At 42.6% G+C, this 144179-nt stretch overlaps 5 protein-coding genes and 2 long non-coding RNA genes across 12 annotated transcripts; 2 read left to right on the forward strand and 5 right to left on the reverse strand.

Moving 5' to 3' along the window:
• The first annotated feature begins 642 nt into the window (after positions 1–642).
• Positions 643–47395, forward strand: LOC109897798 (non-muscle caldesmon-like). 3 transcript variants are annotated; one of them, XM_020492372.2, is made up of 14 exons: positions 710–1113; positions 10067–10219; positions 27695–28127; positions 28272–28417; positions 29895–30147; positions 31317–31454; positions 32345–32380; positions 34821–34864; positions 36650–36731; positions 38273–38410; positions 39894–39992; positions 40737–40826; positions 40971–41097; positions 46000–47395. In XM_020492372.2, exons 1-14 carry the CDS (start codon positions 1055–1057, stop codon positions 46020–46022), a joined length of 1821 nt encoding a protein of 606 aa, XP_020347961.1. In that variant the 5' UTR covers positions 710–1054; the 3' UTR covers positions 46023–47395. The 3 variants fall into 3 exon arrangements, with proteins under 3 accessions (XP_031689035.1, XP_020347961.1, XP_031689034.1); XM_031833174.1 differs by having other exon boundaries at positions 32348–32380; XM_031833175.1 differs by lacking the exon at positions 32345–32380 and having other exon boundaries at positions 643–1113.
• On the reverse strand, positions 42388–49343 carry prr33 (proline rich 33). Of its 2 annotated transcripts, none has more exons than XM_020492369.1 (3): positions 49118–49343; positions 48548–48597; positions 42388–45785 (listed from the first exon to the last, which is right to left on the reverse strand). In XM_020492369.1, exon 3 carries the CDS (start codon positions 45768–45770, stop codon positions 42702–42704), a length of 3069 nt encoding a protein of 1022 aa, XP_020347958.1. In that variant the 5' UTR covers positions 45771–45785; positions 48548–48597; positions 49118–49343; the 3' UTR covers positions 42388–42701. The 2 variants fall into 2 exon arrangements, with proteins under 2 accessions (XP_020347958.1, XP_031689033.1); XM_031833173.1 differs by lacking the exon at positions 49118–49343 and adding an exon at positions 48874–48931.
• An 869-nt stretch (positions 49344–50212) lies between these two features.
• Positions 50213–61082, forward strand: tnnt3a (troponin T type 3a (skeletal, fast)). 2 transcript variants are annotated; one of them, XM_020492370.2, is made up of 13 exons: positions 50213–50294; positions 52510–52549; positions 52667–52671; positions 53499–53510; positions 56680–56698; positions 57266–57305; positions 57948–58064; positions 58270–58347; positions 58457–58570; positions 58718–58830; positions 59120–59210; positions 59753–59793; positions 60793–61082. In XM_020492370.2, the coding sequence occupies exons 2-13, from the start codon at positions 52530–52532 to the stop codon at positions 60824–60826; spliced, it is 684 nt and encodes a 227-aa protein (XP_020347959.1). In that variant the 5' UTR covers positions 50213–50294; positions 52510–52529; the 3' UTR covers positions 60827–61082. The 2 variants fall into 2 exon arrangements, with proteins under 2 accessions (XP_020347959.1, XP_020347960.1); XM_020492371.2 differs by lacking the exon at positions 53499–53510.
• LOC109897799 (uncharacterized) lies at positions 53564–53824 on the reverse strand. The gene is made up of 2 exons (XR_004211162.1): positions 53739–53824; positions 53564–53666 (listed from the first exon to the last, which is right to left on the reverse strand). It is a non-coding gene; the product is annotated as an uncharacterized LOC109897799 (long non-coding RNA).
• On the reverse strand, positions 53879–54395 carry LOC116375797 (uncharacterized). Its single transcript, XR_004211161.1, has 3 exons — positions 54139–54395; positions 54003–54098; positions 53879–53962 (listed from the first exon to the last, which is right to left on the reverse strand). It is a non-coding gene; the product is annotated as an uncharacterized LOC116375797 (long non-coding RNA).
• Positions 61083–67905: 6823 nt separating the features above from the next.
• Positions 67906–70030, reverse strand: LOC109897800 (myoblast determination protein 1 homolog 2). Its single transcript, XM_020492374.1, has 3 exons — positions 69316–70030; positions 68881–68959; positions 67906–68683 (listed from the first exon to the last, which is right to left on the reverse strand). Exons 1-3 carry the CDS (start codon positions 69826–69828, stop codon positions 68445–68447), a joined length of 831 nt encoding a protein of 276 aa, XP_020347963.1. The 5' UTR covers positions 69829–70030; the 3' UTR covers positions 67906–68444.
• A 1101-nt stretch (positions 70031–71131) lies between these two features.
• LOC109897801 (ferritin, heavy subunit) lies at positions 71132–82507 on the reverse strand. 2 transcript variants are annotated; one of them, XM_031833177.1, is made up of 4 exons: positions 82394–82507; positions 82054–82162; positions 81094–81240; positions 71132–72272 (listed from the first exon to the last, which is right to left on the reverse strand). In XM_031833177.1, the coding sequence occupies exons 2-4, from the start codon at positions 82087–82089 to the stop codon at positions 71970–71972; spliced, it is 486 nt and encodes a 161-aa protein (XP_031689037.1). In that variant the 5' UTR covers positions 82090–82162; positions 82394–82507; the 3' UTR covers positions 71132–71969. The 2 variants fall into 2 exon arrangements, with proteins under 2 accessions (XP_031689037.1, XP_020347964.1); XM_020492375.2 differs by having other exon boundaries at positions 82054–82500.
• Between the last annotated feature and the right edge of the window lie 61672 nt (positions 82508–144179).

A 144179-nucleotide genomic window follows, 5' to 3' on the forward strand; every position in this document is an offset into this window, starting at 1 on the left:
CGCTATGCTTGTCATTTGTCAAACACACTGAATACACAGGAGACTCCCCAATGACCTGTTGTTGCATGCTCAGAATATTCCCTGATAGTTTTCCAAGAAAACTGAACTTTGTCATGTATCTTCTACCTGGCCATACTGACACCAAGTCCCACTGAGAGTGTCACTTTCCAGACAGGTTGGAAAGGAACATAAACAGTAGGACCACCAAAGTGACAAACAGTACTTCTCCAAATGCCACATGCCTCTAAATAAATCATATTTGATAAACGAAATGTGTTCATTCAAAATGTTTTTACTACTTTATGATTGGTAAATAAAACTGAACCTACTCAATATTTTTGTTTTACTGATTATTAGTAATATGAGGTAGTGTGAACAGGACAAGCATTCAATATATGTGTAGGACCATTAAGTGTTGTTTGTTCCCAAATGCAAATATCTCAATTGTTTTCTTAATCTTTTCTAATCTGAGTGAAGATTGAGATGTAGGGAGTGGATGGGCCCGGGGGACAGACAGAGGGACAGGGGGGTATTAGGGGTCTGGATTGGAGGACGTTGGGTGGGGGTATCATCTTACATCTCCCCCAGGGAAAGCCACATGACCCTGCAGAACGGGTAAGGGAGGAAAAAAGATATTGGGCTACGGTCTGAGCACTCAATAAGAACCACATGTAGCAGAGAGGAAGAGGAGGAGGAGAGAGGGAGAGAGGAGGAGGGTGAGGGGGGCAGTAACTAAAGTCTGTCTCTGTGAGAGGAAAGAGAGTGCTGCTCTGAGCTTTCCTCACATTTTCAACAGGCTACGTGGGGGCCAGCATCTAAGAGACGAGGGAGCCCTGGGGGTGTGTGTCTGTGTGGCTAGGTCAGAAAGTGTATGTGCCTTCTCATCTGAGGGACAAAAGAGGAGTACAGAGATCTGTCCTATAGAAACCTCATCACTAGCCGTTGGGCTCAGGACTGGAAAAGACAGAGGTTCTGTCATTCTGTCGGAGGAAGAGGAGCTACACTTGTGATATTTTGATTCCGATAAAGAGGGTCAGAAGAGGAGAAAGGAGACATGTCACATGCTATCCTGAGAAGAAACTCCAGCAAGCAAGGTTTGCAGAACCTCTTGAAGTGAGTAAAAACATGAAACCTGTTTTTGGAGTAGAGATAGTTTGAATAGAGAAAGATAGTTAAGTATGCTGTTTTTCAGGTATGCTCGAGAAAAAAGGTGCTCAACTCTAGTAAATTGAGTCACAGCACTATGTTTGTAGCCTGCTAGAGTTCATTGCGTACCATAGCACGGCATATCGTACACTATACCGTGGTATGGCAACTTTTAATTGAGGAACCACTGTATGTTAAACCATGCTAAACCATGTAGCCATATATCCCCAGTTCTGGCTAGCCAGCCTCTCTTTAGTGAACATGTTTGTCAGATCGAGCACCAGAGAGATGGATCAGTGTACTGTAGATGTTGGTCAGAGGTAGATCCCACAGCAGCTTCCACAAATGTTCTCAGAGTAGGAGTGCTGATCTGGGATCAGCACACTTTTGCCTTCTATATCATAATGACTAAGAGGGGGGACCTGATCCTAAATCTGCACTCCTACTCTGAGTCGCTTCATGTATACAGACCCTGGGCTTTCTCCTGTTGCTATGATTACAGGATGGGTAATTCAATGTCCACTGCCCTGGGTCTTATCACTGTTGACAACACAACCTGGACAGGGACTGGGACTGAAGTTAATCAAATACCACTACTGACTGTTTCCTTGTTGAGATTCAATGGCCACATGGGCAGTCTGTGGTTGTATTTGATTAACGTTTATTGAAAAAATATGGATTTCAGCAAACAAAAGAAAGGCAAGCAACTTCAGAGGACAAACATAGGACAAACATTTTCCTAATAAAACATTTGTGAAGTATTGACCTTGGGCGAATCGATGTAGTCAGAGCTAGATTTCACAAAGACTAGTCTCGTCTCCAGTGAAGTTGGTGAAGTTCATCAGAAACTTCCTTCACCACGGAGTGGAGTTTTGTCAGCTAGGACTGAAGCAGTGCTTCTGACACCACAGACAGACCTTTACATCAGATCTCCTTGGTTGTTTTTCCTCTCGAAGACTCTGGGTGACAGGGAGGGAGAAAGAGAGAGAGGGACAGAGATAGGGAATAAGAAAGAGAGAGAGAGAGAGAGAGAGAGAGAGAGAGAGAGGGAATAAGAGACAGAGATAGGGAATAAGAGAGAGAGACAGAGATAGGGAATAAGAGAGAGAGACAGAGATAGGGAATAAGAGAGAGAGACAGAGATAGGGAATAAGAGAGAGAGACAGAGATAGGAAATAAGAGAGAGAGACAGAGATAGGGAATAAGAGAGAGACAGAGATAGGGATTAAGAGAGAAAGAAAGAAAGAAAGAAAGAAAGAAAGAAAGAAAGATTATGAGATTGGTGCCCCAGGCTTTCGCTTCTGACTGAAACTGAGGCAAATTGGGGCTGTGAACTGTGTCAAAGGTGACAGGGGTGACATGGGCCACTCCCTTGTGAAAAGGGGCTGCTTACGGGTGGCGGCATGTTAGGTATTTCTCTTTATTTGGCATTTCCTTTCCCCCAGTGTCACTCTGAGGGAGAGAGCCAGTAGTGAAAGTAAAGTGTAGGTGGTCTGTAAATCGATAGCCTCCATTTAGTGCAGGTCCAGAAATCACTCAACATTCAGATTCAGAGTGTTTAATAGTCACATGGTCAGGGTTGCAGGTGTGATTGCAGGGCACAGTGAAAATCTTAGGCTTCCAGCTTCAACTCGCAGGACTAGTGAAATAAAATAATGAAAATGGTAATAAACAATAGAAATAGAAATATCACTATAACATGAAGGGGGGGGGGGGGGCAATTACACAATTAAAATACGAGAGACATGAAATAACATAGATTCCATCTATCGAGACCCATTTCAGTCTAATTTCCAAACAGTGGATCAGTCGATCCAGAGCCTTCCCTGATTGATCAAACACAGAACACTGTTTGGGAAAGGGACCTTAAGACACTTCAACTGTCATGATAAACAAAAGAATAAGTGAAAGAGAGTAAATGAATGCAGAATTCAGTCTTCACTGAGAATTGTCTATTCAGAGTGTTCCAGTTTTGTCAATGGGAGAAGAAAGACAGGCTTGAGGATTTCCGGTGGAGCAGAGCAGGTGTGGTTTATGAAACAGCTGAGAGTTGAGGCTTAGGCACTTAGGCTGCTCAGAGGGTGTGGAAAGTTAGGAGGTGGGTAGAAGGCACTTCATCCAATGTCTTTAGGGAACATAAATACTATACAGCCAGGCCTGGGGGGGGGGGGCATCAAAACGGTGTTCCCACGAGACACTTGGGCTAATCCTCAGTGCAGATGTTCCCACTGGGAAAGTGGAGAGAGATGGATGACATCAGCTTCAGACAGACACTTCTCCATCCCAACCTTAGTGTCAGATAATTCCAAACCTCTCACACGCTTATTATTTATCATTTGTTTACTGTAACAAAAATATGGTTTACAGTTAGTTCATGATCCTTCATCCTCTTGATTAAATGTTATGTTGCCTCAGATTTACTATTAAGTGAGTCAGAAATACTGATGTTAGAAGCCAAACAGACTCAAATTTGAGTCTTATTGTTGGTGAAAAGCACCCTTACACTAAGCAGTGAAACTGTCCCAAACTTCAGCTTCTACCAAGAGGAGGTATTCACAGTAAAACCACATTAAAACCTCCAAGAGCGCTGTGTCGTTACCAATAAAAGCAAACAGAACACAAATGGAAACAATCTCAGAAAAGCAGTGGCCTCTAAACACGTTTTATCTGATGTTGTGACATTCATCAGAATAGGTCAAGGAAAGAATGTGAGGTGGATCTGTTTTGAATGAAGTCAGAGAGAGACATATATAGAGACAGAGAGAGACAGAGAGAAACATGGAGAGAGAGAAAGAGAGTGAGAGAGATGGAGTGAGAAAGAGAGGGTGAGAGAGAGAGCGAGAGAGAAAGAGACAGAGCTTTTCTCTTTTCCGTCTTCCTCATCTCTGATCCTCCATCACTCAGAGGTTTGTGATGAGATCATTCACAAGGCATCCAGGGAAGCGTCAAGCAGAGGAAGCCTGTCTGTTTTGTGCACCCTTCTGCTAGCCTGCATTAAAGCAGACACACTCATACTACAGACCCACCCCACCTTGGCCTGCTCACCCCTATGCTAGCCTGCGTCTATATTGTCTATATGTAGACTATGTGTAAATTTATATTTTGTCTATTGCAGGCAGCACCATTTCGCAAAGATAAATTCTGGGTATATTAAAATGTCCTTGACGGATAAAGGCAATTCTGATTCTGATCAATACAGGCACATTAATAATACAGATCCACCCACCTCAGCCTGTGACCTCGGTGGACTAGGTGTTCTCTCTGTTTTACGATAGGGGGGGAGAGAGAAGAGACAGAGGAATGTGGTGGGCTTTGCCAGTTGAGTGAAAAGGCAATGAACTCTGACTATGTCCCAAATGGCACCCTGTTCCCTATATAGTAAACTATGCTTGACCAAGGTTCTCCGTTGCCCTTGCCCTGGTGTGCCTTACCAAAGGTTGTCGGCTTTTGGAGGGCAACAGGGGAAAGCAAACACCCAGGTGTTTCCCTCTCCAGAGATCACTCTCTTTAGAGCAGGAAGGGAAAGAGGTGATAGACAGACTGGCTTTCTGACGGTTACCTCTCCTGCCTTGGTCAGTTAAGATCCTATAGGATAAGATAGACTCAGTGGTGGATGGATTTTATCTCTATCGGTCTCACCATGGATTTAAAACCATCAAATCCCACACAGTGAGATAAGATGAAATGCAAATGGATTCACCAGACCTGCTCATTGAACAGCTGTATTAGGGTATTCCATGCAGTTGAGACCAACGCCGCATTAAGACGCTTTATGTTGGTGGTTTGCTTTATTTTGTCAGTTACCTGTGTGTAATGAGCTTTGACTAAAGCCCGTAGGTAAACAAACCAAAAGGACCCTGGTGTTCCCAGACTGTAGTAAATGAGCTGTGCTCCATTTGGGCTCTGCACGGGGGGCCAGTCGAGAGCCATAACATGGCGATTAGTGATTACTGTCTACTCTACTGGCTTACAGGGGGAGCCCAGGCAGGCCTGTGTCCATGGCAGCCAGAGGAGGCTAGTGGGATGAGCTATAGGAGGACAGGGTCATTGTAATGGCTGGAATGGAATAAATGGAACAGTCAAACTTGGTTTCCCTGTTTTATGTGTTTCATACCGTTCCATTTATTCAATTCCAGCCAATACAATGAGTCCGTCCTCCTATATCGCCTCTCACCAGCTTCCTCTGATGGCAATGCAGTCAGATTGCCTGGCAGTCACCTCCATGGTCATCGTTCATCCTCCCCAGGTGGCCGTGTGTAAACGTCTGCCATAAACATGTTGCGTTTCACTGAAAATGACCAGCCATTTTGGAATTACTGGAAAGTGTCATGATGATGTGGCATTCATAGTAGGCTTTCATTCGTTTGAGTAGAGACACATAAGGCTACAGCTGACTTGGTTTTAATCTGTAGTTCAAGTTAGTTCATGGCAGTGTGAATTGGCAAAAGCTCCTCTCAGTTAGTGACTTGTTCACTCGATTCTTGGAAAAGTAATCTCCTCAGTATCGTCAACAACATAGTATTGTGTATGGCTGATGTAATGGCGTCCACATAGCAACTGTTCTAACTTGTTTCATGACAACCATGACATCATCCTGGACATTTTTCACAGCCCCCTCTCTTCAGTGTCTGTCTGTTTGGCTTTTAATAGAGGAAGGAAAGCATGTTATTATATAATCGTTCAGCGAGTAGCGAAGAGCTAAACAAGTGTTCTGAACCTTTCTAACTTTAAGATAATAATGACTGTGGTTTCCTGTGAAATACTTACTTTCTTACCTAATGCATCTCTAGTCAAGTATTACGTACAATGGTCAAGCAAAGGGTGTGTGTGTGTGTGTGTGTGTGTGTGTGTGTGTGTGTGTATACATGTAAATGCTACACAACAGAAGGAATATATGGCTCTGTCATAATTTTGGCTCAAATTTTCACAGTGTGGCAGGAAACCCGGTGTGTCACAGTGAGATGTTAGGGGTCACCTCTCTTCCTGTACTCCATTGATCTTTGTGATCTCTGGGTGGCCAGTCAATCATCTTTAACAGCCAGGTGTCAAACCTAACAAGGGAGTCAGAGATGGAGAATGAACTACCAGAGGGGTTCACATTTTGTTCCATAATCATTCCAACCCTCAGTGCATTTGAAGGCTTTATTGCTGGGGTAGATCATGTCATTAACTTCCAGAGCAAAATTCACTCGGGCTGCCTGCAACCCGCACTTTGCTAACCAAATACAGTACATTATCATGAAACATGGTTATTGCTTGTGATCCCCTGACTGCTGTTTAGACCGTCAAACTTCTCCCAATATCTGAACCTCCAGTCTGAAACCCAAGAGTGGCCTTTTTCTGTTAAGTTTGTTGGTGGCCTATGCTCTAGGAGGAATAAAATCCCTCCAAGATTTGGTATGGTCCCTCAGATCCTCAAGAAGTTCTACAGCTGCACCATCGAGAGCATCTTGACTGGCTGCATCACCGCCTGGTATGGCAACTGCACCGCCCTTGACTACAGAGGGTGGTGGGGATGGCCCAGTACAGAGCCTTCAGAAAGTATTCACACCCTTTGACTTTGTCCACATTTTGTTGTGTTACAGCCTGACTTTCAAATGGATTCAATTGAGACTTTGTGTCACTGACCTACACACAAAACAGATATTGAATATCCCTTTGAGCATGGCAAAGTGATTAATTACACTTTGGATGGTGTATCAATACACCAAGTCACTACAAAGATACAGGCGCCCTTCCACCTAATTTCATCATGGTGACTTTACAACAGTTACAGAGTTTAATGGCTGTGATAGGAGAAAACTGAGGATGGATCAACAATATTGTAGTTACTCCACAATACTAACCTAATTGAAAAGAAGGAAGCTTGTACAGGATATATATTCCAAAACTGTAAAGCCCTAAAGTAAACCTGAAAAAAATGTGGCAAAGAAATTAACTTTATGTCCTGATACAAAGCATTGTTTATGGCAAATCCAAAACAACACACAACTGAGTACCCCTCTTCATATTTTCAAACACTGCATCAGGCTATGGTTCTGCTTGTCATAAGTTTATTTGGGCGGATAAAAATAAAGCACAGGTCAAATCCTAGAGGAAAACCTGGTTCAGTCTGCTTTCCACCAGACACCGGGAGACAAATGAATCTTCCAGCAGGACAACAACCTAAAACACAAGGCCAAATATACCCTGGAGTGGAGTTGCTTACCAAGTTTTGACTTAAATCAGCTTGAAAATATATGGCAAGACTTGAAAATGGCTGTCTAGCAATGATCAACAACCAATTTGACAGAGCTTGAAGAATTTTTGCAAATATGGTACAATTCAGGTGTGCAAAGCTCTCAGAAACTTTCCCAGAAAAGCTCACAGCAAGTAATCACTGCCAAATGTGACTGTAATCTATTGCGTACTTATCTAATGAATATATATGAATGTTTATTTTCCATGAATTTTATACAAATGTTAGAATTTTTCTTCCACTTTGACATTACATAGTATTTTGTGTAGATCGTTCACAAAGAATTGCAATACATTTTAATCCCACTTTGTAAAAAACATTTTTTGGGGGGGGGGGTATGAATACTTCTTGAAGGCACTGTACATATCTACCTCAAATACCTCGTACCCCTGAACATTGATATGGTATTGGTACTCCTTGTATATAGCTTCATTCTTGTGTGGTATATTTCCTCATGTGTTTTTCACTTTCTTACTTTTCTCTGCATTGTTGGAAAAGAGCTTGTAAGTAAGCATTTCACTGTATTCGGTGCATGTGATAAATAAAATGTGATTTGATAAGTAAATATGTCTGTCAGAAAGGTGAAGCATCTGGCAGTTCCCACTCCAAGAACTCTGCTAATCACACTCCCCTGTGACACACAACACCGACCCATCTGGTCTGGAGAGGCAGTTGTCTGTTTGTTTTCAGTTTTGTGTGGAGACAACAGTGGCATGCTCAGGCTTGCTCTAGTGTGAATTTACAAAGGGGAAAAACTGCCCCAAATAAATCCACTTAACAGTCTAACTGTCGGGATCTGTCTCTTTGGCCCTGCGGCTTTTGAACATTATTTAGAGGAAGTCGAGATTAGATGTCGTTACAATTGTCAGGAAAGGCAACATAAGCCCCAATGTAAACCAGATTCTTTGGCGTGTCTTTCCTCACTGCTATTCCCCCCCCACCTCCCACGGTTGCAGATCCAGAAGACAAACGGGGTGGGAAAATGGGTCTCTTAGATTAGGTTTAAACAAGGACAGATTTAGACAGTGAATGAAAGAGGATGACAAAGAAAGAAAGGCCATCGATAATCCAGTCACCAACAGATTAATGACATCATCATCTGAGTCAAGACGTTTGACTAGTGCCAAGAATGAGATAACCCCATAATGCAAATGAAAGGAAAAAGAATGATATGTATAAGAAGTTAAGTCCGACTGCCACATCCTCTAAAACCATACCAAATGGGATGGTGTGCCTGCGTTCTTGTCTCCACAATGGTTGTGTTGTGTCAACATTTTTGAGGAGACAAAGTCAAAAATGATCCTTTGTTTCTCAATTGACATATCAAATGAGTTATACATCAGTTTTTCAACCCGTCCGTGAAGTCGCCTTTGTGAAACCATGACAATACTTCCTGGTTCATCCATCAGTCAGTGGTGTTGGGCACTTGGTTATCAGCTCATTTTCCCCTGGCCACCAGTTCTGATTGTGAAGGAAACCAACATTGAAAATAGTGGAACGTATCTGGGTAACCTAGATCCAGCTGTGCTCTGACCCTTTCACCCCCCCCCCCCTTTCCCTTTCACAAAAAACCCTGTGATTAGAGGTGGGGTGTGGTTTTACGGACCATCCCACCTACATGGACCTTTATATGGGGTGTTGTGAAAGGGAGAGTCACTGAAGCAGATGGCCTCAGGTGGTGGTAACACAAACGCCCCGGGGCCTGGGACACATTAGGGCCCTATTAGTGACCTGAGACTGCCTTAATTGACCCAGAAGCCGAATGCATGTGAGTGTTGTCATTTGACACCCTGACACACAGATGGAATCTATTGACCAGGCAGTTCTCCTGCATTCACCCGTATAGGCTCATACCATGGCCCTCGCTAGCTACACAGCAGAGACGTACCACAGACAAGTTTGTAAGTGCTGTAAACTATCTGGTCATTACATTGAAAAATAGATGTCTTGAACTTCCTACATTTACCCTGAGGCTAGTACCATGACCCCTTCGTTACAAAACAGATAAACAGTACAGCCGACAAGTCCATAAGTGCTGTGGAATCTGCTCTTCATAAATACAGAAAACTAGATGTCATGCACTTCCAGGAAACATTTAAATGTCTACATTAGTGAGGATGCACTTTGAACCCTTTTTGAATCCCAAGGGGAGTTTGGTTTGGTCTGACGTGGATAAAGTGGTTTACACTGTTGTGATAAATGTGTTGTTGCAGTAAAATGCAAACATGAGTAGAACCACATGTGTGTGTATGTTTACTAGTGAGATAAACACAGGGGGATGCAGTAGAATTTCCGATGTTCTGTTGGGATGTCATCGCTCATCCGTGACGAGCTGAATGCTAGGAGGTCTGAGGCAGATGTTCTCCTGGCATCCTCCCTTCTCCAGGAATGAACAGGCCATTGTTTAGAAACATCTTCTTGGGAGAGCCCAGGACAATGACTCATGGGATCCAACCATGTTGGGCACAAATAACTCAAAGACACATGGGGGTGAAAAGCATTTCTCAGTAAGGTTCTAAAGCTATAGTCTGGGATTTTGAAAGCTGTTCAATGGTCATTACAATTCTTACTATATTTCTTCCTTAGCCTCATCTCTCAAGTGGAGGTGACCCATTTTGTTATTTTATAAATCATAGACTGTAGCTTTAAACAAATATCTTCACCCCGTCTCTCGCCCCACAGAATAACCACCCAGAGGAGCGTGGAGGATGCAGAGGAGGTGGAGCGAGAGCGTCGGCGGAGGGCCCGGGAATCCTTCCGCAGTATGGGCAGCAGCAGTACCTTGGGCCCTGGAGGCCCCTCACTGGACAATGGGGCCTTGGCGGAGGATGGCTTGTAAGTACCCAAGTACTATACTATGACTCATCAAGCATGATAATGGTGTTATTGAACCTTGTAGATCAGGCATGACTCATCTCCTATCATCCCTGTCCCACAACCAAACATTACTCACTGACCCACCAGGGTTGGGCTGAATTCGAAGTGAAGACAGTGAATTCAGGAAACAAACTAAAATTACAATTCAATTATCAAAAAAATTGCATTTATATTCAATGTCTTCTCAATAAACTGAAAAGTAGAAACGATTTATGTCAAAATTATTTACATTTCTGAATGTTAAATTCAAATCACTTCTTAATAAATTGTCTGCCTTCAATTTGAACGGAGCCCAACCTTGTGACCCACTCATTCATGTCACATCTCCCACATCCAAACTACAGTTTCTCTATTATGTTGTGTCTTGTGCTGAAGCAGCTGATATAATGATTTCTATGAAGGGCTGTTTGTCAGATTTCCTGGCTGTGGAGCCAGGTAGTGTAGTGGTTAAGAGTGTTGGGCCAGTAATTGAATGGTCAGTGGTTCAATTCCTGAGCTGACTAGGTGAAGAATCTGTCAATGTACCCCTTGAGCAAGGCTCTTAACCCTAAATGCTTATGTAATTTGCTCTGGATAAGAGTATCTACTAAATGACTCAAATGCAATAATACCATGGGAGTTCTACTGGGATAGTTACTTCCCCTTGTTTGCTATACATTCAGTTGTTTATGGGTTTGCTCCACTATCCTGAGGATGTGTGGTTACAAAAAAAAACAAGTATTTCCACTAATCTCCACATGCCTCATTTTCTCTATCTCTCTCTCCTGCTCTCTCGTTTGGCCATCTCTCTCGCTCTCTCCCTCTCTCTTTCTCTCCCTCACACGCTCATTCTCTCACTCTATTCTCTCTCTCTCTACCTTACTGGTTGATTCACCCTCTCCATGCAAAGAAGAACACACAGCTGCATTTCTCATTACAGCAGCTCGGAAGAATGTTTACGACAGAGCGTCTTGGGAAACTACTACTACCATGGCCTTTAACTGCCACACTTTCTCCAACGGGGAGAAGAAAGAACAAAAACAGCCTAGATCATGACAATGCCTCCACGTTTTTAAACCGTAATGAGTGACTTGACATGAGGTAAAGTCACTACACTCAGTGTAGTCTGTCATTTTGGATTGATCATAAAACAGGCATAGTAACATTTTCAAACTGTTTCAAGGACTCCCTGTTTCCTCTTTATCCCTAAGGGGGATCAATTATAAATGATACAGTCGAATAATAGTTCAGAAGACCAAACACCAAACAACCGTGAACACTGGTTTGGGGTTTGCTGTTATTTGATCTCTGTGTCGTTGACTGTGTACTGCTCTCTCAACAATGTAATTGCCAGCCGAGATTCAGACCAGGTTCCTTCCTCTTTGTTTTCAAAGTCATTACAGTAACATGACATTTCAGAGCCATTACACAAATATTCCTTTCCAACAGGTGCCTGTGGTTTGTTACCAGAGAGCTTTTGGTGTCAGAACTAACCACTTCATAACAACATCTGCATGACTAAACACCTGAAGAATCCAACCACCACAATTACTGCTCATTATTCCTAATTGTCCATTAAATATATGTTAATATATATATATAAACTACCATCTGGAAACATCAATTTACTTTAGTAGCTAACCTACTTAATTATAATTGGAATGCCTGGAGGGAGCATTACGTTCAGCCAGCTCCTGCAAAGATGAAACAGACTTTCATTTCAGGACTGTTTTAATGAACGGAGGGTTAAGAAAATAGAGAGAGAGAGAGAGAGAGAGAGAGAGAGAGAGAGAGAGAGAGAGAGAGAGAGAGAGAGAGAGAGAGAGAGAGAGAGAGAGAGAGAGAAAGAGAGAAAGAAAGAGAGAAAGAGAGAGAGGGAGAGAGAGAGAGAGAGAGAGAGAGAGAGAGAGAGAGAGAGAGAGAGAGAAAGAGAGAAAGAAAGAGAGAAAGAGAGAGAGGGAGAGAGAGAGAGAGAGAGAAAAGAGAGAAAGAAAGAGAGAAAGAGAGAGAGGGAGAGAGAGAGAGAGAGAGAGAGAGAGAGAGAGAGAGAGAGAGAGAGAGAGAGAGAGAGAGAGAGAGAGAGAGAGAGAGAGAGAGAGAAAGAAAGAAGAGAGAGAGAAAGAGAGAGAGAGAGAGAGAAAGAGAGAAGAGAGAGAGCGAGAGAGAGAGAGAGAGAAAGAGAGACAAAGAGAGAGAGAGAGAGAGAGAGAGAGAGAGAGAGAGGGAGAGGTGCGCTGCTAATCTGTTCTTCGTTAAAGATAGAATTCTTTACTCTACCTGGTAATTGATAGAAGGTTCATGGTTTTGTTCAGCCAGGTGCAGATGTTCGGACTAACCTGTGAAGTTTAAACCTCTTATGGCTGCGATCCCCGTACAGGGATCAACATCAGGGGAAATTTCAGAGTGACAACTAAAAATACAACGTCATAACATTAAACATTCTTGAAAATGCAAGTGTCTTACACCCTTCAAAAGATTAGGATCTTGGTAATCAAACTACGTTTTCCGATTTAAAATAGCTATTACAGAGAACAAATACCATGCTTTTGTTTGAGAAGAGCGATCAACAAGGTGAAGGTAAAATTGTGACTTACATTCTGATATCTTTCTCTTATTTCTCTTCCTGATGGTCCCAGTGATCAAATGAAGTGCCGTTTTCTTTGATCAAATCAATTTTTATAGCCTAAAACAAAACATTTTGTAAACCGTTTGTGTCGTGAATTCCATCTCTATCAATGGAATTTGACGTAATTACACACACATTACACACACTAAACAATCGTTTATCTAGTCATAGTTGGTTTCAGTGCAATCATCTGGATGTTTGCAACACAGCCAAACTTGCGGGGAGTATTGACCGAAGTGAACTGATTTGAAGACAACGAGCAATGACTTCATTGCGCACCAATAATGTCAGCGAAGCTTCGTTGATTGACTGTATTTCTGCACAATGACCCCTGATCTTCTTGAAATTTAGCTGGGTAGATAGCCAATGAGCTAAGGTAAAACGCCAGTATGTGATGGTTATGGGTTGGACCACCATCCCTTGTTTGTAAACGCACGTGTAACAAACTTCATTCTCGCCATTGACCACAGGTCACGCTTATTACGCACAGCAGCGTTTTGGAAAGTAGTATTTTGGAAAGTGTTTTTTCAACGATTTCATTGAAGACATCATGGCGAATAAATCAGGAAAAGCGAAGTCCAAGTCTAAGTATACAGATTTGCACCAGATTATAGAAGAGATTGATCGGGAAACAGGAGACAGATTTTTTGTTTGAGGAATCTTTGAGTGTTATGATTCAAACATTGAGGAGCTGTTTCTGCAAGGACAGGACGTGCTTCTGGACGGGTAAGTGCTAATGCCGTTTTATGAAATATATATTTATTTTTTTGGCAAAAAAAATACATATATTTTTTGCAATTTGCAATGCCCCCTCTACTCCTGCCTCCAGTGGTGTTCATATGCCACAGTTCATTACTGCAGGCATGACTGTGCCTCAGGGCCAAAAGGGCACAGCATGGAGGCGTTGTTGTGGTCTGTGTCGCATGAAGTCCCCCATCACCTGCACCACTTGTTCAGTTTGCCTCTGCTTTACATCAGAAAGAGACTGCTATGGGACATGGCACAGGCAACAAAATATTGTGTAGAGGATTTCCAAACGGTCTACCCCTGTTTTTTAAAAATAAAATAATATATTTAAAAAAATGTTTATATATTTTTTGGTGTGTTAGAATTGCTTTTTGATATGTTGTATATAGTTATTTGCACTGTTGTACATAGTTATAGGTCATTTCACCAATTCGGCCACTTGGGTACATTTGGGCAACTTGTGTGGGACACCTGGGTGACTTCATGCTAAATGTCATGTAGCACACCCATTCCTGAAGTTATCAGTCTGAAACTTTGCACACCTACATTTGCCCTCTTGTGTTATCCATCAAAATTATCTCCAGCATCCTATCTGACTGTGTGGCTATTCTAGTACATGTGAAAGATGATGCTACAACAATACAAAACAGAAAACGTATGCTCTTTCTTTCTCTTTTCTTCCACCAGATCTACTGTGTTATATTCTCCTACATTCAATTAACTTTTCCACAAACTTCAGAATGTTTCCATTCAAATGATACCAAGAATATGCATATCCTTGCCTCTGGGGCTGAGCTACAGGCAGTTAGATTAGGGTATGTCTTCAGGTGGAAATTGAGAACAAGGGATGCAGCCATAAACAGTGAAATAGTCTGTGGTAAACAAGTAAATGTCCTGTGATCGTGTTGTATGAAAGCATGTTGTATGAAAGCATGTTGTATGAAAGCATGTTGTATGAAAGCACGACACTGTGTTAGTCTAGAGGCAGGTGTTGTGGTGAGGACAGAAAGGATGTGTGGTGATGAATGGGCACTCGACATGTCTTCTGTTCTGTATGGACCACAGCCACGTCAATATTGACCAACTTCTGGGAACGGGAGGACAGTGGTCACTGCTGCACTTTCAATAATGTGGTCATCAAAAAATGTGGGTAGGACAAGAGGATTTTTCAGCTTTTTCCACCAGCAAATGACTTCAAAACGTGGTAATGGCCCTGTAAGGGTAGAACACCAAAGTGTCCTATGGTAGGGTAAGAAAATTATTTCTGTGAATGTTAACTTGATGCCAGGTGATAAAATGTGTGTTACTCACTGCACACATGAACTAGACTGGTTTGAAATGCCCCAAAAATCTCCAAGTCCTTTGTAAAAAAAATGAAAAAATGAAGACAGTAAATACTGAACACAATCCCAGAATTAGGTTGTTTGAAATGGCTTGTTTTCCCAGTGGAGTAGACATAGATTTGGAGGGAGTGTTTGCATTGTTACTTGTCACATACATACTGTATACTTACATATATGTCACCCTTTTGTCAACTTGTCCGCTAATAACATTCCAGTTAGAAACTATAAACACAGGAGAGGAGAGCTGTTAGTGGCCTGTGTTTACTCAGCATAGGGCTTTACCGCTCAGTAATGTGACTGAGTCTGTAATACAGTACCTACATGTTTCAAGCAGACCACCATAGTCCCTGTGCCCAAGAACGCCAAAGTAACCTGTCTAAATAACTACCGCCCCGTAGCACTCATGTCTGTAGACACGAATTGCTTTGAAAGGCTGGTCATGGCTCACATCAACACCATCATCCCAGAAACCCTAGACCCACTAGACTTTGCAGGATCAACAGATTTCCCACCTGGACAAAAGGAACACCTACATGAGAATGCTGTTAGTTGACGACAGCTCAGCGTTCAACACCATCGTGCCCTCAAAGCTCATCACTAAGCGAAGGACTATACACCTCCCTCTGCAAATGGATCCTGGACTTCCTGACGGGCTGCCCCCAGGTGATAAGGGTTGGCAACCCCACATCTGCCACGCTGATCCTCAACACGAGGGCCCCTCATGGGTGCCTGCTTAATCCCCTCCTGTACTCCCTGTTCACCCATGACTGCGTGGCTACACATAACTCCAACACCATCATTAAGTTTCCTGACGACACAAACTGTGATGGTCCAAACACCCCCAAAATGTTGTGAAAAGGGCATGACAACACCTATTCCCCCTCAGGAGACTGAAAATATCTGGCTCCTCAAATCCTCCAAATGTTCAACAGCTGCACCATCAAGAGCATCCTAACCTGTTGCATCACTGCTTGGTATGGCAACTGCTCGGCATCCGACCACAAGGCGTTACAGAGGGTAGTGCGTACGGCCCAGTACATCACTGGCGCCAAGCTTCCTGCCATCCAGGACCTCTATACCAGGCGGTGTCAGAGGTAGGCCCTAAAAAGACTCCATCCAAGTCATAGACTTTTCTCTTTGCTACTGCATGGCAAGCGGTACTGGAGTACCAAATCTGGGACCAAAAGGCTCCTTATGTCACGAATCCCGTTTCCTGAGTCTGATATTTGCCAGTGTTCTGTCCTGGAGTGTTTTTTTCCGGCGTCCTGGAAGGCACCCTGTCTGGTTGCCGGGCAATGTAGCCAGTTGGGAGTTCTGATTACCCGCACCTGTATCCCATCAGCTATCTGCACACCTGGTCCTGATCATCATCTCTCCTCTTCATAAGCCCGGACCTGACAACCATTCCCTGCCGGATCGTTAGCCATGAACAGTATGTTGTGCCATAGTATCAGCCTCAAGTTGGATAGGATTTGTTTTGTTGTTTTGTACGTCTTGCTTGCCTTAAACTTACCTCCGTTTGTTCTGTCTTCAGTTACTCACCCGGATCATTTACCCCATTCCCGCCTGGTCGTCGGAGGATTCCGCTTCCCCATTGGATCCACCTATTTACTCCCATCAACTCACCACCGCTGCCCGCTATGCCACCTGGATATATCTACCCATTCACATTCACTTGTAAATAAATACTCACCTTCTTCCTACTCTCCTTGTCCTGGTCTGCTTCTGGGTTCAATTTTGAAGAAACGTGACAGAACGATCCGGCCAAGGATGAACCCAGCGGACCTGGACTCCGTTTGCCATGCCATTACCCAGCAGGAGAAGATGTTGGGACAACACAACATGGCGCTACACGAGATAGCAGGTTCAATCCGGAACTTATCGGATCGATTAACGAGTATCCAGGATCAGCTCAGGTTGCCGGCGGATCATCCACCACCTGTTTCACCCATATCACCTGCCGATTCGGGAGCAGGTTCCTTCCGTGAGCCCAAGGTTCCGACACCGGAGAAGTACGAGGGAGATCTGGGAGGATGCCGTTAATTTCTTTTACAGTGTGGGTTAGTTTTTGATCTGCAGCCCTACTCTTACGCCACAGATAAGGCTAGGATAGCTTTTGTTATTGAGCTGCTGCGTGGTAGAGCTCTGGAATGGGCTTCAGCTGTTTGGGAACGACGAGACACATGCATGACGTCATACCAGGGTTTCACGGCAGAGATGAGAAAGCTTTTTGACCATCCAGTCCGAGGTAAGGACGCAGCTAAACGTTTGTTCTCTCTTTGCCAAGGAGCTCGCAGTGTGGCAGACTTTGTGATAGAATTCAGGACATTGGCTGTGGAGAGTGGTTGGAATGAGGAATCACTACAAGCGGTTTTTTACCAGGGGTTGTCGGAGCAACTCAAGGACGAGCTGATCTCTTATCCAGAGCCTAGTGACCTAGACAGCTTGGTCACTTTATCTATTCGGGTAGATAATAGAGTCCGAGAGAGAAGGAGGCAGAAGCAGTGGGGCCCATCCAATCAATCAGCAACTCGGTTACCATTCGGTTCAGGAAGTGAACCAGAACGTATTGATCGTTATTCCCCACACGGGATTAGTAGAGGGGTCTTGCCACCAGATCCTGAACCAATGCAAGTGGGGAGACACGGGTTAACTAAGGAGGAGCGCCAACGTAGATGTGAGACCAACAGCTGTCTCTACTGTGGTAGCTCAGGACATTACATCTCCGCTTGTCCACAGCGCTCGTTAAACTGCCCGGCTCGCTAGTTTTGGGAGGAATTTTAGCGAGCCAGTTTCAACCTCTCAAGAATCCTGTCAGACCCCGTTTTCCTGCGACCCTTATGAATAAGGATCAGAGCTTAGAGATGAACGCTTTTATCGATTCAGGTGCCGATGGCAGCTTTATTGATGCCGACTTGGTGGAACAGCTGGGGCTTTCCAAGGAGCAATTGCCGGAAGCCATTGAAGCAACCACTCTGAACGGCAGTAGTCTGGCACGGATCACTATGAGGACTGAACCGGTTAAGATGTTGTTGTCGGGGAATCATTCAGAATTTATCTCCTTCTTCATTCTGTCCTCGCCCCATGTTCCTCTGGTTCTTGGTTACCCCTGGCTGAAGGAACACAATCCCTCGTTTGATTGGGTGACGGGGAAGATAACTAGTTGGAGCATTGATTGTCATGCTAACTGTCTTAGGACTGCCTGTTCTCCTGCCGTTTCCAGTCAGGTCAGTGCCTCTGCTCCTCCTGATTTGTCCCTGGTTCCAGAAACATATCACGAGTTGGGTGAAGTATTCAGTAAACAGAAGGCTCAGTCCCTTCCTCCCCACCGACCTTATGACTGTGCGATTAATCTGTTTCCTGAAGCCGCCTTTCCCAAGGGACGGTTATACAGTATCTCTCAACCTGAACGTGAGGCCTTGGAGACCTACATCAAGGAGTCTCTAGCTGCAAGTCTCATTCGGCCTTCGTCATCACCTCTGGGAGCAGGATTTTTTTGGGTGAGCAAGAAGGACGGCTCTCTTCGACCGTGTATTGATTATCGGGGTTTGAATGATATTACGGTCAAGAACAAGTATCCCCTGCCCTTGATGACCTCGGCTTTCGATTCTTTACAGGGTGCTACGGTTTTTACGAAGCTTGATTTACGTAATGCTTATCATTTGGTTCGGATCAAGGAGGGGGACGAGTGGTTGACTGGGTTCAATACTCCGATGGAACATTTCGAGTACCAGGTGATGCCGTTTGGACTGACCAACGCTCCTGCTGTGTTCCAAAGTATGGTGAATGACGTTCTGAGAGATATGATTGGTATTTTTGTGTTCATTTACCTGGATGATATCCTCATCTTCTCGAAGGAGCTTTCTAGCCACGTTCAGCATGTCAAGCAGGTCCTGCAGTTATTGGAGAACCGTCTGTTCGTGAAGGCTGAGAAGTGCGATTTTCACGCCCACACGATGTCCTTCCTCGGGTACATCATCTCCAGGGGAGAGATCAAGATGGACCAAGAGAAGGTTCGGGCGGTTCGGGATTGGGTCCAGCCCGGTACCAGATTGCAGCTCCAGAGATTCCTGGGGTTTGCACATTTTTATCGGAGGTTTATCCGTGATTACAGCCGGGTGGCCGCCCCTTTAACTGTACTGACGTCTTGCACCAGAAAGTTCTGTTGGTCTCCTGAGGCAGACCGAGCATTTCGAGATTTGAAGAGCCGATTCACCAACGCCCCGATTCTCTCTCAACCTGACACTTCCCGTCAGTTCGTTGTGGAGGTGGATGCGGGGGTGGGCGCCATCCTGTCCCAGCGTAGCTCCACTGACGGTAAACTCCATCCCTGCGCCTTCTACTCTTGTCGTCTTTCTCCAGCTGAAAGAAACTACGATGTGGGTAACCGGGAGCTTCTCGCTGTGAAGCTCGCCTTGGAGGAGTGGCGTCACTGGTTGGAGGGAGCGGAGCAACCGTTTGTGGTCTGGACTGACCACAAGAATCTGGCTTACGTGTAATCGGCTAAATGTCTCAACTCCCGTCAGGCCCGGTGGGCTTTTTTTTTTGGACGCTTCAATTTTTCCCTGACGTTCCGACCTGGGTCGAAGAACGGGAAGGCGGACGCCCTGTCCCGGATGTTCTCCAAGACGGAGGAGAGTGGGGCCAAGACTGAGACGATTCTTCCCCAGAACGTTGTCGTGGGAGCCGTTACATGGAGGATTGAGGAGGAGGTGATGGCGGCTCTTCGGACACAGCCCGGGCCCGATAACGGTCCACCCGGCCGGTTGTTCGTGCCTGAGTCGGTTCGTTCTGCTGTCCTTCAGTGGTCCCACGCCAGCAAGATAGCTTGTCACCCTGGCGTTGCTCGGACTATGGCGTTACTGCGCAGACGATTTTGGTGGCCTGCCATGGGAGAAGATACCCGGAGGTTTGTTGCCGCTTGTCCTGTTTGTGCGCAGAATAAGAGTACCAATCGGGCCAGCTCTGGGCTTCTTCACCCCTTACCTATTCCCCGGCGACCTTGGTCGCATCTGGCCCTGGATTTTGTCACGGGGTTGCCCTCTTCTGTTGGTAACACGGTTATTCTGACCATTGTGGATAGATTCAGCAAGTTTGCCCACTTTGTTCCCCTCTCCAAGCTGCCTTCTGCCACTGAGACGTCCGAGATCCTGGTTAGGGAGGTGTTCAGGGTCCACGGGTTGCCCTGTGACATTGTTTCTGACCGTGGTCCTCAGTTTACCTCTGCTGTCTGGAAGTCCTTCTGTTTGGCCATTGGAGCTACAGTCAGTCTCACATCTGGATTTCACCCCCAATCTAATGGTCAGGCGGAGAGAGCCAACCAGAAGATGGAGTCCACGCTGCGCTGTCTTGTTTCCTCTGATCCCACCTCTTGGTCCTCTCAATTACCCTGGGTCGAGTATGCTCATAATACTCTCCCTTCATCTGCCACTGGGATGTCTCCCTTCCAGTGCCTGTACGGTTACCAACCTCCCTTGTTTCCTTCTCAGGAGCGGGATCTCTCGGTTCCTTCTGTCCAGACCCACATTCGTCGTTGCCACCGCACCTGGCATCGGGCCAGGAAGGCCCTCCTTAAGGTTTCTGACCGGTATCAGATCCAGGCGAATCGTCGCCGTATTCCTGCCCCCGCTTATACCATTGGAGATAAGGTTTGGTTGGCTACACGGGATCTTCCTCTACGGACTGAGTCGAGGAAACTGTCACCGAAGTTCATTGGTCCGTTTGTAGTGGAGAAGATCATTAATCCTGTTGTGGTCCGACTCAAGTTGCCTGCTACACTAAGAGTACATCCCACCTTTCATGTCTCCTGCCTCAAGCCGGTTCTCCTCAGTCCTCTGTTGCCCCCTCCTCCTCGTCCTCCTCCTCCTCGGATGATCGGAGGTGGTCCTGTCTACACGGTGCGCCGCATCATGGACTCCAGACGGCGGGGTCGAGGGTTCCAGTATTTAGTGGATTGGGAAGGATATGGTCCTGAGGAGAGGAGTTGGATTCCTCGGCATCAGATCCTTGACGATGACCTGCTTCGTGACTTTTACCGCCTCCACCCTGGCGCTCCGGGTAGTCCGCCCGGTGGCGTTCGTCGGAGGGGGGGTACTGTCACGAATCCCGTTTCCTGAGTCTGATATTTGCCAGTGTTCTGTCCTGGAGTGTTTTTTCCGGCGACCTGGAACGCACCCTGTCTGGTTGCCGGGCAATGTAGCCAGTTGGGAGTTCTGATTACCCGCACCTGTATCCCATCAGCTATCTGCACACCTGGTCCTGATCATCATCTCTCCTCTTCATAAGCCCGGACCTGACAACCATTCCCTGCCGGATCGTTAGCCATGAACAGTATGTTGTGCCATAGTATCAGCCTCAAGTTGGATAGGATTTGTTTTGTTGTTTTGTACGTCTTGCTTGCCTTAAACTTACCTCCGTTTGTTCTGTCTTCAGTTACTCACCCGGATCATTTACCCCATTCCCGCCTGGTCGTCGGAGGATTCCGCTTCCCCATTGGATCCACCTATTTACTCCCATCAACTCACCACCGCTGCCCGCTACGCCACCTGGATATATCTACCCATTCACATTCACTTGTAAATAAATACTCACCTTCTTCCTACTCTCCTTGTCCTGGTCTGCTTCTGGGTTCCATTTTGAAGAAACGTGACACCTTAACAGGTTTTACCTCCAAGCCATAAGACTGCTGAACAGTTTATCAAATGGCTACTATTTGCATTGATCTCCTTTTTACACTGCTGCTACTCGCTGTTTATTATCTATGCATAGTCACCTTACCCTTACCTACATGTACATGTATTACCCTTGTTAGAAACAAGTATTGAGTTTATTTGTTATAATTCATTGGTATTCGATTTAAAAGGTGATTGAATTGCTCCCATACTATAATGTTGTTAATGCATTTCTTCTGAAGAAATATTTATTTAATGTATAAGTGAATAGGTTGGTTTACTTTTAAGTTTAAGTTTTGACCAATAAGGTCGCTTGTTAAGCTGTGGCCAATGGGGGAGTTGACCTGGTTAACGGGAGGCCTGGGGGAAAAGAGGGGGAGAGAGACGTTGAGAAAAGGATGAACGTTACATTATGACCGTTGGTGAAGAAGAATTATACAAAAATACGATAAAAATAGAACCAAACCCATACCTACTGAGTTTTGAAGGGATTTTATAGGAGAGTTGTTATAATTTTGTTACGTGTTAAGCAAGCTTGAAATAATTTGGACATGGGTTGTGCACGACTCATTGGGGTTTATTATTTTTTATTTCTTTTGATGTGGTGCTTTGAAAATGTAATAATACACATCTTGAACCTTGTGTATTTTGCCTTGGTGGAGTCATTTACTGTTTCAATTTAATTTAATGCATGGGAAAGCATATCCTTATACAATAACAACAATCTATAATCATTCCATCCGAAGTTAACACCCTATTTGTCATCACCTGAGAGTTTACAATAGGGTTCTTATTAGAGATGTCCTTCTCACCTAACATCCCGTGTTGTTGAGATACTCTACGTAAATTAATATCGTAAGAGTCAAATTCGAGCCTGGTGAGAGGGTTACATAAATATTACCTCAATTACCTCGATTCACATGTACCCCCACACGTTGACTCGGTACCGGTACCCCCTGTATATTGCCTCGTTATTGTTATTTTATTGTGTTACTTTGTATTTGATATATTATAGTGTATTTGTTTTATTTAAATTGGTTTTGTATATATTATCTTGCTTACAAAAAAACCTGCATTGTTGTTTAAGGGATTGTCAGTAAACCTTTCACACTAAGGTCTTCACCTTCACAATAACATTTGATTTGAGTTTGGTGCTCTGTCCGAAAATGGCACCCTATCCCCTATAAAGTGCACTACTTTGACCACAGTGCTATGAGTGCACATTGTAGGGAAAAGGTTCAATATCAGGCGCAGCCTTGGTCTCACAGCATTTCTCAACATGCCTCAGATGTTGAGTTATAGAATAGGAGAGAGGAGATGACTGTAAAACTCACAGTTATCCACCTATTTTACCAAATAGGATTCCTACCATGGTCCTCACATTACTGTCTACCATGGTCCCCAGATTACTGTCTACCATGTTCCTCAATACTGTCTACCATGGTCCCCAGATGACTGTCTACCATATTCCTCACAATGCTATCTACCATGGTCCCCATATTACTGTCTACCATATTCCTCGCAATACTGTCTACTATGGTCCCCAGATTACTGTTTATCATGGTCCCTACATTACTGCCTAGCATGGTCCCCAGATTACTGTCTACCATGGTCCTCACAATACTGTCTACAATGGTCCCCACATTACTGTTTACCATGGTCCCCACATTACTGTCTACCATGTTCCTCACAATACTGTCTACCATGGTCCCCACATTAGGCTCCACCTCATTCCCTGCAGTTAATCACCGGCTCTTAAGCACTCGTTACAGAAATCACTTAATGTCGGTTGACGGAAGCTAGCTACTCTCGACTCCCAGGTGCCAGTTAATTTGTCCAGCTGTGTTGTCTCTGGTTATCTGGGTCTCTATAAGACCTGTTGTCCTCGTAAGCCCCTTGTCTGTCTGTCTCTCTCTTCCCTGGTATCACTGTGTATCTTTTATGCTAAAAGAACCCAGGGCTGATTCAGTGTTCCTGCCAGCTCTAATCTCAGTTAATGTTGTTCTTACTTCAGCCCACAGTTCCTCACCACTCCTCTCTCAACCCAAGTGTTTATTTGGTGAAATCAGGTGTCAACGGCCTACCATCTCACCACACACACGCGCACACACACATACACACGTTAGCTTGCGACAGTGGCTGTAGAGGAGAAACAACAACACCAGAGCCAGTCTACAAGCTGTTCCAGCTGTTTCCCTGTGTTGTGTGTGTTTCGATCTGTGCCTGATGATGTTCATAGACAGGCTCAGCAGCAGCTCCACTCGCTGGGCTGCTGGGAGATGGCTTTGTTAGCTGTGTGTGAGCCACGTCCGCTCTCACCGACACTGTAGTTGACATATACTGTAGACTTTACTATAGAACTCATGTTTTACACATGTAATAAAACCCATGTTAGCATTTAGTTGGACAGTGTATACCATGTACATAATAATACAACTAATAAAACTAATTTTTGACACATACTATAGAGCCAACATTGACCCATACTATAGAACCCATGTTGACCTGTACTATAGAACCCATGTTTACCCATATTATAGAACCTATGTTGAACCATACTATAGAACCAACATTGACCCATACTATAGAACCCATGTTGACCATATTATAGAACCCATGTTGACCCATACTATAGAACCCATAATGACCCATACTGTAGAACCCATGTTAACCCATACTACAGAATGGTGTTTGGCACTTTGGGATGTTTCACACCAACCAAAACACCTCTTTGGTGGTCATATTAGGAAGCTGTAGTCCTCTCTCTACTAGAGGTCGACCGATTAATTAGGGCCGATTTCTAGTTTTCATAACAATCGGAAATCGGTATATATTTATTTTTTACACATTTATTTAATCTTTATTTAACTAGGCAAGTCAATTAAGAACACATTCTTATTTTCAATGACGGCCTAGGAACAGTGGGTTAACTGCCTTGTTCAGGGGCAGAACGACAGATTTTCACTTTGTCACCTCGGGGGATCCAATCTTGCAACCTTAACTAGTCCAACGCAATAATGACCTGCCTCTTTCTCATTGCACTCCACAAGGAGGCTGCCTGTTATGCGAATGCAGTAAGCCAAGGTAAGTTGCTAGCTAGCATTAAACGTATCTTATAAAAAACAATCATAATCACTAATTAATTACACATGGTTGATGATATTACTAGATATTATCTAGCGTGTCCTGCGTTGCATATAATCTGACTGAGCATACAAGTATCTGAATGAGCGGTGGTAGGCAGAAGCAGGCACGTAAACATTAATTCAAACAGCACATTCGTGCGTTTTGCCAGAAGCTTTTCGTTGTGCGTCAAGCATTGCGCTGTTCATGACTCCCGAGATGAGGCTTGTGTAACCGAAGTGAAATGGCTAGGTAGTTAGCGCGCGCTAATTGTCGTTGTGTTGCTGGTTCGAGCCCAGGGAGGAGTGAGGAGAGGGATGGAAGCTATATTGTTACACTGGCAATACTAAAATGCCTATAAGAACATTCAATAGTTAAAGGTTAATGAAATACAAATGGTATAGAGGGAAATAGTCCTATAATTCCTACAATAACTACAACCTAAAACTTCTTACCTAGGAATATTGAAGACTCATGTTAAAAGGAACCACCAGCTTTCATATGTTCTCATGTTCTGAGCAAGGAACTGAAACGTTTGCTTTCTTACATGGCACATATTTTACATGGAACATATTGCACTTTTACTTTCTTCTCCAACACTTTCTTTTTGCATTATTTAAACCAAATTGAACATGTTTCATTATTTACTTGAGGCTAAATTGATTTTATTGATGTATTATATCAAGTTAAAATAAGTGTTCATTCAGTATTGTTGTAATTGTCATTATTACAAATAAAAAAATTGGCCGATTAATCGGCATCCGGCTTTTATGGTCCTCCAATAATCGGTATCGGTGTTGAAAAATCATAATCGGTCGACCTCTACTCTCTACCATCTGACTCAGTTTAGCTTTAAAAGATTGTAGACCTCCACAAGTCTGGTTCATCCTGGGGAGCAATTTCCAAATGCCTGAAGGTACAACGTTGATCTGTACAAACAATAGTACGCAAGTATAAACACCATGGGACCAGGCAGCCGTCATACCGCTCAGGAAGAAGACGCGTTCCGTCTCCTAGAGATGAATGTACTTTGGTGCGAAAAGTGCAAATCAATCCCAGAACAACAGCAAAGGACCTTGTGAAGATGCTGGAGGAAACAGGTAGAAAAGTATCTACAGTGCCTTGCGAAAGTATTTGGCCCCCTTGAACTTTTCGAACTTTTGCCACATTTCAGGCTTCAAACATAAAGATATAATATATATATATATATATATATATACATTTATTGGATATTTCAAACTTTTTTAACAAATCAAAAACTGAAAAATTGCGCGTGCAAAATTATTCAGCCCCCTTAAGTTAATACTTTGTAGCGCCACCTTTTGCTGCGATTACAGCTGTAAGTCGCTTGGCGTATGTCTCTATCAGTTTGAAATATCCAATAAATGTCGTTCCACTTCATGATTGTGTCCCACTTGTTGTTGATTCTTCACAAAAAAATACAGTTTTATATCTTTATGTTTGAAGCCTGAAATGTGGCAAAAGGTCGCAAAGTTCAAGGGGGCCGAATACTTTCGCAAGGCACTGTATAACCACAGTTAAACAAGTCCTATATTGACATAACCTGAAAGGACGCTCAGCAAGGAAGAAGCCACTGCTCCAAAAACGCCATAAACAAATATTGTACTTTTTGGAGAAATGTCCTCTGGTCTGATGAAACAAAAATATAACTGTTTGGCCATAATGACCATCGTTATGTTTTGAGGAAAAATGGGGAGGCTTGCAAGCTGAAGAACACCATCCCAACCGTGATTTGCTTTGCTGCAGGAGGGACTGGTGCACTTCACAAAATAGATGGCATCATGAGGCAGGAACAGTCAAAGTATTGGAGAGGCCATCACAAAGCCCTGACCTCAATCCCATAGAACATTTGTGGGCAGAACTGAAAAAGCATGTGCGAGCAAGGAGGGCTACAAACCTGACTCAGTAACACCAGCTCTGTCAGGAGGAATGGGCCAAAATTCACCCAACTTATTGTGGGAAGCTTGTGGAAGGCTACCCGAAACGTTTGACCCAAGTTAAACAATTTCAAGACAATTCTACCAAATACTAATTGAGTGTATGTAAACTTCTGACCCACTGGGAATGTGATGAAAGAAATAAAAGCTGAAATAAATCATTCTCTCTACTATTATTCTGATATTTCATATTCTTAAAATCAAGTGGTGATCCTAACTGAGCTAAGACAGGGCATTTTTACTAGGATTAAATGTCAAGAATTGTGAAAAACTGAGTTTAATAAACGGTTGACTTCAACAGTACCGTAGAGAGCTATTTATAACCTGTCAGAAATGTCCAGATCTACTAGCCTATGTCAGCTAACTTTTTTTTAATTAAGGTTTTTAGCCCATATTGTTGTAATTTTTTTCTCACTCAAATATCACATGAATACACATTAGAAATGGCAAAATGTATAGAATTGCAAGAAAATGTGCTTAAAATTGCTAAATGTTCTTTGCTAACCATGACAGAATGTGTAGAATTGCAGGAAATACACTTTAAACCTGCAACATATTCTCTCCACCAACAAGAGGGGTGTGAACAGTTTGTGTCATGAACAGTGCCTGTGCCCATAGACATAGATGTGGTGTGTGCGCATGCGCAGAGGGGTGGCGCGGGATGTTTCCCAATGCTGGAAGGTGGTCCCCGAGTGAAAAACTTTGGGAACACCTTGGTTAAGCAATCCTTGCATTCACATACCCCTATAGTTCTTTCATGTTATAAACTGAAGCTAGCAAAGTCTCCTTCCCTCTCAGACTAGCGGTGAGTTTCCAAGACATTGGTAGTACTAAGATCCCATTTCGTCCATTGCCTAACAAAGGACTTAAGACAACCTTAGTGCTACAAAGGTTTTGGAAACTCAACCAAGATTAGCTCATGATGATGCTCATCTGAATGGTGACCTAACATGTTCTATCTCTCCATGCTCCTCTTTGTGTCCCAGGTATGAGAGGGATCTGAAGCCCAGCAGCAGCTCTCCCTCTATGGAGGAGGACGAGGGCTTCAGTGACTGGACCCAGCGGCTGGAGAGACGCAGGCAGCAGGCCCAGCGCATGGAGGAGCTCAGTCAGGCCACAGAGGAGCAGGACCAGAGGCCCCTGAATGGTGCCGCAAAGCCCCCCACACCACATACCCTCTCTGGCTCAGCCACCCCCACCACATCCACCTCTCGCCAGCAGAGACACAGGGCAGAAGTGGAGGATGAAGAGGAGAAGAAGTGGGGAAGAAAGGAAAGTGAGAGGAAAGGGAGGGAGCGAGAGGAGGAGGTGGTTAGAGAAGAGAGGGAAAGAGAAGAGGAGGCAGAGAAACAGAGGCAGGAGCAGATGAGAGTGCTGAAGAAGAGAGAGGAGGACCAAAGATCTGATGCTGGGGAGAAGGTACTCTTTAGCTTTACTGATTTAAAAAATATATTTATATTATAGGCAAATATTAAGAAAGTTTCAATTATGAATATGATTATTAAAAAATGTATGTCGTTGAAGTAGTCAACTGGAGATGTTAAATGTTCTTTGCAACTCCAGGTGAAAGAGAAGCGCAAAGAGGTGAAGGTCTCGTACACATCCAAAGTCGTCCTCCATACAGAGGCAAAGCATGGCAACGTCAACGGAGACACAGCTGGGGAGAAAGTGACATCATACATGGTCAAAACCAAATTAAGGGCTCCCAGGTAAATAATGACGTATTATGGTATATGGATATGTCTCACCAGACCTGCTTCCAAATTCGGTTACATGGCAAGCAAATCACATCGCAATTCACATTGTAACTCCTAGATGTTTCACATTCTAAACCATCAGGATGGTGAAAACTATTAGGAGACGGAGACATCTCTTCAAATACTCCTCCTCTATACAGTGGGACAAAAAAGTATTTCGTCAGCCACCAATTGTGCAAGTTTTCCCACTTAAAAAGATAAGAGAGGCCTGTAATTTTCATCATAGGTACACTTCAACTATGACAGACAAAATGAGCGGGAAAAATCCAGAAAATCACATTGTAGGATTTTTAATTTATTTATTTGCAAATTATGGTGGAAAATAAGTATTTGGTCAATAACAAAAGTTTACCTCAATACTTTGTTATATACCCTTTGTTGGCAATGACAGAGGTCAAATGTTTTCTGTAAGTCTTCACAAGGTTTTCACACACTGTTGCTGGTATTTTGGCCCATTCCTCCATGCAGATCTCCTCTAGAGCAGTGATGTTTTGGGGCTGTTGCTGGGCAACATGGACTTTCAACTCCCTCCAAAGATTTTCTATGGGGTCGAGATCTGGAGACTGCCTAGGCCACTCCAGGACCTTGAAATGCTTCTTACGAAGCCACTCCTTCATTGCCCGGGCGGTGTGTTTGTGATCATTGTCATGCTGAAAGACCCAGCCACATTTCATCTTTAATACCCTTGCTGATGGTAGGCTTTGTTACTTTTGTCCCAGCTCTCTGCAGGTCATTCACTAGGTCCCCTCGTGTGGTTCTGGGATTTTTGCTCGCCGTTCTTGTGATCATTTTGTCCCCACGGTGTGAGATCTTGCGTGGAGCCCCAGATCGAGGGAGATTATCAGTGGTCTTGTATGTCTTCCATTTCCTAATAATTGCTCCCACAGTTGATTTCTTCAAACCAAGCTGCTTACCTATTGCAGATTCAGTCTTCCCAGCCTGGTGCAGGTCTACAATTTTGTTTCTGGTGTCTTTTGACAGCTATTTGGTCTTGGCCATAGTGGAGTTTGCAGTGTGACTGTTTGAGGTTGTGGACAGGTGTCTTTTATACTGATAACAAGTTCAAACAGGTGCCATTAATACAGGTAACGAGTGGAGGACAGAGGAGCCTCTTAAAAAGAAGAAGTTACATGTCTGTGAGAGCCAGAAATCTTGCTTGTTTGTAGGTGACCAAATACTTATTTTCCACCATCATTTGCAAATTAATAAAAAATCCTACAATGTGATTTTCTGGATTTTTATTCTCATTTTGTCTGTCATAGTTGAAGTGTACCTATGATGAAAATTACAGGCCTCTCTCATCTTTTTAAGTGGGAGAACTTGCACAATTGGTGGCTGACTAAATACTTTTTTGCCCCACTGTATATCCACCTTTGTTCCTCCATGCAGTCATCCTCCATCTCCCTCCATCTCCCTCCATCTCTCCCAGGGCTGTGGTACAAATGGCAGCTGCAGAGGCTGAGGAGGAGGCCATCTTGGAGACAGAGGCCAAGCTGGAGAAGATCCGACGGAGCCATGCGGAGAAGGAAAACCAGGAGCTTGAGCAGCTCAAACACAAGCAGGCTGAAGCCGAGCAGGAGCTAGAGGAGCTGAAGAGGAGGAGGGAGGAGAGACGCCAGGTCAGGAAGGAGGAGGAGCGCAGGAGCAGAGAGGAGGAGCAACAGCGTCTAGCCAAGGAGGAGGTGATGGTCAAATACTTTGTAGACATATTATGATGCCCACGGCCTTAAGATACACACACAGAAATAGATTAAATTGTGATGGGAATTCCGAGTCTTTTCATTGAGCCGGATCATTTGGCTCAGTTCACCTAAAAGAGCCCTTCATTTAGCTTCCAAATGGCTCTTTGTTCAGTAGTGCCTAAAAATGTACTTAGAAGCATGAAAAAGTAGGAAATTGTGAATGTAAACCGTAAAATCTGCCTATCATTATGTCCGATCGTGAAATGTGAGTTATTAGATCGCCTGCCAATAAAATGACAATCATTTTTTAAAGCACTGCAAAAATGTGCATGGACCTGAATGAGGTGCTCTCCCACTATCTATTGTTCCTGTAGTGAGAATGTCCTTCAGGGAATATGTTTTACAAGTTATCTACAGTTAATCATTGTCTGGCTCTTTCACTGATTTAATTTCTGAAGTCCACCAAAAGATCTGTTTAAAAAGAGTTGTTCATTCACAAATGACCCATCACTATGTTAAACACATACATCGCACATGCAAAAGGAGCTTTAAATCAGCTAAGCAGCTATTATTATTTGATGTGTTATTTTTTATTGAACCTTTATTTAAACTAGGCAAGTAGGTTAAGAACAAATTCTTATTTGCAATGGCCTACCAAAGGCAAAAGGCCTCCTGCAGGGATGGGGGCTGGGATTAAAAATACAAATAAATTGTAAAGCCTACGGCCATAAGATATACAGCAGCTGAATGTAGCACTCACTAAATGAGCCACGCCGTTGCCTTATAAGCTCTCCAACAGGAGTCTATTATACATTATAATGTAGCTATTTTCACATGTGGTACACTCTTAGAAAAAAAGTGCTATCTAGAACCTAAAAGGGTTTTCAGGCTGTCCCTGTAGGACAACCTTTTGAATAACCCTGATTGGTTCCTTGTAGAACCCTTTTAGTTCCAGGTAAAACCCTTTCAGGTTATATTGGGAAACCTTTCCACAGAAGGTTCTACACTGAACACAAAAGGGGTACCTGAAACGATAAAGGGTTCTACCTGGAACCAAACAATTTTCTCCTATGTGGACAGCCGAAGAATCCCTTTTGGAACCCTTTTAACTAAGTGTAGACAATTGTCTTCTCTTCTTGGGCAATACCGGACCATTGTGTCTTGTACAGGAGGAGAAGAGGAGGATGAAGGAGGACATAGAGAGGAGGAGGATGGAGGCAGCAGAGCGGATGAAGAGCCTCAGTACCTCCAGCGTAGACGGAGATGAGATGTTTAGCTCGCTCAGTCCCAAAGGCTCCATCTACAAGGTAGCTAACTTGTCTGTCTCCTCTGTCTATGTAGCCACGGTTTGTCGTCATTGCCCATGGTCATATATGCCAAGTACGGTTCTAATGATATGATAATGATACCTTTGTTTTCAGCATTTTTCCCCAAAAATAAATTGCTCAAAAATACTAAAATGTGACTTTATACCATCTTTACAGCCATTGTGTTCAGTTTAAGCCTGTAAGTTGCATGTGTGTGTTTTAAATGTCAGAATTTGCCACAGTCTCCACCACAATGCTTGTAGTGTGATCAGGTCACACACATTTACATATGGGTTTGCGATCACTGGGTGTGTTTGTGTGTGTGTGTGAGACATGTGCAGCTTTGAAGTCGATCAGTATTCACTGTTTTGTGTCAATACCACCAGGTCCCTGTCTGTGTGATGTTAATTTGCTCTGACAGCATGTCTCTACATACTATGTCACAGTTTTTCAGCCCAAGGCCAAACGGTCACTGTGACAGCCTGTGTTTACACTGTTCTGTGTTAATGTCCTTAACTCCTTCCACCTCGCTCTGTAAAAAGTAGGGTAGTAAGTCATTCACTTAGTTAATATACAGATATTCTGTATACAGATTAGAGGTCGACCGATTAATCGGAATGGCCGATTAATTAGGGCCGATTTCAAGTTTTCATAACAATCGGAAATCGGTATTTTTGGACGCCGATTTTGCCAAATTAAAAAATATATTTTTTTTACACCTTTATTTAAGAACACATTCTTATTTTCAATGACGGCCTAGGAACGGTGGGTTAACTGCCTTGTTCAGGGGCAGAACAACAGATTTTTACCTTGTCAACGATTCAATCTTGCAACCTTACGGTTAACTAGTCCAATGCTCTAACCACCTGCCTCTCATTGCACTCTACGAGGAGCCTGCCTGTTACGCGAATGCAGTTGAAGCCAAGGTAAGTTGCTAGCTAGCATTAAACGTATCTTATAAAAAACAATTAATCAATCATAATCACTAGTTATAACTACACATGGTTGATATTACTAGTTTATCTAGCGTGTCCTGCGTTGCATATAATCGATGCAACGCTGGGGGATGATTTAACAAAAGTGCATTTGCGAAAAAAGCACAATCGTTGCACGACTGTATATATTGTATATATTGTTAAACCTGCATATTTAGCTAAAATAAATCCAGGTTAGCAGGCAATATTAACCAGGTTAAATTGTGTCACTTCTCTTGCGTTCATTGCACGCAGAGTCAGGGTATATGCAACAGTTTGGGCCGCTTGGCTCATTAATTATTATTATGTTTGTAATTCAGTCTATGATTTGATATTTGATAGAGCAGTTTGACTGAGCGATGGTAGGCAGCAGCAGGCTCGCAAGCATTCATTCAAACAGCACTTTCGTGCGTTTGGTATAGAGAGAAATAGTACAATAAATACTATATTAACTACAACCTAAAACCTCTTACCTGGGAATATTGAAGTCTCATGTTAAAAGGAACCACCAGCTTTCATATGTTCTCATGTTCTGAGCAAGGAACTCAAACGTTAGCTTTTTTACATGGCACATATTGCACTTCTACTTCTCCAACACTTTGTTTTTGCATTATTTAAACCAAATTGAACATGTTTCATTATTTGAGGCTAAATGGATTTTTATTGATGTATTATATTAAGTTAAAATAAGTGTTCATTCAGTATTGTTGTAATTGTCATTATTACAAATACATGTTAAATTTTTTAAATCGGCCGATTAATCAGTATCGGCTTTTCTGGTCCTCCAATAATCGGTCATCCTCTAATACAGATACAGATAGACTGGCGGCAGGGAGCCTAGTGGTTAGATTGAATCCCCGAGCCGACAAGGTAAAAATCTGTCCTTCTGCCCCTGAGCAAGGCAGTTAACCCAGTGTTCCCTGGTAGGCTGTCATTGTAAATAAGAATTTGTTCTTTAACTGACTTGCCTAGTTAAATAAAGGCTAAATTAATTTTAAAACTAATAATAATTCAAAATGTGTTTCCATGGGTTCATTTGTTTGGATTTTAGCATTTACACTGCATGGCATGTTGTGAAGGGTTGAGTATAGTACTGTACTCCTGCTTCTTGTATCATTTCATTAGACTTGTTGCCTGTCAGATACATTCCACAGGATTTACAATCCACTCTGATCCCATTAGGATATGTAGCCTAATCACAGTTACTGGCTTTGTGTTCTGCCAGGAGATTCCAGTAAGGACCCTAGATAACCTTTTAGAGCTGGATGTCATTTCTAACACCCCAACCCTATGAGCTTGCTTTATGAGCCTGGCTCAACTCTGACTTTAATGTATCAGTCAGATCATTGAGATAGCTAATTACATTTTTACAACCAGATGCATATATCATGTAGCTCTCATCTGTCGTAAATGCACTCGCTGCATGTAGCATTCAGTCTCCTTATTGTCTCCTTGACAGGCAGCAAGTTCAGCTACTGATAATATTATGTTTCCATCCACTATCTCTTTAATATTACATTTCCATCCACTATCTCTTTAATATTATGTTTCCACCCACTATCTCTTTTATATTACGTTTCCATCCACTATCTCTTATTTTCACTTTCTAACCCGACTGTACAGGGATATGTGGTGACGGGGTTGCTGTGGTGGTGTCCTTGGGCCTTGGTCCTTAGTGCTGTCATGAGATTCCCTCTGATTGTGTGTGTAATTTTAGAGAGAGAATGAATAGAGTTTGACAGGAGAAAATGCATGCTCTGTGAGTTGGGGTCGACATGTTGTGCAATTTGATTCAGGTTCGGGGCTGAACAGTGAACAGTAACATAAGGGATCCTTCTGTGTGGGAGGAACCAGAGCTTGGTGCTGGATCCTTTGAAGTATGACCTCTTTGGCAGGCAAGGGTAGAGGACAGGACATTATGACCCTGCCTCAAACTAGAACCCCTCTCATACAAATATTAGTGTTTTGATTAATGATTAACCTAAGACTTGCAATCCCAAACACATTTTCTTTACTATGATTCAGTCTGTAATGCAGTAAATACACAGATTCAAGGTAAGGAATGGGTTTTGGAAGCCTTCCCACACCCTGATTTCATTATAACTATGCCTGCAGTAAAACTTGGATTAAGGCAGAGTTAGCTTGAATCTCTCTCTGGTAATATAAATGGACAGATACAGGCAGATGGAGACAGTTGATAAAGACCAGTAGAACATTGCTCTGTTTGACTTGGAAGAGATCTTTACTGTGTCAGGCTAAATCCAGGGCTGTGATTAACATCACATTGATCATGAGAATCCCCAGTCTGACAATTCTAGAAGTCATGGAACACTTCACTGTTCTATTCTAATTCCAAAACAATCCCCTTCAACATCCTCTTCATATTTTTCAGATCACAGAGCGAACGGAATCCTTGAACCGATCCCTAAAGAAAAGGTGAGACATTTTCACAATGAATCTCTCAAAGCAAACAAACAAATTCCACACCCTATGTTGTTTAAATTGTACTCTCACAGTTTCTTTCTAAATCTTGGTTGCAACTTGAAGTTTACCAAAGTCCCACTGGGCCCCCCTGAGGAAGCCTGGATGGAGAGGTGCTATCTATGGCAGAACAGCAGTTATGCCGGCTAAATGGCTGGTGTGTAAAAGTAAACATAGAAAAAGAGGGCCAGTGGTGACCTCTAAACCTCTCTCAGTGCATCACCTTTGTCAACCTGGGTGATTTATGGCTTGGTTAACTCTGACCAGATGTGGGGGCTGGAGCCTGGGCTGGCTGGGTTCTCTCTGATGGCTGGTGAGCTATAGCTCTGGTCTGTGGGACTGCTGTGTGGCTCCATGCAGTCTGACCACATTAGTCAGTTATCAGTGGTAAAAATCTCTGAGCAGTTGGAGTAGTAGAGGCCAGGTCCGGGTTAAATGAATATGGAGAGTGTGAATGAAAACAGGGCGTAATAACGACTTTATCATCCAGGTGCAGGTTTGAGATCTGAAGAATTGAGTGTGACATCATGTTTTAGTCTAGGACGGAGGGAGACTTTAGTGACATCACTAGTGACAGTCCTTTGATGTGGGTGTTACGCACCCGTGTTGATGTGTGTAAAAACACTATTAGACCAAATCAAAGCATTCTGGAGAAGAAGTTATGGGTGACAGACAGACGGCTTCCTTCGCCCCTTTACTTATAACAGCCTTCTCTCATGCAGTTAGAAAGCATGACATCATTTAGCCAAGCCAATTTGAACGTCTTTGCAGAGCAAAAGATTTGTGGGCCGTTTATCATGTTAAAGCAATCGTGCCATGCCTAAAGAAGCTATTTAATTTTCAAACTAGCCAGCCCTATCAGGCTAATGGCGCATGCCTTTCATGGGAGTTCTCTTACTAATATAAATAGATTTGGGGGCCATTTTGAAATGCAGGGAATAAGCTCATCATTTGGACCCACCTATTTGTTTTTGTTATTAGCGTATATGTCTGACTTTAGCTCTGTGTAGTGGATTTTAGGCAGCTGGCTGGCTGGCTGGCTGGCTGGCTGTGTGTGTGTGTGTGTGTGTGTGTGTGTGTGTGTGTGTGTGTGTGTGTGTGTGTGTGTGTGTGTGTGTGTGTGTGTGTGTGTGTGTGTGTGTGTGTGTGTGTGTGTAGGGGTCCTTCACACAGGGTCCCACTGTGGTCAGCGAACAAGCCTAATATTAGGCCTGATAGACAGTGTTGACAGAAGTCCCTGCAAGAGGCCATGCAATCCCATCCCCTGTCTAATTGCAGTGCAGATTCAAATGGCTCATTTTACCAAGGGGGTGTATCCCCACACTGGGCAAAAACGAATTGAATCAACTTTGTTTCCACATCATTTCAGCCCATGACTTTGAATCAACGTGGAAAACTGACTGAATTTGAAAAAGTCATCGACGTGAGAGAATTTTGTCTGTTTTTCACCCAACTTTTAACCTAAATTCAAAAACATGGTGGACATTTTTGTTGATTTCACATTGAATTCATAGAAGTTGACAACTTAAACAGATGTAAATTAAAACTAGACATTGAACTGACATCTGTCCCCAGTAGAATATTTGAATAGGGGAGTGAAAGGATGATCCGTGCTCACTTGCAGGCCTGTTGCCAGTCAGATGAGATAGTAAAACGTTATTGTTTTTCTTCCCCCAACCATTTGTCCTCCTGTGTTGTATTTCACTCTCCTCTGACTGAGCGTCTCTATTTTGGATACAGCAACAGCTTCAAGAAGACACAGCCCCCTGTTCTCCTCGCCAAGATCGATGACAGGCTGGAGCAATACACCACCGCCATCGAGGTTAGCTCCCACCTTGTTTCTGCCCCTCCCTCTGTCCCGACAGAGTGGTGGGGGCTTTCATCTGGTGACTATTCAGCCAGACTTCTCTGCCACCTTCTCTGCCTCTCTATTGGTGACACACTGTGTCAGTCTCACACATACATAATTATATTATACCTCAGCCTCAGACTCATATCAACCTTATCAGACTCATATCAATAAAGTAACCAGGTTTCCATCCAACCTTTTTATGCGAGTAAAGTATGTTGGATAAAACATATCACGACAGGCCTGACGGACACAGCAAATTTGTCTGCAAACTTTCCAAATGTCAACTAAATGAAATATGCTAGATAAGGTGGGATCTTTTTGTGTCTGTAAAATTAATTATACGAGAAATGGCTGTGGAAATGCCTTTATGCGCAAATATTGATATAATAACCATCATATCGAAGTAAACTTGGAGTCACGCGATGATATGTTTTGTGGTCGTCCCACTCTGACTCATTGGGAAAGCATGCAGTTTTTTGGGGCTACTGTAGAGTCAGATGAGCTTCACAGTCATGAAAGTGCACAGTGATGAGCTTGATGCTCCTCTACAATAAATATTGAGGGTCTTATTCTGGGGACATGATGATCAATGATTGACTGTAGACTATACCCGCACTGTAGACCAGAGTGGGCTACATAATTCAATATTTTCTACAGACAAAACCATCAGTAGAGTTGAAAATGCGATGGAAACCCATTTACCTTATATGTTTTATTCGGTACACGGGAATTAAACTGCAAAAAAATATTTTTATGTGCACTATATCATCACACACAGCCTTTCATCTGTAGTGTCAGTTTGATAGATGCACCCCTCTGGTGGGATTTTAGAATATTTGCGTGAAAATCGGTCAACAATTGTATGGAAACCTGTCGGTATCAGTGTTCACACATCAAAGTCAGTCACGTGGCCTTAGTCAGGCCCAGTCCGTCAAACCACCTGTCTACTCTATAATTTGGGAGAGGATTGATGGGCACTTGAGGCTAGACTGAGCTTGCTTTCTCATCTCCTGAGTGGTGCCTGAGTCATACTATAAGTACATGGGAGTAGTTGTGTGAGGCCCTCCTACTGCTCTCCCATGAAGTCCCTATTGCATCATCAGATCACTAGCATGTCATGTTTACTTTGTTTCTAGACTTTGTTACTCATTGTGTCTAACTGTGTTATGCTGTTCTTTATGCAATAGGGTGGGTCTAATCCTGAATACTGATTGGTTAAAACCGCGTTCCAGCCGGTGTCTATTCCACAAGTTACCACCGGCTAACTCCATGACGTTAAAATGCCTATTTACTCTGTTTCATCTGACTGTGCACTCCACTGTCTCATCAGCCCAGCCAAGCAATTTATAAACTTGATCTCCGCTATAAATATATCTAGACATTATCTGACATTTCTTTTAGACTTTTTAAGTGAACAAGCTTAATAAATACGCTTTTTGATCTGGAATTCTATTATATGCAAATTCCATGCAAATGGTCAATAAAGCATATTGTATCGTTCTGTTGTGTAGTATTCCCAGGAGGTCAAGGCAACCAAACAGGGCCTGACGGACATCCCCATGTCACCTGAGCCAGTGTCCTCCAAGAAGAACTTGTTTGAGGCTGGAGAGGCCTGGAACCAGAGCTTGGCCAAAGGCACACCACCCAAGGCAAGGAAACAACCCCATAACGTTACATACACATTAATGAATAAAGTCAAAGAAGTCTAAGTCATTTGCACCATCACCAACGACTGGACATTAATCACCCAACAACATAAATAGAACCTTACGGATACAAAACATGAATGCTCTTTACATTCAGTAGCTGCCTGGAGTTATACTGTAGACTAGAGACACAGAAATCTACCTAGCTCTCTTTCAAAAGACGTTTACACATTGTGCAGATGTATAATTATATCTGTCCCAATGCTCCTCTCCATGCTATTGTATGGTTGTGATCTCACACCTTTGTCACAGCCCCCTCTCTCCCCGATGTTTTTAATTACTCTATCCCATTCCTCGTGTGCAGGCCAGGGTTCTTTGAAATAAACAGAAAGGCATGGCAGCTTGACCCCGGGGCGAGAGGAATAACAAACAGCATGTGAGCCACGGCGGTATAGATCTGAGGCCCTTATGGCTGTTGTTTATTTTAACTCTACCACAAATGTGTGGTTTCCCCCCATCCCGGGTATTCCATAGCATGTACAGATGTTGGATCCTAATTTGAGCCAGGTTGCTACAGCAGGATTATTTTTTGCAGCAACAGGAAATGTGAGTTATTATGTGGATTCAAATTAATGGACATTATTGTAGGGGATGATACATTTTTTCATAAGGGAAAATCAAGTCTGAAATTTCAAAGTAGAAATTACAAACTTCAGAAGCATTTTTAAACCTCAAATGTACTACAAGTTTGACATTTCCTGCATTGCTGGAAAGTTATCCTGCAACTGATCAAATTAAGATCCTACATCTGTAGCAGTAGCTGCTAACCTGCCCCCAGAGATACAGTATGTCTTCCCCTTTCTAGCACCATGCTTTCACCGCAGGAGTAGCCCTAAAGAAAACAAACCTAAAGGCTGATGGACCAGACAGGCTAGTTTGAAAGAAGTTGAGTGAGAGGAAAATGGAGAGTAAATTACAGAGGAGAAGTTTCATGGCAGTCTGGAGGATGCAGCCACAGAGTAGCAGTCTTGCACTACAGATGTAGGTTCTTAATTTGAGCCAGTTTGTTACAGCAGGAAAATAATCCTGCAGCGACAGGAAATGTGAATTATTATGTGGATTATAATTAATGGGCATTATTGTAGGGGCTGATACGTTTTTCGAAATTACAAACTTCAAAAGCCTTTTTTAACCTCAAATACACTGCAAGTTAAACATTTCCTGCATTGCAGGAAAGTTCCCCTGCAACAGGATGATCAAATTAAGATCCTACATCTGTAGCCTAATGTTGTATAACCTGGGAGTCACGCTTATGGATGAAAATAGAGCTGCCTAATCTCTGTACCCAAATCTTGTGTGTGTGCTGGACAGCTACATTTATCTGTAACAGTCTGTCACAAGAAAATAAGGAATGCCTAAGGAATGGAACTGTCTTGTTGAGCGCCTGAGTGGAAATATGTGTGTGTGTGTGTGTGTGTGCCAGCAGGATGCTGAGAGTCTGAAGGTGGGCGTGGCGGACATGATCACCCAGTGGGTGAAGGGGAACCCAGATGGCACCAGCAGGAGCTCCCCCTCAAGACCAGCTGTAAGTCTCGCTCAGAACAGTTGTGTACAGTATATAGTGTATATGGGTATACATTTACTGTATGTGGCTCTGCATTTCACCAGTTTCCTACATTACCGCCAACCTCTTCTCCGTCACTATTCTCTAGCACTGGCATCGCCTTCACAGAAGTGGCTTCTGGTTCAACAATGTAGTAAGAAGTCACACGGGGTGTCTCATCCCCTTTAGAGAGACTGAATCATCTTCATCAAAATACAGCATCTGTGTATCTACTTCCTTTACTTTCATTCCTCATTCGTGTTATTTCAACTGTCTTCACGTCTTCCCTTAAAGTAACTGCTCTTTTCGCTCTATTTCCCTTTCTTCCCATTTTCCTTCTGAACTGTTCTACATGTAAGTGTTTGTAGTACAGCTGTGCACCAGGCATGCAGAGAATCAGTGACATGTGCGTGCAGTCGGCCTTATCCAAGGCTGCCATCTAGTGGGGCGTAGAGTTCTATTGTGGAGGTTCAGAACAGTGGGGGCTGCTGACGGCTCATAACAATGGCTGGAACGGAGCGAATGGAGATGCAATTAACCATGTGTTTGACGTATACTCCAGCCATTACCATGAGCCCGTTCTCCCCAATTAAGGTACCACCAACCTCCTGTGGTTCAGAACCAAAGCCACGAAGGTTGCTTATCTTGCATGGCTCCAAAAACCATTTTATATAAAACTCCAGAAAGCATTTGAAGAGTTGCTGTTTGGTGCTGTTCATTCCCCAGGATGTAAAAGCTGGTGACGTGATGCAGAAAAAGAACATGTGGGAGATCATTGGAGAAACATCCCCTGGGATTTCAGGAGCAGTGGCAAAGGTGAGCGTGCTCACACACACACACACACGCTCACACACACACACCAATACAAACGTACAGTATTTGAATATTCTGTTTCAAACTTAGTGTATAATATATACTGTTGCAAATTCTCACTGTTCTAAATCAGTCTATGCTTTTCAGGGCAATGCATCTGGTAAAAAGTACAAATTTGTGATGACTGCTCATGGCAAATATGAGAAGATTCCTGTTGATGATGATGATGATGATGATGATGAAAATATGGATGAATACACAAATGGAAAAGCAGGTGAGATGACTGGGTTTAGACAACAATTATACATTTTAAAACAGTGTAAATACCATAATAGTCCAATAATAACTCGTATTTTCTGAGGCAAAAAAACACCTTTTTATTCTGCTGGTACTGCGGATAAAAATAAAACATTTAAATCTACAAAATAGCAGCTACAATTAAATAGCATGACTTCTATCAAACACCAAAGGGCAATAGCCCTTGATCTGCCCATTATCTTCACTACAGAATTCATTCTCTCTATTTAATTGTATAGCTCAAGATTAACTTTCGATGTCAAACATTAACCAACATAAAAAATGTTCTATTCAAACTTTTTTTGTTTTTGTTTTATCAAAAATATATAGAAAATAACATTTACTGTAAACTTATGCAGCAAAATCTCAGATTCCAAAGCAGTTGAACATCACTCTGTCAATAACAGACAATGTTCTTAATCTTTTTAATATAGACATGCATGAAAGAAAAACGTAAAGCACCAACAACAAGCTGAGGAACCTATAGAAACTCAAGGTCAAATGTCACTCTCAGTTCTTGACCCTTCCGGAGCCCTCGTTTGAAAGTTGTGTATTTGAAAACTGTGTGTGAAACATGATATTTCAGTCTATTTTACTTTCACGTTAATCCTGCATTGATGTCGATGGGAGATTTGTGGATCTCCAGTTAGGATTTGGCCTTAGGGACTTCCTGTAAACATTTGTCTTAGCGTCTGTCGTCACTGCCTTCCATATCCCACAACCCCTTCCCCTGACCTCTTATCCACCCACACCAACAGTCAAACACATCCTTCATAGAGCTGACTTGTCCCCCACAGGAGTTAGCAACCCTATTTCTCAAATAACACTCTCACTGACCTGTAGTCCAAAAAAGGGAAGGATACCAAGCTGGTATAAGCATCTGCAGGCTACTCAAACATTCTAAAAAAAAGCATCACCTGAATATCTAGTCTATTTGAAAGCACCATTACATAGCACCATTTTGGGAAATATACAGTCCTACTTCACTACTACTTTCATCCTCTCCTCTCTTTTTCATCCATCTTTGGAAACATTTCTCTAAATGACCTGGAGTCAAGTTTCTTCAGATACCCAAAACCTGCATCAATACAGTCTATAGGCTCTACACTCATCTGCGATTTCAAGACACGTACTATAACTGAGAGTTTATCGTTTTTAGTAAATGGTGTACCTAAGTACATTACACTACAGTCTCAGGACCCCTTCTGAAAAAGAATCTCATTGTCCTATCAGGGTTCAACAGTGGACAAAAAAAAGAACTCAGAGATTAACTTAATCTTTGTACATTTTAATTTCACGAGATGTCTAAATTCTTTTAAAACAACAATACATTTTCCCTTCTCCTCTGATTGTCAAGGTAATATTTTCATATTATCAGAGAAAGAGACATTCACACAAATGTGTAACATAGTCAGACGACAAAACAATCAGTGCTCAAAATGCAACATGGTGCATTTATCAAGTATAAAGTTAAGACCACATTCTCTATGAGACTGTCTTAAATATTGTATCCTGTGTCAAGCCGAGAGATGGGAACTGTACATTATGACTACCATTTCTACACCAGTGCACATAAAACATTTAACAAGTGAACCCTCTAGCTGTTCTGTTAAAGTCTTTTGGTTCCTCGTCTTTATTTTTACGCCCTATGAGACCCATCTCAAACACTGTCGAAATTTTAGTTAGTGGCCTTGACGCAGCCTCTCTTAGCCTTTTGGCATCAAACTTTGGGCTGAAAAGGAGAACAGGTAGACGATGGGCGAAGGATGGGATTTCTTTCCCTGTATCCTTTGGCTGCTCTTTCCTCTCCTCCTCACTTTTGCTGGCTTCAATCACCTGCATAATCTTCTCTTTAGTGGAGAACATATCGAAGAGAAGAGAATCCCACTTCTTCGCTGCCTTGGGAGGATCATCAGCTGTTACGGCTGCCACCATGTCTTTAAATAACACCTTTTCATCCTTTTTCGCTTCACCTCCTTCCTGCTCAGTCACCTTGGCGGTTTCTTTCTTAGGATCTGATTCTTTGAACATAGGTGGTTCTTCTTCCACTACCATGTGCTTCTTGAGCCGTGACCAACCACTGAGTTTAGACTTCATCATGCCCTTTGGCTTTTGGATCACTTTAAGAAGAGGTTCAGCTGCTGGGAAAGAGTCTTTCCTCTCTTCCTTCTTCTCTGTCAATGGTGTGGTTGGTGCTGATACCACCTTTTCAGGTTTGGCTTCCTGGTTATTCTTTGGTTTAGCCGGCAACAAAAGATTCTCAGGAGATGCAGTCTTTGCAAGTGGAGAAGAATTGGTTGGCTTTGTCCCTACTGGTTTAGCCTCAGAGGTTGCTTTGGTTGGCATTTTAGGCTCTGTTGATTCATTCAACTCTTTCTGTTGAACCACACTGGCTTTAGCCACAGGAAATTCTGTTTTTGAGAAAGGAGGTATTGTCTTGCGTTGGGTTTCTGGGGTGGGTGTCTTGGGTTTTGGGTAAACTCCATAAGTTGGTGTCTTCACTGGGGTTTTAACCTCTGGTGTTGGAGATTTAGCCCATGGTCTTGTGTTTGCCACAGTTTTAACCTTTGGCATTTCAGCAATGGGAGTTGATATTTTGCTGGTCACAGCTGTGGATACTCTTGTTTCTGACACCTCTTCAGCTTGTGTAACAACAATGGTTGGAAGCGGAAGCTTAACTACTGTCGTGGATACTATGGCCTCACTTGAAATAGTTTTTTCCAGTTCTTTGAAGGGTGCCTCCTGGTTTGACACCTCGGGCAAAGGATGTGATTTTACAGGTAACTCTTGGGTAGGTGTTTTAGATGCTTCTAGCTCTTGGGTTTTAGATTCCTCTTGAGTCGGCGTCTTAGACCTGGATATTCCAAATAAAGGTGAAAAACTTTGGATTCCACCATGGGCAACATATGCAGCAGGAGTCAACCCATAATAGGTATGGGTTGGTTTAGGATCCACATATGTTGGTGTCTTGGGCCTTTGAAAACCTATAGATGATACCCCAGCTGTGGGAGTCTTTGGTCTTTGATACCCTGCTGGTGGTTGTGGTTTTTGATACTCAATTGTTGGAGTCATAGGTTTATGCCCTTCATTGGTGGGAGTCTTGGGCCTTGGATACCCATCTGAGGGTGCTGTAGGTTTTGATGTTTCTTTTGTTGGTGTCTTGGGTCTTTGGTACCCATCTGTGGGTGCTGTAGGCTTTGGTGTGACCATTGTTGGAGTCTTGGGTCTTTGGTACCCATAGGAGGGTGCAGCAGATTTCGGTGTGATATCTGTTGGAGTCTTGGGCCTTTGATAGCCTAATAGATCTGTCGGGGTCTTTGGTCTGGCAGACTCAACTACAGGATTTTCGTGTCGAGGAGCCTCTGGTTTTGAAGTGTTCTGAGGAGGTGATTTAGCTGTGGGAGTCTCTTTTGACGTTACTTCACCATTCAGAGTTCTTGCACCTAGAATAGTTGAAGGTGATTTTGAAGGGTCAGACAAAGACTGACTGGCAGCATTAGTACCAGGTGTTGGTGTGTTAGATATCTGTTCCTCTGTAGTAATGGGTGATACAGCGAATAAAAGTGGGTTGGTTCTTGATATTTCAAAAACAGGTGTTTTGGCACGGGACACATGAAATGAGGGTGTCTTAGGGCGACCTAAAGGAGTTCTTGGTGTTAAAAAATCATGAGTTGGTGTTTTAGCTCTTTTCACTTCAGATGTAGGCGTTGCACTCCTTTGGAGTCCAGGTGTAGGTGTTAAACCTCTTTTTACCCCGGATGTAGGTGTTGCACTCCTTTTGATTTCAGCAGTAAAAGCTCTTGTGATTTCTGATGTGGGTGTTATACTCAGAGATAATGCGTCTGCAGTAGATGTCTTTGAGCCAGTATAATCATGGAGGGGGGACATAGATGCAGTATAGAACCTTATTTGAGGGACATCAAACATCGATTTGGGTGCTTTTAGTGCAGCTTCGGTAGCTTTAAAACGTGGACTTGGACTTTTGCGGTGTATTACTACTGGGGCTATTCGCAGAGTAGGTTGTGTGGCAGCAGGAGTGACTGTGACAAGAGCAACTGGAGCACTGAGTGGATGAGGTACTGAAGCAGTGACTGGAGGAGCAATTTGAGCAGCAGCTGTCGTTGTCACGTCAGGCACAGAGGACGTTTGCTCAGGCGTTTTGGGTGCCAATTCATGCAAGGCTGGCCCTGGAACGGCTGACGGGGGTGTTGGAGTAAATGTGTAGAGTGGGGCCACATATTGGGGGAAGGTGGGGGCTGGAGCAGCATACAGCTGTGGGGCGAACCTTGCTGTTCCACCAAAAGTGGCTCCTCGTTGCTGCGGGTAAGGGGATGCCACATGACGATAGACAGGCCTGACAGAAAATCTGGGGTGCTGTGTGTAGAAGGATGCCTCTGGAGTTTTGGGAGGGGTTGAGTGGTCACTGTGCTCCAAGTCAGGACTTGCTTCATTCACAGGAGAGAGGCTTGAGCGGAAAGGGACAGGTGTCTTTGCGATCTCAGGAGCGGCTTTTTTCTTGATTTTTTTCTCCGTTTTCTTGAGTAGTTTCTGGAGTCTAGCATTTTCCTTGCCAGGCTTGGGCAGTAGAGCTGGAGGGTACTGCTGGAAAAGCAGGCCTGGTTCATTGACATTGCTATAACTGGCAGCCATGAGCAGTTTAACACCCTGAAAAAAATACAGGACAGTGTGAGGCATATTTATTTGGTTATCAATGATACAGTAGCCTATTGTTTTAAAGGAAGAGGGGCAGTGTTCAATCAATTCAACTTGGTAATGATCAGTGGCTGGACTATTCAATGACCATCAAGAAAATCATCAACACTAATCAACAATAATTGGTAAACAAACACATCTGACTACTTTTTTCTTTCTTTTTCAGACCTATACCATGGTGAATATTGAAATACAAATGTTGGTGGCAAAGACTTTCTATTCAAGATGGTATGGACTTCAACAACTTTGGCCACCTTGTCAGCAAACCCTGTGAGGATTTCCTCCAGTAGCACTTGTTATGAAAGCAATATAATTCACAGTTTATACCTTTCCTACCACATTCAGTAGGTCACTTTTGAGAACTTCTTAAATGGTTAGTTGTTGCTTTGTTTTGTTCTGTGTACTCACTTTGAACTCCCCAGTTCAATTTAATCTTCAGACTTGTATTGACTTACTTGTCAAAAGTATCTTTCACATATGTTTATGTATATATGAATGTTTTTTTTACTTACTTTTACTTGCTTTTTTCTCTTCATTTTATGCCATTGACAAACATTAGGTGAATGCATTTACATGTACCGCACATGTATGTTGGAAATTATGCAGAAAGTGACCTGAAACCAAAACCTAAGCTTTGAATTTGAAAAGGTAACTCTTGTAAAATGTTCTGATTTGGGAAGTTTGATCACTGAGCCTGTTAATTGTAATATCATGTTTATATTTTATTTTTCTTGTGGCTGTTGTCTGAGCCCTGAGATTATCCAAACATCTCCTGAATATAGTGTTAAAGGCACAATGCGGCTGTTTTTATATCAATATCAAATCATTTCTGGGTAACAATTAAGTACCTTACTGTGATTGTTGTCAATTAAAATGGTCAAAAATAAATAAATAGCTTCTTAGCAAAGAGCAATATCTCAAGCAAGAATTTAGCTAGGATTGTCTGGGAGGGGTCCGAGTGGGAGGGGAAAACTGAAAAGGAGCTCTTAATGGCAGACAGGTTTGGAACGCTTTCTTATTGGTCTATTAACTAATTTACCACCTAGGCAGACCAAAACTCCATCCCACCAAAACAGGCTGAAATTTCAGACTGCCTTTTCAAACCGCTCTTACACTAAAAGGGCATTATCATAATTTTCACAGTATTACTCCAACCTCATAGTGTGGAAATATATACAGTATAAAACACAGGAAAATGTCAAATGTCTTTTAAACGCTAGGCTACACTGGGTGCTGCATATTCTCTAAGCTTTTAAGCGAGTCATCTTTTTTTGTGCATTCATAAAATACTGCATTGAAATGCCAAATGATTTTGCGGTAACTGAATCACCTGGTTACAGAACATTGATTGTGTCTGTTGTATTAATAACCCTTTATCTCACACACAGTAACATTTAATCCTGCTATTTAACCATGATTCTGTTTTCAGTGCTGCACACTGGAGTTTTCCAACACCCTATTTATGTTACCAATGTAACATTTTAATCTTAAAATTTCTGCTTTTCTTGTTATTAAACCTTCATTTTTTTCTCTTACATGAAATAAAGTATTGTATACAATGACGTTTGTTTTTTATTAGCAATTTTATCTGTCAATTTTAAGCAGCTCGACAAACGCTATCTGCAGTGGACAAAGGGGACAACTTGGAGACGAAGTGAAATGGAAAGCGAAGGAGGGCAGTCAAATGTAACTCCCTGCAATTAAGGCCTCACAGCTGATACTGGAAGGTTCCTTGGCCTAATTTTAGGTTGAGAGCAGAGAGGAAGGGCAGCCAATCACCTGCTCCGTTCTATAAGGCTTGGTTCTGTCCTGTACAGGCAGGGTGCATCACGGTGACAGTAAATCACTGATGAGAAGGTACCTACTAAGGTGCAGCTTACGCATATCATCTAGAACCTGAGAGCATATATGGGTCCAATCACTACTGCACATAACAATCTGACACTTGTGCCTGTGGGTATACTGAACATGAGCAGTAATTAAGTGACCTATACAAATCCACCTTTTCAAACTTTTAAACTACAGTGCAGTTAGATACTTTTGCTTTGACACTGTGAGGTCTGACTGGCAGACACACTTGGCCTGCAACCTACAGGTTCAAGCATTAACTACGAGTGAAAGTGAACATTGAGCATTTGACCCCAGTGATGTCACTAGTGGGCATTGTGATGTGAGTTTTTTTCATGCACAGTAAACACATTCTATAATTGGAAGATTTTGACTCATATCTATTTAAACCTTGATGGCTGTAAACCTTAAAAGTTTAAACCTTGATAGTTGTATTTAGATTTTAAAGGAATGTGATAGGCCTACAAATCAGAATATTATAGTTCTCTCACAGCATTCTTTATTTCACTTAAATGGTTTTTCCATGTAGGTTTGTATGTTTTTGGCCTCTACTAGTCAAACTCAAATGCAGTCCACCACTGATCATGTTTTAAAGGGCCCACTCTGCAACAGTAAGACAAACTGGACCTGCAACATGAGAGGAGGTCATCCTTTTAAGGCTCTTGTAGGTTAGGCATTTGGAGCACCTCCAAGATGCAAGTTCAAAAGAGGAAAGGGTAATAATAGCCTAGCAAGAAAACCATGCATCACAATGGCTTTTTGGTGTCCACCATCTCCCAACCCCTAAAAAACATGCACATGCAGTTAGTTTATGAGTTAATCACATAATCAGTAAAGATCTAAAAATATAACATAATTGAGCTTACCAGGTTATTCTTCTTACCGTTGACCAACACACTCCCGACAGGGGAGTCCCCTTACCATGAGAAAAACAAAAAAACATTCAACTTAAAACACTTTGTACAAGCTTGTATTTCAACAGTTAACATGCTAACACCCTGTGTTTTCATAAGTTCATAGGTTAACATATACTTGCAGGAGTATCAGAACTTAAACCATTATCGTTTTAAGCATTATGATATCTCGATCTTAAACCATTATCGTTTTAAGCATTATGATATCTCGATCCAGTTTTGATACCTGGAACGCAACACCCTAAATATATTAAAAACACATGCAACAGTGTGCATACCCGTCTCTAAGCCCCACTTCCCAATTTGATGACGCTTTGACATTACATTGAAAATCCCTTTGGTCAGATAGCTTTAGCTACAATGGCTACATTATAGAGTACAACCTTCTGGGGGCTGACTGTAAAAGCTCTAACGCCCGTATCAAGAGACCCCCCCCCCCCCCCCCCCCCCCTTCTCAATACGACAAACACTTTACTACAAGCTGTCTCGAAAAGTATCAAATCGTAATTGCAGTGTGTTTACCTGTGTGTCTGCTACTTGGGATCGGCCGGCTGCTGCCTGCTTGTCCCGGCCCGGATTATCAGAGCGGGAGGCTCATGTTGAGCACAACTATACACTCTTCCTACATATGGAAGGGCCAGTCTCCATGGCAGTCCAAAAATATAACCTGAGCCTTTTGCTCAGAATGTGCTCCGTCGTGACAGTGCGCTAGCTGCGACCGTCAGCCAGGCAGGGGGTGGCCACAGCACTTTAGATATCACCACCCCTCACTACCGCGACCAGATGCTCCTCTGAAAAATACTATTTCAGAGTGGCGCCCCCTTCAGGAGAGTCCGAGCCATCTCAACAAGCACAGGAAGTTTAGCTTTACCAATTCTGATCAAATTGTTTGCCAATGAAAGTTGCTGGGTAGAGTAGAAAAAAGGTCCACCTACTTTTTAATTTGATGTATTTATTTATTTAACGAGGCAAGTACTAAACCAGTCCAATCAAGCACCCAATTTTGCAATTCTATAAGGTGCTGGTGAAGCTAGCAAATTAGACACATTCTCAGCATGACAGGTAGTTCTTGCCCTGGTGTGAATCTAATTCACACTAATACAAGAAATGGACACCGCCACACATATCTTACCATCATAGCCTGTTTATGAAGTGCAATTAGACCGACAGGTCAGTCTATTTTAAAACTGCTGAAGACATTGATTGTTGATTCAGCAAATAATGTCAAGGGTTGAGTACAGTAACAGTTACACAGACTGTCCACAGATCCTGTCGTCCTTTGATCGGGCCATTGACATACATTATGTTTATGTATCTATCTAAGCTCCCTGTCCTGTGGAAAAGGAACAAGTCCACCATCTGATTGCCTCACTGACGTTCCTGTCTTGTTTAACTTTTAAGTTATTTTTGCTTGCCTAACATGACAGCAAATATAGCAACAGGGGTATTTTAGCTGTCCCTCTCCCAACTTAAGGCCTCCCTCCCTACCCCACAATCCATCCATCTCCTTATTGAGTGCCGGGTCTAAGACGCCGAGACATCCCGCGGCCTCGCCTCTTACGGCTCCTTGGCCAATAGGGACCCCCCGTGGATCAAGTGTCACTATAACAGAAGGACATAATCAGGGTGGTAATTCTGCAGAACCTTACAGCCAGTCTCGGCCACCAGGGAGCTCATTTCTTCTGTACGCTTTTCTGAGGTAAGAGAGAGAGAGAGACAGAGAGAGAGAGAGGGGTTGGAAGGAAGAGAGAGAGAGTGAGTGAGTGAGTAGAACAAGAGGAGAGAGTGAGAGAGAGATAAAAAGATTAAGATCAAGTGCAATTTTAAGATCTCAGGGCCCCCCTAGCTGTCTCCTTTCAAGAACAGCTAAATCGACACGTGCAAAACCACTGCCACTGTGTTAAAACACTCAGGCTTTAAAACAGTCAGCTGCTCCGTGTTGAGGTCAAGGGTGAGGAGGACCCACCCAGGGGGATAAGGAGAGGTGAAGGGAACATACAGGTTTCTATAAAAGCTTCTATCTTGACTTGATCAGTAGAGGGTGGGTGTCTCTTTTTGCTTTGACATTTGGAGTTACGGTCGGCTACATTGAATAGGTGGGATTTTCTTAGAACATCATTCTTGAAAGCCACTGGACATGTAGAATGACTTGAGACAAGTGTCAATGTTTTGTGTCATGAAATGCTAGAATAGGTGTGAAAGTATGTTGTTGTTGTTGTTGTTGTAGTATCTGCTATGTGCTGGTAAAAGTGACTTAAGCGGTGAAAGGGTCTTGGGTGCTACAAAGGGTTTGGGGTGAGGCCTGGCTCCAACTGGCTATCGTTAAACCTGGGATTTACAAATGGCCCTCTAAGACTTGTAGCTATGTTGTGGAGCTGATCCAACCGTTTAAGTAACAGGTAAGGCTAAGAGGAGGGAATCTAAAGATATGCTCAAAGCTACCTCAATGTTAGGGTTGGGAACAGTATTGCTAGCACTATACTGGTCTTTTGTGAGACGGTAAACAGATAGCTGGACAGATATCTGGTGAATAGATATGTTTGCTTGAGTGTATGTCGCAGCAGTGTTGGAGATAGTGTCATAGAGAGGAAGGTGTGACATTTGATAGTTTATGTTATCCAGGATCCCCGTGAACTAGGATAACATGGTGGTGCATTAAGCCTTCCATACTTAGGATAAACACATAGACACTACTACCGTTACAGTGCCCGTTGAACTATAGCCTGATTTTTGAAATCAAGCCAGAAATGTTTAGGTATCAGAATAGTATTGGGATTTCAAGAAACAATCTTTGACTTTCCTTCTTTTACATTATCAAACAGTTTGATGTAATTTCATTATTCCGCTTTACCCCATTTTTGTTTTTCATCTATGACAAGTTAATATGTCACCATGGAATCAGAGAAAAGTGTCTGAAATGCCTATGTGAGGGAGTAGCCTGCATAAGGAAATTAAATTAGAATTACTGATACTATTCCTAGACAAAGAACCTGATCTGTGCTTTGGAAATCGGATCCTGGACATGTTTCTCAGAGACATTTGCAGCTGTCTGTGGGAATAGTCATGATGTGCGAGGAGGCCTCCAGGGCGGCCTTAACAGTTATAGGAGGACGGTTTACAAATGCAAAGGCTAATGCAATGTAAACATCCTGGTAATGTATGCTAATCAATTCAAATTGCATACTTTGGGGATTTTTCATCAGATTATGATACATTGTCTGACAAGATAACAATAAGTTGCGAAACAAAAACATTGTCTGACAAGATAACAATAAGTTGCGAAACAAAAACTAAATCAGAAGCAAAAGCCCACTGTATACAGACGTCAATTCAACGTTGATTCCACGTTGGTTCAATGTAATTGAATTGAAATTGTGTGCCCAGTGGGAGGTAGCCAATGGCCTACTAAAATTGGCCTAGAAAGTGACAGAATGCCTTTAAAATGTTGATAAAGAGCTAGGGCATCATGTTTCTAAAGATAGGCGTTTCCTAGCACCTATGTTGAGGCATGGAATTTGACCAAGAGATTAAGTTAACTTGAGGGCCAGGGGAGAGGGAGGGGAGGAAGGAGGCATACATATCTGTATGGGGGTCTCATTTATTGTCTGAGAAGCAGAATTGTGAGTGTGTTGAATTTCAGTCTTATACCATTTCCTAACACTAATTATTAAACAGTTCTCAAAAGGTTGTGATTCAAAAGCATGCCTTTATAAATCCTGCACATTTTTCCTGTAACACAATTTCTTAAAAAATGTTGGTGAAATGTTATTATATTAGGGTTGGGTTCTGGTAAGGGGAGAATACATTTTAGAGCCTGGGACCATAACCCCATGCTGTAAATACTTCTAGTGACTTGGGCGTGGCCTCCTTGGCGTCTTAGTGAAAGTGTCTCTCTTTCTTCCCTTGTACCTCAGGTGCAAAGTCCACTGTCATCATGTCTGACACAGAGGAAGTGTAAGTATTGGTAACATTAGTTTTCATCCTCACAATTACTTCATCCAGATTTCCCATGCATCATGTTGTTTTGACTGCCTGAATAAACGTGCAATATCTTCTTCTATCCTTTCACAGCGAAGGTAAGTAACTTTATTACTTTATTATTGCTAGATATCATTATTGTCTCTTGTCATTATCATAGTCATTTTATATCAGTAATTGTTCAATCGTATGCTGGATCGTTCTGTATGTTTTTGAAACAATGCCTAACTGATTTCAGTCCTCTATGCAGAATAGTTCGATGCAATGGACAAACTTGGATTCCCTCCTTGGAGTTCAAGTTGTGTTCAATACTGCCCTCTACAGCTCAACAGCATATATTGACTTTGTTTATGATACTGTGAATGTGGAGAAAGCCGTGACTTAGGGATCTTTTCAATCTGTAAAGCTGAACTTCCAGTTTCAGGATGGTTTCAGAAGCCAATGTTGATAACAGGCCGTGCGGTAAATGAATCCTATACATCAAAAATTAGATTGAATTAAAGCATACCTTTAAATTATTTTCTAAATGTCAGACTACATACATATATTATTAGTCTGTTAGCAACAGCTCCCTGCAGCTCTGTAGACCTTTCCCAGTAATACTGTCCTCCTAGTCTGCCCATATTCTGTCTAAATACAAATACATAATGTGTCTCCTCATTATGGAGGTAGATGAATCAAGCCTATTATACCAGGCCATGAAATGTTTTGTCTGCTCAAAAGTCTGGGAACTTGATACCATTTGATTAGCTATGGAGGACTGTATTGTGTACGCATACAACGGATCCCTACTGTACCCATATTTACAGTATATTATATATACTAAATATTTTAAACTGATATATTGGGTACAGCCGGGTTCTTTTGGTAACACTATTGTTTTACTGCTTTCTTTCTCCGAAAAAAAACAAAACTCTCCATGGAGGCGAGGGAGAAGGTAAAAAAACAATGACGCTCAGACTACGAAGACGGTCATGTCATCTATACTAATTTGTCATTGTTTCGCTCTTGATCTTCAGTGTGTTTGAGAATGTGTGTTCAACTCATTGGATCTTCATGTAGCTCGTAGCATGTTGGATAACGCTAATGCTACCTCACTTCGTCAGAATAATGCTACCTCACTTCATCAGACTAATGCTACCTCACTTCATCAGAATAATGCTACCTCACTTCGTCAGAATAATGCTACCTCACTTCATCAGACTAATGCTACCTCACTTCATCAGACTAATGCTACCTCACTTCATCAGAATAATGCTACCTCCTCATTCAAACGTCTCACTTCATCAGACTAATGCTACCTCACTTCATCAGAATAATGCTACCTCCTCATTCAAATGTCTCACTTCATCAGACTAATGCTACCTCACTTCATCAGACTAATGCTACCTCCTCATTCAAACATCTCACTTCATCAGACTAATGCTACCTCACTTCATCAGACTAATGCTACCTCACTTCATCAGACTAATGCTACCTCACTTCATCAGACTAATGCTACCTCACTTCATCAGACTAATGCTACCTCCTCATTCAAACATCTCACTTCATCAGACTAATGCTACCTCACTTCATCAGACTAATGCTACCTCCTCATTCAAACATCTCACTTCATCAGACTAATGCTACCTCACTTCCTCAGACTAATGCTACCTCACTTCATCAGACTAATGCTACCTCACTTGATCAGACTAATGCTACCTCCTCATTCAAACGCCTCACTTCATCAGGTCCCTGTTCATAAGATTATGTTTTTATTGTCACATACACCGGATGGGTGCAGTGAAATGTGTTGTTTTACAGGGTCAGTCATAGTAGTACGGCGCCACTGGAGCAAATTAGTGTTAAGTGCCTTGCTCAAGGGCACATCGTGAGATTTTTCACCTTGTTGGCTCGGGTATTCGAACCAGCGACCTTTTGGTTACTGGCCCAATGCTATGCTACCTGCCACCCTAAGAAGAGGGATAAGATAATATGTCTAGTATTGCCTCTGCAGATCTAGTCATTGACAACTTAACTCTTTCTCCTGCTTGCTTTTGTCTATGCCTCATGCAGTGCCACCTGGTGGTCACGACCATGAACTAATTTCCTCTTTCTCTAAAGAACACAAGCTCTTTCTCATGCTTCCATTCATTAACCTATCCACCCCCCTTCCTCTCCCTGGTTACTCAAGGCATGTTGTGTAGCCGTAGCAGAGGACGTAGTTGAAGAGGTAGTTGAAAAGGTAGTTGAAGAAGTAGTTGAATAGGTAGTTGAAGAGGTAGTTGAAGAATAAGTGATAGAGGAAGAGGTAGAAGTGGCTCCAGAGCCAGAGGCAGAGGAAGGTATGTTGGCATGTGGTATTCTATCATCCTTGTAGATGCAGCAGTGCACTCCACCTGTTACAGACAGACAGACAGACAGACAGACAGACAGACAGACAGACAGACAGACAGACAGACAGACAGACAGACAGACAGACAGACAGACAGACAGACAGACAGACAGACAGACAGACAGACAGACAGACAGACAGACAGACAGACAGACAGACAGACAGACAGACAGACAGACAGACAGACAGACAGACAGACAGACAGACAGACAGACAGACAGACAGACAGACAGACAGACAGATAGGGCTGTGTTTCTAGTGCAAACTTCTAACCCTATAATATGATCCTTAATGTTACAAATATATATTTTTTAAGTAATAATACATGTTATACATTCAAAGAGGCAGTCACACCATTGATGATTAATTAAATATATGGCAACCCGATGTAAGTCATTATCAGTGTTTATGCCCCTTTCTCTAAGAGGAGAAAACTTACCCCTGTGCTTCTACTATGACCCTGAAAAGGAATAATCTCTATTATACATGCACATGTGTTTGTTGTGACAGTTACTTGTTAACTGAATTAAACTTTGAGGTGCTATTGTGTGAGATACATTTACAAATCCATAACTCTTGTTCCACACACTGTTGAAGTGTTAAGCTAAAGTAATTCATAGTGCTTAGCCCGACAAAGTATAATTTATATTTCAAATATGAAAGAGAGACGACATAAATGCGTGAGCGTAGGTAGACTATATTACAGTATGCAGCCTATAGTTTGATTAGTCAGCCCTTATTGCTGTTTAATTAACTTTTATTTTCATTGCTTTCTGCATGCAGAGGTCAATGAAGAGGAAGGTCCGTTGATTAAAGATGAATTATCTGTGTCACTCTGGTCGGTATACAGGACTGGCTTTATATTGTCCATATCCCAGGTTTGAGGTCTCACTATATTGGGGGAATGTCTGTTGTCATGCCTGTCTGTCAGATCAAGGAGCACTGCGAAATTAGCCAACTCTAAACAAAATTTAAATTAAGATCTGATAGGGAAAAAAATCCATTATAAATGGTATAGTTTGAGGGGGGGGGGGGGGGGGGGTTAAGAAAAAGGATGAAAGAATATGAAATGCTAACATTTGCTTAACCCTGCAGTGACCCCACTGTTCAACCCTCCTTGCTATAACCACTCGATATTAGCATGGTGTGCACCAAACACATAACAAGAGAAATAACAAGTCAAGAACTTCAAAGTCCATCTTCTAACAATGACATATGTGTTGTCTTGCTTGTGGAAATTGTGTGTGGGACAAGCCGTCAACACTATACTGTTTAACCATTTTTATTTGAAAGTTAAACACTTTGCCTGTCTTTAAGGAGTTTTTTCAGTTTATTATTGTCATTAAATATACAAGTGGACTTTCCTTATTCTAAAACCAGACCACACTTTAGAATTAAATCCTGCACATATAAAACAAGTGTATATTCTCCAACTGTGTGTGCAAAGTTTTTTATGTTAAGTAAATATGTGAGATTTAGATTTCTGTCAGTTTGTGGTTATTTTTCTTTTGATTTTTAAATCACTAACGAACATTGACTACCTCAAATGAAAAGCCAGGCTACAATCAGGAATATCTACCTGCAGACCCATTATTTTCCATTTAATGTAAAAACATCCAAGTAATGCCTGATTCTTTTTTTTGCCTGAGAATTACTCATCTGCTGTATTTGCTGATGTGTGCATTTCTAACCCAATAACATGTACTTGTCCTCTTCATTTCTTAATATACAGCCCACAGGCCACAGTTCAAGTAAGTTATCTTTTCATGTAACCTCTCATTTCATTGTACACATTTATATCTAGAAACATATTACTGCATAGAAAGACTGCATTCCTATTCCCAATTCCATTTCAATCTCTCCTTAAAATTAAAATTATTCTTAAGTGTGATAGTCAAAACGTTCAGCTGTCTTATTTTACATAGGCCTAGCCCACCAGAAATGTATTTATTCAGATATATCTTATTATTATTATTATTATTATTTCATTGTCCTTGTTTTAGGTCAACATCATATCAAATTATAAATATGTGATTCATTTGAATACAAACAAGAAACAACATAACATAAAATATAACATAAGCAACAGAAAACAAACTAGCGGCAGTAAACAGAAAAATATATATATATTTTGAAATTCCCTTTCAGTTCTCTGTTCTCTTACAATGTTGCATTACCCCTAACATTATTACATGATATAACCTTTATAATAAATCACATTATTACACTTTGATTACATGCGTAAAAATAAACGTTATTTATTTTTATGTTTTAAATTTTCCATAGATTCACTGTTATTTTATATTGACACTTCTCAGGGCACCAAAGATTCCTGATGGCGAGAAAGTTGACTTTGATGTAAGTAACTATAGTCCTTCATACATCATGACTATCTGGAGACAGCTGGCTGGATAAATACCAGGGCCAATGTCAGAGATGACGACATTTTATTTCCAAAACGCTATATCCACCTATTTTTTGGTAAAAAAAACTAATTTCATAAAAAATGTTTGCTTATGGATACCTTCATGTGTATGTAAAATATTACTGTTCTCAGATTTAGATGTGGATGAAAATGGGGTTTTATGCAAATCGCTATATGCATTGGTTTTCGTTTTGGAATTAAAGATGCACTATGCAGAAATCGCTCCACCACTAAAATGCTAATAGTTCACCTAAGTTCACTAAGTATAGTGTAGAGAATCATTGTACCATCTAAACTGCTGTGAAATATATTTTCCATACCAAAAATACTGTATTTTCAGCTGTTTAAAGCTGGTGTACAAAACCGAAAGTAAAAAACGAAATTTAAGAACGGGAAGCATAGAAATAGCACACACAGAACAGATCCATTGCTTCTTAGACTTGCTTTCAATGAGAATGACAGATCTACAACACATATTTCTATGTGAATTTGGTCATGTCGCCCCAGAAAGTTACATTTTGCAAATTTGAACTCTTCATGTGCTTAACAAGTGGATCTATTTTCCAACCTTACAGGACATTCAGAAGAAACGTCAGAACAAGGATCTTGTTGAGCTGCAGGCCCTGATCGATGCGCACTTTGAGCATAGAAAGAAGGAGGAGGAGGAACTCATCGCCCTCAAAGAAAGAATTGTGAGTGAGAATTAGTAAATTACATGAAAATATAAACAAGGTCGTAAATTAAAACAAGTTTTGCTTTTTGGACAAGTTCAGTTCATCCCTGTTTGCTTACATTTAGTTCCTAGTCAATAAAACCATGACAAAACGATAAGACGTTGCCGTGCCCACTGGTGGCCAAAGGTATAACAACCAACCGTGTGTGTGTGTGTGTCTGCAGGAGAAGCGTAGGGCTGAGAGGGCCGAGCAGAACAGGATCCGTAGCGAGAAGGAGAAGGAGCGTGCAGCCAGACGTGAGGTTTGTGTCCTCCACCAGTACCACTACTTACCCCTCTGGGTTGTCCTCAACTATCAGCGTTCTGTCAATATAGGACATGTCTGACGTTGTGCTGTGATCTCTAAAACAGGAGGAGAGGCTGAAGAGGGAGGAGGCAGATGCCAAGAAGAAGGCTGATGAGGATGCGAAGAAGAAGTCTGCCCTGTCCAGCATGGGCTCCAACTACAGCAGCCATCTGCAGAAGGTGACCAGTGACCAACCGGTCTTCACAGGACCATACATGATGAATTTATAAAAGATAATTTACTAGTATATAACATATATTTCACCAAAAAATTATTTGTGTACATGTCGGATTAATCTTGTAACCGCTGCCATTCATTTGTAACAGGCTGACTCAAAGAGAGGTGGGAAGAAGGAAACTGAGAGAGAGAAGAAGAAGAAGATCCTGGCAGGCAGACGCAAGGTCCTGAACATCGACCACCTGAATGAAGAAAAACTGAAGTAAGAGTCTGGGAAATTCCCAGTACAAGTACAAACAGACTTGGGCTTTACTTTATGTACAATACTTTGTATGTAGTGTGTTGTTTTTGCAAGGATAAATGGGCCTACAGCGGGTATAGCCAAGTTGTACAAAATTTTTGCAACTGTCCCGTTATCTGAAATGAATGCACACTCTAAGAACACCCTTCAGCCAATCAGAATGAAGTATTCAACCACAGGTATGAATATGGACTCTCCTCAGAGAATTTGTACATTAACTCATCAAGTCATTCTGCATGCTCTGCTCTAGGGAGAAGGCAAAGGAGCTGCATGAATGGATGAAGACGCTGGAGTCTGAGAAGTTTGATAACATGGAGAGGCTGAAGAGGCAGAAGTATGAGGTATGTATCCGATGTCCTGGTTAAAGAAAATAGAAATATACTGTACACTATCCCAGTGATACCACATACAGGACAATGTACATCTGAAAGAATTATGGGCTGTTTATGTTAGGTCTACTCAAGAGCTGAGTTGGTAATATGACGGGCTCTGTTCTTAGAGCAGATACGTCTGGACATGACACATTACACTGTGGCAGAATGGGTGGTACTGGTATCAGCCATGACCTCATAAAAGGTCTAGCTCAGTCAAAATATGACCCGTTTTTCCTGACACTCTTAGAAACAAATATGCTATCTAGAACCTAAAAACGTTATTTGGTCTCCATTGCAAGCCTTTTTTCTAAGAGTGTAGGTTTTTACAGACATTGCTAATGTAAGACACCCTGTTATATATTATAATTGTAAGATACACTGTAAAATTCCAAGTCTTACCTGAGTAAAATCAGGGATGACATTGGGCCTCTGAGTCTGTCCATCCACCTGGTGGCCTTAGTTACGGCCTCTCAGATATGAACACAGCTCTGCTTTGATGTCTCCTCCAGGTCACAACCCTGCGTAAGAGAGTGGAGGAGCTGAGTAAATTGTAAGTAGAGCTGGACAGTTGTCACAGCTCAGGGGGCTCTCCTGGCCCACTGTGGTGCATGGTCTGAAACTTTTGTGAAAAAGTTGCACATTCACACAGGAGGTGATGGAAACAATGCAAAAGGTTCAATGATGGATTGAGGACACAACAAAAAACACCATGGAAGACACAAAATGAAATATTATTGAGTATTGATTATATCTCACTCATTCAGGTTGAAGAGAACATTCTCTGCTATAGAGAGGATATTACACCTGATATACTGACACCACCATGTAATTTTAAAAGAGTTGCAGAGCGATATAAAGTTTCTGTCTATAGAATAGGACACCCGACTGATGCTCAATCATTGAGTTACAGAAAACGTATGTCCTAAAAGCCAGTTCACTAATCAAGTCTTTAGAAATGGTGTGTTTCCACAGGTAAGTTATTCTGTCTAGAGTTCATTCCCACTGAAAGAAGACAGAAACTCGCTAACTATAGCCAATTGTCTCCAACATGTCCTCATTTCCTAAACTCTCTATCCTTGGAAGTTGAGGAGTCAATACTGACACATACACAGCTCACAGACAGTTAACCTAACTATTCCCAATCTCTCATAGTCTACTTTTATTAATTCAAAATATTTCCCCCCTCTTTGGTAAAACAAAATGATACTATAAAAATAATAAAACAAGTAGATGAGAAAGCCTACACAAAAGATCAATGTTCTCACACAGCAGCTGCATGGTGTGTCATAAAGGATAAGCATGAAAACTCTATGATTTGTTTTGAGTGGTCTGATGTAATTGTATGTGATGTGGTTGATGATTGTCAGTTAGACCAATGTCATATTAACAATGGAACAGCATGACTTACTTTGATGTAAAGTCATTTAGATTCAAGTGAATTTAGTAAACTAAAGTCAACATAAGTCTTTATTTGTAGATAAAAATGGGCATCGATAGTCTCTTCATTGGTTGTCTTACTCTGTTTCTCTCTCTTTCTGATGTATTACAGCTCTAAGAAGGGTAAAACCGTCCGCAGAAAGTAAGTGGTCCCGTTCTGCTGCTTGGAGCCCAGACTGCCACTGTACTACCGGACACAGGCCTAATGCAGCAACAACAACACACACTTACGCTAAAGTCATGGCTCAGACAACTACGTTTTACTGTTTGCTGATTCATCCAAGACGTGCCTCAGTCTACAGCACGGAGCCATAGCTGCTGTTGTAGGAATTATCCCTCTTGCTTTCTCGCCCTGGACTGTTTGGTTCTCAGTATTTTTGTAAATAAAGTGTGACTCTTCAACTTTGTCTGTAGATGTTTTATTAACCAAACCCTCAATAAAAAAAACTATACTTTTTGCCATGTAACTTTAAAGTAATTTGTTCATATTAAAAATAATTTCCACTCTAATAAAAGGCAGAATATTGTTGTGTTTGCAAGAGTAGACCTAGATTAACTTGTGGACTTCTTAACTTCTTCGTTAGAAGAAATATTGCATTATAATGAAGGTTTCTTCAACATCCCACCCCACCATTCTGAGGGAAAATGCAAACACTTGAATTGACATCACAATTAGATTGAATTATATTGTAACCTAGATTGAAAGGAGCAAACAATGTTCTGGTATGTAACTATGGAGGGTGGAGAGTGCCAGTTTGAAAAAGCAATGCTTAAACTCTAAATAGGATTGTGAAAATGTTAAATGTATTTTTATTATCGTATCAGTGCACATTAAATAGGCCACAATTACATTGAAAAGTTTAAATGAAAATAGAAAATGGTTGGAAATTGTTAAAAAAATGAATTCTAAATCAAAATTGTAAATGGTAAACAGAAAAAGCCAAATGGTAAACAAAGAATCGCAAATGCAAAGTGGAATTTCAAGTGTCTGTTTTAATTTCCCAACTACCCAATTAAGCATTTTCACTTTTCAATTTCCATTTGAATTGTATTCAAATTTCTTCTTGGAGGTGTGAAGCAGGAGCGCAACTCTGCACCCTCATGTAGTAGTACATCCTAGCCATGTCGGCTCTCTTTTCATTGATTTTAGACTCATGTAACCAACACGCAGCATAGACCTGCTAAGCTGAATCCTCGGGGAGCCAATGCAACTCTGCAGGTCTCAGGCAAGGTTAGGCCTACTCATCATGCATGTGTGGTAACTGAATCACCTCAGTTACAATTCACCATCCTTTGATCTCCTCCTCACAGAGACCAATCTGAGCCATGGCACAATATGAACGGCAGGGTTAGAATAAGGGTGTTCTGCACATCAGAAGAGCAGATTAGTCCGCTAAAAGCCTATAGCCATTGCAACTTTTCAGGTATCAGGCAAGGTTACTCATCATGCGAACAATTAACCAGAAAGAAGTGGTTCTGTGACGATGCACATGTAATGAGGGCAATTCCAAGGTAGCAGAATGATTTTTATTTTATTTATTTTATAAACCATAAAGAAATGAAAATTGTAAAACAGATTTACTTGAAGAACAGTGTAGATGTAGTTTGGTAACAGAATGATTGTTTGTGGTGTTTGTGCCGGCATCTGGTTCCAAACTTGGTATCTGTACTGTTCTTCAAGTAAATATGTTTTTGTAAGTTTAACTTCAAATGAAAAATCTGAGTCTCAGCATCATTTTGTTACTGTGGAATTGCCCATGAGTAACTTTTGCCTAGTGTTAATTTTCTGTTAACCATTTGCCATTTACTGTTGACCATTTACTATTTTATTTAAAATTTCTGATGACCGTTTCGTCAATTTCAATTAACCATTTTCAATATTCGCACTTCAGTAGCAGAGGTGCAAAAATATGGCAGCCCCAATGCACTTACCACAAATGCCTTGTTTGCTAAATTCGCTGTTGCTCTCCTTTTTTGTGTCTTCATAAGCACAGTATAGATGATCCCAGTTCTAACTCCATGATGACGGCCATTTTAAAAACCAAAAAAGTATCATCTGAATATTTGTTGGCTTGTTGAACCATGTCGCACGCCGTAGTTTAAAAACTGTATTAATGTCACGCCCTGACCTTAGTTATCTTTGTTTTCTTTATTATTTTGGTTAGGCCAGGGTGTGACGAGGGTGGTATGTGTGTTTTTGTCTTGTCTAGGTTTTTTTTGTAATTCTATGGGGTTTTGGTATGTCTAGGTATATGTAGGTCTATGGTGGCCTGAATTGGTTCCCAATCAGAGACAGCTGTTTATAGTTGTCTCTGATTGGGGATCCTATTTAGGTTACCATTTTCCATTTTGGTTTTGTGCGTTATTGTCTATGTGTAGTTGCATGTCAGCAATCGTGTCTTATAGCGTCATGTTTGTTTTGTTAGTTTGTTTAGTGTTCGTCATGTAATAAAGAATGTATTCTTATCATGCTGCGCCTTGGTCTCCTCGTTATGAAGAACGTGACAATCAAGGGATGATAGAGGCTTTTCCCAATGACACAAAACATGTCAAACAAAAATGAGAGCAAGATCTGGTAGAAGCTAGTGATGATGATGAATGGATACAGATGTGTTTGAATGCCCAGTCATCTTCATATCTTCTCAGACATAAATTACTGCAGTTTAAGGCCATCCATAGAACATAGTGACACTGAAATACATGCACTCAGAAATGTCATTCCTCTGCTGGAGTTGTAAAACACAAAAGGGCACATATTTGCACATGTTATGGTCTTGCGAGGGCTTGTTGAATTCTAGTTAAGAGCATGTACTTTTATCTCAGCATGTCTAAAGGTTCTCCCTTCTCCCTGTTTTTGTTTGCTTGGAAATGTTGATACTGGAGACTATTATCTGAAGAAACTGTGCAACCAAGCATTTATAGTAGCTAAGAAATACATTGGCATTTTTTGGAAGGTTGGTTATCCTCCCACAATGTGAAGTTATGTATCACTAGATTTGATTTAATACCAGATTAAGGGTTTACTGGGCAACTTTCATAAGATCTGGATGCCTTATATGCAATGCAGTACGACTAAAGGAGTCTGTTTTGAAAACATGCCCACGTCAGAGGAGAAACAGTGCCTTGCAAAAGTTTTCACCCCCATTAGCATTTTTCCTATTTTGTTGCTTTACAACCTGTCATTTAAATAGATTTTTATTCGGATTTCGAGTAATGGACACACAAAATAGTCCAAATTGTTGAAGTGAAATTAAATAAATAACTTGTTTCAAAAAAAATTCTAACGGAAAAGTGTTGTGTGCATATGTATTCACCCCCTTGACTATTAAGCCACTAAATAAAATCTGGTGGAACCAATTACCTTCAGAGGTCACATAATTAGGGAAATAAAGTCCACCTGTGCAATCTAAGTGTCACATGATCTGTCACATGATCTCAGTGAATATATACACCGGTTCTGAAAGGCCCCAGAGTCTGCAACATCCCTAAGCAAGGGGCACCACCAAGCATACGGCTTCATGAAGACCAAGGAGCTCTCCAAACAGGTCAGGGACAAAGTTGTGGAGAAGTACAGATCAGGGTTGGGTTATGAAAAAGTTTTCGAAACTTTGAACATCCCACGGAGCACCATTATCTCCATTATTAAAAAATGGAAAGAATATGGCACAACAACAAACCTGCCAAGAGAGGGCCCCCCACCAAAACTCACAGACCAGGCAAGGAGGGCATTAATCAGAGAGGCAACAAAGAGACCAAAGATAACGCTGAAAAAGCTGCAAAGCTCCACAGCGGAGATTGGAGTATCTGTCCATAGGACCACTTTAAGCCGTACACTCCACAGAGCTGGGCTTTACAGAAGAATGGCAAGAAAAAAAGCCATTGTTTAAAGAAAACAATAAGAAAATACATTTGGTGTTTGCCAAAAGGCATGTGGGAGACTCCCCTAACATATGGAAGAAGGTACTCTGGTCAGATGAGACTAAAATTGAGCTTTTTGAAATCAAGGAAAACGTTATGTCTGGCGCAAACCCAACACCTCTCATCACCCCGAGAATACCATCCCCACAGTGAAGCATGGTGGTGGCAGCATCATGCCGTGAGTAGATTAAAGGCATGATGGATGGCACTAAATACAGGGAAATTCTTGAGGGAAACCTGTTTCAATCTTCAAGAGATTTGAGACTGGGACGGAGGTTCACCTTCCAGCAGGACAATGACCTTAAGCATACTGCTAAAGCAACACTTGAGTGGTTTAAGAGGAAATGTTTAAATGTCTTGGAATGGCCTAGTCAAAGCCCAGACCTCAATCCATTTGAGAATTTGTGGTATGACTTAAAGGTTGCTGTACACCAGCAGAACCCATCCAACTAGAAGGAGCTATGGCAGTTTTACCTTGAAGAACGGGCAAAATCCCAGTGGCTGGATGTGCCAAGCTTATAGAGACATACGCAAGAGACTTGCAGCTGTAATTGCTGCAAAAGGTGGCTCTACAAAGTATTGACTTTGGCGGGGTGACTAGTTATGCACGCTCAAGGTTTCAATGTTTTTGTCTTATTTCTTGTTTGTTTCACAATAAAAGTGTTTTGCATCTTCAAAGGGGTAGGCATGTTGTGTAAATCAAATGATACAACCCCCCCTCCCAAAAAATACATTTTAATTCCAGGTTGTAAGGCAACAAAAGAGGAAAAATGCCAAGGGGGTGAATACTTTCGCAAGCCACCGTACCTATTTAGGCAATTCCTAGTTGCTGGGTTGCTAAGTCCTGGCCTTGGGGGTCTGCCGTCCTGTGGGTTGTCACTCTGGCCTTGGCTTAACACACCCGAAACCAATACTGAATGTTTCACTAAGATCCTAAAGCTGAGTGTGGTGTGTTGGGTTGGGGCTTTGCAGAGTGGTGGACTCCTAGGGACAGGATGGGGCAACCCAGCTAAATTGTGTGCAAGTAAAAAGGGCTCTACAGTACTATTAGGCCTATTAATTATAATTCATTATATGGAGGATTTGCTGTGATTTGCTGTTTTAATGTATATTTAAGGTGTATGTGGGGGGGTTTGTGTTTTTTGTTGTTGTTCCCAAACCTTTCCTTTAAAAAAAATGAAGGTGGGAACTGGGAAGGAAATTGTGTTGGGAGAGAGATGAGATATTGACTAGACTGGTGGGGGTCGGACGTGCAGGGGGCTCGGCCTGGCTGGTCAGTCAGGCTGACATTTGATACAGAGGATGTCTTAATAAAGACAATCAGAAGTCTTTGTATTTTATCAAGAGTTGTTTATTTGTTAGGCTATTGGTTAAAGGTGCAACACAATATTTTTACTTTAATTACCTTTGATCTAATTCAGTCTTGTTAGTCAGTTGAACATATTTAATAAGGATCTCATACTTAGCTTGATGACTGTGGGCATTTTTGCTTAATTTTTGTTCTAAATAAAGACAGCATATTGTATTGCTGTCTTTATGTCCCCCCACTTTATGTCCCCCCACTTCTAAAAACCAAAGTGGTTCCTCTGCCTACTACAGCAAGTCGACGGCGCCCCGGGACACATTACAGCCCAGACAGTTATGCCCATGCGCAACTATTTTTGTGACGAGATAACAGCCAGCTAGGTGTTCATCTCTCAAAAGAGCACAAGACCATGAGATTTTGATATAGATCTATAGTTCCATTGTCATATAAGCGACCGTACTATAGGCCTATATTTCCGCCGAGTAGAGACTGTCTACATGGAAAATGTTGTAACAGCCCTCATCTTTGCTGTAGCCTTATTGGCCTAGTTTAATTATTGCTCCGGGCTTTTGCATTGCAGTACACAATCTGAACTCGTGATGACGCTACTGCTGTCTCTGCTCCAATGTTAGACCCATAAGGGCCAGCGACTCACTTTGCTCACTTCTCAGCCAAAAAACACAGATGTATGTTTCCTTTCGCTTCTGTTCAAGATTTTTGTTGTTGCTGTCATTCCCTTTTGAACAGGACAATAAATAAAGGCAAAAACAATCATGTTATTAACACTCCTCATAGTACTTTTCCATTAAAGTGTATTTATTCTAATTGGTTATAATGTTTCAAATATAGACCATTGCTTTAGGTCAAATCGGACCTAATGTTGTTTTTGCATTTGACCATAGATAGCCAAACGGTTTTATTGAATAGGCTACATTTTAACTGATTGAAATGATAAATAGCTATTCTTTGTACATCTAGCCTGCTAAATGTCAGTCAGACACGGAATAACATGCATATGTTAAAAAAAAAAATCGGGATAGCATCAAAAGAAGAAAGGCTATAGGTTTATAGGCCTAAAATCTATTTTCATAACTTGTACTCCTTGCGTGCATATTTAACATAAATATAAGTACCGTTTTCTTTTGGAAATGAATTCACGAATACAAATATACTTATGGAAATGCCATTATAGAATGGAGAGAAAAACATTGTAGACTAGGCATATACTGTCAATGTATTTGTGTGAATTGAAACAGAGGAAACCTTCGTAATCATTTAAAATGGTGTGTTACGGCTAAACAAAATTTGTTTTGTATTAAAGCATGACATGGATTTTTGTGCAAATCTCCATTCGACATCAATGCATGATTTATGCAACAATTAGAGCTGCACGCACGCTAGTAAGTATTCCGGCCCTGCGTTGATAGGTTATTTTAAGGGATATTAGGCCTATCTTATATAATAATATGTTAGACATATTATTTTTGTTAGACATATTATTTTTGTTAGACATATTATTTTATGGCAACAGTTTCTGTCTTGTTTGTGGGTCATTTGTGACCTTATCAAACCCATCAGTTAGGAATACAATAAGATGTATTTAATATAGGCCATAGCCTATAACCTTCCCATCATAGTTCATGCTTTGAGAGGGTTAGATGTGATAGGCCTATGACATGGAGTAATAATCGAAATAATTTACATTCGATAATATGCTATTGTGTCCTGTGTTACGTTTAATGTTGTTATTAAATGTATGTGAACATTAAACTAACAACTCTTGTCTATTGATTAATTTAAATCGAAACTAAACATTACCCTATTTACAATAGGCATACTATTTTTATATAATATGCTTAATTACTACAGTATAATATGCTACAGTGTTTTTGAATTTTGAATTTCAATATTTTCTACCCATGTTCCTCAGGTTAAACATGCCAGGTATTAACGACACACATTCAGTTATCTTGGCAAAATAGAATAAATGATGAAACATGGTTTGTATAAATAGTCATAGTAATTTATTTATAATAACATCGAAAGCCTTTCACTCATTTTAAGATGTATAAATATAAAGTTAAACATTTCTCACAACAAACAAACCAAGCGCCTCAGCCTACTTTAAATACATAAAACACTTTTTTTTGTTTATTTTTAAAAAAACAAATCACCTCTTATTTACACATATACAAAAATGGTCCTCTATTGTCATAAACAATAAAAATGGCAAGGAAAGAACAAAAGATGACGATGACACACTCACACACACACAAGTCTAAGAAAGTGGTCAAATATTTCATTTACGATTACACTTAGGCCTACATAAATAAGTCGGAAATGATATCTCATAAAACGTGACCAATGGGAAGCCACTGATTGATCTTCAAGGAATTTAAACCTTTCTATTAGAAGGAATGACAGCTTTGCCATCATATTATTCTACCACAGCAACATTCTGCAACTCTGTCCGTTTGTTGTTTTCTACAATTTACAGGAATCTATTCGTTTTCATGAATGTAGCCATACTATCACTGTGTTCATAGCACTTGGTAGATGGGGTCATGGGACGGCTGTGGGCAGTTGGTCGGTGACGGCACGGGTGCCCCCGTTTCGCTCAGGATAGATCCCTCTTGTGGAGAACAGGGGCTACCCTCGGAACCCTCCTGGCCTGATAACACAGTGCACGCTGACGTGTCTGTAGAGATTCTCTCCACGATGTTGGAAAGACAATCCAGGCTGGAGATGACTGCTGCGTTCTTGTTGCTTCTGGAATCAGCTGTAACAGAGGTGAAGGAAACATCAGTCAGAGACAAGTAACGTTATCTACATGTGTGTCAAAAAATGTCTGCCTTGGGTCTTGTGCATTAGGCTACTGAAGGAGAGCTGCTGAAAAAAACGTATTTTAAAAACCGTATAATAAAGGTCTAGGCCTAACAAGTCACAATAATATAACACTTTAAAATAATAACTTACCATTTGGAGTCTCGGCGAAATAAGAGCTGTCATAGTTGCTTCGTCTTGCGGACGTGCACGTTGGGGCATTATAGTCCATCTGGATAAAACATTAATAAATGCAATCTAAGAATTCGATCAATTAAATAACACTGTGTGTTCTGACAGCTTTTGGAGTGATATTGAATGACATGAATATCTCAAACTATATACCTATATCCCACCTTTTTTTGTACTTAGCATGTAAAATTTGTTGTTGTTGATGTACTATTTACCCATTTTTCTCCACAATTTCGTGATATCCAATTGGTAGTTCCAAAATAATATAAGAAAATCAAATCGAATAGGCCTATTAAATGTATTTATATAGACCTGCAAATAGGTTTTATTGAATAAAAACTACCGAATTCCAGTGGGGTCATGCACATACACTGATGTCAAGATGCACCAACTCACCATTCCATCAGAGCAGTTGGACTGTGGACTGGATGCATCAGAGTCCCCGCTATAGTGTTCCAACACCGGGTAGTAGTTCTCGCCGTCCTGGCCCCTGAGCAGAGATTGCAGAGACTCGATGTAGCTGATTGCATTTCTCAAGATCTCCACCTTGGGAAGCCTCTGATTGGGGTTGTTCGACGTGCATCTCTTCAGGTTCTCGAAGGCGTCGTTGACCTTTCCCAGCCTCCTCCTCTCCCGCATAGTAGCAGCCTTCCTCCGGTCAGAGTTTGTGGTTTTCCTCTTGCAAGCTTTACATGCCCAGAGGAGGCACCTCCCGGCTTGGTGGTGCCCGCTCGGTGCCCTGATGTGCTCGTCTTCGTTGTAATGGTGGTCGTCTGGCTTGAGGAGTCCCACGTGGACCAACCGGGGGTCCAGGTCCTCGAAGAAATGCATGTCGCTGGTGTTGAAGCACGGGTCGTCATAAAAGTCATCAGCAGAGGTGACAGGGAACGAAATATCCGACAACTCCATCTCACTGTCAAATTCCAAGACCAGCCTTGTAACGATTGTAATCCTGGCTCTGTATTTGTCACAAACGTTAGAGGTTACCGGAAACTTTGGGCAAAAAGTTGAACTGTAAAGGTATCCTTAGAGCAACCAAAAAACGTACAATTAGTATTAGTTTTTAGTGTAGGAATTTGGTTGTCTTTCCCAACCTGTATCCTAGTGCACCCCTTGGGTACCTGTTGCTGATGCTGTGGCTCAAACAAGCTTTTATCCCTGGTGAGTTAGGGGCGTGCTCTGCATTTCTGACAGCTCCCTGGATTGGCCAATGGTCGCGCGGAGTGTGTGCGCAGGGAGGGGTTTACAACTTCATGCTAATTAGTGTACAAGTTCTCGTAACTGTCTCTATAATAACATGGAATAGGATTACTTTATTTTTCCAGAAGGAACTTTAGTAAAAGCATCATATTCTAGTAATAGGACTACATAGAAGTATAATAATAATACAGCTATGCACCAACATATTACAATTGAATCTGTATATTACATTTATGAAAGTGATTTGATTGTAATTCATTGTTCATTAATATGAGCTTCTTAAAATATCAGTATAACTGTATTCAAAGGAATAATACGTCTCGAACGCTCTTTTAAATTCAAACGTTTATCTAGTGTCCCTATACAATTGGTTTCGAAGATGGAAGTTGGCCTAATGATATCACTAATTGTCGTCTTGCACAACCTATTATTATAATTTATAGCCCTCGAATATATTCATTATCCAATGTGCAGGCTGCTTTATAATTAATCAGGCAGACCTGTTTGTTTGAAATAAATATACTTTTCTAAATACGAAATGCTCTCATGGCTGTTATGATTTGAAGGGATTTTTATTTATTTTTTATAGACAGGCCTACTGGAGAAAAATAGGCCACGATAAGCCTGCTACTTGAAAACCTCAATGTATTGTTATTGGTATTTATTGGGATCCCCATTCGCATCTGCAAAAGCCTCATCTACTCTTCCTGGGTTCAACATGAAACATGACATAATACATAGTACATAACATGATCAGTCAAGGAGTGAAATACATACATTTAAAACGTCACACAGTCGACAGTACATATCAGTACATACACACAATATCTAGGTCTGGGTTAGGATCGCTAGATGGCGATAGTGAGTTGATTAAACCAGCGATGACATCCCATGCAAAACTCCTGCAACAATCAAGAATCCTTTGACAGTCAGGAAATTAAAGTCACTACGAACACTTATATTACATTAAACACTATATGAGCCATATAGAACAAAGAGAGCTTAGAGTTTTTTTTTCAAGACTTTATTTCAAAAGGAAGACATTGTTGTAACTGTGTACTGTATGTGATGAAGAGGGATAATGAATATTTCAACAGTATATTTAAAGGCAATATGTTTTGTGGACACAAAGTGTATGGATGAGACAATTCCCAAACAATATCTCTTAATCATCAACCCAGAATTTCTAACGAATCAGTGATCTCTTTGTAACATAGTAAATACAAAAATACTTCACATTATAAGCCACTTAACATAGCATACTGCGAGGATTGTCAAATACCAGATATTACAGTATCAACTTTGATTGTCGCATTGTTACCTCTCAATGCATCCAACAGCATCCTTTAAGACATCAAGGCTCAACTTTGCTTACGGAATACATATATGATACACTGAGGCTGTGCCCTTTTAAATGCCCAGATCAAGTACATAATACATGTATTCTTCATTTTTGGTAGTTTCTAGAACTTAAAATACTGGATTCAAGACCTTCCACCCTCTCTAACATAACCCAACACCCCCATCAATATGTTGAACCAAACATTTACGAAATAGGGCAGATATTCAAGCTTAGGAATTTGGAAGAAGTGCTATAGCTTGGTTCAGTTTACATTCTAGAATGAAGCTAGTTGTAAATAAGCCATCCCCCTTGTTTGTTCAGTTCAGAAATCATTTCCATAGAGGACTTTAGAGTGTCTTCTACAATACATTGGTCTTACTGACTAGCAATAACACAATATAGGTGCCCAGACAAAAAAAACACAGACATGACAGGAAAGGCTTGTTTTGTGAGTCTAACTCACCAAGTAGGCTTCTTTAATGGAAACGCACGCTAGTGAGTGAGTGATTCATCCACTGGTGACATTGGTCAACTCCTCCTGCAGCTGGTTGATTAGGTACTCCCCAAAGCCCCCCGAGCGGCCAATGGTGCAGCCCACTCTACGGGCGTTGGTCAGGAGGTCTCCCAGCAGTTTGACGCGGGGCACCAGTGGCCCCAGGAAGCGGCTCTTGACCACGCTGGCGGAGTGCGGGTCGCTGTGCTCCTTGGACAGCTGGCTGAGCTCCACCATCACAGCCATCTCCTCCTTCCACTGGCCCAGCATCAGCTCGAGGGCTGGGATCACTGCACACACCTCCTCACAGCCTGGCCTCTGGGGGAGAATGACAGCACACACACACAGAGACGGCCATTAGAATGCACTGACTGTAAGTCGCTCTGCTAAATCAGGGATTCCCATAGTCGGTCCTGGGGCCCCACCGGGTGCACGTTGTGTTTTTTTGCCCAAGCATTACACAGCCGATTCAAATAATTAAAGCTTGATGATGAGTTGGTTATTTGAATCAGCTTTGTAGTGCTAGGGCAAAAACCAAAACGTGCACCCAGGGGGGGGGGGCCCAGGACCGACTATGGGAAACCTTGTGCTAATAATCAAAATGTAGATGTTAGAACAGAACAGCTAGCTTAATTGTCCCCCTTACTGAAGGATAACTATATATTTTTTACTTTAATTCATTAATATACTACTGTAGTTTCTTAAAATCTGAAAACACTTGAATATATCTCTCCTACTTTAACTATGATCTTTATGAAAATGAATCCATCCAAACTGTTTTATAAACAAAACAACGAAAAGCCTTTCAGACAACTTCTTTCCAAACTTCAAACAAAGTTGAAGAATTGGTTGCAGAATTTAATACAAATCGTAACAATATCAAAACTGATGAATAGACTTATTCAGGACACATCATTTGCCCTCACAGATCAATGGATAACAAGGTGTCCCAAATTGCTGATGATGGACCCCTTAGCGGTCCCACTTGGGATCGATTTGACATGACTCGTAAAACTGGAGGAGGCAGAAAGAGGACACGGCACTAAAGTGTCAACGCCACCCCGTACATCTGGAAACACAATTAATGCCTCGTCCTTCCGCCTGCACATTAATCTCCCCAATTTTCCGGAACTCAGGGGAAATGTACACCCTGACAGGCAATAGGCCTGAGCCCCAGGAAAAGCTCCAGGGTTAGGGTTTAACCCCCCACCACCCTTGGCCTCAGACGTTCCTATTCTGTCCACTCACAACCCCTTATCCCCAGCACCAAGCTTAGACAGTAACCAGATTTCCACACAGCAAAATAATTACCTGACGCATAAGAAAAAGTCAGGGCTTATGGAAACAACAAATGTTGGTACAATTTCATGTGTCTGTAAAATTAATTATGCGAGACATGACGTTGGAAATGCCTTTATGCACAAATATCGATAAAAGAAAGTAAACTTGGAGTCACACGATATGGGCCTACCACCACGATGTGGAAAAGCATGAGACGTTTATAGGCAGATTAAAAACATTATGATGAACTTCACATGGTGGGTAAATGCACTGTGATCATGCACATTTCCAATAGTCCAAATATTGAGGGTAAGCTATTATTTGAATGCTGGTGACCGGTGCTTGGCTGCCAATTATCAAATAAAATGATCTTGCCCTTATTAATTTCTCATCATATAACTAACCCCCTGTCCACTATCAGTGAGGGATATCTTGTCTTGAGAGCATGTGTCAAAACCAATAGTTTGCTATTAATCACAACAGTTTGTTGTGAAAACCATCGGTAAAGTTGAAATTGAGATGACCATCGAACTTGTGTTTTTTATTCCGTACATGGGAACTTAACCGCAAAAGTAATTTATGTGCACTACTTCATCACGCACAGCCTTTTATCTGCCACAAGTCAGTTTGATGGAAACTCACATCTGGTGGGAAAATGCGCTTATTGTTTTTATGCAGATTTTAGGATATCCGCATGAAAATCTGTGGCCAATTGAATGGAAACCAAGCTAGTGTGCCAATTTATTTAGCCAGAAGGAAAAAGGCATGCATGCATGACCCATGCCCTACTACACTGCCTAAAGTTAGGAGGAACCCATCCCCTCTCCCCCGGCAGTGGGCACACAGAATTAGAATGAGTAGAACAGGCATCCCCATTCAGGTCAACTATGCCATAAAGGGTGGTGGTTCATTATATTTCTATAAGCGGGCAGCTCTACACTGTAAAACTTTTCTCTGTAATTTGACAGCATTATACTAGCACCACAGTTGCCAGTTTAATACTGTAATTTTGCTTTACAGCAGTGATGCTGTAATATCGTTTACAGTACCATTTTCCTTACTGTAAAAATTATTACAGTATTCTTGCTTTAAATTTACAGCAAGGATGCTGTAATACAGTATGATACATATTACAGCATCCATGCGGTAAATTTACAGCAGGGATGCTGTAATATGTTTTACAGTAAGGAAATTCATACTGTAAACTATATTACAGCATCACTGCTGTAAAGCAAAATTACAGTATTAAACTGGAAACTGTGGTGCCAGTATAATGCTGTAAATTTACAGGGAAATACCTACAGTAATATACAATTATTTTACAGTACTAAGCAGCATTGCAGGCTGTCTTTAAAAGACAGCTCCCTGAAACATAATATTGTAAGAAAAACAATGTGTACAAATATATATATTTATTCAAATTCAAAACATGAATTTCACATGAATTGCACTTTAACCACAAAGAACAACATTTGAAAAGAGCAACATTACAAGTCCAGATAGTAGGGGAGAGAAAGACAGAGAGACAGAGAGAGATACAGTGATAAGAACATTGACAAATACTGGCCAATAATGTACTTCACCATACACAAACCAAGATATCAGAATAGGTCATTCTTAAAAATACAGGATTATTTAAGAAAAAAATGAACTCTAAATTAAAAAAAAATAAAAAACTAGAAAAGTTGAACAGGGAGATATTTTTACAAAAAACTATAACAAGAACTGCTTGCCTGCCTGTCTTTGAGAGAGAAATGAGAGAGAGAGATCGAGAGAGAAAGGGGCTGAGAGAGAAGGATGATAGAGAGGAGTGAGCAGGGCTAGATTGGAGCCAGAGAAGCACGCTACCGCAAGCCAACACAGGCTCCGGGATGGAGCAAGCAGATCATTTACTGACCCAACCTGCATGGCAGGATTTCTGAGAGAATGAGAGATGCAAACAAGTCTCAAATAAATCTCGGTGGCATGCAGATTATCACCCCAATCTTTGAAACTCTGATCCTCCTTAGCTAAGATATGTCAACTAGGACAAACATGGAAATAGAAAGAATAGAAAGAGAGAGATTGCTATTACTATCACTACTACTATTATCACTACTACTACTATCACTATTACTATCACTACTACTATTATCACTACTACTACTATAAATATCACCATCACTACTACTATAACCACTACTACTAATGCTACTATAACTATCACCACTATTACTACTACTATCACCACTACTACTACTACTACTACTATCACCACTACTACTACTACTATCACCACTATAACATTCACCACTACTACTATCACCACTACTACTATCACCACTACTACTATTACTATCACTATTGCTACTGTTACAACTACTACTACTACTACTACTATCACCACTACTACTATTACTATCACTACTGCTACTATTACAACTACTACTATCACCACTAGTGATCACCACTACTACTATTACTATCACTACTGCTACTATTACAACTACTACTATCACCACTACTACTATTACCACAACTACGACTGCTACTATCATTACTACTACTACTATAACTATCACCATCACTACTACTATCATCACTACTACAACTACTATCACTACTATCACCACTACTACTATCACTATCACTATTGCTACTATTACAACTACTACTACTACTACTACTATCACCACTACTACTATTACTATCACTACTGCTACTATTACAACTACTACTACTATCACCACTACTACTATCACCACTACTACTATTACTATCACTATTGCTACTATTACAAATACTACTACTACTACTATCACCACTACTACTATCACTACTGCTACTATTACAACTACTACTACTACTATCACCACAACTACGACTGCTACTATCACCACTACTACTACTATAACTATCACCATCACTACTACTATCATCACTACTACAACTATCACCACTACTACTATTACTATCACTACTACTACTATCACCACTACTACTACTACTATCACTATCACTACTATTACTATCACTACTATAACTTTCACCACTACATCTATCACCACTACAACTATCACCACCACTATCACCACTACTACTACTACTATCACCACTACTACTACTATCACTATCAACACTACTACTACTACTATCACTACTACTATTACTATTACTATCACTACTACTATTACTACTACTATTACTATCACTACTACTATTACTATCACTACTAATATTACTATCAATACTGCTATCACTACTATTACTATCACTACTACTATTACTATCACCACTAGTATTACTATCACTACTACAACTACTACTACTATCACCACTACTACTAATATCACTACTATTACTATCACTACTATAACTTTAACCACTACAACTATCACCACTACTACTACTACTATCACCACTACTACTACTACATTAACTATCACCACTACTACTATTATAACTATCATCACTACTACAATCACCACTACTACTACTATAACTATCACCACTACTACTACTACTACTACTATCACCACTACTCCTACTATTACTACTACTACTATTACTACCACTACTACTACTATCACCACTACTACTAATATCACTACTATTACTATCACTACTATAACTTTAACCACTACAACTATCACCACTACTACTACTACTATCACCACTACTACTACTACATTAACTATCACCACTACTACTATTATAACTATCATCACTACTACAATCACCACTACTACTACTACTATAACTATCACCACTACTCCTACTATTACTACTACTACTATTACTACCACTACTACTACTACTACAACCACTACTACTATTACCATTACTATCACTATCACTACTACTATTACTATCACCACTACTACTATTACTATCACCACTACTACTGTGACGCACAAAGTAGATGCCCTAAACGACTTTGCAAAACTATAGTTTGTTAACAAGAAATGTGTGGAGTGGTTGAAAAAACAGTTTTAATGACTCCAACCTAAGTTTATGTAAACTTCCGACTTCGACTGTAATTAATCAGAGAATCTGGTATAAAATTAACCCTGAGCACGACCAGTGACAAAGACTGATACCACCCAACAATTAAATGCACCTGTGATTCTGTGACCAGAATCCGTGAGATCTTTCCAAATGTGTATCCGTCATCATTTTCTCCCATTACAACAAGGCCTTTAGTGTATGTTTTTGCTTTGTATACAATTTTAAACACCTCTGCAGTGCTTTGCTTTGTGAACCCTTTTGACTGTCCGGCTCCCTGAATGGTGTTGTTATATAATTGCTCCTCAAATGAATTCATGACACCAACAACTTCAATGCTATGTGGAAACAATTGGCCACTGCATAAGTAATCCTGGAGTGGCTCTCAGACAAGTTTTCTGGCACACTCCTTGAAGTAGGAGTGCTTGCTCTCAAACCTTAGTGTCCTCATTCGTTTGTGTCGCCCAAATTGCAGGATGAGGTCGGGGTAGTGTAACAAGTACTGATGCTTCAGTGCAAGGGCACTCTATCCCACAAGCAAAGACTGTAGTTCACAACATTTCTATGTTTTTTGTTGCATGAGTAATGAATGCTTTAATATTTAGGAAACAGAAATTGCAGGATTTACACCTACACATTCCCAATAAAGCTACTTCCAGCTACGAGCCATCCTGCAATATGAAAATTACACTACCCCCAGCCACCAAATGGCATTCACACACCAAGAGCTATCAAGCTATACGTTACTATGCAACTCATGCCAACCACACAATCTAAACTAAATAATTATACACTACAAGGCTAAATAAAATATCAGTCTGTGCCTGATGTTTCAGATATCATTAATTTAACATTGCCTAATTAATGGTTGGATAGGATCACTTCTGAAAGATTAGCAAAAGCACAAGGAAAATTCAACTCAAGCGGAAAATGCCACTACCATCGCCCTGAATAATGTTAGCAAGCTAACCACACAATTTGAAGAAAACGAAAATGAAAACTTTAATATCCTGCAGGGTAAAATATCAGTCTGTGTCTGTTGTTGCTGAATGTATTCATTTAAATGGACTAATGAGGATAACAAAAGCATAGGGGGAATATTCCACTACACTTCTGCTAAATCACATGCACCCTGAGACTGAATAGAGCTAACATTAACCAGAGATATTTAGAGAAAGGTGTCCAATGGAGTGCGCCATCTCTGAGCTATAGCTAACGTTAGCAAGCACCATTCCCCTTTCATCTGAGAGCTTCCATTCTTCTCATTCCAACTGCAGAATCACCCAAAAAGTATACATCACAAGGCAAAATGTCAGTCCGTGGCTTTTGACAAACTAAATGTGTATTCGACATAGCTAAACTCTCCCTCCCTAGACAAACTGTATTTTTGTCTGGTGAAGCCTATGACCATTTTGCCACTAATAATACCATAGCGTTAGCACCATTTCATGCACCCACGGGTTAAGTAGCCTATCCAAAGAAACAAACATATGGATTTCTGCAAGTTGTTAATACTAAAATGATTTGCTCTATAGCTACAATATCACAAATGATTTTACCAGCAAGAAAGATCAACGCAACAGACCGACATATCAACTTGGATATACTGTTAGCTAACACAATCCAAACAAGCTAACGTTAGCGAGATAGTTAGTAGCGTAGTTAATTAAGAAAACCTGCAGGTATATAGAAGTATATAGTACAGTCTTGGCCAAAAGTTTTGAGAATGACAGAAATATTAATTTCCACAAAGTTTGCTGCCTCAGTGTCTTTAGATATTTTTGTCAGATGTTACTATGGAATAGTGAAGTATAAGTACACACATTTCATAAGTGTCAAAGGCTTTTATTGACAATTACATGAAGTTGATGCTAAGAGTCAATATTTGCAGTGTTGACTCTTCTTTTTCAAGACTTCTGCAATCCGCCCTGGCATGCTGTCAATTAACTTCTGGGCCACATTCTGACTGATGGCAGCCCATTCTTGCATAATCAATGCTTGGAGTTTGTCAGAATTTGTGGGTTTTTGTTTGTCCACCCGCCTCTTGAGGATTGACCACAAGTTCTCAATGGGATTAAGGTCTGGGGAGTTTCCTGGCCATGGACCCAAAATATTGATGTTTTGTTCCCCGAGCCACTTAGTTATCACTTTTGCCTTATGGCAAGGTGCTCCATCATGCTGGAAAAGGCATTGTTCGTCACCAAACTGTTCCTGGATGGTTGGGAGAAGTTGCTCTTGGAGGATGTGTTGGTACCATTCTTTATTCATGGCTGTGTTCTTAGGCAAAATTGTGAGTGAGCCCACTCCCTTGGCAGAGAAGCAACCCCACACATGAATGGTCTCAGGATGCTTTACTGTTGGCATGACACAGGACTGATGGTAGCGCTCACCTTGTCTTCTCCGGACAAGCTTTTTTCCGGATGCCCCAAACAATCGGAAAGGGGATTCATCAGAGAAAATGACTTTACCCCAGTCCTCAGCAGTCCAATCCCTGTACCTTTGCAGAATATCAGTCTGTCCCTGATGTTTTTCCTGGAGAGAAGTGGCTTCTTTGCTGCCCATCTTGACACCAGGCCATCCTCCAAAAGTCTTTGCCTCACTGTGCGTGCAGATGCACTCACACCTACCTGAGCAAGCTCTGTACTGGTGGTGTCCCGATCCCGCAGCTGAATCAACTTTAGGAGACGGTCCTGGAGCTTGCTGGACTTTCTTGGGCGCCCTGAAGCCTTCTTCAAAAGAATTGAACCGCTCTCCTTGAAGTTCTTGATGATCTGATAAATGGTTGATTTAGGTGCAATCTTACTGGCAGCAATATCCTTGCCTGTGAAGCCCTTTTGTGCAAAGCAATGATGACGGCACGTGTTTCCTTGCAGTTAACAATGGTTGACAGAGGACGAACAATGATTCCAAGCACCACCCTCCTTTTGAAGCTTCCAGTCTGTTATTCGAACTCAATCAGCATGACAGAGTGATCTCCAGCCTTGTCCTCGTCAACACTCACACCTGTGTTAACAAGAGAATCACTGACATGATGTCAGCTGGTCCTTTTGTGGCAGGGCTGAAATGAAGTGGAAATGTTTTTTGGGATTCAGTTCATTTGCATGGCAAAGAGTGACTTTGTAATCAATTGCAATTCATCTGATCACTCTTCATAACATTCTGGAGTATATGGAAATTGCCATCATACAAACTGAGGCAGCAGACTTTGTGAAAATTAATATTTGTGTCATTCTCAAAACTTTTGGCCACAACTGTATATGGAATTAGTACATACCTAGCAGCTGCTCAAAAATATTTAGGCTACTTTTCCACGAAAATACAAAATAGCTTGAGTAGAACAGAAAGATCATTTTCTCATGAGTCTTCCCTTACATACCCTTTGGCGCAGAGCATCGCATTATTGGAAATCAAGTCTGTTCTCAGGGCAGGCCTGGTTGTAGATAGGTTCAAGTCGGGACATTGTTAGCATTTGAGCTTTCCTAACCTTCACCTAATTATCATAACATGCTGCGTTAATTCACGTAACCTGCTAAGAAAAGTAACTGCTAAGAAAAGTAAAACCGGTAGACCTGCCCTGAGAACAGTCTTGATTTCAAATATGAGATACAGCTCTCTTTCTCTCTCTTTCACACACCACAGACAGTTTGCCACCTTCAACTACAGCAGTGTTCAGGGACTACTGTAAAGAAATACAGTAAGTTAGAGTAATTTCTACAGGAGGCTTACAATTACAGTTAATAACAGTATTTTTCAGCATTTGACCCATAATGTAGTACAATCTACAGCATTAATGCTGTAAAACACATTTAAGGTATTTTACTGTGCATTCTATAGTGTTTTACTGTTGAAATGACATTAAAGTCTTACAGTGTACCTGTATGTCTTTATTACAGTACTGTCCCCCTCTGTCTGACAGGTAGTCCAGCATGGCCTCAGCCTGCGCCTGTTCTTGCTCAGAGTGCTCATGGAAGAACGCTGCCACCCTTGGCAAGGCAATATCATCCTGCTCAAATATATTGGCCTGGAAGAGTGAATCATATAGAGTAACTCCAGTGAGAATGATCCATTTACAAGTGGGTTATTGACATATATTGCTGTATTGGATGGCATACATCTTAATTCATATTGTGACTAACTTTAAGCAACTTGGTACATTTCATCAACTCATCAAAGACCTGTGCAAATATGACAAAGTATGGAAATGGAAATAAACGATAAGATGAAGACTTGCAAGATTCATTGCTTGTACACATTAGTTATGCAATGTTGTGGAATGACAGTCACGATGAGCTCTAAATTAAGCAAAAAGGCACGCATTCAGGGCTCGAACCACTTAGCTTATAATTAAGCAATAAGGTCCGAGGAGATGTGGTATGTGGCCAATATACCACGGTTAAGGGCTGTTCTCAGGCACGACGCAACGCTAAGTGGTAGTTTTTACGCACGACGCGACACGAAGTGGTATATTGGCCATATATCACAAACCCCCGAGGTGCCTTACTGCTATTATAAACTGGTTACCAACGTAATTAGAGAAGTAAAAATACATGTTTTGTCATTCCCGTGGTATGCTGTCAGACAATCAACATTCAGGGCTCGAACCACCTAACACAGTTCATAATGTAGACCACACCTCCTCGTGCCTTATCGCTTAAATACATGACAGAGGGTTGAAAACCTTTCAGTGATTCAGGCCATAAATTATTTTATTTTTAAAATATCCATGCAATTTCAAATAGCTTTTATTTATAAACATCCAATTTTCCCATAGAACATTTTGTAAACAAGTAACTTGCACTTATAGCCTATTGCTGGATGGTTAGGTCGCCCTTACCAGTGCATCAAGTCTGTAAGCAATCTCCATAAGCATTGTAGATACTCCGCACAAACTCTCCTCAACGACCGCAGGGAGGTTCTGTTTCACCCTGCTCCCGACAAATGGTCTGTGAATTTTACAAATAGGCAGGCTGGTCTTTAATCTCTTGACACTTAGTTCAGCCATGTTTAAAAATTCCCGACGGTGATTAGATTGTAACAACAACCGTTATTGCACAACTGATGAAGTCGAAAGTTGGCTAGCTCACAACTATCTCCTTCCCATACCTTCACATAAACGTGTGATAATATTTATCCTTTAATACTAAATTAATAGCGTAATATAAACAACTACATACACTATAAGTGTTGTTTGCAGTCTTTGGTTGCGAGAGTGAACGATAATTGAGAAATCGTTTCCAGTTCAGATTCTCAAGTTCATCCGGTGCGTGTGATAGACACTGCCCTAAATGAGAGTGAAGCGCAACGTCAATTACAAATAGTAAAATTCAACAACGATTAGTGAAAATTGTGTAATTAAAAAGTGGGCATGAACAGTGGCTAATGCATGCGAATTATGCTGGGATAGCATGTTGCGCGTCAGAAAATAAGTTCGGTTTAGTCCAAATAAAATAGAATCACTTTATTTTTGAAAGCGGGGTATTTGCTTGAATAAACACAGTTCTTGTATATTTTAAGTGCTGAATGTAACGTCTGCTTCCAACTCCCACTCTCAAACACATAGATCCCCTGAACGCAGCTCACGCTCCAGATCCTAATCACATGAATTCTGATCACCTGTTCACACACCTGTATGTCATTATCACACACTATTTAGTTCAGTTTTTGCACCCCATCATTGTGATGTATTGTTTGTTTTGTGACACACTGCTATCTGGACCTCTGGGTTTCCCCCTAATTTGCACCCCCCGTGTATGATAGTTTTTGCCTGCCTCACTAACGACGCCTATTCTCTGCCTGTACTTTAGCCTATCGGATTTCCTGTTATCAATTTATTACCTTCTATATCGGATGACATTACTAGCCTTTTCCCTGCCTGTACTGTTGGCTTTTTGGACCCTCTGTGTCTGACCTGCTTGCCCCTGGACCCAGCTACCTGCCTCCTCCTGTGGCCCGATACAATAAACACCTGCTGTGCCCTGCGCTTGAAACCAGCTCTCTCTCCCATCGTGTTCATTACACTGTATTGTTCCTGGATTTTAGAACAATGGCATAAGCATCCCATAATCAACCAGACATGTCTTTTAGACCAACAGTGCAGAATTGGACTTCCCCATAGGCCAGTGGTCCCTACCCCCTGGACACCCTGCCAAATTGTAATTTTATCACCATACTAAACAGGATACTATCATGTGAACTCAGGGGAGAAAAATATCCCTTTTTCAGGACCCTGTCTTTCAAATATAATTTGTAAAAATCCAAATAACTTCACAGATCTTCATTGTAAATGGTTTAAACACGGTTTCTATGCATGTTCATTAAACAATTAATGAACATGCACCTGTGAGGCCTTTCTACTGACTCTGAATAACACCAAAAGAAAGATGCCCAGGGTCCCAGTTCATCTGCGTGAACGTGCCTTAGGCATGATGCAAGGAGTTATGAGGAAGGCAGATGTGGCCAGGGCAATAAATTGCAATGTCCGTACTGTGAGACGCCTAAGACAGCGCTACAGGGAGACAGGACGGACAGCTGATCATCTTCGCAGTGGCAGACCACATGTAACAACACCTGCACAGGATCGGTACATCCGAACATCACACCAGCGGGACAGGTACTGCCCGAGTTATACCAGGAACACACAATCCCTCCATCAGTGCTCAGACTGTCTGAAATAGGCTGAGAGAGGCTGGACTGAGTGCTTGTAGGCCTGTTGGAAAGGCAGGTCCTCACCAGCCATCACTGGCAACAATGTCACCTATGGGCACAAACCCACTGTTGTTGGACCATACAGACTGGAAAAAAGTGCTCTTCACTGAAGAGTGTGGAGGGTACGTCATGGTCTGGGGTGGTGTGTCACAGCATCATCGGACTGAGCCTGTTGTCATTGCAGGCAATCTCAACGCTGTGCATGACAGGGAAGACATCCTCCTCCCTCATGTGGTACCCTTCCTGCAGGCTCATCTTGACATGCCCCTCCAGGATGACAATGCCACCAGCCATACTGCTCGTTCTGTGCGTGATTTCCTGCAAGACAGGAATGTCAGTGTTCTGCCATGGCCAGCGAAGAGCCTGCATCTCAATTCCATTGAGCACGTCTGGGACCTGTTGGATCGGAAGGTGAGGGCTAGGGCCATTCCCCTCAGAAATGTCCTGGATCTTGCAGGTGCCTTGGTGGAAGAGTGGGGTAACCTCTCACAGCAAGAACTGGCAAATCTGGTGCAGTCCATGAGGAGGAGATGCACTGCAGTACTTTATGCAGCTGGTGGCCACACCAGATACCGACTGTTACTTTTGATTTTGACTCCCCTTTGTTCAGACACATTATTCCATTTATGTTAGTCACATGTCTGTGGAACTTTTTCAGTTTATGTCTCAGTTGTTGAATCTTGTTATGTTCATACAAATATTTACACATGTTAAGCTTGCTGAAAATAAACGCAGTTGACAGTGAGAGGACATTTCTTATTTTGCTGAGTTTATGTTGATCTACAAGTAGTGTCAGTGACTGCATTCATATCACATTTTCTATCTTGGACCTCCCCTGCCCCGCGCCACTCCTCTCTAACACCCTTCACTCTCCTCTCCTTCCCTCTTCTCTACCTTTCTCAATTTCAATGTAAGGGTCTTTATTAGCATGGGAAACATGCCAAACCAAGTGAAATAGATAATAAGCAAAAGTGAAATAAACAATATATGTTTATAACACCCACAAAGGTTCCAAAGAATAAAGTCATGTCAAATGTCATATTATGTTTTAAGGGAAAATAAATAAACATAAATATGGGTTGTATTTACAATGGTGTTTGTTCTTCACTGGTTGCCCTTTTCTTGTGGCAATAGGTCACAAATCCTGCTGCTGTGATAGCACACTGGGGTATTTCACCCAATAGTTATGGGAGTTGATCAAAATTGGGTTTCTTTTCTAATTATTTGTGGGTCTGTGTAATCTGACTGAAATATTTGTCTCTAATATGGTCATACATTTGGCAGGAGGTTAGGAAGTGCAGCTAACTTTCCACCTCATTGTGTGGGCAGTGTGCACATAGCCTGTCTTCTCTTGAGAGCCAGGTCTACCTACTGCGGCCATTCTCAATAGCAAGGCTATTCTCACTGAGACTGTACATAGTCAAAGCTTTCCTTAATTTTTGGTCAGTCACAGTGGTCAGGTATTCTGCCACTGTGTACTCTTTGTTTAGGGCCAAATAACATTATAATTTGCTGTTTTTTTGTTAATTCTTTCAATGTGTCAAGTAATTAGGGCTCATAATTGGCACAGCGGTCTAAGGTACTGCATCTCAGTGCAAGAGGCGTCACTACAGTCCATGCTTTGAATCCAGGCTGTATCACATCTGGCTGTGATTGGGAGTCCAATAGGGTGGCGCACAATTGGTCCAGTGTCACCGGGGTAGGCCGTCATTGATAAATAAGAATTTGTTCTTAACTGACTTGCCTAGTTAAATTAAAATGTATCTTTTTGTTTTCTCATGATTTGGTTGGATCTAATTGTGTTTCTGTCCAGGACCAGCTTGCTTAGAGGACTCTTCTCCAGGTTAATCGTTTCCTTTTAGGCAGTAGAAGAATTTTACTGCTCTTTTCTGGATTTTGATAATTAGTGGGTATCGGCGTAATTCTGTTCTGCATGCATTATTTGGTGTTTTACGTTGTACAAGGAGGATGTACCCTTTCTTTCTTCTCCTCTCTGACTACCCCTTCTTTCCCCTCCCCCTCTTCTCCTTCCCCTCTTCTTCTCCCCCTCTTCTTCTCCCCCCTCTCGTGTTTCAGCAGGGCCCCGTGCCACCGCTGCCTCTCGGGGGCAGATGAGTGACGCGTGGGGCTGGCCGCTCCTCAGGGGCCTGCTTGGCCAGTAGGGAAGAAAGAAATGGCACTTTGGAATTAGATCTTCTTTTGTTTGCTCAAATAGTTGGTCGGTTGTCAAGGAGGGCGGTCACATGTGTCAGCGAGCAGAGGATCACAGGTTGGAGCCCGATATGGATACAGGGACACTGGGACACTGGGACAGTGGAGGAAACTGTTAGCAGTGCCATTTTGGACATATCCAAGGCCTCCAGGAAACACTTTCAATCAGTGTAAATTATATCAATCTGATTAGCATGATTTGGATTAAAGGGTACATTACGCTTTACAGTATGCCCTGATATACTGACTTATAACGAGAAAACAACCTCAAACAAACTTTTTAAACTGCTGCCTTAATCATGCCTGTGGCAATGTACTGTTGATACAGACCCCCCTGGGGATTGTCCTAGGAACTCAACCCAGGCCGGGTCCCTCTACCCCTTTGTTTCTTTTAGTTTGGTCTGCTCACACACAGTGGCTTGGAACACAGCTGTGGACAGACACTCAAAGGGCACAACGTGGACACATGTGTCATCTTTCCTGTCCAGCTGAACTCTGTGTACAAACACAAGGCGGTACTCAAACATAGTGACACATGTCATACCTGACCAGATTGACTACATATCTGTCTATTAGCTGTTTGGGTATTCTGATTCATCATTCTATTTGTAATCTGTCATTCATCTCTGCTTGTTCTAATTTAAATGTTTCTTATTGATTGTTTTAAGTTAGAAACTCTAAGCTCAAAGTACTGTTACATAAAGAGTAATACAATACATTGTTTTTGTGCACATTGTTGTAGTTATGTAGCCACACACACACACACACACACACACACACACACACACACACACACACACACACACACACACACACACACACACACACACACACACACACACACACACACACACACACACACACACACACACACACACACACACACACACACACACACACTATAAACAGTCAGGACAGGAGTGCTGACGTAGTGTTTGGCTAGACTGACAGTCAAGGTGTCTGTCCTCACACCTGCTGCCTGCTGTAAACACTGGGGGAGGGGCGGGGTTACCCTGTCAGACCACCACTACAACAGCAGCATTGTGCCTGGACAGCCCTGGCCACAGATTACATTACACACAGATTACCATTAGGTTACAGGCAGGGCACCCAACCTGACCCCCCTCAGCTTGGACAATGCTGGTGTGGGGGGTACACACACACACACACACACACACACACACACACACACACACACACACACACACACACACACACACACACACACACACACACACACACACACACACACACAGTGGGGAGTACAGTGGGGAGAAGTATTTGATACACAGACGATTTTGCAGGTTTTCCTACTTACAAAGCATGTAGAGGTCTGTAATTTTTTTAATCATAGGTACACTTCAACTGTGAGAGGCGGAATCTAAAATCCAGAAAATTGTATGGTTTTTAAGTAATTCATTTGCATTTTATTGCATAACATAAGTATTTGATACATCAGAAAAGCAGAACTTAATATTTGGTACAGAAACCTTTGTTTGCAATTACAGAGATCATAGTAGATCATAGTAGTTCTTGACCAGGTTTGCACACACAGCAGCAGGGATTTTGGCCCAGTCGTCCATACAGACCTTCTCCAGATCCTTCAGGTTTTGGGGCTGTCGCTGCGCAATACGGACTTTCAGCTCCCTCCAGAGATTTTCTATTGGGGTCAGGTCTGGAGACTGGCTAGGCCACTCCAGGACCTTGAGATGCTTCTTACGGAGCCACTCCTTAGTTGCCCTGGCTGTGTGTTTCGGGTCGTTGTCATGCTGGAAGACCCAGCCACGACCCATCTTCAATGCTCTTACTGAGGGAAGGAGGTTGTTGGCAAAGATCTCGCGATACAAGGCCCCATCCATCCTCCCCTCAATACGGTGCAGTTGTCCTGTCCCCTTTGCAGAAAAGCATCCCCAAAGAATGATGTTTCCACCTCCATGCTTCACGGTTGGGATGGTGATCTTGGGGTTGTACTCAGCCTTCTTCTTCCTCCAAACACGACGACTGGAGTTTAGATCAAAAAGCTCTATTTTTGTCTCATCAGACCACGTGACCTTCTCCCATTCCTTCTCTGGATCATCCAGATGGTCATCGGCAAACTTCAGACGGGCCTGGACATGCGCTGGCTTGAACAGGGGGGGACCTTGCGTGCGCTGCAGGATTTTAATCCATGACAGCCTAGTGTGTTACTAAGGGTTTTCTTTGAGACTGTGGTCCCAGCTCTCTTCAGGTCATTGACCAGGTCCTTTCGTGTAGTTTTGGGCTGATCCCTCACCTTCCTCATGATCATTGATGCCCCACGAGGTGAGATCTTGCATGGAGCCCCAGACCGAGGGTGATTGACCATCATCTTGAACTTCTTCCATTTTCTAATAATTGCGGCAACAGTTGTTGCCTTCTCACCAAGCAACTTGCCTATTGTCCTGTAGCCCATCCCAGCCTTGTGCAGGTCTACAATTGTATCCCTGATGTCCTTACACAGCTCTCTGGTCTTGGCCATTGTGGAGAGGTTGGAGTCTGTTTGATTGAGTGTGTGGACAGGTGTCTTTTATACAGGTAACGAGTTCAAACAGGTGCAGTTAATATTTATTTATTTATTTATTTTATTTTACCTTTATTTAACCAGGTAGGCAAGTTGAGAACAAGTTCTCATTTACAATTGCGACCTGGCCAAGATAAAGCAAAGCAGTTCGACAGATAAAACGACACAGAGTTACACATGGAGTAAAAACAAACATACAGTCAATAATGCAGTATAAACAAGTCTATATACAATGTGAGCAAATGAGGTGAGAAGGGAGGTAAAGGCAAAAAAGGCCAAGATGGCAAAGTAAATACAATATAGCAAGTAAAATACTGGAATGGTAGTTTTGCAATGGAAGAATGTGCAAAGTAGAAATAAAAAAATAATGGGGTGCAAAGGAGCAAAATAAATAAATAAATTAAAATTAAATACAGTTGGGAAAGAGGTAGTTGTTTGGGCTAAATTATAGGTGGGCTATGTACAGGTGCAGTAATCTGTGAGCTGCTCTGACAGTTGGTGCTTAAAGCTAGTGAGGGAGATAAGTGTTTCCAGTTTCAGAGATTTTTGTAGTTCGTTCCAGTCATTGGCAGCAGAGAACTGGAAGGAGAGGCGGCCAAAGAAAGAATTGGTTTTGGGGGTGACTAGAGAGATATACCTGCTGGAGCGTGTGCTACAGGTGGGAGATGCTATGGTGACCAGCGAGCTGAGATAAGGGGGGACTTTACCTAGCAGGGTCTTGTAGATGACATGGAGCCAGTGGGTTTGGTGACGAGTATGAAGCGAGGGCCAGCCAACGAGAGCGTACAGGTCGCAATGGTGGGTAGTATATGGGGCTTTGGTGATAAAACGGATTGCACTGTGATAGACTGCATCCAATTTGTTGAGTAGGGTATTGGAGGCTATTTTGTAAATGACATCGCCAAAGTCGAGGATTGGTAGGATGGTCAGTTTTACAAGGGTATGTTTGGCAGCATGAGTGAAGGATGCTTTGTTGCGAAATAGGAAGCCAATTCTAGATTTAACTTTGGATTGGAGATGTTTGATATGGGTCTGGAAGGAGAGTTTACAATCTAACCAGACACCTAAGTATTTGTAGTTGTCCACGTATTCTAAGTCAGAGCCGTCCAGAGTAGTGATGTTGGACAGGCGGGTAGGTGCAGGCAGCGATCGGTTGAAGAGCATGCATTTAGTTTTACTTGCATTCAAGAGCAATTGGAGGCCACGGAAGGAGAGTTGTATGGCATTGAAGCTTGCCTGGAGGGTTGTTAACACAGTGTCCAGAGAAGGGCCGGAAGTATACAGAATGGTGTCGTCTGCGTAGAGGTGGATCAGGGACTCACCAGCAGCAAGAGCGACCTCATTGATGTATACAGAGAAGAGAGTCGGTCCAAGAATTGAACCCTGTGGCACCCCCATAGAGACTGCCAGAGGTCCGGACAGCAGACCCTCCGATTTGACACACTGAACTCTATCAGAGAAGTAGTTGGTGAACCAGGCGAGGCAATCATTTGAGAAACCAAGGCTGTCGAGTCTGCCGATGAGGATATGGTGATTGACAGAGTCGAAAGCCTTGGCCAGATCAATGAATACGGCTGCACAGTAATGTTTCTTATCGATGGCGGTTAAGATATCGTTTAGGACCTTGAGCGTGGCTGAGGTGCACCCATGACCAGCTCTGAAACCAGATTGCATAGCAGAGAAGGTATGGTGAGATTCGAAATGGTCGGTAATCTGTTTGTTGACTTGGCTTTCGAAGACCTTAGAAAGGCACGGTAGGATAGATATAGGTCTGTAGCAGTTTGGGTCAAGAGTGTCCCCCCCTTTGAAGAGGGGGATGACCGCAGCTGCTTTCCAATCTTTGGGAATCTCAGACGACACGAAAGAGAGGTTGAACAGGCTAGTAATAGGGGTGGCAACAATTTCGGCAGATAATTTTAGAAAGAAAGGGTCCAGATTGTCTAGCCCGGCTGATTTGTAGGGGTCCAGATTTTGCAGCTCTTTCAGAACATCAGCTGAATGGATTTGGGAGAAGGAGAAATGGGGAAGGCTTGGGCGAGTTGCTGTTGGGGGTGCAGTGCTGTTGTCCGGGGTAGGAGTAGCCAGGTGGAAAGCATGGCCAGCCGTAGAAAAATGCTTATTGAAATTCTCAATTATGGTGGATTTATCAGTGGTGACAGTGTTTCCTATCTTCAGTGCAGTGGGCAGCTGGGAGGAGGTGTTCTTATACTCCATGGACTTTACAGTGTCCCAGAACTTTTTTGAGTTAGTGTTGCAGGAAGCAAATTTCTGCTTGAAAAAGCTAGCCTTGGCTTTTCTAACTGCCTGTGTATAATGATTTCTAGCTTCCCTGAACAGCTGCATATCACGGGGGCTGTTCGATGCTAATGCAGAACGCCATAGGATGTTTGTAATATAGGTAATGATTGGAGAACAGGAGGGCTTCTTAAAGATAAACTAACAGGTCTGTGAGAGCCGGAATTCTTACTGGTTGGTAGGTGATCAAATACTTATGTCATGCAATAAAATGCAAATTAATTACTTAAAAATCATACAATGTGATTTTCTGGATTTTTGTTTTAGATTCTGTCTCTCACAGTTGAAGTGTACCTATGATAAAAAATTACAGACCTCTACATGCTTTGTAAGTAGGAAAACCTGAAAATTCAGCAGTGTATCAAATAATTGTTCTCCCCACTGTATGTGAGGATGGCTGCATGGTCGTTCTTAAATAGACTTCTCTCTTATTCAGTACATTTAGTTTTTGCTTTCTTTTCTAAAGTCTACCAACCTTGCCAGAAGGCCTGCCAGCTAAGATAGTTAGACAATCTACTCTAACTAGCCTGAAAATAGCTTCTTGGTAGCTAGTTGGGAGATTAGGAACCTATCTGGGCTAGCTAAAGACAATTCCATAAAATTCCTAGGTGGCTAGTAGAAGTACAGAGAAACAAACAAACAAAAAATGTATGGGGGGACGTGCCCCCTCCCCTGTGCCCCCTATGGGCATGACAATTCTGACAGATTGATTAGTTCTAGACTAGGGAGTCCCAGAATAAGGTAAGTAAGGACAAACCAGATATTCTTTATGAAGGATGCTTCAAAGACCAGGGATGGGACACTAATACCTAAGCATTGTGTGGAGCAAGTCACCCAAAACCAAACAATGGACGGAGGTAAAAGAAAATGTTCAAAGCATTTCAGTGACTTTGAAAAAACCCTCTTGAAGCGAATTGTGTCAAACCAGCCAATTATTGAGAACAAACAGCATGATTCCTCAACAGAAACAAGAAAGAGAATGCCTGGATACCATTTCTGATGAATTCAACTCAAATGAAAAAGTAAACGAAAGGACGATACAACAACTTCAGGTAAGATACTGTATTTATTGTTGGCCCACTTTTACAAATCAGAGTCACTTTTAAATGTTAGTTTTCTTGTGTAACACAACACAGTGAGGCCTAATGTATTTGTGTGACAGAAATACAACACAAACAATATCATACATAATTATTAATATCATTTATATATCGTCTTGTCTTTCTAATGTCCTGTGGAAAAACATAAAAACCTACTTAAAGAAGACAAATGCTGTTGCTGGTAGGGAGCATTTCAAGACGGGTGGAGGACCCCCAGTAAGACCACAGACAGATGAGCTGGGGGACTTTTAGCCGGGATCATTGATAGCCAGCAACCCCTGGAAGATATCCCAGATGAGGACCATTTGGACAGTTCAGATGGGGGACTGTTCCAATCCTCATTTGGTAGGACACATTCATTCAACGTGTGTCATCCCTGGACTGCAGGGAATTAGTTATGTTGTCAGTTATCTCTCAATTATGTAATGAACTCTTGAACTCTAAAGAGTTCTCTAATGCAGCAATGTAATAATTTTCTAGAGGCAGATGATCACCATAGCTTGGAGGAGAGAAGACAGGACGAAGGTCAGCCCGCTACATCTGCAGCAGACAGGAGGGAAGATTGTGTCACTGACCCGAGCCAGAGGATAAAGACAAAGAGGCTGAGCATGCATGACAAACTGGCCATGGAATTTCAGGAGCGGAAATCCTTCATGTTGAGTTGTCTATGAAGGAGGAGGAGAAACAGGAAGCAGCAGCAGTACCAATGTTCATCTCAAACCAGCACCAGATTGGTGTCCCGATCTTTCCATTTGTGATTAAAACCCTTTTTGTTACCAATCCATGGCTCTTGTTTGCCTCAATCACTATCTTTGTTGTGAGAAGTGCTGAATACAAAAAACATCTCTTCAGGGTAGTCCATTTATGTCATAGTCTGCCTCAACCATGGGAACATCTGTTCAATGCCAGGATCTGGGCAGCCATGCTGCTTGAGGTAATTGTGAATCACTGCTGTTGAAATTATGACAATGCAGCATGTTCTTGGTTGAAAGCGCAATGGATTTCTGAGACACTGGAAACAACTCTTCCAAACACTAAACATGCATTCCACTATACCTCTAGTGTGGATATGAGCTTGGTTGTACCGTTGTTGCTCAGGTGCTATTGCATGAAGATAGGGGGTGAACAAGAAGTTGGTCGGTGCATAACCACTGTCACCAAGTATGATTCCACTATGTTGTCCTCCTTCAAGCTGAGCATCCAAAGATGAGTTGCACCTTTTCAACATGCAACAATGTTGGAGAACTGCTATTGGGAGTGCACACACTTTGTACATTTATTGAGAACCAGTTTTTATGTTTCCTGTACTCCTCAATGTCTGCTGTAGAGGGACACTTGATAGGAATATGACATCCATCTATACAGCTAATGACCAGGGAAGTTCCCATATTCATGGAACTATACCTTGTAGTTGGCTTAGGCAGCGTCTTTCAGTTCACATACTGTACATCACTGCAGACATTGTGGACTATTCTGCATATAGTCGGTTCACTTACACCACACAAATCTTCTGTTTCATGATGGAAGGAGGGATGAGCCTTCCCCTAAGAGAGTCAGATGAAAGCCTTGGCTCAAGGTGACAGGTACTTGTAGGGAAGGAGGGATGAGCCTTCCCCTAAGAGAGTCAGATGAAAGCCTTGGCTCAAGGTGATAGGTACTTGTAGGGAAGGAGGGATGAGCCTTCCCCTAAGAGAGTCAGATGAAAGCCTTGGCTCAAGGTGACAGGTACTTGTAGAGAAGGAGGGATGAGCCTTCCCCTAAGAGAGTCAGATGAAAGCCTTGTCTCAAGGTGATAGGTACTTGTAGGGAAGGAGGGATGAGCCTTCCCCTAAGAGAGTCAGATGAAAGCCTTGTCTCAAGGTGATAGGTACTTGTAGGGAAGGAGGGATGAGCCTTCCCCTAAGAGAGTCAGATGAAAGCCATGGCTCAAGCAAACCAATGATGTCAGCTGCATTTTTTTGTACATAAGGAAACTGTTTATATAAAAAACCCATTCAGTGGGTTGCTCCTGTCTATAACCGCTCTTCTGTCTGGCCTTGGTGGTACTTTTTGATCATCGGTGAAATACTGTAGTCCAGGTAGTCAATGCCGAGGTCAACCTGGGGGCCAACATCCATTCATCTGAAGTTAAACCTGCCTCTGGACAGGTTTAATTGAATCTAATTGCCTTTCTGTAAATCACTTTAAAAATCTAGACCAGGGAAGGTCTGAGACTATTTTAAACCATGTCAGAGAAATACCATTTCATTTAGTCCAGTTTAAAAGTGCAATTTAGTCTAGGATCAGGCTTAATCTGTGTCCGCGAAACCGCCTCCAAATATATAGATGTGCCATCCAGGAGCAGCTCTATGTTCTGTTTGTCTTAGCTAACCTCTACACTATTGTCTGGTAGTCTGACACAGGATGTAGTTCCCCGGCTTTCCCCCGGTTGGATTGACCATAATACTTATTGATTGTCTGGGATGGCTCAGTGTGGCAAGACAACCCCCCCCCCAACACACACACACACACACACACACACACAATTGACCCAGCGTCATCTGGGTTTGGCCGATGTTGGCAGTCATTATAAATTAGAATTTGTTCTTAACTGACTTGCCTAGTTAAATAAAGGTTAAATAAAAATATAAAATTAGCTGTTTTTGTCTTCATAGTGAAGGTAACAGCAACAAATCCTGATATATTTTGCTAAATGCCTATAATTGTAGCTTATTATGATCATAAATTGTGTTGGTATTTTTTAGTGCTTTTATTGGTCAATCATTTCTGCCAATGGACCATTTTTGTCCTTGTTGATGTGAGTCTCAATGTGCCAACGGCCAGTGTCGGAATGTAGCCATTCCATTTGCATTCCTGTCTCTCATCACAAGAGTCAAACTATAACGATGGCCAAGCACTTGCCTAATGCCTGAGGGAAACTGTAGTTCCAGAGCAGTTTTCATAATAAGACAGGAAACATTGCTATAGCAGGTCCATCTAACTGAGTCATCTAACTGAATCAAGGCCCAACTCTTTTGTCATACATTGGTATTTCTCTCTCCGTGTTGTGAGAGGTAGTATGGCTGGGCTACCCTGGTCCCATATCTGTTTTTGCTGTCTTGCAAACACCTACTGTATGATAATTACTCAGCTCATTGGTAAGGCAGAAAGAGAGAGGGCCTCTCTAGCTACGTTCGGTGGGCAGTGCACAGCTGGGAAACAGATCACTGAGGTTTGTCTTTTACCAGGGGCAGCAGCTGTCTAATAACCATAATCGGCATTGTCATCAACAGCCCTCTCCTCAGCTCAGGTCACTACTCTGCTAATTGAGGCCTATAGACGGAGGGGAGACACATACAATGTAAATACAATTAATGTACAGCACTTTGTGACATCGGCTGATGTAAAAAGGGCTTTATAAAGTTGATTGATTAACAGTTGATTGATTAATTGATTGAATTAATGATCATGAAACACAGGAAACCTGAGCCTTTAGTTGGAACCACCATTTCATTGCCGGTACCTGATACCAGTGTCTGCCTCAAACAAGCTCTTGTTATGTGACCTTGAACTGTTTTTTCAGGGTACTCTTCAAACTTTCATGAGGCTTTTGTCATTTTTGCAGGTTTAACCTTGTCAGCTCAACAGACCAATGCGCTTTCGCTCAGTCTTTTGAAAACGTTGTTGTCCAACATTGCGAAAGGAGATAGGGGTGCAAAGAGCCTAGTAAGACCCGGACGGATGCCTTTGTGCCTGACACTATGATTACCCAGAAAGACTCTGGAATTCTTTCCCCTTATTAGGGAGACTGATATAGTAAAAGACGACAACAAATGAGTTAACTCCCCCCAATAACAGTTATGTATCACGTTTTAAGGAAAACCCAGATGCAGATACTGTCGAAGTCACAAAAGTTTATTACTAGAACAGGGGGCAGGCAGAACGACAGGTCAAGGGCAAGCAGAGGTCAGTAATCCAGATCAGAGCCCAAAAGGTACAGAACGGCAGGCAATCTCAGGGCCAGGGCTGGCAGAGGTCAATAATCCAGTGTGGTGTGACAAGCAGGCAGAATGGTCAAAACCGGGAAAACAAGAACTAGAAACAGACACGTGTAAGGGGAAAAATGCTGGTAGGCTTGACAAGCAAAACTTACTGGCAACAGACAAACAGAGAACACAGGTATAAATACACATGGGGTAATGGGGAAGATAGGCGACACCTGGAGGGGGGTGGAGACAAACACAAAGACAGGTGAAACAGATCAGGGTGTGACATTATGGATAACATTTTCCCCAGACAAAGACTTAAAGATAGTATCCAAAACATTTTGGCAAGGGAAATGGATTTCATGAAAGAGACAGAGATTTTTTTTAAATAAGAATGGCCAATCCATAACCCTCAATATTAATATCAGAGTCCAAAATGTCCCCAGAGATCCAAGTTTCAGTCAATACCAGAATGTCTGGATTCTGTTGCATAGCCCAGATCTACATGTAAGCCAGTTTAGGAAGTAGGCTCTTAATGTTCAGATGCATCAAACCAATTCCTTTACTATTTTTAAAGTCACATGGAGTATCCAACTCAAACAAGCTACGTTCAATAGTTGGTTGTAACCCTGCACATTGACTCAGTACCGGTACCAGCTGTATATAGCCTTGCTATTGTTATTTTATTGTGTAACTTTTTGTTGAATTTTTTACTTATGTTTATTTAGCAAATATTTTTATTTAGCAAATAAACACTATTTCTTGAACTGTATTGTTGGTTAAGGGCTTGTAAGTTAGCATTTCACGGTAAGGTCTACACATGTTGTATTCAGCATTTCACGGTAAGGTCTACACATGTTGTATTCAGCATTTCACGGTAAGGTCTACACATGTTGTATTCAGCATTTCACGGTAAGGTCTACACATGTTGTATTCGGCGCATGTGACATAACATTTGATTTGATTTGAGATTGCACAGAACTGCACCATTTGGTCTATCCCTATTAGTAATAAAGGAAGGAGTAGAGATTGGAATTACCTTTCCAAGGTTAGCACCATAGGCCATGAGGCCGCAGCCAATGCCAATATGAGGAACTCTCAGAGTAACCAATGATGGAATGTTATAAATTGACTTACATGGGTTGCTATTGTGCAACAGCCCAAACCCTCTACGTGATTTGAAAACCGAGGAGGTGTTCAAGTTTAGGAAATTCAAACTAAAAAGCACTGGGTGAGCAGACCACAGTTGGATTCTCTTTTGAGCTAACAATAGCAGATCTAAGAGTGGAGTATAAACTAATGGGTACGGAGATTATAACTGACAACACCCCTGTCCACATAAGGAACATTACAACAATAATTTTCATTTAACCAGGCAAGTCAGTTAAGAACAAATTCTTATTTACAATGACGGCCTACCTCGGCCAAACCCTAACCCGGATGAAGCTGGGCCAATTGTGCGTCGCCCTATGGGACTCCGAATCATGGCTGGTTGTGATACAGCTGGAATCAAACCAGGGTCTGTAGTCATGCCTCCAGCACTGAGATGCAGTGCCTTAGACCGCTGCGCCACTCAGGAGGGAATTGATGCTGGGATGGGAGGTATCACCTGAGTGGGGCTTGGTCTTTGTCTGAGTTAATATTTTAACGCGGCCTTGAAATGTGAAGAGAGGGTCCAGGTATTAACTTTGCTGTCTGTCTCTCCGACATTTGCAACATTGTTTCCATATTGAAATTCAATCTCCAGTCTGTCCCATAGTAATGAACGTGTCGGGAGTCGGGCCAGACAGACAGGCTGAAAACATTTTCTCAGACAGTCGAAATCATGAATCAGCATAATTTTTAAGGATATAAACAAAGAAATGTCAAAAGAAAAACACAAAATGCAGCTAGAGTGTTATTCCAGCTTCAGTTTGAAGTGATTGTGTTAGCTGTGTAGTTGGCAAGATTCTCTGAACGGTGTCCTGGCAAGAGAGCAAGTGTTTTATGCAAGGTGAAATCGCACATCATTATCTCATTGTTATGAATTTATCCCCCCAAAAATCACTAGAAAACAGCTTAAACAAGCTAAAATGCAGATTTTTTTCTGTTATTCTGGCTGCACTGTTTAAATTGACTGTGACTCGGTTCATAAAAAAGTGGTCAGATGAAGCAGATGCTAAACTACAGGACTGCTTTCTAGCACAGACTGGAATATGTTCCGGGATTCTTCCGATGGCATTGAGGAGTACACCACATCAGTCATTGGCTTTATCAATAAGGGCATCGAGAACGCCCTCGATGAAAGCTCATCACTAATCTAATGATCCTGGGACTAAACGTCTCCCAGGACAACAACCTCTCCCTCAACGTGATCAAGACAAAGGAGATGATTGTGGACTACAGGGACAGGAGGACTGAGCACACACCCATTCTCATCGACGGGGCTACAGTGGAGCAGGGTGAGAGCTTCAAGTTCCTTGATGTCCACATCACCAACAAACTAACATGGTCCGAGCACACCAAGACAGTCGTGAAGAGGGCACGACAAAACCTATTCACCCTCAGGAGACTGAAAAGATTTGGCATGGGTTCTCTGATCCTCAAAAGGTTTTACAGCTGCACCATCAAGAGCATGCAACCTGGTTGCATCACTGTCTGGTATGGCAGCTGCCCGGCCTCCGACCGCAAGGCACTACAGAGGGTAGTGCGAATGGCCCAGCACATCACTTGGGCCAAGCTTCCTGCCATCCAGGACCTATATAATAGGTGGTGTCAGAGAAAGGCCTTAAAAATGGTCAAAGACTTCAGCCACCATAGTAATGGACTGTTCTCTCTGCTACTGCACGGAAAACAGTGCCAGAGCGCCAAGTCCAAGAGTCTCCTAAACAGCTTCTACCCCCAAGCCATAAGACTCCTGAACAGCTAATCATTGCCCCCCCCCCCCCCCCCCCCCCCCTCTGGCACGCTGCTGCTACTCTCTGTTATTATCTATGCATAGTCACTTTAATAACTCTACCTACATGCACATATTACCTCAATTACCTGGACACCGGTGCCCCAGCACATTGACATTGACCCTGTACCGGTACCCCCTGTATTTAACCCCACGATTGTTATTTGCTGCTGCTCTTTAATTATTTGTAACTCTTATCTCTGACTTTTTTGTTGTTGTTGGTATTTTCTTAAAACTGCTTTGTTGGTTAAGGTCTTGTAAGTAAGCATTTCACTGTAAGGTCTACACCTGTTGTATTCGGCGCATCTGACAAATAAAATTTGATTTGATTTGATTTGAAGTTGGCTAGCTAGCATGCAAGGGATAAGAAAGTTGCCAACCATCATGGCAACGGAACATTTAGAACGAACGACTGGGGTTTAGATTTAGAACAAAAAGACAACGACCAAAAAAAGGTACAAGTTTAAGTTTGTTCCACCTGATTGAGTCCGACCACAAGTCAGAGAACACTATGATGACACACCAAATGTGTTTGATGGATCCTTTAAGTCTTCTTAAAACGTATGACTGCAATTCTCTTTGGATCAAAGCTCCAGCTAAACGGCATTATATTACATTTTCATCTCATGCCTCTTAAGGGAAAAGTAATCCAAAAGTAATTGAAAGTAGTAAGATTATATTATTGAATTGGTGTAATCCAAAAGTGACATACAGATTACAATTTTGGATAGATAACTAGTAACTGGAATCGATTACTGTTACAAAAACTGTAACAAATAACAAGATAAACAATGTAAAACATACAGGATCTGTAAAATGTATATAGGTTCGGAACTTCTGTGAAATAGCACAGTTACAAATAGAAATCAAACTGGATGGACATCAGAAATAGAGGAAGGACTAAGAACAAACAAGAGACAACTATTGTAAAGTAGACTGTGTCTGTAAAATGTGTATAAGATGTATAAATTGAAGGTAAAAGCAGAAGTGTTTATTAGTTTACTCCAATTGGGGGATCGGCGGAAGGGTTTGCGGGGAATAATAATAAAGGTATATTCTTTAAAAAAGTATGTATGTCTATATAGGTATGTGTATGTATATATGTATGTCTATATAGGTATGTGTATGTATATATGTGTATATGTATGTCTATATAGGTATGTGTATGTATATTTGTGTATATGTATGTCTATATAGGTATGTGTATGTATATTTGTGTATATGTATGCATGCGTGTATGGATATATATATTTACCCCAAAAATATGGGGGATTGGAAATGATGCAGACAATTACATTGGAAGCAACATTCTTTCCGCAATATTAAGCTGATCCACCCTCAAAAGATTTAAAAAAATGTAACAGATTACATTCAGAAAGTAACCTAATCCAACCCTGTCGACATGAGTGGCCAAATGATCAGGAGATGCCTACTTGATCAAAGGAGGCCTATCAAGAACCCTCCTTTAGCCATTTGTTGTAACGATTTGCATGATCCTCACCTGATGAGGCCTGGAGTAAGCTTTAGAGTGATGGTATTTTATTTGGCAGACCCCATCTGTAGATCAAAGGAGACTGGTGGCACCTTAATCGGGGAGGACGGGGTCGTGGTAATGGCTGGAGCGGAATGAGTGTAATAGTATCAAATACATCAAACACATGGTTTCCATGTCATTCCATTCGCTCCGTTCCAGACATTATTATGAGCCATCCTCCCCTCAGCAGCCTCCACTGCTGTAAATGGTTTCATCTCTCTCTCTAACAATTCAATTCAAAGGGCTTTATTAGCATGGGAAACATATATTTACATTGCCTAAGCAAGTTAAATAGATAATAAACTAAAGTGAAATAAAAAATCAAACATAACATAATACTCACAAGCTTCATAGGAATAGACACATTTCAATGTCATATTATGGCTATGTACAGTGTTCTAATGATGTGCAAATAGTTTAAGTACAAAAAGGCAAATAAATAAACATAAATATGGGTTGTATTTACAATGGTGTTTGTTCTTCACTGGTGCCTTTTTCTTGTGGCAATAGACCACAAATCTTGCTGCTGTGATGGCACACTGGCATTTCACCCAGTAGATATTGGAGTTGATCAAAATTGGATTTGTTTTGGAATTCTTAGTGGGTCTGTGTAATCTGAGGGAAATATGTGTCTCTAATATGGTCATACATTTGGCAGGAGGTTAGGAAGTGCAGCTCACTTTCCACCTCATTTTGTGGGCAGTGAGCACATATCCTGTCTTCTCTTGAGAGCCAGGTGTGCCTACATAGGCCTCTCTCAATAGCAAGGCTATGCTCTCTGAGACAGTACATAGTCAAAGCTTTCCTTAATTTGGGGTCAGTCACAGTGGTCAGGTATTCTGCCACTGTGTACTCTCTGTTTAGGGCCAAATAGCATTCCAATTTGCTCTGCTTTTTGGTAAATTCTTTCCAATGTGTGAAGTAATTATTTGGTTGTTTTCTCATTATTTGGTTGGGTCTAATTACAGTTGAAGTCGGATGTTTACATACACTTAGGTTGGAGTCATTAAAACTTGTTTTCAACCACTCCACACATTTCTTGTTAACAAACTATAGTTTTGGCAAGTCGGTTAGGACATCTACTGTGTGCATGACACAAGTAATTTTTCCAACAATTGTTTACAGACAGATTATTTCACTTATAATTCACTGTATCACAATTCCAGTGGGTACATACACTAAGTTTACATACACTAAGTTGACTGTGCCTTTAAACAGCTTGGAAAATTCCAGAAAAGGGTGTCATGGCTTTAGAATCTTCTGATAGGCTAATTGACATCATTTGAGTCAATTGGAGGTGTACCTATGGATGTATTTCAAGGCCTACCTTCAAACTCAGTGCCTCTTTGCTTGACATCATGGGAAAATCAAAGGAAATCAGCCAAAACCTCAGAAAAAAATTGTAGACTTCCACAAGTCTGGTTCATCCTTGGGATGAACAATTTCCAAACGCCTGAAGGTACCATGTTCATCTGTACAAACAATAGTACGCAAATATAAACACCATGGGACCACGCAGCAGTCATACCGCTCAGGAAGGAGATGCATTCTGTCTCCTAGAGATGAATGTACTGGTGTGAAAAGTGCATATCAATCCCAGAACAACTGATGCTGGAGAAAACAGGTACAAAATGATCTATATCCACAGTAAAACGAGTTCTATATCGACATAACCTGAAAGGCCACTCAGCAAGGAAGAAGCCACTGCTCCAAAACCACCATAAAAAAGCCAGACTACGGTTTACAACAGCACATGGGGACAAAGATCATGCTTTTTGGAGAAATGTCCTCTGGTCTGATGAAACAAAAATATAACTGTTTGGCAATAATGACCATCGTTATGTTTGGAGGGAAAAGGTGGAGGCTTGCAAGCCAAAGAACACCAACCCAACCATGAAGCACGGGGGTGGCAGCATCATGTTGTGGGGGTGCTTTGCTGCAGGAGGGGCTGGTGCACTTCACAAAATAGATGGCATCATGGGAAGGAAAATTATGTGGATATATTGAAACAACATCTCAAGACATCAGTCAGGTAGTTAATGCTTGGTCGCGGGAAGTTAAAGCTTGGTCGTCCCCAAGCTGACAAGGTACAATTCTGTCGTTCTGCCCCTGAACAAGGCAGTTAACCCACTGTTCCTAGGCCGTCATTGAAAATTAGAATTAGTTCTTAACTGACTTGCCTAGTTAAATAAAGGTAAAATAAAAAATGGAAAAATGGGTTTTCCAAATGGACAATGACCCCAAGCATACTTGCAAAGTTGTGGCAAAATGGCTTAAGGATAACAAAGTCAAGTTTTGGAATGGCCATCACAAAGCCCTGACCTCAATCCCATAGAATATTTGTGGGCAGAACTGAAAAATTGTGTGTGAGCAAGGAGTGCTACAAACCTGATTCATTTACACCAGCTCTGTCAGGAGGAATGGGCCAAAATTCACCCAACTTATTGTCGGAAGCTTGTGGAAGGCTACCCGAAACGTTTGACCCAAGTTAAACTATTTCAAGGCAATGCTACCAAATACTAATTGAGTATCGCTGCATGTACCAGTGATCGCTGCATGTACCAGTGATTTATTAGGTCTTCTACATCCACACCCTTCATCACTGGTACATCAAAGTACTGTTTGATTCAAAACTGCCATCGAATGATGAGGGGTTCGATCATATATCAACCAGGGCGGACTTTTCCAAAAATACAAAGATCATCTTTAGCATTAAGATCAATGTGTGTCCATAGCCTACCAATAGACTCAACCCAAAATCAATGATCTTAGTGCTGACGATGATATTTATGTTTTGGGGAATAGACACCAGGTCTCTACTGTGGCTTGAAACTCGTAGACACAATTTGTGAGGATCACATCATTGATTTGTCCTAGAGGGGAATTGTGTATTTTCAAAGATATGAATATGTCCTGTGAGACAAGGGAACCACAGTGACAACGTGATATTGGGATACCGTATCCTGGCTTGTGACGGTGGGAGTGGTGTCAGTGGAGTCAGGGGGTGGGCATTTAGCCATTTAAAGGACAGTGTAACTCTATGAGATACCATGGTGAACCCAAACCCTCCTCTCTCAGTGGTGGGCGGCTGTCTCATTGGACTCTGAGCACCGTCCGAAACACCAGCTTGACTGTGTGTGTGTGTGGGTGTGTCTGTGTGTGTCTGTCTGTCTGTGCGTGTGTGTGTGTATGTCTGTGTGTGTTTGTGTGTGAGTGCACGTGCGCGCCTGTGTGTGTTCTCTAGGCCCTGGGGTGTCATGTGCCACACCCACTGTAAACACCTTCTTTGAAGAGGAGCCCTCTAAAAACAGGACGTTATGACAGCATACCTTTTGTAGCAGCAGCCCACCCAGACGTGACCTTCAGAGGCTGCTACTGTCTCTCTCTCTCTGTGTGTGTGTGTGTGTGTGTCTGCGCTTGCAGTTAATGACATGGTAATATGACAACATTCTGAACATTAACTCATAAACACTCAGAACTCATTCCCTACCAGCCCTAAAGTTCTCTGTGTGACTGACTGCATCGTCAGTCCTAATGAGGGTCATATTACCCCACAGCTCAGGGACATGGTCATGTAACAGTGTGTGTGTGTGTGTGTGTGTGTGTGTGTGTGTGTGTGTGTGTGTGTGTGTGTGTGTGTGTGTGTGTGTGTGTGTGTGTGTGTGTGTGATGATAATGATGAGCTCCCTGTCTGGTCCTACCTTGCTAACCCCTTTAGCCAGATAATCAGCTCTGATGGAACAGAACAGAAGATGTACGCTACCTGTTATTCTTCTCCCACTTGGTTTTTATTGATCAAGTCTATTTGAAGATGAAATGGCTTATTACAATACCCCAATAATCTATCTGTCAGTTGGATAACAGGCCATGTTTCAGAAATGTTGTGAATCCATGATCAAAACAGGAACATCTAACCATTGTCACATACTATTATTGACACAAATACCCATTTTCCATCTGGTGATACAACCCTATTCTATACCACATTCCTGATACAAATATGTTGTTCATTTGCAGCTTCAACTTTACACCAATGAAGTCCCACCTGGCCAACAGAGTTCCCAACCCCAACAGTGGTGGCCCTCGTCAGGCAGAGTTTCTAACAGTGTTGGCCCTGTTCTCATCAGGCCCTTGGTGAGCAGACAGACAAACAAACAAACAGACAGACAGACAGGCAGGCAGGCAGACAGACAGACAGACAGACAGACAGACAGACAGACAGACAGACAGACAGACAGACAGACAGACAGACAGACAGACAGACAGACAGACAGACAGACAGACAGACAGACAGACAGACAGACAGACAGACAGACAGACAGACAGACAGACAGACAGACAGACAGACAGACAGACAGACAGACAGACAGACGACAGACAGACAGACAGACAGACAGACAGACAGACAGACAGACAGACAGACCTCAGCTAAGATCACAGCATCAGAATATTTACCCAAGACGCTCTGGTGTTTGATCCTCCTGTGTCACTCCTCATCCTCGTCAGGGCTCTGATGGGGAAACACAGAGAGCAGAGGGATGCACCAGCCGGAGTGACAAGACAAGAGGACACTTAAAACGACCCAGTGGCACCCGGTGCCTCTTCTGGCCGACGAGGCCGGCAGGTGAGAACAGCACTACAAAGACACAAACCCATAACCCCAAACCCCTATAGCCAAATTTAGTCTAAGAGACATACATATTTGGTTTGGGCAAGCCTGGCGGCTACTAACGATATGCGTGGTAGTGGGTGGTAGTGGCAGTTACTGAGGTGGTAGTGGCAGTTACTGAGGTGGTAGTGGCAGTTACTGAGGTGGTAGTGGCAGTTACTGAGGTGGTAGTGGCATTACTGAGGTGGTAGTGGCAGTTACTGAGGTGGTAGTGGCAGTTACTGAGGTGGTAGTGGCAGTTACTGAGGTGGTAGTGGCAGTTACTGAGGTGGTAGTGGCAGTTACTGAGGTGGTAGTGGCAGTTACTGAGGTGGTAGTGGCAGTTACTGAGGTGGTAGTGGCAGTTACTGAGGTGGTAGTGGCAGTTACTGAGGTGGTAGTGGCAGTTACTGAGGTGGTAGTGGCAGTTACTGTCCCCTTTTTGTCTCTCTCCTTGCTTTATTTTTCTGTCCTTGTGGTCCACTCCCCTTTGCTACATTTTTGTTTAATGAAAATAGTGAAGTCATCCAATAGGTTGGTTTTCGGTGCCAAGACAATCGCCTCTCTGTACCAACACATACTGTAAATGGGTTCCATTTGACACAATGTTCTTGTTCTTTGTCAATATTGTGAAAGAGAGGCTCATGGGATAACCTCTTTACTTTTCCTGAAGACATTCATTCTGTCCACGGTATCCCATCAGAGTCAGTTACATATGTTGGATCTTAATTTGAGCTAGTTTGCTACAGCAGGGTATGAATCCTGCAGCAATAAGATACGTGAATTATTATGTGGATTATCAAGTAAAATCAAGTTTGACATTTAGAAATGGAAATTATAATTACAAGACTTTTTAAACCTCCAAATTCACTACTGCATTGCAACTGGGTAATCAATGTAAGATTCTACATCTCTATGATAATCATGTAGTGTACTGTGGCTTGCGAAAGTATTCACCCCCCTTGGCATTTTTCCTTTTTTGTTGTCCTACAACCTAGAAATGTATTTTTTGGGGGGGGTTGTATAATTTGATTTACACAACATGCCCATCACTTTGAAGATGCAAAATCTTTTTTATTGTGAAATAAACAAAAAATAAGACAAAAAACAGAAAACTTGAGCGTGCGTAACTATTCACCCCCCCAAAGTCGATACTTTGTAGAGCCACCTTTTGCAGAAATTACAGCTGCAAGTCTCTTGGGGTATGTCTCTATAAACTTGGCAAATCTAGCCACTGGGATTTTTGCCCATTCTTCAAGGCAAAACTGCTCCAGCTCCTTCAAGTTGGATGGGTTCCACTGGTGTACAGCAATCTTTAAGTTATACCACAAATTCTCAATTGGATTGAGGTCTGGGCTTTGACTAGGCCATTCCAAGACATTTAAATGTTTCCCCTTCAACCACTCGAGTGTTGCTTCAGCAGTATGCTTACGGTCATGGTCCTGCTGGAAGTGAGTCTCAAATCTCTGAAACAGGTTTCCCTCAAGAATTTCCCTGTATTTAGCGCCATCCATCATTCCTTCAAATCTGACCAGTTTCCCAGTCCCTGCCGATGAAAAACATACCCACAGCATGATGCTTCCACCACCATGCTTCACTGTGGGGATGTTGCTCTCGGGGTGATGAGAAGTGTTGGGTTTGCGCCAGACATGCCGTTTTCCTTGATGGCCAAAAACCTCAATTTTACTCTCATCTAACCAGAGTACCTTCTTCCATATGTTTGGGGAGTCTCCCACATGCCTTTTAGTGAACACCAAATATGTTTTCTTATTGTTTTCTTTAAGCAATGGCTTTTTATCTGGCCCCTCTTCCGTTAACAGGTACTCCAATCTCCGCTGTGGAGCTTTGCAGCTCCTTCAAGGTTACCTTTCGTCTCTTTGTTGCCTCTCTGATTAATGCCCTCCTTGCCGTGGGCGGCCGTCTCTTGGTAGGCTTGTTGTGGTAACATATTCTTTCAATTTTGAAATGGCGCTCCGTGGGATGTTCAAAGTTTCTAATATTTTTTCATAACCCAACCCTGATCTGTACTTCTCCACAACTTTGACCCTGACCTGTTTGGAGAGCTCCTTGGTCTTCATGATGCCGCTTGCTTGGTGGTGCCCCTTGCTTAGTGATTTTGCAGACTCTGGGGGCCTTTCAGACAGGTGTATATATACTGAGATCATGTGACAGATCATGTGACACTTCGATTGCACACAGGTGGACTTTATTTACCTAATTATGTGACTTCTGAAGGTAATTGGTTGCACCAGATCTTATTTAGGGGCTTCAAAGCAAAGGGAGTGAATACAAGTTTTCAGTTCATTTCACTTCACCAATTTTGACTATTTTGTGTATGTCCATTACATGAAATCCAAATAAAAATCCATTTAAATTACAGGTTGTAAAGCAACAAAATAGGAAAAAGGCCAAGGGGGGTGAATACTTTTTAATTAAAAAATATATATAATTTTACCTTTGTTTAACTAAGCAAGTCAGTTAAGAACAAATTCTTATTTTCAATGACGGCCTAGGAACAGTGGGTTAGCTGCCTTGTTCAGAGGCAGAACAAAAGGTTTTTACCTTGTCAGCTCAGGGATTCAATCTTGCAACCTTTCGGTTACTAGTCCAACGCTCTAACCACTAGGCTACCTACCTGTAGGTACTGTATTGACACAGAATTGTGAAAATGTTACATCACTTGGCTACAACATAACAGCACTGCCAGTGTGCTAATGTGCTGGTAATGAAGAAAGGAGAGTTGGTGAAGGAGGTATGTGGTGTTGATTATTCTCGATTGTAGCAATTAGCATTGGTAGAAAACACCTCCTCCCTTGGCCTATGTAGAGGTATGTGTGGAGACAGCAGGGCTGTATACAGTATGTGTCGGTAGTTCAGTGAAGATTTTGAGGGCAACAACCTCAATGATCTGGTTTAAAAAGCAAGCAGTTGGTGTGTGTGTCTTCCACATTAGGATGATCATTTGGTTATGCATACCACATGTTGTAGTTTTTATGCATTTCACATATTGTAGTTGGTTATGCACATCACATGTTGTAGTTTGTTATGCACTTCACATGTTGTAGTTTGTTATGCACTTCACATGTTGTAGTTTGTTATGCACTTCACATGTTGTAGTTTGTTATGCACTTCACATGTTGTAGTTTGTTATGCATGTCACATGTTGTAGTTTGTTATGCACTTCACATATTGTAGTTTCTTATGCACTTCACATGTTGTAGTTTGTTATGCATGTCACATGCTGTAGTTTGTTATGCATGACACATGTTGTAGTTTCTTATGCACTTCACATGTTGTAGATTGTTATGCATGTCACATGCTGTAGTTTGTTATGCACTTCACATGCTGTAGTTTGTTATGCACTTCACATGCTGTAGTTTGTTATGCACTTCACATGTTGTAGTTTGTTATGCATGTCACATGTTGTAGTTTGTTATGCACTTCACATGTTGTAGTTTGTTATGCACTTCACATGTTGTAGTTTGTTATGCATGTCACATGTTGTAGTTTGTTATGCACTTCACATGTTGTAGTTTGTTTTGCACTTCACATGTTGTAGTTTGTTATGCACTCACATGTTGTAGTTTGTTATGCACTTCACATGTTGTAGTTTGTTATGCACTTCACATGCTGTAGTTTGTAATGCATGTCACATGTTGTAGTTTGTTATACACTTCACATGCTGTAGTTTGTAATGCATGTCACATGTTGTAGTTTGTTATACACTTCACATGCTGTAGTTTGTTATGCACTTCACATGTTGTAGTTTGTTATGCACTTCACATGTTGTAGTTTGTTATGCATGTCACATGTTGTAGTTTGTTACGCACTTCACATATTGTAGTTTGTTATGCACTACACATGTTGTAGTTTGTTATGCACTTCACATATTGTAGTATGTTATGCACTCACATGTTGTAGTTTGTTATGCACTTCACATGTTGTAGTTTGTTATGCACTTCACATGCTGTAGTTTGTAATGCATGTCACATGTTGTAGTTTGTTATACACTTCACATGCTGTAGTTTGTAATGCATGTCACATGTTGTAGTTTGTTATACACTTCACATGCTGTAGTTTGTTATGCACTTCACATGTTGTAGTTTGTTATGCACTTCACATGTTGTAGTTTGTTATGCACTCACATGTTGTAGTTTGTTATGCACTTCACATATTGTAGTTTGTTATGCACTTCACATGTTGTAGTTTGTTATGCACTTCACATGTTGTAGTTTGTTATGCATGTCACATGTTGTAGTTTGTTATGCACTTCACATGTTGTAGTTTGTTATGCATGTCACATGTTGTAGTTTGTTATGCATGTCACATGTTGTAGTTTGTTATGCATGTCACATGTTGTAGTGAAGCATGTGAGAGTGTTTATTACCTTTAATTTATATGTATATATATTCTGTCATGGAAACCTAAACTACATCTTCTTTAGCTCTGCATTTCTCCAGTTCCTGCTTTAGCCTTTTCTTACCCTCTTTTCTCTCAGTTACTACCCAGAGTTCCTGAAAGTAATATCAAGCATGGCTGTGACGAAAGCAGTGGAATGCACTTGCTGTCGACAGTGAAGAGCCTTACCTTGGAGTAACAGTGGAATTGTAGCACCCTGGCTATAAACACGGGGTGCCAGGGGCCCCTGTAACTCCCAAGGATTGGGTTACCTGGATGACCAGGACAAATTATACATCCTGTCTGTCTCTCCGGGTGTGAGGACTGAGTAGAGGCACCCCATAATAAACACTGACTGGATAGAATTGTTCGTAACCAAAGAGAGTAACGTTCTGTTGACTTAACACAGAGGCACAAACATGTTGTGAATCTTTCACAGTAACATTTTAAGCGATATGGCAATACAGTAGGCAATGACTAAGAGACTTCTCATGAGAGCATTACATGGTGCTGAGAAATGCCATCTCACTATAATCACGGGGCATATGTAGCACAAACATGTTTTCATACAATGATCATATACCCCAGAAAAGCCACTGTTCATAGTTCTGGATATTCTCAATTGTTCAGTATACTTTTCTCCTGTTATTGAAAAGAATGGAAATATGAGAAGAGTTGAGATCATCATTCTTCCTCAGAAAAATATCACATCCTTGAGGTCTTTCCTTCTGGCAAACCCAACAGAAGTGAAGCAACCCCCCCCCCCCTCCCTCTCTCTCTCTCTCTTCTCTCTCTCTCTCTCTCTCTCTCTCTCTCTCTCTCTCTCTCTCTCTCTCTCTCTCTCTCTGTGTTTTCAGGCTGCCATTAGTGCAGTCTTTCGCATGCATGCTCAACATTATGGACTATGTCACTATCAGCACCTGCCAAAGCTGCCAAATCTCCCTCAGCCCGCAGCAGTCAAACAACAGTCTTTAAGTAGCAGTAGCCTGAAACTCTCCACACACATACATGTAGACATTGGACTTTAAAAGCACCGGTGGTACTCGGAGAGGGGAAATATGATCCATTGTTTTTTCAAAGCAAAATTATGTAAGAAAAAGAGGATAAAAATGATGTGATTAGGCCCCAGTGTTCTCTGACTGGGAACATTCAACAGTAGACGGGGAAGAGGTGTGTGTGTGTGTGTGTAAGAACACATCCCTGTTTGGTCCTAAGTAGTAGAGGAGGAAGTGAGGGCCCTTGGCTGACCCATGGCTCCCCATGACAGCCCCATTTGGGCCGTGTCACGAAAGGCCTCAACAGACATTATCACACACAGGGACTTCCCAGAGCCCCAGTGATTCCCCCCCCCCCCCCCCCCCCCCCCCATAGAGGTATGAGCCTTCTCTGGTTTGCTGTGGTCATTTGATGCTTGTCAGGTGTGGCTGTGGAGTTGTATAGTGAGCCAGCAGGTCAGGGTTAATGTATATTTTCTTGTGTTTCACCCTGTAATCGGCCATGCCAGTGGGCCGCTTCAGAAAACCCACAGGCTGAGCTTTTTCCTTCTCCAGGCGGATTTAGTGATGTGAAACATAAAAATGTTGACCCTAAGTACTGGAGGCGCCGTCCTGCCCCACTCCACACTTAGCATGGGCACACTGCCAGGGCAGCCAGGTGGGTGGGTATGGGGGGTCTCTGTTGGTACCAACCTTGGAACACAGGGAACCTGCCCACTGAGAGAGAGAGAGAGAGAGAGAGAGAGAGAGAGAGAGAGAGAGAGAGAGAGAGAGAGAGAGAGAGGCGGTCTGGGGTCCTCATGATGAAAGACACAGAGGAGCTGTAACTGTAGGAACACTAACCACCTTCCTAACCACCTCCCCCCACTGTCCTAAACTTCCCCTCCCAAGGGGGGACATCGACATAATCATCTTCCTCATCAATATCATCTTCCTCAGCCTCATCTTCCTCATTATTATCATCATCTTCCTCATTAACATCTTCCTCATTAACATAATCATCTACCCTTGTCATCATTTCCCTCATCATCATCATCTTCGTCATCATCATCTTCCTCATCAACATCATCATCTTCATAATCTTCCTCATCAACATCTTCCTCATTATTGTCATCATCTTCCTCATTATTATCATAATCTTTCTCACCATTGTCATCATCTTCCTCATCATCATCTTCCTCCCTAACATAATCATCTTCATCATCATCATCAACTTCCTCATCATCATTATCATCTTCCTCCTCCTCCTCATCATCATCATCATCATCTTCGTCTTCCTCATCAACATCATTATCTTCCTCATCATCATCTTCCTCATCCTCATCATCATCTTCCTCATTATTATCATCATCTTTCTCATATCATCATCTTCCTTATCAACATCATTATCTTCCTCATCATCCACCTCATCATCATCATCTTCCTCATCAACATAATCATCTTCTTCATCATCATCTTCCTCATGATCATCTTCCTCATCAAATTAAATGTTATTTGTCACATGCGCCGAATACAACAGGTGTAGACCTTACAGTGAAATGCTTACTCACAAGCCCTTAATTAAAAAAATTCTAACTAAGAAATAAAAGAAACAAATAATTAAAGAGTAACAGTAAAATAACAACAGCGAGGCTATATACAGGGGGTATCGGTACAGAGTCAATGTGCTGGGGCACCAGTTAGTCCAGGTAATTGAGGTAATATGTACATGTACATTTGAAGGCAGAAGTTTACATACATAAAACTTGTTTTTCAACCACTCCACACATTTCTTGTTAACAAACTATAGTTTTGGCAAGTCGGTTTGTGCATGACACAAGTAATTTTTCCAACTATTTTTTGCAGACAGATTATTTCACTTATAATTCACTGTATCACAATTCCAGTGGGTCAGAAGTTTACATACACTAAGTTGACTGTGCTTTTAAACAGCTTGGAAAATTCCAGAAAGTGATGTCATTGCTTTCGAAGCTTCTGATAGGCTAATTGACATCATTTGCACAGTAAAACGAGTCCTATATCTACTACTACACAAGTAATTTTTCCAACATTTGTTTACAGACAGATTATTTCACTTATAATTCACTGTGTCGACATAACCTGAAACACCACATTAACACCATCCCAACCGTGAAGCACGAGGGTGACAGCATCATGTTGTGAGGGTGCTTTGCTGCAGGAGGGACTGGTGCACTTCACAAAATAGATGGCATGTTGAGGAAGGAAAATTATGTGGATATATTGAAGCAACATCTCAAGACATCAGTTAGGATGCTGAAGCTTGGTCACAAATGGGTCTTCCAAATGGACAATGACCCCAAGCATACTTTCAACATTGTGGAAAAATGCCATAAGGACAACAAAGTCAAGGTATTGGAGTGGCCATCACAAAGCCCTGACACCAATCCTATAGAAAATGTGTGTGCAGAACTGAAAAAGTGTATGTGAGCAAGGAGGCCTACAAACCTGACTGTTACACCAGCTCTGTCAGGAGGATTAGGCCAAAATTCACGCAACTTAGTGTGGGCTACCTGAAACGTTTGACCCAAGTTAACCAATTTCATGGCAATGCTACCAAATACTATTTGAGTGTATGTAAACTTCTGACCCACTGGGAATGTGATTAAATAAATAAAAGCTGAAATAAATCATCTTCTCTACTATGAATTGTTCCTATGATTAAATGTCAGGAATTGTGAAAAACTGAGTTTAAATGTATTTGGCTAAGGTGTATGTAAACTTCCGACATCAACTGTAGGTAGAATTATTAGTGACTATGTATAGATAATAGAGAGTAGCAGTGTAAAAGAGGGGGGCAGCCATTTGATTAGATTAATTGATTCTAGCCATCCCAGATCCGGGATCGTGAATACAGCCTCAAGCTCATTAGCATAACACAACGTTAACTATTCATGAAAATCGCAAATGAAATGAAATAAATATATTAGCTCTCAAGCTTAGCCTTTTGTTAACAACACTGTCATCTCAGATTTTCAAAATATGCTTTTCAACCATAGCAAAACAAGCATTTGTGTAAGATTATTGATAGCTAGCGTAGCATTTAGCATAGCATTCAGCGGGCAACATTTTCACAAAAACAAGAAAAGCAAATGTTCAGGCTTTCCTGAAAGATTATTTGTGTAGGAGAAATCGCTCCGTTTTGTTCGTCACGTTTGGCTACCAAAAAAAAAGAAAATTCTGTCATCAAAATGCCGAACTTTTTTTAAAATTAACTCCATAATATCGACTGAAACATGGTAAACGTTGTTTAGAATCAATCCTCAAGGTGTTTTTCACATATCTCTTCGATGATATATCGTTCGTGGAAGTCTGCTCTCTCCTCTGAATCACATGGAAGAATGCTTGCAGCTGGAGATTACGCACCAATTTCGACAAAGGACACCGGTTCGGACACCTGGTAAATGTAGTCTCTTATGGCCAATCTTCCAATGATATGCCTACAAACACGTCACAATGCTGCAGACACCTTGGGGAAACGGCAGAAGGTGTAGGCTCGTTCAAGTCGCATTCACATTCATATAAGGAGACAATGGAAAACAGCGCCTCAAAATTTTTGCTCATTTCCTGTTTGAAGTTTCATCTTGGTTTCGCCTGTAGCATCAGTTCTGTGGCACTCACAGATAATATCTGTAATATAATAGTTTTGGAAACGTCAGAGTGTTTTCTTTCCAAAGCTGTCAATTATATGCATAGTCGAGCATCTTTTCGTGACAAAATATCTTGTTTAAAACGGGAACGTTTTTTCATCCAAAAATGAAATACTGCCACTAGTGTTCCACGAGGTTAAGCTGTTTATAAGCCTACTGGACCTAGATTTGGCGCTCCGGTACCGCTCGTCTCCTGAGAAGGAATAGGTTTGGTTGTGGCCTCTTTACGACTGTCTTGGTGTGCTTGGACCATGTTCGTTTGTTGGTGATGTGGATGTCAAAGAACTTGAAGCTCTCAGCCTGCTCCACTACGGCCCTGTCGATGAGAATTGGTGTGTGCTCAGTCCTCCTTTTCCTGTAGTCCACAATCATCTTGTTTTGTCTTGATCATGTTGAGGGAGAGGTTGTTGTCCTGGCACCACACTGTCAGTTCTCTGACCTCCTCCTTATAGGCAGTTTCATCGCTGTCAGTGATCAGGCCTACCACTGTTGTGTCATTGGCAAACTTAATGATGGTGTTGGAGTCCTGCCTGGCTGTGAAGTCATGAATGAACAGGGAGTACAGTAGGGGACTGAGCATGCACCCCTGAGGGGCCCCCGTGATGAAGATTAGCGTGGTGGATGTGTTGTTGCCTACCCTTACCACCTGGGGGCGGCCAAAAGGAAGTCCAGGATTCAGTTGCAGAGGGAGGTGTTTAGTCCCAGGGTCCTTAGCTTAGTCATGAGCTTTGTGGCACTATGGTGTTGAACGCTGAGCTGTAGTCAATGAATAGCATTCTCACATACAGTAGGTGTTCCTTTTGTCCAGGTAGGAAAGGGCAGTGTGGAATACAATAGAGATTGCATCATCTGTGGATCTTTTGGGGCAGTACGCAAATTGAAGTAGGTTTAGGGATTCTGGGATAATGCTGTTGATGTAAGCCATGATCAGCCTTTCAAAGCACTTCATGGCTACAGACGTGAGTGCTACAGGTCGGTAGTCATTTAGACAGGTTACCTTAGGGTTCTTGGGCACAGGGACTGTGGTCTGCTTGAAACATGTTGGTATTACAGACTCAGACAGTGAGAGGTTGAAAATGTCAGTGAAGACACTTGCCAGTTGGTCAGTGCATGCTCAGAGTACACGTCCTGGTAATCTGTCTGGCCCTGCGACCTTGTGAATGTTGGCCTGTTTAAAACCTCTCTAGGGTATGTGGGACGCAAGTGTCCCACCTGGCCAACATCCAGTGAGATTGCAGAGCGCCAAATTCAAATACAGAAATACTCATTATAAAAATTCAGAAAACAAATCATATTTTACATAGGCTTAAAGATGAACTTCTTGTGAATCCAACCACGGTGTCAGATTTTTTTAATGCTTTACGGCGAAAGCATACCTTACGATTATTTGAGAACATAGCCCAGCAGACAAATCATTACAAACAGTAACCAGCCAAGTAGAAGAGTTACACAAGTCAGAAATAGAGATTAAATGAATCCCTCACCTTTGATGATCTTCATATGGTGGCACTCAGAAGACATTAATTTACTCAATAAATGTTCCTTTTGTTCGATAAAGTCTCTTTATATCCAAAAACCTCAGTTTGTTCATGCGTTTTTTTCAGTAATCCACAGGCTCAAACGCAGTCAAAACAGGCAGACAAAAAAATCTAAATTGTATCCGTAAAGTTCATAGAAACATGTCAAACGATATTTATATTTAATCCTCAGGTTGTTTTTTAGCCTAAATGATCTATAATATTTCAGCCGGACAATAATGTCGTCACTATAAAAGGTAAACAAGAAAGGCACTCTCGGGATTGCGCATGAAAAAGCTCTGTGACACGGTAGGGTCCACTCATTCTAACTGGTCTTACTCCCTCATTTATCAGAATACAAGCCTGAAACAATTTCTAAAGACTGTTGACATCTCGTGGAAGGCATAGGAACTGCAATTTGAGAACTAAGTCAATGGATACTGTAATGGCATTGAATAGAAAACTACAAAACCCAAAACAAACGACATACTGAATGGATTTCGCCTGCCAAATCAGTTCTGTTATACTCACAAACACTATTTTAACAGTTTTGGAAACTTTAGAGTGTTTTCTATCCAAATCGACCAGTTATATGCATATCATATATCCTGGGCCCGAGTAGCAGGCGGTTTAATTTGGGCATGCTTTTCATCCAAAATTCCGAATGCTGCCCCCTACCCTAGAGAAGTTAAAGGTCTAATGCATGAATACGATGGCTCACTGTTAGTTGTTGGCATTTCCTGCCTAAGTTTGCCCACTTTGCCAATGAAGTAATCATTAAAATAATTGGCAACATCAAATGGTTTTGTGATGAATAAGCCATCTGATTCGATGAAAAATGCAGTTGAATTTGTCTTTCTGCCCATCATTTATTTCAAGGTACTCCAAAGTATTTTCCATCAGTCTTTATATAATTGATCTTAGCTTCATAATATAGTTTCTTCTTCTTTTTTTGAGTTTAATCACATAATTTCTCAATTTGCAGTAAGTCAGCCAGTCGGATGTGCAGCCAGACGTATTAGCCATTAGGTATATCTTTCAACCATACAGTTTTTCAATCCTCATCAATCCATGGAGCCTTAACAGTTTTAACAGTCAGTTTCTTAACAGGTGCATGTTTATCAATTATTGAAGAAGCAATTTCATAAATTCATCAAGTGCAGTGTCTGTATGCTCCTCATTAATCACATCAGACCAACAAATATTTTTAATATCATCCACATAAGAGTCACAGCAAAATATTTTGCATGATCTTTTATATGCTATTTTAGGCCCAGCTGTTGGAACTTTGGGTTCCTGAATATAGCCACTATATTGGGATCACTGCATCCAATGGGTAAGGTAACAGCTTTAGAACAAAGTTCTACGGTACTAGTAAAAATGTGATCGATACATGTGGATGATCTTGTTCCTTGTTCCTCTTGGTGTCTGGGAGACACCAATGGGAGCTGTGAGGCGTTGACAGTGGAAGTAGTCCTCAGAGGGCCCTGTCCAACGTGTCTATGCCAAATCCCTTCGGCCACGCTGTTTTCACATGCTCCATTAACATGTGTGATCATCACCACACTCCACTGTGGAGGCACCACCCAACTATGATCTGCTCTCTTTCTGGGGTCTTTCTGGGTATTGCTGAAGAAGTTATGGTATCACTGACTCACTTAATCATCCCCATTGCATAGAGCAGCAAACTCTCCACTTCTGTTAGTCTCCGTCTTCTCCACTATGAATGGTTGTGTTATGGTATGCATTGTGTTAACTTGTGAATGTCCAGTGTTATTCTGATACATTGCGCACACACACATTTCCATGTAGACGATGGTGGTAAAAGTACAGCTAAAGTTCAACAGTGTCAACAGTGGATTGGCTGGAGGTATGGAAAGATAGATGGCAAAGTACTGTACTACAAACACACACATTTCAAAGATACCCATGTAAACAGGTGGATGTTGGAAAACAATGGGTACTCGTATTTAAACCCCACAATGGATTTTGCAGGTCTGGATAGCCTTGTCATGCTTGGTAAACACTGTTTGTCCATCCAGTGGGTATCATGTTTAATATCGACCTGCAGAAGTGCACGTTCATAGCACCTAGGGGGCTTAGTAAGCCAGCCTTCAGACCTGGCCAGAGGGAACCTGAGTGACTGTGAATAATTGCCTCACACCCAGGCATGTTTAGTCTGGGTGGCAGGCTGGGCTAGGCAGGGTCGTAAATATGGCTGCTTGAAGAGGTTTGGCTTTACAATTCTGTAGTAGTGTAATGTTGGTACCAGTAATTTCCGACTGTTGGGATAATCTTGATTAGGTCAAGTTAAATAGCATAAAAAAAGTTAAACATCTGAGTATTCTTTTTTGCTTGCAATATGTTTTTTTTTAGCAACACGTATATTACATTTGTAAGGTTTTCTTGAAGGAATTCTATTATTTTGTACTGAACAATTACCTCGACACCGGTGGCCCTGAACATTGACTCTGTACTGGTACCCCCTGTATATAGCCCCGCTATTGTTACTTACTGCTGCTCTTTAATAATTTGTTATTCTTATATCTTACTTTTGGGGGGGTATTTTCCTACAACTTGGTTAATGGCTTGTAAGTAAGCATTTCACTGTAAGGTCTGCACCTGTTATATTCGGCGCATGTGACAAATACAAATTGATTTGATTTTGATTTTGTTTGTGGTTTGATGTGTGAATCGAGTCAAATGTATTAAGTACTTTGCAGATTTTTCTAAAAGATTATCATGCCTCTCTGTTGTTTATTTTCTTATGTTTCATTGCATCTCAGTCAAAACTGCTTCTGAACCAACACTCTAAGAGCCCTTTTCTCATCTTATTTTCCCATGAAATCAAACAGAAAGGTTTGACAGATTTTTTTTTCTTACCTTTATTTAACTAGGCAAGGCATTCTTATTTTCAATGACAGCCTAGGAACAGTGGGTTAACTGCCTGTTCAGGGGCAGAATGACAGATTTGTTACTTGTCAGCTCAGGGATTTGAACTTGCAACCTTCCGGTTACTAGTCCAACACTCTATTCACTAGGCTAACCTGCCAGTGGCTTATGAAATTATTCACCCCCCCCCTTGGCATTTTTTGGATTTTGTTGCCTTACAACCTGGAATTAAAATATATTTTGTTGTATCATTTGATTTACACAACATGCCTACCTACCACTTTGAAGATGCAAAATATTTTTTATTGTGAAACAAACAAGAAATAAGACAAAAAAACGGAAAACTTGAGCATACATAACTATTCACCCCCGCCCCCCCACCCAAAGTTAATACTTTGTAGAGCCACCTTTTGCAGCAATTACAGCTGCAGGTCTCTTGGGGTATGTCTCTATAAGCTTAGCACATCTAGCCCATTCTTCAAGGCAAAACTGCTCCAGCTCCTTCAAGTTGGATGGGTTCCGCTGGTGTACAGCAATCATTAAGTCATACCACAGATTCTCAATTGGATTGTGGTCTGGGCTTTGACTAGGCCATTCCAAGACATTTAATCAAATCAAATCAAATTTATTTATATAGCCCTTCGTACATCAGCTGATATCTCAAAGTGCTGTACAGAAACCTAGCCTAAAACCCCAAACAGCAAGCAATGCAGGTGTAGAAGCACGGTGGCTAGGAAAAACTCCCTAGAAAGGCCAATACCTAGGAAGAAACCTAGAGAGGAACCAGGCTATGTGGGGTGGCCAGTCCTCTTCTGGCTGTGCCGGGTGGAGATTATAACATGTTTCCCCTTAAACCACTCGAGTGTTGCTTTAGCAGTATGCTTACGGTCATTGTCCTGCTGGAAGGTGAACCTCCGTTCCAGTCTCAAGTCTCTTGAAGACTGAAACTGGTTTCCCTCAAAAATTTGCTGTATTTAGTGCCATCCATCATTCCTTCAATTCTGACCAGTTTCCCAGTCCCTGCTGATGAAAAACATACCCACAGCATGATGCGTTTTGGTGGGGGGCCCTCTCTTGGCAGGTTTGTTGTAGTGCCATATTCTTTCGACTTCTACTGAAGTCGATGCCTCTCCTTGTTCGGGCGGTGTTCGGCGGTCGATGTCGCAGGTCTTCTAGCCATCGCCAATATATTTTTCATTTCCCATTTGTTTTGTCTCGTTTTTCCACACACCTGGTTCTCATTTCCCTCATTATGTGTTGTGTATTTAACCCTCTGTTTCCCTCATGTCTTGGTGTGGTATTGTTTATCTGTTTCATGTAAGCGCACGTATGTCTGGCTGCGCTGGGTTGTGTCAACCCGTATTGTATTTCGTGTTTGTTGTGCCGTTTTTGGTTCGCCAAATAAAAGACTCTGTGTTACTACCAACTATCTGCTCTCCTGTGCCTGACTTCCTACAGCCCTTCACACATACCTTGACACATAGTGCCACTTGTTTGGTGGTGCCCCTTGCTTATTGGTGTTGCAGACTCTGGGGCCTTTCAGAACAGGTGTATATATACTGAGATTGCACACAGGTGGACTTTATTTAACTAATCATGTGACTTCTGAAGGTAATTGGTTGCATCAGATCTTATTTAGGTGCTTCACAGCAAAGGGGGGTGAACACATAGGCACGCACCACTTTTCCGTTTTGAATTTTTTGAAACAAGTAATTTTTTTCATTTCACTTCACCAATTTGGACTATTTTGTGTATGTTCATTACATGAAATTAAAATAAAAATCCATTTAAATTACAGCTTGTAATTCAGCAAAATAAGAAAAACGCCAAGTGTGTGAATACTTTTGCAAGGTACTGTATAGAAACATCCCATCCAGGCCACCTCCAGATGGTAACATGGAGGCTCGTTTAAGCTTTCTGTAGCTTCTTCCCCATGACAACAGTAGGGAAGGGACAGAGGAGCGGAGCAGGTATGTACTGATATGCTGATCTCGATCATACTGACTGTCCCACCCTGGCCATTCACACCAAGAGGTAGTGGGTTAGGGGAGGGGAGGGGGCAGGGGGCAGGGGGTAGGGGGTAGGGGAGGGGGTAGTAGGTAGTAGGTTAGGGGTTAGTGGTGGGGGTAGTGGGTTAGGGGAGGGCGTTTAGGGGTGGTATAGTAGTGGATATGGTTTCCAGATGAGATTGGGGTTACCCCCCTCTCTTTCACTTTCTCTTTCTCTTTCTCTTTCTCTCACCATAGCTTTTTAACGTGTGTTTACACTGTTGTAATATAAATGTTTATTTCAGGGTTTTTCATATTTCAAATTAGTTTAGATTTTTCTTTGGATGGATTCTCACAATGCCCCACTGTCCATTACAGCTAATCGTTTCACCCTTGACCTGCTGACAGTGTTCTTTGTCCTAGTTAGCCCGGTAGCACAGTGACCTTCCTGGACAGGCCTTTCCAAGGCCAGGGGAGAGAGACAAGACAGGTGTCCGCCCTGCTGATGGCCCATCTGGGAAGCTCATACTGCATGAGCAGTGATGGTACAGTGGAATGGAGGGACGCCAACCCACAGAAGACCTTTTATTAAAGGGATAGTTAACTCTCAAATAACAAAATTACACTGAACAAAAATATGAACACAACGTGCAACAATTCCAAAGATTTCACTGAGTAACAGATCATATAAGGAAATCAGTAAATTGTAATCAATTAGTTTGGCCCTGATCTATGGATTTCACAAGACTGGGAATACAGATACGCATCTGTTGGTCAAGGATAAAATAAAAGTTAGGGGCATGGATCAGAAAACCAGTCCGTATCTGGTGTGACAACCATTTGCATCATGCAGTGCGACACATCTCCCTCGCATAGAGTTGATCAGGCTGTTGATTGTGGCCTGTGGAATGATGTCCCACTCATCTTCAATGGCTGTGTGAAGTTGCTGGATATTAATTGGTGGGAATTGGAACACACTGTCGTACATGTCGATCCAGAGCATCCAAAACGTTCTCAATGGGTGTCATGTCTGCTAAGTATGCAGGCCATGGAAGAACTGGGACATTTTCAGCTTTCAGGAGTTGTGTACAGATCCTTGTGACATGGGGCTGTGCATTATCATGCTGAAACATGAGGTGATAGCTGCCGATGAACGGCACGACAATGGGCCTCAGGATCTCGTCACAGTATCTTTGTGCATTCAAACTACCATAGATAAAAATGCAATTGTGTTTGCTGTCCGTAGCTTATGCCTAACCCCACCTGCACCATGAGGTACTCTGTGCACATTCATCTCTATTGGAGAGACCCAACCCGGAACCTTGACAGACAAATCGATCATTATAAATAATTTATTGATTATGTTTCGTCTGTGCTCTTTTTCAGGAGTACTCACTTCACTAACAGGAGTGTTAACCGAGAGGTATGGTGTGTGAGTGGTGGGGGGGGGGTTGAAATTGGCGCTCATACACATTTGCTTCCTGTGACCCGACCCTTAGGTCCCCGAACCCACAACTGCAGTGTATTTCATGAGACTAACAGCTGTAATTCCCCAATTATCATGCTGCGCCGTCCAACTGCACCATAGGTTCTGTTACCAGGGCTCTGTTCAGGGGGGAAACAATCAGACAGAAATGCATTTTCTAGAACAGGTATGATTTTCTGTCATGGAGAATTGGGCACTGTGTCAGCTCTATTCACTACATTTCTATCTGTAATGTTCGGAACGTTTCACCCCAATGAATACAACCCAGGGGACCCTGAAGCTCTACCACTCTTACAGTAGCTACAGCCCCTCCATAATGTTGTAACAGTACCCTCCATAATGATGTAACAGCCCCCCTCCATAATGATGTATCAGCTGTAACAGCCCCCTCCATAATGTTGTAACAGCCCCCTCCATAATGATGTATCAGCTGTAACAGCCCCCTCCATAATGTTGTAACAGCCCTCCCATAATGATGTGACCGTTGTAACAGCCCTCCCATAATGATGTAACCGTTGTAACAGCCCCCTCCATAATGATGTATCAGCTGTAACAGCCCCCTCCATAATGTTGTAACAGCCCCCTCCATAATGTTGTAACAGCCCTCCCATAATGATGTGACCGTTGTAACAGCCCCCTCCATAATGTTGTAACAGCCCCCTCCATAATTTTGTAACGGCCCCCTCCATAATGTTGTAACAGCCCCCTCCATAATGATGTAACAGCCCCCTCCATAATGTTCTAACAGCCCCCTCCATAATGTTGTGACAGCCCGCTCCATAATGTTGTAACAGCCCCCTCCATAATGTTGTAACAGCCCCCTCCATAATGATGTAACAGCCCCCTCCATAATGTTGTAACAGCCCCCTCCATAATGTTGTAACAGCCCCCTCCATAATGATGTAACAGCCCCCTCCATAATGTTGTAACAGCCCCCTCCATAATGTTGTAACAGCCCCCCTCCATAATGATGTAACAGCCCACTCCATAATGTTGTAACAGCCCCCTCCATAATGATGTAACAGCTGTAACAGCCCCCTCCATAATGTTGTAACAGCCCCCTCCATAATGTTGTAACCGTTGTAACAGCCCCCTCCATAATGATGTATCAGCTGTAACAGCCCCCTCCATAATGTTGTAACAGCTGTAAGAGCCCCTTCCATAATGTTGTAACAGCTGTAACAGCCCCCTCCATAATGTTGTAACCGTTGTAACAGCCCCCTCCATAATGTTGTAACAGCCCCCTCAGTAATGTTGTAACCGTTGTAACAGCCCCCTCCATAATGTTGTAACCATTGTAACAGCCCCCTCCATAATGTTGTAACAGCCCCCTCCATAATGATGTATCAGCTGTAACAGCCCTCTCCATAATGTTGTAACAGCCCCCTCCATAATGATGTATCAGCTGTAACAGCCCCCCCCCCATAATGTTGTAACAGCCCTCCCATAATAATGTAACCGTTGTAACAGCCCCCTCCATAATGATGTATCAGCTGTAACAGCCCCCTCCATAATGTTGTAACAGCCCCCTCCATAATGTTGTAACCATTGTAACAGCCCCCTCCATAATGTTGTAACCATTGTAACAGCCCCCTCCATAATGTTATAACCGTTGTAACAGCCCCCTCCATAATGATGTAACCGCTGTGACAGCCCCCTCCATAATGATGTAACTGCTGTAACAGCCCCCTCCATAATGATGTAACAGCTGTAACAGCCCCCTCCATAATGTTGTAACCATTGTAACAGCCCCCTCCATAATGTTGTAACCATTGTAACAGCCCCCTCCATAATGTTGTAACAGCCCCCTCCATAATGATGTGACCTTTGTAACAGACCTCCCATAATGATGTGACCGTTGTAACAGCCCCATCCATAATGTTGTAACCGTTGTAACAGCCCCCTCCATACTGTTGTAACCGTTGTAACAGCCCCCTCCATAATGTTGTAACAGCCCCCTCCATAATGTTGTAACCGTTGTAACAGCCCCCTCCATAATGTTGTAACAGCCCCCTCCATAATGATGTAACAGCTGTGACAGCCCCCTCCATAATGATGTAACAGCTGTGACAGCCCCCTCCATAATGTTGTAACAGCTGTGACAGCCCTCTCCATAATGTTGTAACAGCTGTAACAGCCCCCTCCATAATGTTGTAACAGCCCCCCCCAGAATGTTGTAACAGCCCCCTCCATAATGATGTATCAGCTGTAAAAGCCCCCTCCATAATGTTGTAACAGCTGTAACAGCCCCCTCCATAATGTTGTAACCGTTGTAACAGCCCCCTCCATAATGTTGTAACAGCCCCCTCCATAATGTTGTAACCGTTGTAACAGCCCCCTCCATAATGTTGTAACCATTGTAACAGCCCCCTCCATAATGTTGTAACCGTTGTAACAGCCCCCTCCATAATGTTGTAACAGCCCCCTCCATAATGATGTATCAGCTGTAACAGCCCCCTCCATAATGTTGTAACAGCCCCCCTCCATAATGATGTATCAGGTGTAACAGCCCCCCCCATAATGTTGTAACAGCCCTCCCATAATGATGTGACCGTTGTAACAGCCCTCCCATAATGATGTAACCGTTGTAACAGCCCCCTCCATAATGATGTATCAGCTGTAACAGCCCCCCTCCATAATGTTGTAACCATTGTAACAGCCCCCTCCATAATGTTGTAACCATTGTAACAGCCCCCTCCATAATGTTGTAACTGTTGTAACAGCCCCCTCCATAATGATGTAACCGCTGTGACAGCCCCTCCATAATGATGTAACTGCTGTAACAGCCCCCTCCATAATGTTGTAACCGTTGTAACAGCCCCCTCCATAATGTTGTAACAGCCCCCTCCATAATGTTGTAACCGTTGTAACAGCCCCCTCCATAATGTTGTAACAGCCCCCTCCATAATGATGTATCAGCTGTAACAGCCCCCCCCCCATAATGTTGTAACAGCCCTCCCATAATGATGTAACCGTTGTAACAGCCCCCTCCATAATGTTGTATCAGCTGTAACATCCCCCCCCCCCCATAATGTTGTAACAGCCCCCTCCATAATGTTGTAACCATTGTAACAGCCCCCTCCATAATGTTGTAACCGTTGTAACAGCCCCCTCCATAATGTTGTAACAGCCCCCTCCATAATGATGTATCAGCTGTAACAGCCCCCTCCATAATGTTGTAACAGCCCCCTCCATAATGATGTATCAGCTGTAACAGCCCCCCCCCCATAATGTTGTAACAGCCCTCCCATAATGATGTAACCATTGTAACAGCCCCCTCCATAATGATGTATCAGCTGTAACAGCCCCCTCCATAATGTTGTAACAGCCCCCTCCATAATGTTGTAACCATTGTAACAGCCCCCTCCATAATGTTGTAACCATTGTAACAGCCCCCTCCATAATGTTATAACCGTTGTAACAGCCCCCTCCATAATGATGTAACCGCTGTGACAGCCCCCTCCATAATGATGTAACTGCTGTAACAGCCCCCTCCATAATGATGTAACAGCTTTAACAGCCCCCTCCATAATGTTGTAACCATTGTAACAGCCCCCTCCATAATGTTGTAACAGCCCCCTCCATAATGATGTGACCTTTGTAACAGACCTCCCATAATGATGTGACCGTTGTAACAGCCCCCTCCATAATGTTGTAACCGTTGTAACAGCCCCCTCCATACTGTTGTAACCGTTGTAACAGCCCCCTCCATAATGTTGTAACAGCCTCCTCCATAATGTTGTAACCGTTGTAACAGCCCCCTCCATAATGTTGTAACAGCCCCCTCCATAATGATGTAACAGCTGTGACAGCCCCCTTCATAATGATGTAACAGCTGTGACAGCCCCCTCCATAATGTTGTAACAGCTGTGACAGCCCCCTCCATAATGTTGTAACAGCTGTAACAGCCCCCTCCATAATGTTGTAACAGCCCCCTCCAGAATGTTGTAAGAGCCCCCTCCATAATGATGTATCAGCTGTAACAGCCCCCTCCATAATGTTGTAACAGCTGTAACAGCCCCCTCCATAATGTTGTAACCGTTGTAACAGCCCCGTCCATAATGTTGTAACAGCCCCCTCCATAATGTTGTAACCGTTGTAACAGCCCCCTCCATAATGTTGTAACCATTGTAACAGCCCCCTCCATAATGTTGTAACCGTTGTAACAGCCCCCTCCATAATGTTGTAACAGCCCCCTCCATAATGATGTATCAGCTGTAACAGCCCCCTCCATAATGTTGTAACAGGCCCCCTCCATAATGATGTATCAGCTGTAACAGCCCCCCCCCATAATGTTGTAACAGCCCTCCCATAATGATGTGACCGTTGTAACAGCCCTCCCATAATGATGTAACCGTTGTAACAGCCCCCTCCATAATGATGTAGCAGCTGTAACAGCCCCCCTCCATAATGTTGTAACAGCCCCCTCCATAATGTTGTAACCATTGTAACAGCCCCTCCATAATGTTGTAACCATTGTAACAGCCCCCTCCATAATGTTGTAACTGTTGTAACAGCCCCCTCCATAATGATGTAACCGCTGTGACAGCCCCCTCCATAATGATGTAACTGCTGTAACAGCCCCCTCCATAATGTTGTAACCGTTGTAACAGCCCCCTCCATAATGTTGTAACAGCCCCCTCCATAATGTTGTAACCGTTGTAACAGCCCCCTCCATAATGTTGTAACAGCCCCCTCCATAATGATGTATCAGCTGTAACAGCCCCCCCCCCCCATAATGTTGTAACAGCCCTCCCATAATGATGTAACCGTTGTAACAGCCCCCTCCATAATGATGTATCAGCTGTAACATCCCCCCCCATAATGTTGTAACAGCCCCCTCCATAATGTTGTAACCATTGTAACAGCCCTCTCCATAATGTTGTAACCATTGTAACAGCCCCCTCCATAATGTTATAACCGTTGTAACAGCCCCCTCCATAATGATGTAACCGCTGTGACAGCCCCCTCCATAATGATGTAACTGCTGTAACAGCCCCCTCCATAAGTTGTAACAGCCCCCTCCATAATGATGTGACCTTTGTAACAGACCTCCCATAATGATGTGACCGTTGTAACAGTCCCCTCCATAATGTTGTAACCGTTGTAACAGCCCCCTCCATAATGTTGTAACAGCCCCCTCCATAATGATGTAACAGCTGTGACAGCCCCCTCCATAATGATGTAACAGCTGTGACAGCCCCCTCCATAATGTTGTAACAGCCCCCTCCAGAATGTTGTAACAGCCCCCTCCATAATGATGTATCAGCTGTAACAGCCCCCTCCATAATGTTGTGACAGCCCCCTCCATAATGTTGTAACAGCTGTAACAGCCCCTTCCATAATGTTGTAACAGCTGTAACAGCCCCCTCCATAATGTTGTAACCGTTGTAACAGCCCCCTCCATAATGTTGTAACAGCCCCCTCCATAATGTTGTAACCGTTGTAACAGCCCCCTCCATAATGTTGTAACCATTGTAACAGCCCCCTCCATAATGTTGTAACCGTTGTAACAGCCCCCTACATAATGTTGTAACAGCCCCCTCCATAATGATGTATCAGCTGTAACAGCCCCCTCCATAATGTTGTAACAGCCCCCACCATAATGATGTATCAGCTGTAACAGCCCCCCCCCCCCCATAATGTTGTAACAGCCCTCCCATAATGATGTAACCGTTGTAACAGCCTCCTCCAAAATGATGTATCAGCTGTAACAGCCCCCTCCATAATGTTGTAACAGCCCCCTCCATAATGTTGTAACCATTGTAACAGCCCCCTCCATAATGTTGTAACTGTTGTAACAGCCCCCTCCATAATGTTGTAACAGCCCCCTCCATAATGATGTATCAGCTGTAACAGCCCCCTCCATAATGTTGTAACAGCCCCCTCCATAATGATGTATCAGCTGTAACAGCCCCCCCCCCCATAATGTTGTAACAGCCCTCCCATAATGATGTAACCATTGTAACAGCCCCCTCCATAATGATGTATCAGCTGTAACAGCCCCCTCCATAATGTTGTAACAGCCCCCTCCATAATGTTGTAACCATTGTAACAGCCCCCTCCATAATGTTGTAACCATTGTAACAGCCCCCTCCATAATGTTATAACCGTTGTAACAGCCCCCTCCATAATGATGTAACCGCTGTGACAGCCCCCTCCATAATGATGTAACTGCTGTAACAGCCCCCTCCATAATGATGTAACAGCTGTAACAGCCCCCTCCATAATGTTGTAACCATTGTAACAGCCCCCTCCATAATGTTGTAACAGCCCCCTCCATAATGATGTGACCTTTGTAACAGACCTCCCATAATGATGTGACCGTTGTAACAGCCCCCTCCATAATGTTGTAACCGTTGTAACAGCCCCCTCCATACTGTTGTAACCGTTGTAACAGCCCCCTCCATAATGTTGTAACAGCCCCCTCCATAATGTTGTAACCGTTGTAACAGCCCCCTCCATAATGTTGTAACAGCCCCTCCATAATGATGTAACAGCTGTGACAGCCCCCTCCATAATGATGTAACAGCTGTGACAGCCCCCTCCATAATGTTGTAACCATTGTAACAGCCCCCTCCATAATGTTGTAACCGTTGTAACAGCCCCCTCCATAATGTTGTAACAGCCCCCTCCAGAATGTTGTAACAGCCCCCTCCATAATGATGTATCAGCTGTAACAGCCCCCTCCATAATGTTGTAACAGCTGTAACAGCCCCCTCCATAATGTTGTAACCGTTGTAACAGCCCCCTCCATAATGTTGTAACAGCCCCCTCCATAATGTTGTAACCCGTTTGTAACAGCCCCCTCCATAATGTTGTAACCATTGTAACACCCCCTCCATAATGTTGTAACCGTTGTAACAGCCCCCTCCATAATGTTGTAACAGCCCCTCCATAATGATGTATCAGCTGTAACAGCCCCCTCCATAATGTTGTAACAGCCCCCTCCATAATGATGTATCAGCTGTAACAGCCCCCCCCCCCATAATGTTGTAACAGCCCTCCCATAATGATGTGACCGTTGTAACAGCCCTCCCATAATGATGTAACCGTTGTAACAGCCCCCTCCATAATGATGTAGCAGCTGTAACAGCCCCCTCCATAATGTTGTAACAGCCCCCTCCATAATGTTGTAACCATTGTAACAGCCCCCTCCATAATGTTGTAACCATTGTAACAGCCCCCCTCCATAATGTTGTAACTGTTGTAACAGCCCCCTCCATAATGATGTAACCGCTGTGACAGCCCCTCCATAATGATGTAACTGCTGTAACAGCCCCCTCCATAATGTTGTAACCGTTGTAACAGCCCCCCTCCATAATGTTGTAACAGCCCCCTCCATAATGTTGTAACCGTGTAACAGCCCCCTCCATAATGTTGTAACAGCCCCCTCCATACATGATGTATCAGCTGTAACAGCCCCCCCCCCATAATGTTGTAACAGCCCTCCCATAATGATGTAACCGTTGTAACAGCCCCCTCCATAAATGATGTATCAGCTGTAACCATCCCCCCCCCATAATGTTGTAACCATTGTAACAGCCCCCTCCATAATGTTGTAACCATTGTAACAGCCCCCCTCCATAATGTTATAACCGTTGTAACAGCCCCCTCCATAATGATGTAACCAGCTGTGACAGCCCCCTCCATAATGATGTAACTGCTGTTAACAGCCCCCTCCATAATGATGTAACAGCTGTAACAGCCCCCTCCATAATGTTGTAACCATTGTAACAGCCCCCCTCCATAAGTTGTAACAGCCCCCTCCATAATGATGTGACCTTTGTAACAGACCTCCCATAATGATGTGACCGTTGGTAACAGCCCCTCCATAATGTTGTAACCGTTGTAAACAGCCCCCTCCATAATGTTGTAACCGTTGTAACAGCCCCCTCCATAATGTTGTAACAGCCCCTCCATAATGTTGTAACCGTTGTAACAGCCCCCTCCATAATGTTGGTAACAGCCCCCTCCATAATGATGTATCAGCTGTAACAGCCCCCCCCCCCCATAATGTTAGTAACAGCCCTCCCATAATGATGTAACCGTTGTAACAGCCCCCTCCATAATGATTGTATCAGCTGTACATCCCCCCCCCCATAATGTTGTAAACAGCCCCCTCCATAATGTTGTAACCATTGTAACAGCCCCCTCCATATGTTGTAACCATTGTAACAGCCCCCTCCATAATGTTATAACCGTTTGTAACAGCCCCCTCCATAATGATGTAACCGCTGTGACAGCCCCCTCCATAATGATGTAACTGCTGTAACAGCCCCCTCCATAATGATGTAACAGCTGTAACAGCCCCCTCCATAATGTTGTAACCATTGTAACAGCCCCCTCCATAAGTTGTAACAGCCCCCTCCATAATGATGTGACCTTTGTAACAGACCTCCCATAATGATGTGACCGTTGTAACAGCCCCCTCCATAATGTTGTAACCGTTGTAACAGCCCCCTCCATAATGTTGTAACCGTTGTAACAGCCCCCTCCATAATGTTGTAACAGCCCCCTCCATAATGTTGTAACCGTTGTAACAGCCCCCTCCATAATGTTGTAACAGCCCCCTCCATAATGATGTATCAGCTGTAACAGCCCCCCCCCCCCATAATGTTGTAACAGCCCTCCCATAATTATGTAACCGTTGTAACAGCCCCCTCCATAATGATGTATCAGCTGTAACATCCCCCCCCCATAATGTTGTAACAGCCCCCTCCATAATGTTGTAACCATTGTAACAGCCCCCTCCATAATGTTGTAACCATTGTAACAGCCCCCTCCATAATGTTATAACCGTTGTAACAGCCCCCTCCATAATGATGTAACCGCTGTGACAGCCCCCTCCATAATGATGTAACTGCTGTAACAGCCCCCTCCATAATGATGTAACAGCTGTAACAGCCCCCTCCATAATGTTGTAACCATTGTAACAGCCCCCTCCATAAGTTGTAACAGCCCCCTCCATAATGATGTGACCTTTGTAACAGACCTCCCATAATGATGTGACCGTTGTAACAGCCCCCTCCATAATGTTGTAACCGTTGTAACAGCCCCCTCCATAATGTTGTAACCGTTGTAACAGCCCCCTCCATAATGTTGTAACAGCCCCCTCCATAATGATGTAACAGCCCCCTCCATAATGTTGTAACCGTTGTAACAGCCCCCTCCATAATGTTGTAACAGCCCCCTCCATAATGTTGTAACCGTTGTAACAGCCCCCTCCATAATGTTGTAACAGCCCCCTCCATAATGATGTATCAGCTGTAACAGCCCCCCCCCCCCATAATGTTGTAACAGCCCTCCCATAATGATGTAACCGTTGTAACAGCCCCCTCCATAATGATGTATCAGCTGTAACACCCCCCCCCCCATAATGTTGTAACAGCCCCCTCCATAATGTTGTAACCATTGTAACAGCCCCCTCCATAATGTTGTAACCATTGTAACAGCCCCCTCCATAATGTTATAACCGTTGTAACAGCCCCCTCCATAATGATGTAACCGCTGTGACAGCCCCCTCCATAATGATGTAAATGCTGTAACAGCCCCCTCCATAATGATGTAACAGCTGTAACAGCCCCCTCCATAATGTTGTAACCATTGTAACAGCCCCCTCCATAAGTTGTAACAGCCCCCTCCATAATGATGTGACCTTTGTAACAGACCTCCCATAATGATGTGACCGTTGTAACAGCCCCTCCATAATGTTGTAACCGTTGTAAACAGCCCCCTCCATAATGTTGTAACCGTTGTAACAGCCCCCTCCATAATGTTGTAACAGCCCCCTCCATAATGTTGTAACCGTTGTAACAGCCCCCTCCATAATGTTGTAACAGCCCCCTCCATAATGATGTATCAGCTGTAACAGCCCCCCCCCCCCATAATGTTGTAACAGCCCTCCCATAATGATGTAACCGTTGTAACAGCCCCCTCCATAATGATGTAACCGCTGTGACAGCCCCTCCATAATGATGTAACTGCTGTAACAGCCCCCTCCATAATGTTGTAACCGTTGTAACAGCCCCCTCCATAATGTTGTAACAGCCCCCTCCATAATGTTGTAACCGTTGTAACAGCCCCCTCCATAATGTTGTAACAGCCCCCTCCATAATGATGTATCAGCTGTAACAGCCCCCCCCCCATAATGTTGTAACAGCCCTCCCATAATGATGTAACCGTTGTAACAGCCCCCTCCATAATGTTGTATCAGCTGTAACATCCCCCCCCCCATAATGTTGTAACAGCCCCCTCCATAATGTTGTAACCATTGTAACAGCCCCCTCCATAATGTTGTAACCGTTGTAACAGCCCCCTCCATAATGTTGTAACAGCCCCCTCCATAATGATGTATCAGCTGTAACAGCCCCCTCCATAATGTTGTAACAGCCCCCTCCATAATGATGTATCAGCTGTAACAGCCCCCCCCCCCCCATAATGTTGTAACAGCCCTCCCATAATGATGTAACCATTGTAACAGCCCCCTCCATAATGATGTATCAGCTGTAACAGCCCCCTCCATAATGTTGTAACAGCCCCCTCCATAATGTTGTAACCATTGTAACAGCCCCCTCCATAATGTTGTAACCATTGTAACAGCCCCCTCCATAATGTTATAACCGTTGTAACAGCCCCCTCCATAATGATGTAACCGCTGTGACAGCCCCCTCCATAATGATGTAACTGCTGTAACAGCCCCCTCCATAATGATGTAACAGCTTTAACAGCCCCCTCCATAATGTTGTAACCATTGTAACAGCCCCCTCCATAATGTTGTAACAGCCCCCTCCATAATGATGTGACCTTTGTAACAGACCTCCCATAATGATGTGACCGTTGTAACAGCCCCCTCCATAATGTTGTAACCGTTGTAACAGCCCCCTCCATACTGTTGTAACCGTTGTAACAGCCCCCTCCATAATGTTGTAACAGCCTCCTCCATAATGTTGTAACCGTTGTAACAGCCCCCTCCATAATGTTGTAACAGCCCCCTCCATAATGATGTAACAGCTGTGACAGCCCCCTTCATAATGATGTAACAGCTGTGACAGCCCCCTCCATAATGTTGTAACAGCTGTGACAGCCCCCTCCATAATGTTGTAACAGCTGTAACAGCCCCCTCCATAATGTTGTAACAGCCCCCTCCAGAATGTTGTAAGAGCCCCCTCCATAATGATGTATCAGCTGTAACAGCCCCCTCCATAATGTTGTAACAGCTGTAACAGCCCCCTCCATAATGTTGTAACCGTTGTAACAGCCCCGTCCATAATGTTGTAACAGCCCCCCTCCATAATGTTGTAACCGTTGTAACAGCCCCCTCCATAATGTTGTAACCATTGTAACAGCCCCCTCCATAATGTTGTAACCGTTGTAACAGCCCCCTCCATAATGTTGTAACAGCCCCCTCCATAATGATGTATCAGCTGTAACAGCCCCCTCCATAATGTTGTAACAGGCCCCCTCCATAATGATGTATCAGCTGTAACAGCCCCCCCCATAATGTTGTAACAGCCCTCCCATAATGATGTGACCGTTGTAACAGCCCTCCCATAATGATGTAACCGTTGTAACAGCCCCCTCCATAATGATGTAGCAGCTGTAACAGCCCCCTCCATAATGTTGTAACAGCCCCCTCCATAATGTTGTAACCATTGTAACAGCCCCCTCCATAATGTTGTAACCATTGTAACAGCCCCCTCCATAATGTTGTAACTGTTGTAACAGCCCCCTCCATAATGATGTAACCGCTGTGACAGCCCCCTCCATAATGATGTAACTGCTGTAACAGCCCCCTCCATAATGTTGTAACCGTTGTAACAGCCCCCTCCATAATGTTGTAACAGCCCCCTCCATAATGTTGTAACCGTTGTAACAGCCCCCTCCATAATGTTGTAACAGCCCCCTCCATAATGATGTATCAGCTGTAACAGCCCCCCCCCCCCCATAATGTTGTAACAGCCCTCCCATAATGATGTAACCGTTGTAACAGCCCCCTCCATAATGATGTATCAGCTGTAACATCCCCCCCCCATAATGTTGTAACAGCCCCCTCCATAATGTTGTAACCATTGTAACAGCCCCCTCCATAATGTTGTAACCATTGTAACAGCCCCCTCCATAATGTTATAACCGTTGTAACAGCCCCCTCCATAATGATGTAACCGCTGTGACAGCCCCCTCCATAATGATGTAACTGCTGTAACAGCCCCCCTCCATAATGATGTAACAGCTGTAACAGCCCCCTCCATAATGTTGTAACCATTGTAACAGCCCCCTCCATAAGTTGTAACAGCCCCCTCCATAATGATGTGACCTTTGTAACAGACCTCCCATAATGATGTGACCGTTGTAACAGCCCCCTCCATAATGTTGTAACCGTTGTAACAGCCCCCTCCATAATGTTGTAACAGCCCCCTCCATAATGATGTAACAGCTGTGACAGCCCCCTCCATAATGATGTAACAGCTGTGACAGCCCCCTCCATAATGTTGTAACAGCCCCCTCCAGAATGTTGTAACAGCCCCCTCCATAATGATGTATCAGCTGTAACAGCCCCCTCCATAATGTTGTGACAGCCCCCTCCATAATGTTGTAACAGCTGTAACAGCCCCTTCCATAATGTTGTAACAGCTGTAACAGCCCCCTCCATAATGTTGTAACCGTTGTAACAGCCCCCTCCATAATGTTGTAACAGCCCCCTCCATAATGTTGTAACCGTTGTAACAGCCCCCTCCATAATGTTGTAACCATTGTAACAGCCCCCTCCATAATGTTGTAACCGTTGTAACAGCCCCCTACATAATGTTGTAACAGCCCCCTCCATAATGATGTATCAGCTGTAACAGCCCCCTCCATAATGTTGTAACAGCCCCCACCATAATGATGTATCAGCTGTAACAGCCCCCCCCCATAATGTTGTAACAGCCCTCCCATAATGATGTAACCGTTGTAACAGCCTCCTCCAAAATGATGTATCAGCTGTAACAGCCCCCTCCATAATGTTGTAACAGCCCCCTCCATAATGTTGTAACCATTGTAACAGCCCCCTCCATAATGTTGTAACTGTTGTAACAGCCCCCTCCATAATGTTGTAACAGCCCCCTCCATAATGATGTATCAGCTGTAACAGCCCCCTCCATAATGTTGTAACAGCCCCCTCCATAATGATGTATCAGCTGTAACAGCCCCCCCCCCATAATGTTGTAACAGCCCTCCCATAATGATGTAACCATTGTAACAGCCCCCTCCATAATGATGTATCAGCTGTAACAGCCCCCTCCATAATGTTGTAACAGCCCCCTCCATAATGTTGTAACCATTGTAACAGCCCCCTCCATAATGTTGTAACCATTGTAACAGCCCCCTCCATAATGTTATAACCGTTGTAACAGCCCCCTCCATAATGATGTAACCGCTGTGACAGCCCCCTCCATAATGATGTAACTGCTGTAACAGCCCCCTCCATAATGATGTAACAGCTGTAACAGCCCCCTCCATAATGTTGTAACCATTGTAACAGCCCCCTCCATAATGTTGTAAACAGCCCCCTCCATAATGATGTGACCTTTGTAACAGACCTCCCATAATGATGTGACCGTTGTAACAGCCCCCTCCATAATGTTGTAACCGTTGTAACAGCCCCCTCCATACTGTTGTAACCGTTGTAACAGCCCCCTCCATAATGTTGTAACAGCCCCCTCCATAATGTTGTAACCGTTGTAACAGCCCCCTCCATAATGTTGTAACAGCCCCCTCCATAATGATGTAACAGCTGTGACAGCCCCCTCCATAATGATGTAACAGCTGTGACAGCCCCCTCCATAATGTTGTAACCATTGTAACAGCCCCCTCCATAATGTTGTAACCGTTGTAACAGCCCCCTCCATAATGTTGTAACAGCCCCCTCCAGAATGTTGTAACAGCCCCCTCCATAATGATGTATCAGCTGTAACAGCCCCCTCCATAATGTTGTAACGGCTGTAACAGCCCCCTCCATAATGTTGTAACCGTTGTAACAGCCCCCTCCATAATGTTTGTAACAGCCCCCTCCATAATGTTGTAACCGTTGTAACAGCCCCCTCCATAATGTTTGTAACCATTGTAACAGCCCCCTCCATAATGTTGTAACCGTTGTAACAGCCCCCTCCATAATGTTGTAACAGCCCCCTCCATAATGATGTATCAGCTGTAACAGCCCCCTCCATAATGTTGTAAACAGCCCCCTCCATAATGATGTATCAGCTGTAACAGCCCCCCCCATAATGTTGTAACAGCCCTCCCATAATGATGTGACCGTTGTAACAGCCCTCCCATAATGATGTAACCGTTGTAACAGCCCCCTCCATAATGATGTAGCAGCTGTAACAGCCCCCCTCCATAATGTTGTAACAGCCCCCTCCATAATGTTTGTAACCATTGTAACAGCCCCCTCCATAATGTTGTAACCATTGTAACAGCCCCCTCCATAATGTTGTAACTGTTGTAACAGCCCCTCCATAATGATGTAACCGCTGTGACAGCCCCCTCCATAATGATGTAACTGCTGTAACAGCCCCCTCCATAATGTTGTAACCGTTGTAACAGCCCCCTCCATAATGTTTGTAACAGCCCCCTCCATAATGTTGTAACCGTTGTAACAGCCCCCTCCATAATGTTGTAACAGCCCCCTCCATAATGATGTATCAGCTGTAACAGCCCCCCCCCCATAATGTTGTAACAGCCCTCCCATAATGATGTAACCGTTGTAACAGCCCCCTCCATAATGATGTATCAGCTGTAACATCCCCCCCCCATAATGTTGTAACAGCCCCCTCCATAATGTTGTAACCATTGTAACAGCCCCCTCCATAATGTTGTAACCATTGTAACAGCCCCCTCCATAATGTTATAACCGTTGTAACAGCCCCCTCCATAATGATGTAACCGCTGTGACAGCCCCCTCCATAATGATGTAACTGCTGTAACAGCCCCCTCCATAATGATGTAACAGCTGTAACAGCCCCCTCCATAATGTTGTAACCATTGTAACAGCCCCCTCCATAAGTTGTAACAGCCCCCCCATAATGATGTGACCTTTGTAACAGACCTCCCATAATGATGTGACCGTTGTAAAGCCCCCTCCATAATGTTGTAACCGTTGTAACAGCCCCCTCCATAATGTTGTAACCGTTGTAACAGCCCCCTCCATAATGTTGTAACAGCCCCCTCCATAATGTTGTAACCGTTGTAACAGCCCCCTCCATAATGTTGTAACAGCCCCCTCCATAATGATGTATCAGCTGTAACAGCCCCCCCCCCCCCATAATGTTGTAACAGCCCTCCCATAATGATGTAAACCGTTGTAACAGCCCCCTCCATAATGATGTATCAGCTGTAACATCCCCCCCCCATAATGTTGTAACAGCCCCCTCCATAATGTTGTAACCATTGTAACAGCCCCCTCCATAATGTTGTAACCATTGTAACAGCCCCCTCCATAATGTTATAACCGTTGTAACAGCCCCCTCCATAATGATGTAACCGCTGTGACAGCCCCCTCCATAATGATGTAACTGCTGTAACAGCCCCCTCCATAATGATGTAACAGCTGTAACAGCCCCCTCCATAATGTTGTAACCATTGTAACAGCCCCCTCCATAAGTTGTAACAGCCCCCTCCATAATGATGTGACCTTTGTAACAGACCTCCCATAATGATGTGACCGTTGTAAACAGCCCCCTCCATAATGTTGTAACCGTTGTAACAGCCCCCTCCATAATGTTGTAACCGTTGTAACAGCCCCCTCCATAATGTTGTAACAGCCCCTCCATAATGATGTATCAGCTGTAACAGCCCCCCCCCCATAATGTTGTAACAGCCCTCCCATAATGATGTAACCGTTGTAACAGCCCCCTCCATAATGATGTATCAGCTGTAACATCCCCCCCCCATAATGTTGTAACAGCCCCCTCCATAATGTTGTAACCATTGTAACAGCCCCCTCCATAATGTTGTAACCATTGTAACAGCCCCCTCCATAATGTTATAACCGTTGTAACAGCCCCCTCCATAATGATGTAACCGCTGTGACAGCCCCCTCCATAATGATGTAACTGCTGTAACAGCCCCCTCCATAATGATGTAACAGCTGTAACAGCCCCCTCCATAATGTTGTAACCATTGTAACAGCCCCCTCCATAAGTTGTAACAGCCCCCTCCATAATGATGTGACCTTTGTAACAGACCTCCCATAATGATGTGACCGTTGTAACAGCCCCCTCCATAATGTTGTAACCGTTGTAACAGCCCCCTCCATAATGTTGTAACCGTTGTAACAGCCCCCTCCATAATGTTGTAACAGCCCCCTCCATAATGTTGTAACCGTTGTAACAGCCCCCTCCATAATGTTGTAACAGCCCCCCTCCATAATGATGTATCAGCTGTAACAGCCCCCCCCCCCCCCATAATGTTGTAACAGCCCTCCCATAATTATGTAACCGTTGTAACAGCCCCTCCATAATGAATGTATCAGCTGTAACATCCCCCCCCCATAATGTTGTAACAGCCCCCTCCATAATGTTGTAACCATTGTAACAGCCCCCTCCATAATGTTTGTAACCATTGTAACAGCCCCCTCCATAATGTTATAACCGTTTGTAACAGCCCCCTCCATAATGATGTAACCGCTGTGACAGCCCCCTCCATAATGATGTAACTGCTGTAACAGCCCCCTCCATAATGATGTAACAGCTGTAACAGCCCCCTCCATAATGTTGTAACCATTGTAACAGCCCCCTCCATAAGTTTGTAAACAGCCCCCTCCATAATGATGTGACCTTTGTAACAGACCTCCCATAATGATGTGACCGTTGTAACAGCCCCCTCCATAATGTTGTAAACCGTTGTAACAGCCCCCTCCATAATGTTGAAACCGTTGTAACAGCCCCCTCCATAATGTTGTAACAGCCCCCTCCATAATGATGTAACAGCCCCCTCCATAATGTTGTAACCGTTGTAACAGCCCCCTCCATAATGTTGTAACAGCCCCCTCCATAATGTTGTAACCGTTGTAACATCCCCTCCATAATGTTGTAACAGCCCCTCCATAATGATGTATCAGCTGTAACAGCCCCCCCCCCCCCCATAATGTTGTAACAGCCCTCCCATAATGATGTAACCGTTTGTAACAGCCCCCTCCATAATGATGTATCAGCTGTAACACCCCCCCCCATAATGTTGTAACAGCCCCCTCCATAATGTTGTAACCATTGTAACAGCCCCCTCCATAATGTTGTAACCATTGTAACAGCCCCCTCCATAATGTTATAACCGTTGTAACAGCCCCCTCCATAATGATGTAACCCGCTGTGACAGCCCCCTCCATAATGATGTAAATGCTGTAACAGCCCCCTCCATAATGATGTAACAGCTGTAACAGCCCCCTCCATAATGTTGTAACCATTGTAACAGCCCCCCTCCATAAGTTGTAACAGCCCCCTCCATAATGATGTGACCTTTGTAACAGACCTCCCATAATGATGTGACCGTTGTAACAGCCCCTCCATAATGTTGTAACCGTTGTAACAGCCCCCTCCATAATGTTGTAACCGTTGTAACAGCCCCCTCCATAATGTTGTAACAGCCCCTCCATAATGTTGTAACCGTTGTAACAGCCCCCTCCATAATGTTGTAACAGCCCCCTCCATAATGATGTATCAGCTGTAACAGCCCCCCCCCCATAATGTTGTAACAGCCCTCCCATAATGATGTAACCGTTGTAACAGCCCCCTCCATAATGATGTATCAGCTGTAACATCCCCCCCCCATAATGTTGTAACAGCCCCCTCCATAATGTTGTAACCATTGTAACAGCCCCCTCCATAATGTTGTAACCATTGTAACAGCCCCCTCCATAATGTTATAACCGTTGTAACAGCCCCCTCCATAATGATGTAACCGCTGTGACAGCCCCCTCCATAATGATGTGACCTTTGTAACAGACCTCCCATAATGATGTGACCGTTGTAACAGCCCCCTCCATAATGTTGTAACCGTTGTAACAGCCCCCTCCATAATGTTGTAACCGTTGTAACAGCCCCCTCCATAATGTTGTAACAGCCCCCTCCATAATGTTGTAACCGTTGTAACAGCCCCCTCCATAATGTTGTAACAGCCCCCTCCATAATGATGTATCAGCTGTAACAAACCCCCCCCCCATAATGTTGTAACAGCCCTCCCATAATTATGTAACCGTTGTAACAGCCCCCTCCATAATGATGTATCAGCTGTAACATCCCCCCCCCATAATGTTGTAACAGCCCCCTCCATAATGTTGTAACCATTGTAACAGCCCCCTCCATAATGTTGTAACCATTGTAACAGCCCCCTCCATAATGTTATAAACCGTTGTAACAGCCCCCTCCATAATGATGTAACCGCTGTGACAGCCCCCTCCATAATGATGTAACTGCTGTAACAGCCCCTCCATAATGATGTAACAGCTGTAACAGCCCCCTCCATAATGTTGTAACCATTGTAACAGCCCCCTCCATAAGTTGTAACAGCCCCCTCCATAATGATGTGACCTTTGTAACAGACCTCCCATAATGATGTGACCGTTGTAACAGCCCCCTCCATAATGTTGTAACCGTTGTAACAGCCCCCTCCATAATGTTGTAACCGTTGTAACAGCCCCCTCCATAATGTTGTAACAGCCCCCTCCATAATGATGTAACAGCCCCCTCCATAATGTTGTAACCGTTGTAACAGCCCCCTCCATAATGTTGTAACAGCCCCCTCCATAATGTTGTAACCGTTGTAACATCCCCCTCCATAATGTTGTAACAGCCCCCTCCATAATGATGTATCAGCTGTAACAGCCCCCCCCCATAATGTTGTAACAGCCCTCCCATAATGATGTAACCGTTGTAACAGCCCCCTCCATAATGATGTATCAGCTGTAACACCCCCCCCCATAATGTTGTAACAGCCCCCTCCATAATGTTGTAACCATTGTAACAGCCCCCTCCATAATGTTGTAACCATTGTAACAGCCCCCTCCATAATGTTATAACCGTTGTAACAGCCCCCTCCATAATGATGTAACCGCTGTGACAGCCCCCTCCATAATGATGTAAATGCTGTAACAGCCCCCTCCATAATGATGTAACAGCTGTAACAGCCCCCTCCATAATGTTGTAACCATTGTAACAGCCCCCTCCATAAGTTGTAACAGCCCCCTCCATAATGATGTGACCTTTGTAACAGACCTCCCATAATGATGTGACCGTTGTAACAGCCCCCTCCATAATGTTGTAACCGTTGTAACAGCCCCCTCCATAATGTTGTAACCGTTGTAACAGCCCCTCCATAATGTTGTAACAGCCCCCTCCATAATGTTGTAACCGTTGTAACAGCCCCCTCCATAATGTTGTAACAGCCCCCTCCATAATGATGTATCAGCTGTAACAGCCCCCCCCCCCCCATAATGTTGTAACAGCCCTCCCATAATGATGTAACCGTTGTAACAGCCCCCTCCATAATGATGTATCAGCTGTAACATCCCCCCCCCATAATGTTGTAACAGCCCCCTCCATAATGTTGTAACCATTGTAACAGCCCCCTCCATAATGTTGTAACCATTGTAACAGCCCCCTCCATAATGTTATAACCGTTGTAACAGCCCCCCTCCATAATGATGTAACCGCTGTGACAGCCCCCTCCATAATGATGTAACTGCTGTAACAGCCCCCCTCCATAATGATGTAACAGCTGTAACAGCCCCCTCCATAATGTTGTAACCATTGTAACAGCCCCCTCCATAAGTTGTAACAGCCCCTCCATAATGATGTGACCTTTGTAACAGACCTCCCATAATGATGTGACCGTTGTAACAGCCCCCTCCATAATGTTGTAACCGTTGTAACAGCCCCCTCCATAATGTTGTAACCGTTGTAACAGCCCCCTCCATAATGTTGTAAACAGCCCCCTCCATAATGTTGTAACCGTTGTAACAGCCCCCTCCATAATGTTGTAACAGCCCCCTCCATAATGATGTATCAGCTGTAACAGCCCCCCCCCCCATAATGTTGTAACAGCCCTCCCATAATTATGTAACCGTTGTAACAGCCCCCTCCATAATGATGTATCAGCTGTAACATCCCCCCCCCATAATGTTGTAACAGCCCCCTCCATAATGTTGTAACCATTGTAACAGCCCCCTCCATAATGTTGTAACCATTGTAACAGCCCCCTCCATAATGTTATAACCGTTGTAACAGCCCCCTCCATAATGATGTAACCGCTGTGACAGCCCCCTCCATAATGATGTAACTGCTGTAACAGCCCCCTCCATAATGATGTAACAGCCCCCTCCATAATGTTGTAACCGTTGTAACAGCCCCCTCCATAATGTTGTAACAGCCCCCTCCATAATGATGTAACAGCTTTGACAGCCCCCTCCATAATGATGTAATAGCTGTGACAGCCCCCTCCATAATGTTGTAACAGCCCCCTCCAGAATGTTGTAACAGCCCCCTCCATAATGATGTATCAGCTGTAACAGCCCCCTCCATAATGTTGTGACAGCCCTCCCATAATGATGTAACCGTTGTAACAGCCCCCTCCATAATGTTGTATCAGCTGTAACATCCCCCCCCCATAATGTTGTAACAGCCCCCTCCATAATGTTGTAACCATTGTAACAGCCCCCCTCCATAATGTTGTAACCGTTGTAACAGCCCCCCTCCATAATGTTGTAACAGCCCCCTCCATAATGATGTATCAGCTGTAACAGCCCCCTCCATAATGTTGTAACAGCCCCCTCCATAATGATGTATCAGCTGTAACAGCCCCCCCCCCATAATGTTGTAACAGCCCTCCCATAATGATGTAACCATTGTAACAGCCCCCTCCATAATGATGTATCAGCTGTAACAGCCCCCTCCATAATGTTGTAACAGCCCCCTCCATAATGTTGTAACCATTGTAACAGCCCCCTCCATAATGTTGTAACCATTGTAACAGCCCCCTCCATAATGTTATAACCGTTGTAACAGCCCCCTCCATAATGATGTAACCGCTGTGACAGCCCCCTCCATAATGATGTAACTGCTGTAACAGCCCCCTCCATAATGATGTAACAGCTTTAACAGCCCCCTCCATAATGTTGTAACCATTGTAACAGCCCCCTCCATAATGTTGTAACAGCCCCCTCCATAATGATGTGACCTTTGTAACAGACCTCCCATAATGATGTGACCGTTGTAACAGCCCCCTCCATAATGTTGTAACCGTTGTAACAGCCCCCTCCATACTGTTGTAACCTTTGTAACAGCCCCCTCCATAATGTTGTAACAGCCTCCTCCATAATGTTGTAACCGTTGTAACAGCCCCCCTCCATAATGTTGTAACAGCCCCCTCCATAATGATGTAACAGCTGTGACAGCCCCCTTCATAATGATGTAACAGCTGTGACAGCCCCCTCCATAATGTTGTAACAGCTGTGACAGCCCCCTCCATAATGTTGTAACAGCTGTAACAGCCCCCTCCATAATGTTGTAACAGCCCCCTCCAGAATGTTGTAAGAGCCCCCTCCATAATGATGTATCAGCTGTAACAGCCCCCTCCATAATGTTGTAACAGCTGTAACAGCCCCCTCCCATAATGTTGTAACCGTTGTAACAGCCCCGTCCATAATGTTGTAACAGCCCCCTCCATAATGTTGTAACCGTTGTAACAGCCCCCTCCATAATGTTGTAACCATTGTAACAGCCCCCTCATAATGTTGTAACCGTTGTAACAGCCCCCTCCATAATGTTGTAACAGCCCCCTCCATAATGATGTATCAGCTGTAACAGCCCCCTCCATAATGTTGTAACAGGCCCCTCCATAATGATGTATCAGCTGTAACAGCCCCCCCCCATAATGTTGTAACAGCCCTCCCATAATGATGTGACCGTTGTAACAGCCCTCCCATAATGATGTAACCGTTGTAACAGCCCCCTCCATAATGATGTAGCAGCTGTAACAGCCCCCTCCATAATGTTGTAACAGCCCCCTCCATAATGTTGTAACCATTGTAACAGCCCCCTCCATAATGTTG

The sequence above is a fragment of the Oncorhynchus kisutch genome, linkage group LG10 (genome assembly GCF_002021735.2).
Source record: "Oncorhynchus kisutch isolate 150728-3 linkage group LG10, Okis_V2, whole genome shotgun sequence".
NCBI classification, from domain to species: domain Eukaryota; kingdom Metazoa; phylum Chordata; class Actinopteri; order Salmoniformes; family Salmonidae; genus Oncorhynchus; species Oncorhynchus kisutch.

What these genes read in the sequence shown, in the direction of transcription:
- LOC109897800 (XM_020492374.1), bottom strand. Translation starts at nt 69,828, where the DNA reads ATGGAGTTGTCGGATATTTCGTTCCCTGTCACCTCTGCTGATGACTTT. An exon ending in CCAACTGCTCTGATGGAATG is followed by an intron (nt 68,960 to 69,315) that starts GTGAGTTGGTGC and finishes TGTTTTATCCAG; the next exon opens with ATGGACTATAATGCCCCAAC. An exon ending in TTTCGCCGAGACTCCAAATG is followed by an intron (nt 68,684 to 68,880) that starts GTAAGTTATTAT and finishes CCTCTGTTACAG; the next exon opens with CTGATTCCAGAAGCAACAAG.
- prr33 (XM_031833173.1), bottom strand. Translation starts at nt 48,916, where the DNA reads ATGTCAAAGCGTCATCAAATTGGGAAGTGGGGCTTAGAGACGG. An exon ending in GAAGTGGGGCTTAGAGACGG is followed by an intron (nt 48,598 to 48,873) that starts GTATGCACACTG and finishes TCTCATGGTAAG; the next exon opens with GGGACTCCCCTGTCGGGAGT. An exon ending in ACGGTAAGAAGAATAACCTG is followed by an intron (nt 45,786 to 48,547) that starts GTAAGCTCAATT and finishes TATTTTTTTCAG; the next exon opens with GGTGTTAAACTGCTCATGGC.
- LOC109897798 (XM_020492372.2), top strand. Translation starts at nt 1,055, where the DNA reads ATGTCACATGCTATCCTGAGAAGAAACTCCAGCAAGCAAGGTTTGCAG. An exon ending in GCCTTGGCGGAGGATGGCTT is followed by an intron (nt 10,220 to 27,694) that starts GTAAGTACCCAA and finishes TTTGTGTCCCAG; the next exon opens with GTATGAGAGGGATCTGAAGC. An exon ending in ACCAAATTAAGGGCTCCCAG is followed by an intron (nt 28,418 to 29,894) that starts GTAAATAATGAC and finishes CATCTCTCCCAG; the next exon opens with GGCTGTGGTACAAATGGCAG.
- tnnt3a (XM_020492370.2), top strand. Translation starts at nt 52,530, where the DNA reads ATGTCTGACACAGAGGAAGT. An exon ending in GCGAGAAAGTTGACTTTGAT is followed by an intron (nt 57,306 to 57,947) that starts GTAAGTAACTAT and finishes CCAACCTTACAG; the next exon opens with GACATTCAGAAGAAACGTCA. An exon ending in GTGGAGGAGCTGAGTAAATT is followed by an intron (nt 59,794 to 60,792) that starts GTAAGTAGAGCT and finishes GATGTATTACAG; the next exon opens with CTCTAAGAAGGGTAAAACCG.
- LOC109897801 (XM_020492375.2), bottom strand. Translation starts at nt 82,221, where the DNA reads ATGGCTGAACTAAGTGTCAAGAGATTAAAGACCAGCCTGCCTATTTGT. An exon ending in CTTACAGACTTGATGCACTG is followed by an intron (nt 81,241 to 82,053) that starts GTAAGGGCGACC and finishes TCACTCTTCCAG; the next exon opens with GCCAATATATTTGAGCAGGA. An exon ending in ACTGTAATAAAGACATACAG is followed by an intron (nt 72,273 to 81,093) that starts GTACACTGTAAG and finishes ATTCTCCCCCAG; the next exon opens with AGGCCAGGCTGTGAGGAGGT.